This window comes from Pangasianodon hypophthalmus, chromosome 18, assembly GCF_027358585.1.
Source record: "Pangasianodon hypophthalmus isolate fPanHyp1 chromosome 18, fPanHyp1.pri, whole genome shotgun sequence".
Classification (NCBI taxonomy): Eukaryota; Metazoa; Chordata; class Actinopteri; order Siluriformes; family Pangasiidae; genus Pangasianodon; species Pangasianodon hypophthalmus.
The window spans coordinates 10,763,464-10,885,359 of record NC_069727.1 but is presented as its reverse complement, the minus strand read 5'-3'; the positions used below and the strand labels follow the sequence as shown (position 1 = coordinate 10,885,359).

Sequence of the window (121,896 nt, the reverse complement as noted above, 5' to 3'; positions counted from 1 at the left end):
TTTTCAACTTTGTTGGGTCCAATGTCCAATTTTAGCTTCTGTATAGATTGGTATGCATTATTCCATTATACTGCTTCTGTTTAGAAGCACAGCATGAGGAACATAAGTCCAGAAAGGCCTTGTGTATTTCTTTTTTTTTTTCCCTTGTGATCTCAAGATAATGAAAGTTGTTTTCTCAAGATCACAACATATTTTTCAACGTCGAAATGCATTATTGGACACACATACTATACTACATCAGGCAGCAACTCAATGGAAAGTAGCTGGTGCCGTGGTAAAATTATGGCTTTACAGTTCTAAGGTTGTTGGTTTAAGCCTAGGCTTGGGTGACTGTGTAGTGTCTGACTATACAGTATATAGATTATATATTATAATCTTCAGGATTAATAAAGTACATCCATCCATCTAGCTAACCATATAGATGTCCCAGTCCCTGAAATTGACTGGCAATGAAACTGAGCATTCATTCAGGTTCATTATGGTACAGTTGCAGATTTTGACGTTGCCATCTCATGTGACGGACACTAATTTGGAAATGGTCTAGCACAGACAAACATAAGGCTAGACAAATAGATAGATGTACTTTACTGATCCAGAAGGGGAAATTAGTGAAAAATACAGTCGAACACCACACAGTCACCACAGCTCAGGATCCAACTCATGACCCTGGAGCTGTAAGGCTGTACTCTACCACTGTAATAGCTACTTTCTGTTAAGGCATGTCCTGATGTATAGTCTGTATGCACAATAATTCATTTGACAATATGAGAAAAATAAGTTCTTGAGAAAACAACTATTGTTATCTTGAGATCAGAAGCAAAAAAATAAATAATGAATGGCGTGTCTGGACTTTCCGTAGCAACAGGATTTGTAACGTGTATCTGAGAAACAGTAAGTGGTGGAACACCCCTTCAGTGCTATGGCCATCCATGGACAAAAGGTGTTCAGGTGTTCTTGTCATTTTTTCATCTCTAGTAGGTCAGCTTTTAATCTCAATGTCTGGACTTGTCGTACAATATGATAGACATTTCACATTCTGAATTGAAAGTGATGAAACCACTCAGATGAGTGGAGAAATACCACAAATCCAGTCTACTTGAATTGCTACTACTAGCTATTAATACACAAGACCACAATCAGTCACAAGACAAGTCCCCTAGTCACTTCGGGAGCGAAAGATGGCTCAGTTCATTCTGCCATGTATGTATACAGCACAAGTTACACAGCATGATGCCAGCAACCCTGAGCAGAATAAAATTGTCCTACATAAACAACAACTCAACAACATGCAGCATTTGCCTTTGTGTCACTGAAGAAGGACTCAGAACCAATCATCCTATCAAATATGAAGCTATTGTTAAGTGCTCTGTGAAGATAGTTAGCCATTGTGTGCCAGTGGATGAGAACTGAATGGGACTAATCATCTTAAAAAGGTGATTCCATGACTAGAGGACCACTTGTATCCCATCATTACAATTACCTATCTAAAGTACACAGTAGGTAAAAGATAATTTAAAGGTAAAGTATCATTAACAACAACCAAACAAGGTGACATACTGCAAATAAATAACTTAAAACATAAACCTAAATCTATACCTCTTCGAGAACTGTACTTCTACCTGCCTAAGCCCACTCTAGCTACACTTTACCTGGATATATAGTCATTAAAATACTTCACAAATCTTATTATGTTTGCATTAATGTGTAAATCCATTTAACTTCCATTTAACTCAGGCTTGAAACATCCTTATCCATGAGTCAGCCCATTATAGGTTATGAAAAATGTACATTTGAGCTCCATAGCAACGCTGTTACCTGAACACATTTACGCCTATGAAATATTTAGAATGATCCAAAAACTGCATTCAACAAAAACTAGCATCATCCACTCTTCTTGAAGATCATGGGAAGAATAAAAGTCACTGTGTTTATTTATTTATTTATTTATTTATTTTTGTGTAGTTCACACCTCTAAGGTTGCCAGATTTTTTCAGTAGAAGTGTCCTAGAAGGGGTTTTTCAGTAGCATCTAGACTGCTGCCCTCAAACACAAGCACTTGCCTTATAGCACCCCCAAAACATCAGAGATAGAAAATACAGACATGAGGAAGCTTACTTTTTTCTTTGCTGACAAATGTAATATGATGTATCAAAAAAGCAAGAGACAATGAGATAAGATATGAATGAGAAGATGGTAAGCATTAAAATAAGTATCTAGCTTGTAGTCTATTGTTACATGTGAGGTCTGAATACCGATGTGCACAATTTCAGTATTAAATCCTCACTACGTGAGTATAACACGTGAGTGTATCTCGGCCCTTTATAATTAAAGTAATTAATTTCTATACGTTGTTCACTTGTTAATTAAACATTTAGTCTGGATAAGTCAGCATTTCCTAAATGAGTCTTGTGTGTACAAAATTAGTAAAACCGCTGTCCTTATTTGATCCAATAAGACCAACAGTTGCATCTTTAAGGATACACTCAAATTATTAGTACCTTGGGAAATAAAAATGTACATTACATTTTACTGGCTCTAAAGCCTATCATAACAAGGCCAACATCTCTGGGAATTTGAGTTAATAATGAGCTAAATGATGAGATGACAAATTAATGAAAGTCACAATTATTCTTTCAATGGAAATCTTTATTTCACTATTACACAATACCAAGCCACTGAATAAATTAAACCTCAGCAAACCTTGAACAAAAATTCAACATATAACATAAAAATGTAGGTTTCAGGTTTAAGAAAAAGTAAAAACTCAAGCAAGTTAACACACCAAAGTCTTTCATTTTCTCTTAGAAATGGATAGATCAGCAATACTGCAGAATGGCGAATGCTGGATTGAGTCATGCCCATGGAGTGATGAAAGTGGCTATTTTACAGTGGAATGCATGGACTTCTGGATTTCTGATCATTACACTTAAAGCCTTTTTCTCCATGCATTAAGAATGTCAGGGTAGCATCTTGCAGTCAGAGTAATCAAATTTGAGTATCAAAAGCAAAAGCTGTTCACATTGTAGGTCGGGTCTGAATCATTAGCTGAATCTTGCGAGTCTTATGTCTGTTTGATGCAGTACATGTAAGACAGTAAAAAAATCTGAAGGCATACATAAAGGCAAGAGCAGAGAGACAGAAAGAGGGAGATATAGAGGAAGCAAGGAGCAGAGAGACAAAGAAATTATAGGGGATAGAAAAAGAGAAAAGGGCAGTGAGATAGACAGTTGCCTTTTGAATGGCACTAGAGGCACAGAGGATCCACAGAGCAACAGACATGCCCATTCTGTAGGGGAGGAAAGAGAGAGAGAGAGGGAGAGAGAGAAAGAGAAAGAGCAAAGAAGTCAAATAGAAAATATCAGTATAGAAAACATGACAGTAAAAGCATTACCATCTTGGTATCTTAAAATCTTGGTGTATCTTTGTTTGTTATATGAATGTGTAGGTGTGTGTAAGACTGTAAAAGCTGAGACAGTCTCAATAAGAAGATCAATTTGCTTTTGACTCTGAGACCTCTGCACCATTTAATATGGTTTCATAACTGTGCCCTTCATAGTCTTGGATCAGCTTGCTGCTTTTCTAAACATAAAGCTTGGGCTTGAAATGAATAGACTGTCAGTTATGCGTTCTTCATTTAAAATCTTTTTATTTTATCAACTTTGCAACTAAACCTTGCTTTTTCACACTGAGAATTTCTCCATCTCTTGGCAGTTTTCAGGAGAGTAACACATACAGAATGTTCAAAAGGGGTTCAAAAGCCCTGATTTACTAAGGTCTCAAAAAAAAGGGTAATTTGCATGTTTATCTGATAAACTGTGCCTGCAAATAATGGTAGTGTTGCGAGCGATTTCCAAAGTATAGCTGTGGATGATGTGACATTCAAAGCTGGCAGAGAAGACAATGTTTAAATGAGGCTTTTGCATTACTGGTTCTCAATAACCATGGTGACTCTGGATTTCAAAGAGACGCCTGGAAGACTGAAAATGAAACCTTCCATGTGTTTAGGTAATTGCGTGTGAATATATTGCTACTGGAGGTGCGAACATGCAGTCAGACTCAAATATACATATACAATTAACTTTAATACATAATAAATAAATATGAAGTCATCATTTTGAAAAACTTTAAAAATTGATTATTTTGAGATATTGATTTAAAGTGCATTTTCTGTGCAAAATTAGTCATGACTCTTTTTTAGTCATCACCCTATATACATATAGAACTGCCCTAAACTGTGCATATATTCATTAAGGTAAATGTGCAAAACAGAAAATGCATGCTTTTTGTTTCTCGGAAAACACAATGCACCGAAGACTCAATTAATCCATGAGTCTCAACTTCGTGTTACTAATTTTGCATGTATTGTATGTACCTTTAGTAAATCAGGGCATGAATCTACTACTTTTTTCTTTGTATTAATTATGAATAACTAACTACAATTTTGTTAAAATGATATTTATCAATCCTGATTCTTGACTAAAGTAAGTAAAAAGCTTGCTTATTATTTAAAAGAATCGAGATGATAATGCTTAGCGTGTACCACAACTGTATGTGTTTGTTTCAGTATGAAGTTTTACCCATGAAGAGACAAGAATAGTTAATGCTACGTGTTAGAAGTTTATGTGTGTTACCACTAGGATTAATTACATGACCCTCAAAATAAGGTAAATGGTGTAAACAGGAAATATTTATTTATATATAATATATATTTTTATATTTTTATATACAGCCAAGTCCATAAATATTTGGACACTGGCAAATTTATATTTATTTTCATTTGCCAAAATATATTGAAGTTGAAATTACATAATGAATATATTATAATAATAATACTATAATAATTACCTCTAAATTGGGTGAACGGTATAGGTTTTAAGGGGACAAAAGTAAGTGGACAAATTAACATAATCATAAATTAAATTTTTTAATATTTGGTTGCAAATCCTTTGCAGTCAATTACTTCCTGAAGTCTGGAAGAGAAAGGCATCGCCAGACACCGGGTTTCTTCCCTGGTGATGCTGTGCGAGGCTTTTACTGCAGCTGTCTTCAGTTCCTGCTTGTTCTTGGGGCATTTTGCCAGTTGGATTCAGGTCAGGTGACTGACTTGGCCACTGCAGAACATTGCTTGTGTTCGCTTTAAAAAAGTTGAGTTGTTTTCAAAGTATGTCATTGTCATCTGCAGTGTGAAGCTCTGAGCTCTGAAGCACTTGGCTGTATCTAAGCAGATAATATATTTAGCCCTATATACTTCAGAGTTCATACTGCTGCTTTTGTCCGCAGACACATCATACCTTTTTGCTATCACTTTGATTGGTTTGTTTTGATTTTTCAGCCTAATGATGGCTTGCTTCACCAGCAGTGACAGCTCTTTGGACTTGATATTGAGAGTTAACACCAACAGATTCCAAATGCAAATGCCATATTTGAAATCATCTCTAGACCTTTTATCTGCGTACTTGTAAGTGAAATAATGAGGGAATAACACACACCTGGTGTTATGAAACAGCTGAGCAGCCAATTGTCCAATTACATTTGGTCCATTAAAAAAGAGGGGCCCACAAAAAAAGTGCTGCAATTCCAACACCATTCACCCGATTCGGATGTAAATACCATCAGAAGCTTATATTCATTACATCATTTCAACTCTAATATCTTGTGATAGACAGCTGCAATAGCAACAATTTTGTCAATGTCCAAATATTAATGTACCTGATGTTATGTATATTTTGATATATTTCAATTCCATAGGATAATCTTGATTATACATCAAACATGAGTAAACTTTTCTTTTTCTTATGAATTACTCTTAGTATTGGGCTATTGGACTCTACTATATCAACTCTAAGAAAGAATTCCAATCAACTCCTGTTGGTTCATATTGGTAACTGTATTTATTAGGGTATGAAAAGAATATGAAAATAATGTCAATAGTTGTAGTAGCGAATTATCGTAAAGTTGTATGTATTTGTGTGTGTCGTACCTTGCACTGGCAGATGGAGCACTCAGTGGCATGTTTATTCCAGGTCGAGCCACTTAAGCGTGTGGCACCGTATTCATCCACACATGTTTTGGTGATGTCATTGTACAATGTGTCTGCTTGGCATGGGTCAGAGACGCAACGGGGGCAGCACTCGCCCTCAGGCACTGCCACAAATTCACAGTCAGTCAATGGAGCACAGGGCATCGGCCAGCAGTCCACCTCGCCATGCTGCAACAGAAACATATGTACACAGAGGAATCAGAAATCAGGAATCAGAAATCTTATACCATAACTAAAACACCGCCTGGTCTTTTTCCAATCTTGGCTTGGTGAGCCTGTGCCCACTGTAGCCTCAGATTCCTGTTCTTAGCTGACATGAGTGGAACCCGATGTAGTCTTGTGGCTGTTGTACTGTAGCCCATCCATTTTAAGGTTTGACATGAGATGTTTTTCTGCTCACCACAGATGTAACGAGTAGTTACTTGAGTTACTGTAACCTTGTTATCAGCTTGAACCAGTCTAGCCATTCGTCTCTGACCTGTCTCATCAACAAGCCGTTTCCTCTCCCATTAACAAGCCATCAGCAGTTTCCTTCAGAAATGCTGCTTACTGGATTTTTTTTTCCGCACCATTCTGTGTAAACACTAAAGACTATTGCGTGTGAAAATCCCGGGAGATTCCGAAATACTCAAACCAGTCCATCTGGTAAAAATATATTTTTTTAAAAAATCACAGAGATCACATTCTGATGTTTGACGAGAACATGAACTGAAGTTCTTGACCTAAAATCTGCATGATTTTATGTATTGTGCTACTGCCACTAAATGGCTGACTGGACAATTGCATGAATGAGCAGGTGTACAGGTGTTCCAAGTGGCCGGTAGGTGTGTATACTGTATATAAAGCAAAATTATTTTCGAACATCACGAGTGCAGCAAAAATGTGTGTTATGTGAGGGCAGTTTCTGAAACCAATGACACCAGCCAATGGGTCATCTAATATATGTACACACACACAAGCACAGATTTCGTATATGCAGGAAATGTGTGAATTTATTCGGCTATTGAGTCTCCAGGACTCTAAGTTACTAAACAGCACCACACACAATAGTATGTCTATTCACGGCAGCATGCTGCCTTTAGAGCGGTATGTTAGAGCTCTCTCGGGATTACAGGTTTACAAGAAAAAAAACTCATTATTTTAGGTCCCTGAAGGAAATATGCAATAGGATTCTCAAAGACAAAGATATAAAGTGTTTATCCTGTTACTAGAATTATGGAGAGAAATGTAAAAGACTGCTCTTATTTTTGTTTATTTATTTATTTATTTATTTATTTTCAGGTTAATCTCCCATTTCTTAGTTTTCGCTTTCCTACCAGACAGCGGACTGACTGGCTCAAAGTTCTTGGTTATAATGTACATGATGTACTATTTTTCTCTCTCTTTCTCTTTGGTCTGTCGCTTCTGGTGCCGTGTCTTTATTCTTTTATTTCACACCCACAAACACAAACACAGACTTTCTCATGACACTTTTCATCTTTCATTTCTCTTTGTCTCTCACCATCGGCATTCACTGAAGTTCTTTCTTTCAATTTCATGTTTATTCTACTTTGGAGGGAATGATATTAAATAATCTAATAATCAACATGGCTGTGAGATTCTTTCAAATCAGATCTTTCTGTGACTCCAACTAGCACAGAGTGACATGTTCACGATCAGTAGTATTTGTTGATGAATTAGATGAGTGTCTTTCTCTTTACTATTACCAACACATGAAAAATGAATAAAAAGGACAAAAGAACGCAGCACAAGAAAGAAATAATTGAAAAAAGAAGAAGAGCATTCAGAGTTAAAAAAGAAACTACATGATTCAAATATTTGTGACTAAGTGAATTAATTTTCTAATTAGTATTTACAAGCAAAAAGCATTGCCAGGTTTTGCACAGCTGAAACCAATGATGATATGTGAGGCTAAAATACTGTGAGCTGACAGAGCAGAGAGTGAGCTGAAAAGAAAGGTGGTGCTGTAATGCCTTGGCAACCCTGAAACCATTAAGTACATTGGGATATGACAAACCAAAAGCAAAAAAAGCAACGAAAGCAAGAGAGGAACCTGTATCTGTGCCCAGATCGATATAACTCTAGAGATTTACTGTCTATGTGCAAGCTGAACTTTATGATTCAATTTCGCATGGAGAGACAGAGGCTTTGTGAATAACGAGAAAAAGACAAATCCCCAAGGGAGGCTGAGGCTGAGCTGGAGCAGTGGTAGTATCTGGAAGATCTGGGGCTTGGATTTGCTGCACAAACTCCCTGCACCTATTTATTTCTGCCAGCTGGCCCCTCATTTTAAAGCACTTGTACTGTTACTGCTTTATCCTCACTTGCTGTTCCATGTTAAATGTAGCACAGTGACTCTTAAGAAACTGCGTATTAAATGACAACACGTGGCTGTGATATAAGGGCTGGCAATAAAGCTTGTCTTGACGTAGCCGATACTTAGTATACTGATGACAACTCAAGTATATTTCATCCTATTAAAAAATAAATTATTTATCAATCCATTCCAAGAACACCCCTTGTTTCCGATTTGGAGGTGAATGTAGCTCGAGGGAAGAGAAGGAGAGCGGCAGAGAGAGAGAGAAAGAGAGAATGCAGTGAAGGGGAGGGGAAGAACGGCAGCAACATGAACTAATTAGAGAAGCTGGAGCTGGTAAGAATTCTCCTTTATTAATGCTTTAAACGTTAATTACTCTATGACTTTTTTTTATTTAGCAAAATGACATATAAAACATTTTACATACCCTCCCCCCCCTCCCCCACTGTCGTTCCCCTGACCCTCACCAAAGTATATTCCAGTGAAACACTGAAATATGTGAATCTTGCCCTTCCAGTGCCAATTAATAAATCTAGACTCATCTAATTGAAGTCTACGATTACTAGTGATTCCTAACCTGGTGTTGTAATGGTCTGCCACATCCATTCACTATAATGTTATAGATTTGTAATTTTTTTTAATGTATGATTCATTTAGTGCAATTGGAGCACCGTCTACTTTACATTTAAACATTTTTTGTGTTCTACAGCAGTTTAGAGTGTCACAGTAAAGGTCAGAAGTGTTTATTTTATTCAATTCTACCCAAAATATATCATAAATAGCAAAAATAATGACTACCTTAAATAGTTATTAAATCAGAGAGTTATTGACAGACCTATACAATGTTATAGATTAGTGTAACTGCAAGCTAAAATACTGCAACAGAAAAGTCTTCTGTATCATCAGGAGATATTTTGAATCCAAATGATGCCACAGCTATCTTTGGCCAGGAGTTAAGAGAGCAACACTGGCTGTGCTCTCTGGGTGGGAGGGAGAGCATTACTCCTGACACTTCTCTCGAGGTCTGTGAGCTCATGTATGGGGCAAATAGCGCTTCTTCTGAGTATGTTACACTGCCACGTGATGCAGCATGAGCAGCAGATCAAAAACATGCAGAGGTCGGCTTCAGGTGTCATGGAGGAAGCACATGTTTGCCCCACCCTCCCCCGGCAGCTGTTGTGTGATAGGGAGAGGTAGCTGGTAGGTGGGAATTTGCAATACCAAATGGCAAATGCCAGTGGCAATATAGCAAATGCCAATATCGCGTTCTGCTCATTTTTAGGGGCTTAATCTTATATTTAGTCTTAATATATCCATTCATATATGAAACACTAATGCTATGCAAATGTTATGCAATATCTTTGTATTTGCTGTTCCGTACACCTTAGCAGTTTCAGCATATTTTAAATATCTAATAACTGATATTAAATCAGAGGTAGCCTTGAGGCGGAAATATCCGGACCTAATACTTTTCAAATAAGCTCAATTGGATTTAACCACTCCATAAATAATGGAACTTCATAATCTAATTTTATAACAAAAAAAAATCAGAATGGAAATTCCTAATCTAATTTTTAAAAACAATCATAATGAATGCTCAGTATTCTAATCTCTGTTCATGATCTGGCACAATATTGCCTTGTTGTAGTTTTGCACCTATTTTGTTACTGTTATTCTGATGCTGTCCTTCTGCACCTTGGATTTTTGTACCTGTATTTTTGCACATAATTACTGATGTCTCTTTGCACTCTGTTTGAAAGTTATACCTTTGTCTAGTACTTCAGTGTCCACTGCTGCTGTAGCACCCAAATTTCCCCATGGGGATCAAGAAAGTACATCCATTCATCCATCTATCTATCTATCTATCATACAGTGTAGTGTTTACACTTAAGCTATACTGCATTAGATACATCTCAATATTTTAGTCATTTCTCTGTTGGAAAACAAATTATTCCATTTTAACTAGTGATGCATTGGCACAATTTTTCCAGACCAAGTATGAGTACATGTTTTCTGTACACGTTGACACCTATCTGGAACCTGAAATGAGTAACATACTATGTGCACACGTGTGCTACTAGGTTCATTCTATTATATTGTTAGTTAGTTGATTTTAAATTAAATTCAATTAATTCAGATCGCTGTTATTTCCTGTTGTCTGCTCATTAGCATCACGTACATTAGGCCTACGTCACATAGTATCACCAGGTATCGGACGTGAGTATATGAGCAATTTTTACACACATGAGTAAATGAGCACAGTCTTAGACTGATATCTTATACCACCTTCTTTATCGATGCATCCCGACACTACTAGAGTGCCTAAAAATGAATTCAAACCTTTTTGTACCATTTCATTCACCAAGCCTCCTTTTCAGCATGCAAATGAACCATGAAACTCTCATGTCCTTTCTGTAAGTAGATTCTCCAAAACGTGGAGCTGACTAACAATTTGTATAGAACCATTTCACAATGCTTCACCTTGATTTACCTAAAGGCAGTGATATGTGTGTATCCTGCCTTACTTATGTATATAGAAATACAACAACAGCAAATGTTTGTCCTTGTTTATAATTTGCATGTTTATGTATGCTAATTTACCTGCAGCAGAAACCCTATATATACAATGATGTTCATGCATTTTAATGTTTTAATTAGTGTGTGAAATGAGCAGAGAAGCAGTGAGGCATTGCAGTTAATGTATGAACACTGACAAATAGAGACTAATGGAGACATATAAGAGGCACACTGTCCTTAGAGGATGTAAGAGATGATTGTTAAAATGGCAGCCTTATATGGAAAAAACAACAACAACAATAAATCTGCTAGACATCCTTCAACCTGATTCACACATAGTAAAACCTGAGTTCCTCAATCTCAGAGTCTACCTTGTAGATATAGCATGATGTGGCTTTGGTGTAGTATCTAAATTATGCATGATGTTGATTCTGTGCAGCTACTAAAGTTAGCACAGTGTGACTTTGCCAGATATAAAATGACCATGATGTGTCTTTGGTGTAGCAAATAAAACAAATAAAAATCTAGCAAATGCATTATGATGGATTATAGAATTAGCATGTTTTAGCTTTGGTAAATGTAGTGTTGGCATGCTTAATAGCTCACTATGCATTGGCACTGCTGGCACTTCTCCACCCAAGTGTCACCGCTGTTGTACGTCAGAAGGCCACTGTAGAGCAGACACTGAGAGCTGAGACGTGGGTCACACTCTGGACAGCAGGAGACATCCACTGTCGGGTTCTCGCAGTCACAAACCATCCGCCTACACATCACCAAGCCTGACTATGGAGAGAAAATGAGCAAATATGATTGTTATATAAATCCTACAAATTATATATTAATTAAACACTGATAAAAGTTCCCCATCACCATGATAGATTTTCATCTTATTTTTATACCTGAGTTATAGTCCACTCAAAGAATGTTCATAGTTTCACATACTTAGTGGACATTACACAGCACTAAAATGGTATGAGACTCATCTGAAGTCCTTCCTGCCAATCTCTAGATGGCCAATAAGACATTTCTGTGTGGTAGTTTTAATCTTCTAGTGTGATATGGAATGATCAAAACTAATCTTGTTTGAAAAATGTTAAGATATTTCAAATATTGTATTTCAGTGTCATTGCCACTGCACAAAGAGCAAATCTATTTCTAAAATAAAGTAAGACCTTATAATAGACTATGTTAAACATTTATGCAGTGCCAAATGACAATACATAATGTTCCTCTAAGTCTAACTCATATCTTTAGTGTCATTTCAATATAGAATGTTTCAAATTCCTTCTTTTCTTCCTTCCTTGGTTCATTCATTTATTCGTTTTCAGCAAGTGATTTTTCCTGGTCATAGTTACAGTAGGTTCAGAGTCTACCCAGGGAATGCTGGGCATGAACCGGAGAACCTGGAGGAAACCCACACGGACACGGGGAGAATATGCAAAACTCCACGCAGTCACTAACCCGAGTTCAAGATCAAACCAGCTGCCCATTTTACAATATGTGATGATATTTCTCATACCATGAATAAACCCTGACAGGTTGATGCATTTTGTACATGACTAGGTGTCTGCATCTAGCTAAAATAAAAGTCACTGGTCACTGATAGATCTATAACTAAATAAACTCATAAACAGACTAGAGAAAGAAAAGGTAAGACTGAGATCACTCCATCATGCTTACACTGTGTGCACTTTCTGCTAGCTGTGCTTACCTGGCAGGAGCATACGGCGCACCTATCCTCATCCAGCACCCAAATCTGCCTGTTGTGCTTCACCTTTCCATCATGAAAACAGTCACCTGTGCAGTTTTTCCCATGAGGACATCTGCAGTCATAGCCTCCGTCCATGTTAAAACACACTGTGTCATTAGCACAGCTGTGCCTCCCTGTCTCACACTCATCAATATCTGCAAAACAGCCAACAAACACAGGCTGCTGTTAGATTTATCTGTGTGCGATAAACAGAGGTTATAGAAGGGCCTAATTTTTCTAATGAATACTAAAATATATCCCAAATATTATATGAATAGTATTAGATATCTTGTTCAGGGACCCTGATCTAAGAATAACAAAAGAAAACACAGGTCTTAAACAATTTTCACATAATATGTCTAACATTTGAAGGTACAAAATATTTTTACTCTGGCAAGGTTAATTAGATAAAAGAGCATACATTTTCATAATTATTCACCCCTCCTTCCCCCAGGCTAACATTTGGTAGAATCAGCTACTGCTGTAATTACAGCTGAAAGTCTTCTGGGATATGTGTCTATTAGCTTTCTGTTTGCTGCATTCAAGCTGTCAGACTGAATGGAGACATTTGTTGAACAGGAATTTTCAAGTCTTGTCACAGATTGCCGTCCATCCGTCTTGCCGTCAACCCTGACCAGTTTCCCAGTCCCTGCTTAAAAAAACCATCCCCACAACATGGTGCTACCACAACCATGTTTCAATGTTTCAATGTTCTCAGTGATGAGCAGCACTGGTTGTACTAAAGTGTTAAAATGTTCCATTTTGGTCTCATCAGACCACCTTTTTTTCCACATGTTTGTTGAATCCCCAAAAATTGAATTTCAGATGACTTTTGTGTCCGGACTATGCTATGGTTGTCCTGTGAACAACTTCTCCCGTCTGACCTGTGGATCTCTGCAGCACTCCAGTTACAAAATCAAATGTAATAATTCAGCTGTATATATGTTGCAAATTAGCAAACAAAACATAAAGGTAGAGCAAAAGTTTATAATTATGTCTAGTATATATTTAAACTTCAGAACAAAGAACCAAGAAAAGCCAACTAGAGAGGTCCAGAAAATCGTATGGGTCATCTTACCTTCACAAGACTCCCCATTTGATAAAAACATTCCATTATCATGGTAGCCATCACGGCATTCGCAGTGATACCAGCCTGGAAGGTTCACACATGTGGCTCGACTGTCACACTCCACAAAGCCATTCAAACACTCATCAATGTCTGTCACATGGACAAAGAACAAACAGAGGGACAAAAGTGAGACAACATTTCTATAAACATAATTTCTGACCATTAGATCTGAATATAGTCAGTCCATTAATATAATCTAATGCCTAAAATTTGAAAGGTTCTTTGCTCTGATAGGAAAGGATTTAATTAGCTGCTGAACTTTCACTTCTGAAAAATGTTTATCACACTTGCCATTGCAAGTGTTAGATCCAGAATGCCAACCTGGCATTGAAAATGGTAGCCCAAATAAACTGCAGCAGAATCTGAGCTTTTGTAACTTGACTAAGACTAAAGCTACCACCCTGTGCTACCTGAAAAACTTGATTCACCTCCACGTGAATGGAAAAGTGAAAAAAAAATCAAGGCCATCCTGCTGCAGTCAACACCACTGAGTTCACATAGTCTCCTATTAAACACATGTATTTAACAAGTTTTTCTTTTTTCCCTCTATGTCCTTGAATCATGCAGTCATAAAGGACTATTATTAGTGGCCTTGATGGAATGTATCAATTAAGCTTCCACGCCATTCAGTCTTTAAGAGGAATAGAGTGGTTACTCTACAGACCTGGAGTCTACAACAACATTGGGCATTATACTGCCTTCATTCGTCTTGGCTACCTCAGACAATATACAGTACCTCTGGGACTTAAAGGGCAGCATGTGTGGTTTATAATGAAAATTGAGTGTGTGTGTGTGTGTGTGTGTGTTTGGGGGGTTATGGGGGGAGGAGGTTTCCTTTTGGTTACTGAGTTTAAGCTTGTGGTTAGATTTAGGTGTAGGTGTAGGTGTAAGCTACTCACTGAAAGACATGCAGCACCATTTTTGACTACTAACAAGTCAAATATTTCAAGTCTGCAATCATGACATGTCTCTTCCGAATAGCAAACATGGCAAACAGAAAAGCTGCGCTTCCAGCTAGTTCTTTCGCTAAGAGAAAATCATGATTCTTTCGTTTCTCTTTTCGTGTGATTTGTACTTTCATTGGGCAATGGTTTCTTTGTTTATTTACTTCTAGTTTCTCCAAAGGTATTTTGAAAATCAATGATTGAGAAAGTAATCCACTGCATAAATCTACATTCTGGGCTAGAAGGAAATCAGTCCTAGCCTGTTGGTTTCACAAAAATGATTAATGATCTACGTTCAGTATTGGATTTAAGCATTGGTATTACTTTAACAGAAAAAACTGAACACTTCCAAAATCTCCAGCTGCATGGTACTGTTACATCGTAAATGCTCAACAGTGACATAGTTACATAGCATAAGTAACTTACCTATTTCTGCTTATAAGATTTTTATTTATATCTAGAGCATTGAGTTCTTCAACTCTAAATTAGCTATGATGCTTGACATGTCACATCATGACCATTATGTGATTGAAATACCAAAAGCTATAATACACTAAGCTATTAAGCCTGTTCTCATTATGTTCTAATTTAAGTCAGCCCCGAAAGTGTCATAACAGCCTTATGTCAACAAAAAATCCACATCACTTGAGACAGATGTTTGATGTCAATTTGACATCATTATTGGTTTATCTTAAGGTGTCAGGTGTTGCTGTTTCCTCTTTATTAACTCCATTCATCAGTATATGGCCTACTATCCTGATCAATTTAGTCATTTGCTTAGATTTTTTTAGAATACAGCTGACCACTGTTTATACCATCTCACAACCTCAGAATCCTGCTCCTGTATATCCAAACAAGTGGGTACACCACACTGTACTGCACCTGGGTGGTGTTACGCCTGAGTATATATACAGCATATATTCTGTTTACACCTCTGTCATATTCGCTGTCACTGTGAAGTTATAGCACACAGGCTTATGACATCTGCAAGCTCCCTTTTATCAGACATCCTCATTACTTTCTTCGTTCCTCAAGATGTCTGAAATACACACTGCCCTTCTTCCAGTACAATTCCATTAGCTTATTTGGTCATGCACACTGATTATTCTAGGACACATGCTTCAGACACAGCAGTCTCTTGAGACCTCTAACTAAAGACAAACATTAAATCAGGACTCCATTGTGTCATTACATAAAACAGGAAATGCTATGTTGCTCATAGACATACTGGGGACTCTAGAATTATGCAGAACAGAATGTCTCAGAATATTCTGAGCTCAGACAAACAGGGACATTGTATAGTTTTATACAGAAAAAAGCACATTCCACCTTCTTGAATAGAGTTATCCGATTTCAGCCCCCCACACCCCACACCCCCCACCCTCCCAGGATGTGTGCAGAGCAACACAGCAAAGCAAAGGTCTGCTGTGAACGCTACTTAATAATAAGCAGCTCCTCCATTTTTTAAGCAACCATAGAAATCACAGTCCCCCAATTTTGCTTTCTGTTGGCTCACAAGCCTGAGGTGCATGAATTCACAAATAAATCTGGTGCAAAGTGAAAGTACCCACTACCAGAAGCAAAAGCATGTCTTTCTCATCTTGCATCCTTTCACCCTTGAGTGAATTGGCTTTTCCGCTGGCTGAATTTTATTTGTATTTGGTCCAACCACTACTTTAGCTGAGAGCAAAGGGGTCAAAAACTGCAAATGCTACAGCTAAACCACAGATGCTGGCACCTCTATTAGTCCTTATTAGTCTTTATGAGTCTTTTAGTGTGTTTATTTATTATTTTTTCCATTCCTCCTTGATATGAATGCTCTCCTTAGTACTCTAAACATCATTCTCTTGGATCTTAGCTCTGATTTTAATACACAACACAGTTCTTTCTCAACTCTCAGATACTGGTGTCTATTTCTATTCCCAATCAGAAATCCTCTCTTGTTCTGGTTACTGGAATTGTCCTCCTTTCCTTTATAATTTACCTGCTTCCACTTGGTCAATTACTTTGGCACCAGGGCCTTAGTTTTCATTGCTATGCAGACAATATCTAATGTTAGTTCTACCACAGCCATATCCACGATATAAAACACATTATTTGAAACAATAAATTTCTTATAAAACAGAGGTCATGAGCATTTGTATCTGAAACCTGTCTCTATTCTGTTGGATAGTGCGAAAGATATGAATAGAACTCTAGTCAAGTCCTCCCATTTGGCTTGTAATGTGAGGTTCATTTTACTCCGTTTTAAAGTTATACTTGGTCAATACTGCTTATATATAGATATTCCTACAGTTATTCCTGCAGCTCTTTTAATATTGCTGTAGTTCTCTTGGCAGCCTCCCTGGTAAATTTTTTTGTCTTGTCCTTTTATACATTTTGGACGGATTCTTGGTGATGTCACTGTGGTGCTAATGACCTTGTTGTTCCATGGAAATTCTCTACTGATCAATACCCTTTGACAAGTGAGATACCATGCATGCTTTGTAAGCTCTTTGCAGACCATTGATTCAGCAGTCAGATGAAACCAAGAAGATGTGAAGAAAATCCTACAGAAACAGCTGGCCTTTATTTGTTGTTAATCAGACTAATTTCATTGATGACAGCTAATTACTTTTGAACATGAGATTGAATGTGATTGGTTCATTCTGAACACAGCCAATCCCCAATTGGCTAAGCGTGTGCACGGATTGGGCAACCAGGTTATCCTATTTTTCCTATTTTTCCCTAAAATGTTTCTGATTGTTTTTCACTTAATTTTTTATAAATTGTATTTTCACATTGAGGATGGGAAAAGTTCTGGCATGATTTATTTTGGTTTCATTTTTTTTACATCATAAAAACCTTCCATTTTAACAGGCGTGTGTAGACTTTTCATATGCATTGAATACCCTTGTTCCTTAAAGGACAGGCTGGCATTTTGGCAGTTTACTATCGATTGAGGGGGTGTTTTCCCAAGCAGAGATCCTGGAGTGAGATCTGCTGGCTTTAATTAGTCAGGAAATGTCATGGTTAGATGGCACTATGCATAATTTCTGTCTTATTTCCCCACAAAGGAAAAGAAGTTTAATGGCCTAACATCATTGGAAACCATTACTTTCAGTGAAAAAGACCCCAGAAAAATGTATTAATGTGAATAAATAAGTGGACATTAGTGGTAGATAAATATGCAAACACTACACAATGATAGTCATGCATACCATTATCTAGCTTTACTATAAAGTGGATAAAGTGGTACCAAAAATGAATGAATGAATAAAAACACTGTGACACTTTAGTCTACATACAGAGATCCTGAGAATACCTGCTCATTGTGTTCAATATGTCTTTAACCAAACTGCATTAATTCTAAGTATCATTTGCAAAAACCAATCTGAATGAAGAAGACACACAGCCTCAGGGTCATGCCATTACCATCAGTGAGTGCTCTTTAAACACCAAGCCCCCTTATTCCACCCTCTCACACAGTCTCAATTATCTTTCACTTGCACTTCCAATCTTATCTCCTCATCAGTCTCCCCTCTGACTAATGAGAGTATTTACATGTACCTTTACATCTCGCTGGGGCTAGTGCTGAGGACACAGGGTCCTTTCGCTGTGTCACCACTGAGTGTTTGCACATGAGTGAAAATGTTGAGAACCAACCCCTGAAAGGCCAAGAGTGCAGGCAAACACACTCAGATTTTTCTGCTTTGTTGTTATATTGTTTGTGCTATAAATTGGCTAACTACATGTAGATAGCTAGCTACCCTGGAAGTAACCACCTCGATTCGATTTGGCAAGTGTTGCTAGCTAACTAACTTGTACATAACTTTGTAACATAATTATAAAGCTGTAAATAGTCGTTGTAAATTACACAGTTGTAAATTACAAAGTTACAATGTAAAGGTTTCATTTAATACCAGTAAATTGATTCAGAGAATTTTACTTGCATTTACCAGGAAGTAATGTGTCACAGTATTTCCATCTCAAATGCTCATAAGCCACTATAAACAGCACCAAACCTAGATGGAAGAATTGATTTAATTCCTATTCTTCCATTCAAGCCTTGTTTTTGGAATGATCTCAGATCATAAATTCTAAGTACCTGGTACTTGTTTTGATACGCGTTCGTCAAATAAAACATTGACACTACTACAATATTAAAAAATGCATAACATTATTGTTAAATTACCAAATGGTAATAGGCCCTTGTTAGGGGTCCAAGTACAGAATTTTGATTTTTAAAATCTAAATCAATTATTTCTTGTTTGGAATCACCAGTTAGCTTTGGATCCTGCCTTATCTGCTTTACCCTGGGCTTTATCAGGCTCATTGTGGATTCAGAGATTATCCTTGAAACATTGTGCACAAGGCAGAAATACACTGTTTTATAGTGACTACATGGTCTCTTCTGAACAATGCAACATAACTGTAATAAATTTAACTGCACTGCAGCTGTTTCAACTCTGTGACTATTGACCCTATACTTTTTCTTCAAGCTGCATATTCTTTTTTTTCAGTGTTCGAATAAAATTAGAATATTATTTGGAATTACTATGCAGCTCAAATATACCAAGGCCATGAAAAGCAAGGAAACGGGTAATGAAAGAGAGTTTATCTGCAAATATTTTTCATTCAAAGCCTATTCATTCGATAATAACTTTCAATCATGGCATTATTGTAATATTTTCTGGTTACACATGTTTCCATTTTTTTTCATTCAGAAAAGGCATTTGCTTTCATTCCTTAGTGTCCAAACTCATATCAAAGACTAACGTTCCCTGTTGATGACTTCTGCATATCTTCCTTGAACGTTTCATTGTTCCAAGATGCATCAAAGGTAGAGCACTCTCAGAAAAAATGTAGTGGTACATTTATAGTATAGAATACAACGTTTTGCCTCAAGGGTACATCTTTTATAGCTTTAACTGGAGGAACAAGAGGATATACTTTGCCTATAAAATACACATAGTTCAACCATACGGCCCCTGATGTACTTTAGAAGTTACACTGACATTGGTTGTTCCTGTACAGTACACTCACAAAACAAGTGTGTTAAATACAACAAATACTGTGTCACTTTTTTAACCCGGTAAAAGCCTATATCAGCTAAAATTCATGCTTCCATACACAAGATTGTTGCTGTATTTATAGTTAGTTCAGCAAAAAATGTATTTTGTTAATAAACATAGCCATTTTTCCCTCCAAAATTTGTTAACTTGCAAAATAGTCTTAAAAACCAATATGAAAAATAATCATGATCATATCATGGGTCATGATCCAGCCTGAAAAAACTGATATGAAATTCTTGCCAGATCATCCACCTCTAGTAGAAACACATATTGTGTAATTTTCTAGCACACCTGTGTGCCTGGTTAAAGTGTATGTACATAGTGTTAGCCATCTATAGCTGTAATATACACTCGCCGTCCACTTTAATAGGAACACCTGTGCACCTGCTCATTTATGCCGTTATCCAATCAGCCAGTCATATGGCAGCAACACAATGCATAAAATCATGCAGATACAGATCAAAAGCTTCAGTTAGTGTTCACATCAAACATCAGAATGGGGGAAAAGTGTGATCTCTGTGATCTTAACCATTTCAGGATTTCAGGACCTGCTGATCTCCTGGGATTTTCACACACAACAGTCTCTCTCTCTCTCTCTCTCTCTCTCACACACACACACACACACACACACACAAACACACACACTCTCTGTAAAATAAAATCTGCATAAAAGGCAGGGACTAGCAAAAGGCAAGGCTGGATATATTCTTTAATTCAAACTGATGAACCCACATGAACACAATAAGAACACACACAGAAACAGTATACAGACAGCACTGCGAGCTCAGGATCGAAGCAGAGACCCAGGACATGTGAGGCAGCAATGCGACCCACTGCACTAAGTCAAAAGATCAAAACAATCAGCTTGTATTAAAATCATGAAGACACTCATGTGACTTACAGCAACATCGCTTGTAACTTGCCAATCAATTATAATTACTACAGACTGTCACAAGACGTCCTCCAGCCACATTACTTAAACATATGTTTAACACATGTTACTGCGTGATTGTGCAACAGTTAAAGATTAGTGACATAAAAGAATTATGCAACAGTAATGGGACTGTGCAATAATTATGGGGTTGTGCATAAATTGCGGGACTGCGTAACAATTATGGGGTTGTGCAACAACTCTGGAGTTGTGTAACAATAACGGGGCTGTGCAAGTACAGCAGGGGTAAGCAATAGGGTTTCATAGGCACACAGGCTGGGAAACACTGTTGTTTTAAATGATGACACTAGTATATGTACATATGTGAATGTATGATTGAATATGCTGTGTGTACAATTGTGTATACAAAGCGCTGAGTCCAAGAAAAATTTCTCTGAAGGGACAATAAAGTATATCTTATTTTATCTATCTTATATGTCCAGTAACCTTATCTCATCCAAATATTGCTTATAATACTGTCTCATAATGCCCTGCTTTACTGGCATTAAATAAGAGAACAGACAACAGACTCCATATACTTCAGATTCAACCTTCAGACCTTTAGTTGCACTACAATGCATAAATTGATGCAAGACAGCTACTGTATCAACTTTTGGTCCCTAAAATAAGTGCACTATTTTTAAAAATGCCTTTAAATCTTTACATTCATTGTCACTGTTTCATTAAAAAAAACAGAAATTATGACACTGTACAAAGGTAATTGTTATAGTTAGAATAAAATTGTCTTGTATAAAACTGTACAAAAACTGTGATTCTCATTGTTATCATTGCAACTTTTTTGTTATCTTTCTGTATATAAACCATTATTTCCTAAGGGGCCTCCTGAGGGGCTGTCTTAATTACACAGAGAGCTCTTGCTTCCAAATACTTACTGGGATTAGATACTGCAAGCTTTATGGCACTGCATTATGAACAAATGGCCCTTAAATGCTGCATCGTTAAAAGAAATGACCATTGAATCATTGCAGGACTTCAGAGTCTTGAGTGCGAAGATTAAAACACAATAGTCTTGTCTAATCAGTTATGCACTACTTTTCATGATGCAGGGGTGGTGACATGGCACTATACCTAATTTAGAGTAAATACAAGGTTAAACAAGGAAGTGCAGTGCTATTACCCAAAAACAACATCACGCTAAAATCGTCGCTGTGTAAAACATCCATTATGTGAGGGCCCAACTTATTATCACTATTTTTTTTCAAGACATTGCTACAAAATATTATTTCTATATTTATTTTATTTGTATTTTTTATGTATTACTCTATGTATTTACTCTATTTGCCTAATAGAACTGTATTATTGTGTAGCAAACATTGTTCTCATTGTAAAACATCTCTTCTTGGTTTCAACAGAGGTAAAATAAATACAAAAATTATTTTAGATAGATAGATAGATAGATAGATGGATTTTTTTAAAATGCCGTCAAAAACAAAAATGTTATTGTTTTTATATTTTTACTTTTATTTTTTTATTTTTATTTTCGCTTCTTATTCGAGCAAGGCATACTTGGCTGACTATTCATTCCAATTAATTCCCTTAACACTTTTTTCATTATTTTCTTTCTTTCTGGCTTTCTAAATGCTAAATCGCACCATATGAAATGTTAAGTCATTCTCAGATATGAGTGTTTCGGTGAGACTTGAGGGTATGAGATTCATTATACAAGTTATTCAACCCCTGAGTTGGAGAAATATCTGAAAGTTGCATTAAATATCTGAAAAGTTGATTATGAAAGAATTTAGTGAGATTGAGTCTCCAGCACTTTCAGGTAGGCCTGCTATCATTAAATTTTATATCTGTCCTCACCTATCCACACAGCCTTAGACTGGCGCTGCTATACAATCTTACCTAAAACAAAACAGATTCAAATGTCATTACCTTGGCTCTTGCTAAAATTCTCCAACATCGAAAACATCCACTACATGACATTTGCTACGTGAAGCTAAGTTTTAATTCAATCAGGCATTTATCATGTCTGGCCTTCTCAGTAAGATTTCTCAGTCAGATTTCTCAGCAAGTGTCTTTCATGTACTGATGAACTGAATGTGCCTGAGCAGATTTGGAAATATTTAAAATCAGATGGAGCAGAACTAAGGTTTAGCCAGGCATCCTGGTCATGTGACACATCTGCCAATCTTCACCAGTTAAAAAGGCAATCTCCACTCACTTGCTCTCAGCCTACAGCCTTCAAACAGCCTCATAATAAGAGACAGAGAGAGAGAGAGAGAGAGAGAGAGAGAGAGAGAGAGAGAGAGAGAGAAATGCTTACTCCGGTGGAGGAAATGTTCATTCAGTTTCTCTGCTTGACTGTGCAGCTAGAACATTACGTGGTGGTGCAGCTTTTCATTACAGACACATGTAGAACAGTAATATTATTGTGAAAATTGTTATTTTTACAAGACCTATTGAAACGAATAGATTTTTTCCTCTAATCTGAGAAAGCACATATTGGCAATAAACGGAAACCTTCTACAATTAACAAACAAGGTTCACTGCCAAAGGATGAAGTTTATTAATACAAAGTCTTTGAGTAGACAGAATAAGATACCAAGGGGCATGTCCCTGAATATTTGCATATTATTGCAATAGTCTAATCTACTTATGGAAAAACAATATTAATGTCAGATTTTACAGAATTAGAAGTTTACAGTAGGAAATGAGTTATGATCATCAACATCATCCACATCAGACTCTGTCTCAACAGCTGAAGAAAAAGTCAAAAAAAAAAAAAAAAAAAAAATGAAACCTGAATCTCATTGTCTGTGCAATCCACTGATCACTGTTCACGCTAACTCTAATTATTAATTCAGTCAGTTCCATTTGGTTCTCTATAATTCTTTGTATTAATGTATTTTTATGAAGTCATTTAAAGTTTTTAAGGCTTTTTTAAGGCTGTCATCTGTACAGGGTGTGTTTTTTCTTAAAGTAGAGACGTCTTTCTTAAAGTGGAGAGTATATTATTGGCATAAAAACTCATTTTTGGTCAAAACACTATCAGTTTATGAGTGTCACTGTCAATGCTCTCCAAGAACACCAGAATTACACAACCAGAGAAGGACAGCAAATTTCACTCACACACATCCTGGCTGCTCTCACACCATTAGCTTTTCGATCTTTCTCTCTAGCTTTCTCTCTCTCTCTCTCTCCCTCTCTCTCTCTCCATGTGCCCGTTCTCTCTCACACACTTCTGTCAATCACACATAAGTGTGTAGGTGTTGTCTTGCCACTTTATATGCTGGTGAACACTCCAGCCACATGTCCTGTTGTGACAGCATTATGCAATAAGCAGTTGCATTGGCTAACCTGTTTTGGCATGGCTATGTGTCCTTTTAAAATTCTACAAGCACCCTTGAATAATGAACATCAAAAACTGTAATCAGTTTAGTCATTGTGATGGATTGCAGTGAATTTGATTGCAGGAAGAATAATTTGTAAACTGCATTGTAGGGTAGCACTGCAAAAGGCTAAAATTGGCCAATTAATCCTGTTGTGAATGCTCCAGCTGGCCATCTTCTTTCAGTATTACTATAAATATCTATGGGTTTGTGTGCATGTGTGTGTGTGTGTGTGTGTGAGTGTGAGAGAGAGAGTTTTGAGTCATGGTATGTGGGGTAACTTTTCAGTTTGTATGATGTTAATTCTTAGATCCATGTTTTTTCCAATTTTAGAAGGATTTCTGTGCAATTTTTTGACTTGACATTTGGTATTAGGTTTTTTAAAGCACTTCACTAAGACAGAACTAGGTGCCACTGGGTGATTTAAAAAAAAAATAGCGGTATACACAATAAATAAATGAGTCTTGTTTGTGCTATTAGTAATCAATGGTCGTGCTGAGTTCTCTAAAGAAAAAATCGACCAGAAAAGTGTTAATTTATCTTCAAGTATAAAGCTGATTAACTTAACGGGAGTGAGACATCAGAAAGCTGTTCAATATACACGTAAAAATCACACAGACGCAAGTTAGCATTTTGTTAATAAGGTAAATAGAGTATGAATGAAAACTCTTTCAGAGGCTCTGTTTGGGATGTTACATCTGATGGGATGTAATGAGAAAGTGTGGCAGATATCTAATATTACAGCAACTCTACTGCAGAAATAGTAATTTCTCATTTCAGAAACATGCTGATTGTTTGGATATATTAAAGCATAGTTTAGATCAGCTTATTCATTACTCAGACTCTTCAAGTGGTGGAGAACATGCTTCTGCAAATTTAATATCAGCTCTTCAGTTCCAGTAATTTGGCATACACAGTCACTGTTCCTGAAGCGACTTTCAGGTTTAGTAAAGCGCTTTACATTTGCAAAATAATGTAATTACATTGACACTGCGTTACATTTTGCACCTTTAGTTAGAAACATGTCAAAGTGCATATCTATATTAATTAAAGGTGAACAAGCAAACCAGACCAAAACGCTTGCATGTTTTTTGAGGGTGTTGTCAAGTCTGCAGATGTTACATACACAATCATTTAGTAAATCAGAGTCTACGTGTTCTAGGGACAAAGCCTCTTAAAAATCAGGCAGTATTTCTATCCTAAGACTGAATACTTCACTGGCTATTCCAAATGTGGATATTTTTGTCCAGACATTCAGGTCTGCAAAAGCAATGGGTTTAATACCACAGCACTTAAACTACTCTAGGTATCGTAGGGTGATTTCACATAGTGTTTAGTCCGTTCGAAATGAACCCTGGTGCATTTTCCTCTTTGGTGCGGTTCGTTTGTGCAGATAAGAATACATCAGTCGGACTCAGGTGCGGACCGAAACAACCGGTCTGAGACCATCCCTGTGAGATGGTGTTGGTATAGTTCCAATCGGTTCGACTGCAGTGAGAAAGTGTTTCAATCTTGAGTCGGCCCAAATATAGGAAGTGAAACAAGCATGCAGTGCGTATTGGGTTGCAGATAACATTTTTCTGTAGATGTGAGCTGCTAAACTGAGCCGCGAGCCACAATCCAGAGACAGACGACTGAGCTGAGTGCCGCGGAATGTGATGAGAGATTGGGACTGACGAACAAAAAGAGAAAATAAACAGTGGATGTGATACACAAAACGTTATAAACTAGTAATTTCTATAATTATCCAGTAATGCATACAGTGTCGCTCTGTCCTCTCAGTGCTCGGGTGATTTTTATGATTTCCACACACACTTGGCAAAAGTTTGTTTACTTTTTTGATTGTTGTTTTTCTGACCAATGAATGACCAATCAATGAACTCCTCAGCCAACATTTTATCACTTTTTGGTTCTTTTTATTATGTGCAGTGAGAAAACAAACCGAATGACAAACCAAAAGTGTCAATTTTACTCAGACTTGAACGCAGGAATCAGACTAATAGATGTGAAAGCACCCTTATTTTAATGTTGGTAGAATGTTTTTAAATGCTCTGCTGTATTAGATTATGTTATTTCATTTGATTTCATCAGTAATGTTGTAAACATATGCCAATTTAATTGACCTTTTCTTTCACATAGATTTACTTAGACAAATGACCAGAGGTGTAGAGACAAACACACAGACAGCATCCTTCACGATAAAAGAGAAACAATAAGAGCTTCTACCTCATTCTGCCGCCCCAGAATGCACTGTATGCATTGTGTGTCAAATTCTACCTCACAATAGTTTTCCATTATCATCATTATTCTATCACAATAGAATCCATCATCTTGCCACATTCATAAGCACAGAACCTTACAGAATATATGCATATGGTCCATAGCAGTTGGTCACACACTCTCACCTGTTTCGCATCTCTTCCCAGTAAAGCCTTGTTGGCAGATGCATGTGTCTGGAGCCACGCAGGAGCCTCCATTATGGCACAATTCATCACACTGTGCTGCAGCAACAAAGAGCAACACATACACATACTCAGGTGTGACCAAACAAATAGATAAAAAACTCTTTAAGGATGTTCTAATAGTTTATCAAGGTTTACAACATTACAATGATAACAGCTTGTAATAATGACAATGATTGTGTTTGACAGCTACTAATATATGTAATAAAATGAATTCAGTGACATTGTACTGTATGTCATCATTTCTAGTGTACTGTGTATGTAGCACTTGTTTACTTGCAATCTCTCACTAGCTTATCATACATACAGACTAGTGACAAATTAAAGGAACTTTTTTAAGGTATCGGGCCACCATGAGCCGCCAGAAGAGCTTCAATATGTCTTGGTATTAATTCTATAAATCTCTGGAACTGTACTTAAGAAATGAACATCATTCTTCCTAAAGATATTCCCTCTGTTCGTGTTTTGATGATGATGTGATGGAGAGCGCTGTCTAACAGCCCAAACCCCACAGGTGTTTAATTGCTATGAGATTTGGTGACTGCAAAGACTTTCACCATTGTTATTCTCATCAAACCACTCATTGAGTTCTCGTAGCCTGTGAATGGGGACATTTTCAGCCTGGAAGAAAGCATTCTGATCAGGACAGAAATGTTTCATCATAGAATAAAGGTGTTCAGTCAGAAAAACTCTGATTTGATTTCCCCTCTCTGAGGGGACAATTAGAACTAAAACCATACCAGTAAAAGGACCCCAAAGTATCTGCATTTGTTATATTTTTCCCACTCATTTATTCAGATTGTTCCTTTAATCACCTGGATTTACTGGATGTTTGGCTTTTGTATGGAAGAGAGGGCTAACTAACATACAGTAGATATAAAAAGTCAACACGTCCCTGTTAAAACTGCAGGAATATCTGGCAAGTATTAGTCACTCCCTGGATGTGACAACAATTTCTCGTATACTTCACTTGTCTGGGCTATGGCTTAGGGAAAAAAAAAACATCCGAGCCCAGCTTTATTTTGACACAACAATCACCCCAACCCATGAAGCAAAACTTGTTATGGTCTGATGAAACCAAGGTAGAACCTTTTTGGGCATAATTCTAAAAGATACGTTTGCCACAAAATAAGACAGGTTATCATCCAAAGAACACCATAGCCACGGTGAACCATGGTGGTGGTAGTATCATGCTATGGAGCTGTAGTCAAGATAGAGGGAATCATGGATAGCTCCAAATGTCAATCTGTTAGACAGCTGAAGATAATGAAAGATTTTACCTTCCAGCACAGTAACAACAAAGGAATGGCTTCAGAAGAAGAAGGAAATGAATTGTGAAATGAATTGATGATGGCTTAGATTTTTCCGGAGCATTTTTTGTACTTTTTTTCCTTTTGATTCTTTCCTAAAACATTTCCATTTGTTTTTCACTTGAATTTTTTTGATTGCTATATCACATTAAAGGTGGAAAAAGATCGGACATGATTTATCTTGGTTTTATTTTTTACATCACAAAAACTTGCAATTTTAACATGGGGTGTGTAGACTTTTTATATCCACTGTAGCTAGCACATAAGACGAGTTATAACAGTTACAATACATGTATTTTAGGACATTAGGCAGCTTAACATAGAATTTCATCAAAAGAGGCAGTTAATATGCATTTGTGAAAGTATGATTCAGATTGGAAAACAAGGCATGTGCTTTTTAGCACACATAATATTACATAATCTATAACATATATATCACATAATCTATAACTATATAGTTATAGATGTTAGTTAGAATGTTATAGATTATGTAATATATACAACTATATATTACATAATCTATAACATTCACCATGTTCCATTCGGATGATAGCTGGCTAGATAGATGTCATTTTAGCTGGGATTTGTGTGCTAATAAGATGAAGGCTTGCCTATATGAAAGGCAGCAATGTTAAGTTATATGTTAAAGTGTTTAATTGTTTAATTGTTTAATGTTTTGTGGACCGTATATATTACAAATACTCAGCATACTCATTAATCAAAAAAACACTGAAATGGCTGTATAAATTCAAGAATGACACCTTGAGATTTAAATATAATTGAATACAAACTTCACTATGAACTTTGTATTGCCACAGTGTTCCCTTAAACTACAGAGCTGTTGAATTCTCATATCTGATTGGTCAGGAGGGGATTATTTTCCTATAACAGCTCTCTGACAATAGAGCCAGTATTAAAGCATCGTTCAAATATTTTACTGTTTCTATAGAAACAGCTCACCCCAAATAACCCAAGGCTAGTAATAAATGGTTTAAAAAACATGCTGTTATTTAGCAAAGATAAATTGTTGATAATGGTGACTGATATGGTGATACATGGAATTAGATGTTGATTTAACATTTATGGAAGGAGTCATCACTGTAACAGTAATGCTGTAATAGGTTTTCCAGTACAGGAAAGGACAGAGGATTTTGTGCTTTTCAGTTTCTCCATAACATAAAAAACAAAATTTTTTCTTCCTTTTAACTTCAAGAGAGAGAGGAAAAAAGCGAAGCTGATGAGGGAATGACTGATTATAGCTATTCTAATGTAAGTGATAACAGAAACTGACCTGTTTCACAGATGTTTCACAACTCAGGAAGCATTGTTTCAGGAAAACAATCAGCTTCAGTGTGTCAACAGTGTCAGACCACCCTGTCTTTGATTATTTTCCTATAACAGCACACCCCTTCATGGCTGATTACTTACATGCCCAATTGAGCAGCTAGGTATTAAGTAGTTCGGGATTAAGTAGAGGGTTAAAGGCTCACTCCTATCAACCCCTGCCCATCCTGAGACATCTCAGAAATTATTACCATTTATAGAATAGATAAATCTATTAAGGTTTTTAATTTTAATCCAAATTTCATGGATGCCTTGTCTGGTGATGTGAGTGCTATGCAAATGGTTGTTAGCTCACCTCTGCAGACGGTGCCATTACCCAGGTACCCTGGTTTGCAGGTGCAGCTGTGTCCTCCCACTGTATTAAAGCAGAGTGCGTTCTCATCGCAGCTGTGTAGTCCACTTATACACTCATTATGCTCTGGAAATAGACACAGGCACCACAGAACTATGAGAAATTGTAAATTAACAATACACACCTCCATCAGCTAACTGAAACCTGAACGAAACCTCGTTCCTAGCCTACTAAAAAAAAATCAGTTCTCTCCCAAGCTTATTAATTTTTCTGCTTGGGAAAAAGAGCTTAAAGGCTGCCCATGGGTGCAGAGCGGCTTGAAGGAAAGGAAAGACTTAGAATTCTAGAGCAGTCATTTATCAAGTGTGAGACCAGAGTAAGAGCCCAGCTACAGCCCAGCTAAATGATTCTCATTAATATTAATGAGTCTTGAAATGCACTGAACTGTATATACAAGTCATAACTGTATATAACTATATATAATAAGTGATAATGTATATATAGGATTAGGAAACACTGTACCTGTAAAACTTGCAGCAAGTTTATATATCTTGAATATAGCCAAATCTATCTGGAATTTCCTAATAAAAGATTACAGTAAAAGATTATTAAACCTATTTCTAGACTTTTTTTGTATTTTCAAGCTTGAAATAGGCAGATAATTGTGTTTATTTTAAGCATTTATTTCTAAAAAGAAGCAAAATTATTCTATTATGCCAACAGAATAAGAAAATATAAAGTTTGAAATGAGTAAAATGACTAGACATAGCATTAATAATCTTATATTTGGTTTATTGTAATCGTATAATAGGAAAGGCAAGATCAATTTGAATATATATTCTAAGATCCTTGCTAAGATCTCTTTTTTTGCAGTGAGTATATACCAAGTTGCTCTGTAATCAATATAATAAATGACTTGAGCAAAAAAATTATAGCACAAATGAAATCTTTTGCCAAAGCTGTACACAGCATTGGCTGGAAATCAGAAAGATAACTAAATCCACTCCTTCTCTCCAAATTTCAGAGAGAACAGAACAACTAAATAGGGCCGAGTCCCAAAAGCATCAGAGTAGCCTGTCTTCATAAATCATCATAATTGACCAAAAGACCCACATACTTTATCTTCACTTATACATTAATAATACCTCATAAAGCTACAATGAAATATTATACAAACACAACACAACCCTACCTGACAGCCTAAAAAAGCAGAAATAATAATCAATAAGAGTGACGCTTATGTACTGCAACGCAACATGTTAATTTTTTTAGTGAGGGAATTAACTGAAGTAATTTACTGAAACTTTTTTTTTAGAGCTTATAAGAAAGTACTCTTAACAAATCCTTACAAGGACGTACCCATAAAACCTTATGAATCTGGGCTTCATAGTACCACTGAGCTACAGAGCATTCAGGAATCACAACCAAGATTGTCATGGTTGACTTTTAAAGCTCCACTCCACTGCACAAAGAGTTGTAGCTTTAAAATATTTGATACTTTCAACTTTAAAAAAAAACTTCATTAGCAACAGCCAAAATGATACCAATGGCCTTCATAAAGCCTTAATTACTTCAGATTAAAATTCTTTTGAATCCACACCGATTAAACTTAAAACACACACACACACACACACACACACACACACAAAGACAGACCAACATGAAAGCAGTGAACATGAAACCATGTTCATCATAGCAATTAAAACAGTAAAGTACTGATTCTAGTTGCAATGAAGGCTGTCATTACCAGTAGTTGTGGTCTAAATACCAAATCTCAGCACAACAGTTATGCACGTTTGCCTATTTGAAAGAATGTGAAGTATAATTATAATTTCACTTTCAATTTCCAATTTCCAATTAGCATTTCCATTTATTATCAGAAATGATATTGTAGACAGGCATTTTTTTTTTTACAGTGATATGTGCTAGAGGGGTAATGGCTAATGTAGCACACTTGAGCCCTGCTGTCCCACGTGCATTGGATATAAAAAGTCTTCACACTGCTGTTAAAATCGCACGGTTTAGTGATATAAAAAATGAAACCAAAATAAATCATATCAGATCTATTTCCCACATTTAATGCGACACAGCCACCAACAAAATTCAAGTGAAAACCAAATAAAAATGTTTCAGGAAAAATAAAAGTAAGAAAGAAAGAAAAAACTTACAATCACCTGGTAGCATAAGTGTGCACTCCTCCTAACTAATACTTTGTTAAAGCACCTTTTGCTTGTAACAGAGCACTCAGTCCTGTACATGCATTGTAAGCTCTTTTTTGGAAAAATTATATGTTACTGTGGATCCATGGTCCCAAAGACACTAGCACAAATAAAAAAGCCCATGGTTGTGCTGTGTTCTGTGTGCTGATGAGATTGTTACAGAAATTTTACAGGTAATACTACTTTAATCCATTAATCAGGGTTTTATTCCCAGCCTGCGGATTGTCTTGTTATTATCCCAGAAGAGTAATAGACACTGTTCTCTGTGGGCAGTTGTGCATATACAGTAAATGATTGAAAGTGCTAATGATTCCCTGCTTTTCTGTACAATGTAATAAACATTTTTCATGCTAACGCTTGCTGGAATGAGTTATACACTGTTCCATTGGATCAGTAGCAGAAGGGGCGCAGAGCAATTTAGCATTCACTCTTGCATTAATAATCGGGTTTAATTCCATTGGCTTTTTCATAATTCGATTTATTCAGCCGAGTCGATTTGGGAAACATATATTAAAAACCAAGATAGCATAATATTCAGCAAGGCATCTCTGACTTGACTGGATGATTGGCCTTTGAAAAAAAATTACTCAGTGGAGCTAATGAGATAACACAAAAGAAGACTTTAGCATGTTTTGGTGCAGTTTAGCCCAGCCATACAGCAGAATGCTTATTCCACCAAACTTTAGCAGAAGCACAGTGCAATAGGAGGGACAAATTATACTTCCTGGAGCAGTTTTTGATACATACAGAAAAAGTACCTATAAATGAAACCCACACAAAAACAAACAAATAAATCTATTTAGAGGCACAATCTATCTGCACATGCTCGTATACACATACTCTCATGAAAAATACAGAAACTACCAAGCAAAAGTAGTCCTTACTCACCAGTGCAGGAGTAGTCATCAATCCGGATGTAGCCTTCGTTACACACACACATGAATGATCCTGGCGTGTTCACACACACAGTGTTTTCCCTGCAGTAATGTTTCCCCTCTGCACACTCATCAATATCTGCAATCCAACAGCCAAAAAAGAGTGAGCACAGCACCAACATTCACTCGCATTTTATTAGCATTAGATTCGAAAATGTTCTAAAGATTTCGCACACTGCTTCCTAATGACCTAACATTCTTTTTTTTTTTCTTGTAATGCAAGAAACAGTTTTAATGTATGTGATTTTTGTTGCTGTTACTAATCTATACACTGCAACAGAATTTTGTCATCAGAATCATTTCAACTTCAAAATCATTACACACACTAATTTAGTTAAAATAGGTTTTTTTTTTTTTGGGACTATGCTCAGTGGAAAATAAAGGAATGAAAGAATACAAGGCATCTCGAGAACATATTTTTGGGTCAAGGCCCCTTTAACTATTGCCACACTTTCCTGTCCAAGCACCAAAGGTATATGCCCAGTCTTAATTTTACTGTTTCACTTTGTATGCCTCTGCCACCAAGTGGTGGAGGCATTTTCTTAGTGGTGGAGGTATTATGTTAGGGGTGGCAGTATTTGGGGCGGCAGTATTTGGGGCGGCAGTATTTGGGGCAGTTGTGGCCTAATGGTTAGAGGCTCAGACTTGTAACCCAAAGGTGAACCTGAAGATCCTTGGTTCGAGTCTCAGGTCTGGCAGGGATTGTAGGAGGGGGGAGTGAATGACCAGTGCTCTCTCCCACCTTCAATACCATGACTGAGGTAAGACCCTTGAGCAAGGCACCAAACCCCCAACTGCTCCCCAGGCACTGCAGCAAAAAAAGGCTGCCTGCTGCTCCGGGTGTGTGTGTTTACTACTGTGTGTGTGCACTTGGATGCGTTAAATGCAGAGCACAAATTCCAAGTATGGGTCACCATACTTGGCCACACTTCACTATTCACTATTATGTTTTCTGGTTGTCCATCTGTCTATCCATCTGGGATTCTTGTTAGTGCAATATCTCAAGTATGAGTGGTTCAGTGTTTGTAGGATTGATATGGAGTCAGCACTGTAATCAGCAGATAAACTGATATGATTCTGGAATTGATCCAAACATGATCAAGGTCACAGCAAGATCAAATGTTTGAAACAGTTTTTCTTCAATAATCTCCTTCCTGTTTGTCATACAGAGATGTTACTTATACATGGACATGTCCAGAAACTCTGGTTTTCAGGCTATCTACGATTTCTGCCATTGGTCCGCTCATGTTTCTGTCCATGCATGAGTCCATGTGTGCATCTGTCTGAGATTCTCATAATTGAGTGATAATTAACCTTCTGTATATGTTGGTTTTTGAGTATGAGTGCTCATAACACATTTACTCATTCAATCACACATACACACACACACACACACATATCTGTATTCCAGCATGTGAAGCAGCGCACTGATTAGACACACAAGGATGATGGTCATAATGAAATACTCATTCACTGGGAAACTGAGTATTCACCAGAACTACTTCTCTCTCATTAGAAATCTTTGAGCCTGCTTTCTCTTTACTCTGCGTGAGACGGATCTCTAAAACTGTCAAAAGCACAAATCAGTTAAAGGTCTGGCAAGAAGCACTGGCTGATTTTCTGTTATAACCAAATATCTATCTGAATCTCTGAATCTAAGATTTAGAGGTTATTTAGATTATATATATATATATATATATATATATATATATAATATATATATATATATATATATATATATATATATATATATATATTTATAGATATATACACACACACACACACACACACACATATATATATATACACACACACACACACACCGATCCGCAATAACACTGACAGGTGAAGTGAGTAACATTGATTATCTCGTTACAATGGCATCTGTCAAGGCGAGGGATATATTAGGCAACCAGTGAACAGTCAGTTATCGACGTTGTTGTGATGGAAGCCGGAAAAATGGGCAAGTGTAAGGATCTGAGTGACTTTTTACAAGGGCCAGATTGTGACTAGACAACTCTGTCAGAGCATCTCCAAAATGAGAGGTCTTGTGGGGTTTTCCCAGTATGCAGTGGTTAGTACCTACCAAAAGTGGTCCAAGCAAGGACAATGGGAAGCAATGGCTAGCCCGTCTGGTCCGATCCCACAGAAAAGCTACTGTAGCACAAATTGCTAAAAAAGTTAATGCTGGCTACGACAGAAAGGTGTCAGAACACACAATGCATCGCAGCTTGCTGTGTATGGGACTGCGCAGCTGCAGGCGGATCAGAGTACCCATGCTGACCCCTGTCCACCACCAAAAGCAACTACAATGGGCACGTAAGCATCAGAACTGGACCATGGAGCAATGGAAGAAGGTGGTCTGGTCTGATGAATCACGTTTTCTTTTATATCAAGTGGATGACCGGGTGTGTGTGTGTCGCTTGCACCTGGCCTGGGGAAGAGATGGCGCCAGGCATCAGGATGCACTATGGGAAGAAGGCAAGCCAGCAGAGGTAGTGTGATGCTCTGGGCAAATCTCTGCTGGGAAACCTTAGGTCCTGGCATTCATGTAGATGTTACTTTGACACATATCATCTACCGAAACATTGCTGCAGACCAAGTACACCCCTTCATGGCAACGGTATTCCTTAATGGCAGTGGCCTCTTTCAGAAGGATAATGTGCCCTGCCACACTGCAAAAATTGTTCAGGAATGGATTGAGGAACGTGACAAAGACAAAGGTGTTGACTTGGCCTCTAAATTCCCCAGATCTCAATCCGATCGAGCATCTGTGGGATGTGCTGGACAAACAAGTCTCATCCATAGAGGCCCCGCCTCGCAACTTACAGGACTTAAAGGATCTGCTGCTAACATCTTGGTGCCAGATACCACAGCACACCTTCAGAGGTCTTGTATAGTCCATGCCTCAAAGGGTCAGAGCTGTTTATATATATGTATATATAAATTTGTGTATATATTCTGCTAGGAACTTTTGACTGCATTATTCCCTTAATAAAAACTAATTTCCAGAAAATGTGCTCCAAATGTGCCTGGTATTAAACATCTGCTGAGCTGAGGCAGGTTTGCTCATTTCCTGAGCGAGTCATTAACTACCTTGGCAGTATGCGCTGTCATCCCTCGCTGCCCGGTAGCCGTCTCGGCAGCTGCAGCAGGCTCCTGCCTCCAGATTCACACACTCCGAGTTCTCCACACAGATGCTGCTGTAGCCATCGGCACAGAAATCATGTCCTGCAAGAGAGACAGTAGAAACACCACTTAAAAAACATATTGGTGTGTGTGTGTGTGTGTGTGTGTGCGTGTTTGTGTGTGTAGGGGAATGTCAGTTCTAAAAGTAGCTTAGAGGTGTCAGGGACAGGAGCGGGTAAACACTGACTATGCCCAATGTTTATGTGTATAATGAGCTGAGGTAGCAATCTTAAACAGGAACTAATTAGAAGAAAATGTGTGTGTGTGTGTGTGTGTGAGAGAGAGAGAGAGAGAGAGAGAGGCAGAGAGAGAAACTGTTTCCTAGTGTTTTACATGTAAAACCTTCTATGCAAATACCTTGATTACCCTTATGATTTATTAGAGATAATTAGAAAGTAGTGCTTTCACACTCTTTTGGGTCAAAAAACAAAGGTTTTCAAACAAAGCACAAACAAATATCCAAATAAGTAAAAATTACAAGGAATATTATAAAAAAAGATTTATTAGTCATTTTTAATGTTTTTGAACTGCAATGTGGACTGTTTGTAATTTAGAACTTTCTTTCTCCCTTCTTTTCTATTTATCTCACTTTAAACACTTTTAAGGAGAATTGTCACATACTATTTATGCTTACTTATATGTTTCTGTAAATAGCAAAATAAAAAACATCTCAGTTTATGTAAATCTTAAGATGAGGATGTATCTTCGAATGTACACATATGTACAAAACCCCGTGTTTTGTGTGTGTGTTTGTGTGTGTATAAAGAGCATATGTGTGATAAAATTTCGACATTTTCTACTATATCTAGTTCAGAAAACTACAGGCTTCCCTGAACTGAAATACATTTTTTGCATTTTCAACCATAACTTTTTGGGTTAACACAAAAAGAAAAAGAAAAAAGAGAGAGAGAGAGAGTGAGAGGGAGAGAGAGAAAATTGCATTTAAAGATTTTGTTCTAATTGCAGCACACGAGCATCACAGACATTTTGACAGATGGTATCTGATTACAAACTGAATTAATTAGTCTTCTGTCTGGTTCACTGTGGCATGTATCTATTTACCAACTTGATCCAAGCCTGACATTCACCATGTGAGGAAATCACACTTAGGCATCAAGGTTTTCAACATCTTTAGGCAGGCTGACTGTTTTTACCACCATGTTCATTAAACTGCTACGTTACCCAACATGATCTTTGCAGAAGGAAAACTTTTCCAAAAAAAAAAAAAAAAAAATTATGTCTTTTTTGCCAAAACCCAATCATTTTTGTATTTTTTTTTTTACCAGAATTCAGCCACAGCAACATCCAATGGGTTTTCCCAGACCATCACACATATACAGTATATACAATATGTACAGTATAAGAAAGTATCTTTATACTGTATAACCACGTGTAACATAAACAGTGGCCTGAAAAGCTTTCCTGAAAACGGGCCATGATGGAACTACACATGCTGTTCTGGAGCAGCCATGAAGCTCAAAGACAAACTTGTCTCTTAAAGAAAGATCAAAGCAGAAGACATGTGGACTCACTGACCTGGACCTTATTCACCCTCAGCTCTGTACTCACCTCTACCATCTGTGGCAAGATCTAAGGCTCCTCGATTTTTATGTACACAAGTTTGCTGTCTTGTTTTTCCTATTAAGCTGTTGTTCTATGTAATTTGTACAGTGGCTGTAAAAAGTCTACTACTAGTCAAATAAAGATCAGGTGTTTCTGTAGGATTTTCAAAAGGTATCGATCAGGAGAGGGGTACAAAATAATTTCCAAAACATTACATGTACCATGGAACACTGTGAAAGCTATCATCAACAAGTGGAGAAAATGGGGTACCATAGTCACATCACCAAGAACAGGACATCCCTCCAAAACTGACAAAAGGACAAGAAGAAAACTTATCAGGGAGGCTGCCAAGAGACCTACAGCAACATTAAATGAGCTGCAGGATTATCTGGCAAATACTGCTCACTAACCACATGTGACAACAATCTCTCATATTCTTCACATGGTTGGGCTATGGGGTAGGGTGGCTAGAGAGAAGCCCTTTCCCACAAAAAAGACAAAATCTAAGCCTGCCTAAATCACTCCAACCATGTAGCAAAATGTGTTATAGTCAGATGAGATCAAGCTAGAAGCTAGAGATCACCCAAAGAACACCATACCAACGGTGAAGCATGGTGGTGGAAGCATCGTCCTTTGGGGCTGCTTCTATTCAGCTGGGACTGGGGCTCTAGTTAATCAAGGAATCATGGATAGCTCCAAATACCAATTTATTTTGGCACAAAACCTGCAGGCCTCTGTTCGACAGCTGAAGATGAAGAAAAGTTTCACTTTCCAGCACAGTAACGACCCAAAGCACAAATCCAAGTCAGCAATGGAACCCAGAGTTCAGCATATGACATCAGGTCATACAGTTCATTGTTTCAGGAACATAAATACATAATAAACTCATGATCACTAATTTTTGTTGCTAACAAAATGCACACTTTCATGGAGGCATCCATGTTGTTTCCCAGTTTGTAGCTCAAACATGCTGAAATCAAGCACAATAAAGGTCATTTATTGTCCTGCACTTGTCTCACACTGTTGTGTATTTGCACTTTATGTAGCCTTGCGTACTGTTCTGTGTTGCACCCTGGTCCTGGAGAAACAACATTTTGTTCCAATGTATACAAGTTGTATAGAGGAATAACAATAAAAATCCACTCGACGTGACTTACGTAATTACGTAATAAAGATCAGACTTACCACTTTCAAGTTAGTTTGAATGTAGCATTAATCATTTTCATTTTCTATGAACATGAAGTGTTTTGTCATTTTAATCACCTTTGGTATGACGCATGAGTGAAATGCAACACACCATGTCTCTCACTTCCACATTAATTGGCTACTGTATAATATATCAGTGTTCTGTTAGGGAAATTATGGCAATCTGATGTAACGTGGTCTGGTTATACATGATTAATCTAGACTCTGAGAGCAGAAGACAATGAACAAACTGCTGCAAGATGAAGATTACTAATAGATTGTTAATATTCAGTTTTATTCATTTCAGTTTTGCTGCATTTATACAGTCTTATTTCTTCAGATTTATTTTGTCCAATAGGTACCTTCAGGCTACCTAAAATTTTTCTGGCTGCTCCTGTGTGTGTGTGTGTGTGTGTGTGTATGTGTGTGTGTGTGTATGTGTGTGTGTCTTACCTTGACACACTTTACAGCAGCGGTCTGTGAGGGTTATCTGCTCTGATTCAGGGCAGTTGAGCTCTGGACAAGCAATGTTTTCAATTCTTCGCATCTTACGGTCCTGCCCGCCCACACATACAGATACACACACACACACACACACACACACAGATATATAAATATGAGAAGGACAAACTTGTATTCTTTTTAAGAAAGTGCCTTAAATTGGTGTTAAATTTCTTTCATGGGATAAATTACACAGAGAAAATCCCTCTTTCAGTAAACTATTCTATAACAATACAATTTAATTACTTATATCTTAGCAGGCCGTAATTAACAATCTGTTATCTGGAATCTTTCATTTTAGAATAGCATCTAAAAACTCCATATTAAGTAAAGAAAATGTAATATGCTAATAAGCTAGAAGTTACATTACATTACATCTTTGACCTCTTATTTGCTTTGTGCTTTATTTACAGAGGTTTAGATATATTTTGAATCTTTCAAATTTGTAAGAAAGACAAACTGTGTAGACTGATTTTATTGTAAACAAGCTCTGAATCAGGCTAACATTAGTGTATTTCATGCAGCTCCTGCTTACCCTGCACTCATAAAGCAGACAGTTTCCTGTAGAGTCACGCACGCTCTTCCGTTCCCCTTCCACATACACCCTCCCTCTGAAAACACACACAGCTAGAGACACACAACCACAGAGAAAGAGACACAGAGACATGATCAGCGAATTAGATCAGTTAGAGTTCCACTGAGTTAAGTAAGAGATTTAGTGATTAATCAGAGTCATTCAGTTTGTTTATTGAAACATGTTGCTGCTCAGCTCCACATTATCTTTGAATTATTGCATGTTTGTGTTTGGAGGATTTGGTGCGTTCCCTGTGTGATGGCAGCGAAGTTAACTTGGATGTAAATTTGATGGACTACGGGTTAGACTGAGTACAGACAGCAGACAGAGAGAGGGAGAGATGAAATAAGAAAAGCAAAAGAGGAATGAAGGAAACAAAACTGCATAAAAGGTCAACAGAAAGTGTAGTTTACAGCAATCATAATTCATTCATCTTCAGTAACGGCTTAATCATGGTCAGGGTGGTGGTGGATCCGGAGCCTATCCTGGGAGCGCTGTAGCCAATCCACCTGCCGCCATGAATTTTGGGTTATGGGAGTAAACAACAGAACCCAGAGAACACAATCATAATAAAATGTGTATTTCTTTATGTTCTAATGCTGTTAGTGTAATCTATGATAAGCTTGTTTAATCTATACTTTGGATTCTGGAAAAAAAAACACTATATACCCAATAATAAAAGGTATTTGCTTTATCATCAAATAGACAGAAAGTGTTTGTACAATGTTTCTGTCTTTTTTTTTTACTAACATTAGTACACATTTGTATGTTACCTGTTTTTTTTAGTCCAAAAGGCCCTTTTAGGCTAATTATAAAATTATACACGTAAAGGCCATTTAGTCCACTTACAATGAAAAAAACAGACATTTCAAAATATTGAAAATATTATTGAAAGAAAAAAACAAGCATTTTTCAGATTGTTTTAATTTTTCAGATTGTTTTAATCCTGATAAGACCTGGGGTCTCAATTATCTCATTATCTCATTATCAAAACATGTATAGAACAACTTCAAAATTTGTTCGTACAAAAAGCCAGTATGCAAAAGTATTTATCACATGTGTATACACACAGGTGTACACAATGGATGGTGATAAATCCCACACACTCTAAATTGATGTGCTAATGCATGGTCACACCCATTACCATAAAGAAACGCCCCCAAATCACCATATATGGTAATTAACTTCCATTTAAAAAAGCTCAAGCCATTGTGGATGACATACAGCAACGTCAAATGGTCAAAGAAAATTAACTTGAAGTTGACAATGAAGTAGAACTAGTGTTGCACAGCGTAGAGTAAAAAAAGTGGTTTATTTGGTACTTTTTATGAGTGGTGGCCTAAGAAATAAATACAAAATATTTATGCATGCATGCATCACTATTCGGCTCATAGATGGTTAGAAAATGGTGGACCTGTCTCAAATTTTTCATGTATGGTCAAGAGTGTGTGTAAACATATGCACATCTTCAAGCACGAGAAAAACTTGATAATTCACATTGTATGCATAGAACCATGCATATACATGGTTTACGCATAAAATTACGCATACACGCGGTTAATAAATGAGACTCGTGGTATGTAGGTGACGGTTTTTGTAGACACAGCAGCAATGTAAGCAGCATTGTTCACACACTCGCCTGCGTACCCTATGTACGTCTGGAGGATTTGAAGCGACATCCACAAGATGGCATGTCAAAGCCAAAACATCCCTCCTGTCAGGTTTCCATGTCGACCTGTAAAATGTTTACCAATCTCATGTTGACTATTTTGGGACACTTATTTGTCTCTGTGCAGCAGAGAGGGCAGCATTTAAACACATAGACCAGCTCTGTTCCTTTCTCGTTAACACCATCCTCTGTGGTCGTAATTGCTGTCATGAGCTGCATCTCAAATAGAAAATTATGATAATGTAGAAAATTAGATGATTATTGAGAAAAAAGACGACTGGTAAACAGATCTTTAGGTAGAGTTGAAGGCTGAATGAAAGATTTTTTTCAAATTCAGAGATTTTTTCAAATTCATATTCAACTGATATTCCTTTAACAGGAATAGCCGGTAGATAATATCAATTCATACACAAAAACTGTCTAGAATAATATAAAAGAACGCAATTTCAGACACAGCTCTAGCTAGTTAACTCTGCTCGCAGTCATTGCGTCATGCTATACTGCTCCCGCTATTTACTGTATGTAAATATGTTATTTTTTCGAGCACGGAATGAACACAGGACATGCACAGCAGCCATCCTGTGTACGCCTAGTAAGTTACTTAGCCTGAGTTGGTGAAAATGTGAAAAATAGAATTTCTAAATGCAGTACATGTCTCTCCTGAACTGTCTCCGGTTCCCCAGCACCCACCATGTAACACAGGCTCCCAAAGAGTGTTTCATCAGCAGCTAACAGCTTCCATCCAGTTTTAGCTCAATCTCCGTGAGTGTGTGTTAGTGTGTGTTTACGAGTGTATACTCACGCTGACACTCTTTACAGCACGCTCCAGGAATGTAGGCTGGTGCGGTATCCGGAGGACACTGAGGTGCAGGACAGAAGATGCTCTCACACTCAACACTGCCATTCTACAGAGTACAAAAGGTTAAGACAAACCCACCTCTGTTAGCATAAACAGTGCTAACCTTTTGCATTGCTTCGAAGACTAAAATAGATTTTGTGCTATTTATTTATAGGAGCCAAAAAAAAAAAACCTCATACCAAACACGTGCAGTTCTTGCATCCATCTATCCAGACATCCTCGTCTCTGTAGATCTCTCCGTTAAGCGAGCAGGTCCTCTCACAGTAACAGCCATCCAGAGTCTTCATTCTTTCTTCTGCATGAGCGAGCTGCAACCGTACACGACAATATTACATGATGAGAGGAGAGAAGAAGAAAGTGTCACTATATCAGACACCTGCACAGATGTTCGAACCGGTTTAAAGAGCGTAGACTCGTTTTTAACTTGTAAGGATGAGGGGAACACCTAAAAAGTATAACGTAACACTACTGTTTTGTTTTTTACATTACTGTATACACACACACACACACACACACACACACGTTTCTCTGTAATGAACAATAAACCTAAAGCCTGTTGAGTGAAATCTAATTAATAATGATCAATTTGTTGAATTCTAGAAATAATTTTTGCAGAATGCTTTAAGAAATTATTCATAAATAATTTTATTTATTTAAATAATTTATTGATAAAGTTCTAAGTCTGTATTACTCATCTGTTCAGAAAAAGGAACTATTATTTCTAGAGAGAAAAATAATGAGCTGAAATGAAATGAAATGAAATAATGATAATGAGCTATCAACATAAACACATAACTCTGGATCCTTTTTTATGATCATCCTTTAGTTTATGCCTGAGTGTAAAACTGGGGTGACATTTTTAATTTAGAAACAATCATCACAGTGTAGTTCACCTTTCAGTAAGTAACGAAATAATTTGTACATGCTACAAACTAAATTATGTAGAAAATGTATGTTTAAGCCTAATGTTTTTCGTTTATAAACATTATACATTTTCTGCTTTAATACATGACTACAAATTAAAATGTGCTACTCGGTCAGTAGGCAATCTGGGATACTCAGTACAGTAAAAATACAGATACCTTTCCAGATGTTTTGGCCAAAATGTCCTGTAGCTCCATGATTTTCTGTACCAGACCATGGAAATCATTGCAGGTTGGACAAGCTGAAACATCAACAGAGGGGAGCTTATTTTATTTTATTTAGAATATTTAAAATGTATTATTGCTCATTTTAACTTATTCTGGCAGACAGGTTTATATGACCACACAAAGACATAAGAAATATGAATGTGTACTTTGCAGTGATGTGCACTCACTGCGGTTCAGATCAGGACACTGTGAGATGTATCCTTGAGGCATGAACACCAACTGAACCTCCTGCATCACACCCTAGGAATGGGAATTAGGCATAGAGAAAAATAAATATGGACACACAGAGTGTAACAATAATAATTATTCACCGTCATGGTCTAATAGAAGTTCATTAACATCAGCATTTTGACAGAAGCTGGCTTAATCACTGTCTCACATGAAAATGAACAAATGAGCTTCCTTTAGCAAAATAGGACACTTCACTGGCATGGCAAAGCATGTCCAAATATAAATCATACAGAGCTGAAGTCAACGCAATTCATACCTTAAAGAATCCATGAACGTTATTTCTTTGCCCAAGCCACACAGTTGTACCTGCAGGAATGTCCATAGATGGTGTCTCCACAATCCTCTCATAAATTCTACAAAGAAAATTTTTGTCATTTGTTTCAAAGTATGCTTGCTAGATCAAGTGATAATGTCGTATAAAAATAATGTCACCATCTTGCCCACCTGCTGCAGTCCACATAAAGCACCAGCTGAGTAGTGCTGAGTGTCAGGGCCACTTTATGCCAGCGAGCATCTGCGAGGTTGTAGGGGAAAATCTCTGTGCGGTTCTGCTGTTCTGCTAACCAGTAGTGCAGCCGGATTTCACTGCGCTGCCCGTTGCTCTCCAGCTCGAGGTACCTGCATGTTTGATTCGCTTCAATTTAGTGCACAGTAAAAGAAATACATTCTTATATCTTTATATAAGTAGTACACTTTCCACGGCTCTGTTGGATTCTCGATTATGATTGGTCAGAAGGTGTGGATTAGATTTCTACAACAGCACCTCTGACAATAGTTCGGGCTGTAATTCAAGTCACAGGGCACGTGTTTTTATTTAACAATGAAAAAAGTACATGTTGCTCTGGTAAGGCATTATGTAAAGAGACATTTAACGTTTATGAAAGAAGACTTCAGTCTGTGTCAGTGCTTTATAACATAAGTAGAGCTGTTTCTTTAGAGAGAGCTTCAGATAATGTTCAAATCAAACATCAGAATAGGATAAATGTGATCGCAGTGACTTTGCCAGGGCTAGTTTTTTGTGAGTATTTAAGAAACTGGTGACCTCATGGGATTTTCATGGACAGCAGTCTGTAGAGTTTACACAGAATGGTGCCAAAAAGTTGACAGGAAGGCTATGGTCAACTCAAGTAATCACTCATTACACATACAGTTGGTGGAAAAGCATCTCAGAATACACAACACACTGAGCCTTGAAGCAGATGGGCCACATCAGGTCCCATTTCTGTCAGTCAAGAACAGGAACTTAAGGCACAGAGTCACCAACTGGATAGCTAAAGATTGGAAAAATATTGCCTGGTCTGATGAATCTCAATTTCTGCCACAACATGCAGATGGTAGGGTCATAATTTGGTGTCAGCATAAATCTATGGACCCGACCTGCCTTGTGTCAACATTACAGGCTGGTGGGGGTGGTGGTGTAATGGTGCGGGGAATGATTGTTCGGCACACATTGGACACCTTAATACCAATCAAGCATCAGCAGCAGCCTAGCTGAGTATTATTGCTGACCATGTGCATCCCTTTATGGCCACAATTCACCATTTGGCAAAGCACCTCAAACTGGTTCCATAAACCATAAATATGACAGTGAGATCAGTGTACTTCAGTGGCCTCCTGAGTCACCAGATTTATACTCACCATCCACTTTAATAGGTACATAGGAACACCTGTACCCCTGCTCATTTATGCAGTTATCTACTGTATGCAGCCAATCATGTGGCAGCAGCACAATGCAAAAAGTTATGCAGATACAGGTCAAGAGCTTCAGTTAATATTCATATCAAATATCAGAAATAAAGTGATCTGTGACTTTAACCGTGGTATAGTTGTTGGTGACAGATGGGCTGGTTTTGAGTATTTCAGAAACTGCTGATCTCCCGGAAATTTCACACACAACAGTGAGAAAAATAAAAAACATTGAGTGAGTGACAGTTCTGTGGGTGGAAACGCCTTAAGAGAGAGCAGAGGAAAATGGCCGGATTGGTTCAAGCTGCCCGGAAGGATATAATAACACATCGCCCTTTACAACGGTGGTGAACAGAAAAGCACTGGACCACACTGGGTTCCACTCCTGTCAGCCAAGAACAGGAATCTGAGGCTATCATGGGAACAGACCCAGCCAAGCTGGACAGCTGAAGATGGGGAAAAGACCAGGTGATTTTTTTTTAATCTGATCTTCAATTCCAAATGCAAATGCCATATTTAAAAGCATCTCTAGACCTTTTATCTGCTTACTTGTAAGTGAAATAATGTAGGAATAACACATACCTGGTGTTATGGAACAGTTGAGCAAATGTAAATATAAAAAGCACTGTAATTCCTACACCTTTGAGATCATATCCATTATTTAATTTCAACTCCAATATTATGTGGTAGACAGCTGAAATAACAATAACTTTGTTAGTGTCCAAATATTTATGTACCAGACTATATGTGGTTTTAGGCTTTCCAGTTCTGCAAAAAAAATAAATAAATAGTGTGGTGACAACAGTCAAAATTTTAATGAAACCTAATTTTTTTGACAATTTGGTTTGAACTGGGTTTGAACTTTGGTTTAAAATAACACACTTTAGGACCAACTGTAACAATATGGGCCGGTTCTAAAGACACTGGATCTTGCTCTATGGATCTGAAGCAGATGCATCATCTAATAATTATAATAATAATAATAATAATAATAATAATAATAATCCTCTATGTTTGTTGTCTGGGTAGTAAAGTTACCCATAACTGATTTGCCAGATCAAAGACATTATTCTAAATATGCTCCTGTGTCAAGAACATTTATTCTGTAATCAATATGGGTTTTATCTATTCATGTTTTGCCTAAAACAAAGAACATTCTCACTTAGAAATGATATTACTGCAAAATTAACAAGGTATCCATTCCTCTAAAGGAGCTTTATGGAACACTGTGAGAAAGAAAGCAGGAAGTAAAAGTAATTAGCTGGGGGTAAATGTGATTAACATTGCTTGGGGTGTTCACACATGGCTGCCTTCACCACAGACACATCAATCAGTGCAGTTACAGGCTTGTGATTACAGTGCCAAAGTTTAAAAATGACAGCTAAAAAATTATGTACAGATGTGGCTCATAATTAATATGGACACATTCGGAATCTCTGGGCATCTTTCTAGCTATTAAGCCTCAGTGTGGTACCAATCAATTAAATTAAAGCACATACATCCAGCTGGTCATTAAACCATCACCCTGTCTGGCTCTGTGTGTCTGATTATTTAACTATATATTTTCCCATTGATCTGCCAATCCATCTTCATGACAGCAAGGACCCATGCAGTCAGATATTCAGTCGAAATCAGAGGATCTATCAATCAAACTTGACAATCAGCAATACCTGCCTAATCATTGCCTAACCCTTTGACATACGATCACAATTCTGCAGTTGGGTCAGCATGGTGAAGTAATTATAAGTGTCTCCTGGTACTGCGAACCATGAGGAATTTAGTGGTGTGTATGTGTATGTGTGTGTGTGTGTGTGTGTGTCTGAGTGTTGGTGAAGAAACATGGATCCTTGAGCCCCTGTGTTATGAGCATGTTGACCTTAAAGTTGAAGGGTAATCAATATACTATGTGTGTAAGAAATGTCTCTTGACCCAAATCAGAGTCATTACACACATGCCATGATCAGAGTGGCTCCCTGTGTCAGCATTAACTCTAAAAATGATAGGGCAACATTTTAGTGCCCTAAAGCAATTTTCACATTCTCAAAGATGACTGTTTTGTCATTTGATCATTTGATAAAGATGTTTTAGAAAATTCAAATAAAAATAAAAATTCAAACATATAGCTTTAAAATAATCAGTTATTAGTACAGTGCTTCAGAATAGAAATGCACAATATGCTTGTTTGTGATTAAAATCTTTGATGAGTTTAAGTATAAACTAAAACTAGAGGAGTAAAGATAATGCCACTATCTGTATCAGATTTGTGCTCTAAATATCTCTACCTGTATTGCAAATTAAACCCAAAGTGGGTGTAATAATAATAATAATAATAACCATACCACTAAGGAAACAATCAAAAACACTTTGAAAAAAAACAAGTGTTAAAAATGCCAGCACTGTCAGCACGGTCTATGAATTCTGGCTCTGAGAGTTCCTCAACCTCAGCTACATCACTCGAGTTCATTATTGGTCTCAACTAGATAATGTGCACGGTACCATTTTATTTAATCCTGCTTGCGCATTTATTTTTTTTTGTTTGTACTTGCCTTCAGTATTTCTAACAAATTTCATTAGCTCTATTTCCATACTATAAATGATACTTGTAGCCTAATTTAATCCACTGTGACCCTGACCAGGCAGTTACTAAGGATACTGTAAATGCTTCACGCAGGGCCTCATTTTCATGAGAGCTACATATCTGATGAAAAAAGCCAAATATGTAGCAGTGCACCTCCTATTCGTACCTGTATTTATATCTGTTCATTCCAAATAACATATTCATATTTGGTTCGCTTGATCTTTAGCTCATCAATAATATTCCATGGCTTGTGGCTGATCTCTTTGGTTTCACTGTTGACAAAGATTATCCTGACAAAATGACGCTTGAATAGATTTCATTTAAAGGCGGATTCATAGTGGCCTATAAATTGGTTATGTATGTTTTGTTGTATTGTTTAAGTCAGGATCAATCTCATTTGTAATATGTATGTACAGTCCACTCTGCGCATGTATAGTGAGGAGGCTGGTGACCTTAAAGATCAGCTTCAGAATTGCAGTTTAGTTGGAGCCGTTTCAAAATCAAATATTAGATACCACCTCCATAACAACAAGCTGTTTGGATGAGTTGCAAGTAAGTTGCCCTTCCTGAGAGAACGGACAAAATGCAGCTCCTGAACTTCCAAGTATGTGGAACCACACATGCAATCATGTATTGCTGTCAGATGAGACCATAATCAAACTTTTTAGCCATGAACACTATCATCATATTTGGTAACAAAGGGGACTGCATACAAGGAAAAGCATCTGATAGCCTATTATAAATGTGGGGGTGGATCAGTGATGCTTTGGGGCTGTTTTGTGGCTGAAGGTCCAAGCTTGGGAAAATTTCACCAAGTACAAGGATATTTAAGAACAAAACTTGTTTGTCTCTGGAGGTTCTCCAGCCCTGGGTTTTGCTCTTGTGTGATCTGGAAGCTCTGAAATGCTGTGGCACCAAGTGATGAAAAAAATCCACACCTCTGGAGTTACATTAACACTTCCATCAGGATGTTATGTAAAACTTTTAGGAGTAGACTGCAGTTGCATCAGATTCCATTTATAGTGATTTAGAGGGATGCCTTAATACTGATACTGGAACTTCAGCATCCTTCCACAATACAAGTAGCCTGATAAACCCCTTAAACATAAAACTCAGCATGAGGAGTTTGTTACTGTTCCTGATGATCAGCTGCAATGAGGGATTCTGATGTAATGAAATATAAATGTGTTTTATTTACAGTTGGGATTTTATGGAAGTGTTTTTCCGAAGTGAAGCAAAACACGCTCATCTCAACTGTGACCCTACTCGAGCCAAGCTAACTAATGTAGCTAGCTAATACACTTCATTTAAAAATCAACTAGCTAATGTTATAAAGAACAAACCTACTAGCCTAAGATCATGCCTGTATGATTTTCATAGCCATTATTTAAACCAGCAAAATCTAAACAGAGCTGGTTTAATCAATCCCTAAAGTAAGCTACTCATTTCTGTATCTGTATCTGTATCCGTATCTGTATCGATGAATACCAAAAACATGTACTCGAATTTGGTCTGAAAACTGCTACAGATGCATCCCTATTTATTTAAAACAAGAACTTATTGCAAAATGGAGTGCAGCTAGCACTTAAGACCCTGTATAATATGACTTTTTTAGATGTTTGAGGCACTGTATGACTCCATGTGATTTGTTACAGCTTTACTATAATCAGGATTTCTGACAGTTTCCTCTTCCACTATCTCATTTCAATGCAGAATGTACCTTTGTTCTCCATGATGGATGGACAGCAACACACCCGAGTTGAATTTATCTTGTCTGAGTGTAAGCAGTAGGGTGATCTCCACTCTGCCTCTGAGCTTCTGCAGAATTCGCTCTGCAACTCCTGCTGAGGCTCGCACACTCCTCCTCGTCCCTGTGAAAGAGAGAGAGAGAGAGAGAGAGAGAGAGAGAGGATCAACAGTACAGTTTATAGCACAAGTGCAAAAAATAAGGCATAAGACCTATGCATTACATATTTTTGGTATATTTATTATGAGCTGTGGTTAGACATGCTAATCAGCTCATCCCATTCCTTTTACACAGGAGTGTGTGAAGAAATGACAATTCCATAATGATATACAATTCAATTTACACTGCTTTTTTAGAACCAGATGGCTGACATGAATTATTGGGTAAGAAAGGTTATAAAAAAAATTTGTCTTTGTGTAATTAGCGTAATCACACATTGACAATATGGTACAAATCAAAGTTTTATTTGAAGTAAATGTATTTCACTTTAAATAAAACTTCTGTGGTTCAATTCAGAGCTCAGGTACACTAAAAAAAGCTAACTGAATTTACTTAATTCAAATTGGTTCTGCGCGATTGAACTAAGTTACATTAACACAATTTGTTTTCACACATCCAACATGATTTAATCATGAATTTTCAAAGCCTAGAATAAAATTCAACTCCACACTCTCACCCAACCTGAGGCTCAAACCCAGACTGCTAGGGTTCTGCAACAGCCACATTACTGCTGCACTATTCTACCACATCACCACATTGTGTTGATTTAATACTATAGTTATAGATCCTGTCACTGTCAGCATCCTCATGAGATTTCATAATGTAATTGGTTTACATTAATACTATGTGAATTGATCACGCTCATTCTACATAATTCAATCTAGTAATTTGAAACTTGTTTAAATTAAGTTTAGTATAAGCAATAAAATCACATTTTGAGAAACATAATATTTTTATATAAACTATTTGTAATAGTTTTTCTTAAGTCTTCCAGTGTACTGTTCATGTTGAGTTTCTATGAATGTTCTCTGTGTCCACATGGGTTTGCTCCAGGTTCTCTGGTTGCCTCCTACAACCTAAAAAAAAATAAAATTCAGTACATGAACTGGCTACACTAAATCACTACTAGTGGGAAATGAGTGTTCCCGAGATCCGGATCCATCGCATCCATGGCTAGAATAAAGTGGTTACTGAAGATGAGCATCACGAGGGCGCCAATAATTATGGACTGGAAATGAAAAATGCATTTTCTGTCTTCTCTATCACTTTTTTACGTCAGTGTTTTAGAGGCAGTATTCCAAGCGCAGCGTCCAAAATCATTCTGAGATGGAGATTCTGATATCAGGCTAATACAGAGATCCAACGGCAATAAACAAGGAAACAGGTCAGTGATGAATATAAAATGAGTAACAGAAAATAAGCACTATTACAGTGACACTATAATACAGACAATTTGCCCTGCATCTACAGGCTGCACGATCATAGCACTGTCATAGATTATGATGTTAAATGTAGTTTATAAAGTGGAAATATGTGAGTTCACTGGAAAAAAATTATATCTTATATGTAGAAAGTAAAAATATCTTGAATATAGGCAAATTCAACTAATATTTCTTTTCATTACATTGTTTTTAAACAAATATAAGATTATTAAACCTATTTCTAGACATGTTACTCAAGCTTGAAATGAGTACATATGTCTAGAAACAGGCTTAATGGTCATAAATTTGTTACATAATAATTTTCTAATGATAAATATTAGATTAACTCTCCTTTATTCAAGCCATCTTTACTTGTTGAGGTATCATTTTTGCAGTGTTGAATAAATTTCTGTGGATTTTGCAGCAAGACTGGAATGGTGGTGCTTTCACGCATTTCAATGAGTTGAATTTAAACCCCGGTTAGAACGGAAGTGGATCTGTTCTCTAAGATGCACGAATAACACCATCTCAGAAACATTTTCAGTGTGAAATGACCTTGATGCACTCTACGACAACAGTACTGTCACCATGGGAGGTACATGAAACATTATACCAACAATAACATTGTGATTATAACTGCTAATAACTCCTCCCAACAATGGCATAGAATTTGGTAAGTTTTATTAGTCATTTTATTGATTATTAACTAATAATATAATGTAAGGTGCATAATGATGCCTCTATATTTGTCTGATTCATGTTTAGTAGCCATGAATGGGCTCTGTTGGGGTCCCAACAGATCAGGAGCCTATCCTGGAAACACAAAGGTAGAGCAATTCAAAGCAATTCAAACAAATCCATAAATTAACACAACCACAACTAGCCATTCAATTAGCATAAAAGAAATGATGCCATATAAAAGGAGAAAGAGCTAGTGTGTATGTGTTCGCTGTAATGGCTGATTTACTGGAAGAAAATTTGGCTGTTTTACTGGAAGATTTACACACTGTGTTATTTTCAGCTCTTTGCGAGCTTTGCCTTTTTATGGAATTTTGTGGGTATCAGTAAATGTATATCAGCTGTGCTGTGAATGTACTTTGTGCTTTAAAGGTGATTGGCATTTACCAGCATATTCATGCAAGTACAAAGAACATCAGCATTACTAAAATCTGGTGGAAATTTATATTTACACGTTACATTTACACATCACATTACACTTCACTAAATGACTGATGCACTATATGACCAAAAGTATGTGGACACCCGACCAATCACACCCACATGTGATATGAACAGTTTTGCTATGATGGCTTAGGGCTACAATTGCTATGATAGCTTTAGGTCTGCAATTGCCACAAACAGTTTTGCACTCAAGTCTCCATCAGTAAACAGTTCAACAAAATAGACTTCATGTGAAAACTATACTATATTTTGACCATGTAGTACACAGTTATAGAAGGAAATTATTTATAATTGTACTATCTGGTTCCTCTCAAGGTTTCTTCCTCATATTGACTCAAGGAGTTTTTCCTTGCCACCGTCACCTCTGGCTTACTCATTCGGAATAAATTTATAAATATAAAATTTATATCCTGAATTTATATATTTCTATAAAGCTGCTTTGTGACAATGTCCATTATTAAAAGTGCTACACAAATAAAATTGAATTGAATTGAATTCTGAACATTCCATTCCAGATTTAGACACCTTTTGCTGTTATAGTAAGCTCCACTTTTCTGGGAAGGCTTTACACTAGATTTCTGGGCGTGGTTGTGGGGATTTGTGATCATTCATCCACAAGAGCATTATTGAGGTCAGGTACTGATTTTGGGCAAGAAGGACTGGCACACAGTCAGCAACCCAAAGCTGTTCATTGGGATTGAGGTCAGGGCTCTGTGCAGGCCATTCGAGTTCTACACCAGCCTTGACACCCCATGTCTTCATAGAGCTCGCTTTGTGCACAGGAGCATTGTCATGCTGGAACAGGTTTGTGCCTCTTAGTTCCAGTGAAGGGAAACTGTAATGCTACAGCATACAAAGACATTCTAGACAATTGTGTGTTTCCAACATTGTGGCAACAGTTTGGAGAAGAACCACATATAGGTGTGATGGTCAGGTGTCCACAACTTTTGGCCATTTTCAACTCTGACTCTATCTGCCCTCTGGGCCTGCCAGATCTTTTCCTCTGCTTAGGGCCTCCTTCACCTGAGAATCACTCGCTGCTTCTGAGGATGGCCGCACATGTATAGCCAAGACTGCCAAGAGTTTGGTACCATACAGATATCCTTAAGATGGCTGTGGATGATCTCGCATGGGTAGCCTAAAGACTGCACTTACTAAAAACAGTTTACACTCAAGTCTCATTCATTATTCAGTGGATAACTTCACTCTGATACTATTGATTTAAAGCTAAAAACACCAATGAAATCAAAAATGACTGATGCTCATCTGAAGCGCCTTCCAATGCACTTTACACTGCTTGACTTTATAGCATATAGTTGTGGATGAGTAGTGATTCATAATCGCTCTATCTAATGTCACTCAGAGGATGGATTTCCTCTGAGACTGGGTCCTCTCAAGGTTTCTTCCTCATGTCATCTCAGGGAGTTTTTCCTTGCCACTGTCCCCTCTGGCTTGCTCATTAGGGATAAATCTAAATCCATATCCGGATTTCTGTAAAGCTGCTTTGTGTCAATGTCCATTGTTAATTGAATTGACTTGAATTGAGTTGAATTGAACTGGATATTTTCTTTGTTCTTGTAGTCTAGAGCTTTAATACAGAAGACTGACAGCTTGGAAGCAGCATTGATGGCTAATGCTTGAACAGTGAAGGGCTCAGATGAAGGAAGTACAGCAGATGGACAGCTATCCATAGCAGCTTTGAGCTCTAAGGAGCTATGATGAGTGCAGTTGAGAAAATCTGAATGCATGAGTCACTGTCCAAATGGTAATACTCTAAATAATCAGGACCAAACAAAATGGAAAACATCCTAACATCCAAACAAGCCATTTTTGCATTCATAGAACAAAGCTAACTTGATACGACAAATTGTGAGCCACATCCGTTCCAACTCTGACACCAGTGTAGCACCAAAGCAAACCTGTCCATCAAAATTACAATCCCAGTCATAAAAAAATCAGGTGATATATACATATAGGTTGCTCCCTTGATAATTATAATATATACATTACCATCTACATTCAATCCACTAGCTCTCTCATATATTGTTCATCTATATCTTTAACACTATAAATACATCTAAGACATCTCACAATGCATCATGTAATAATCAAGTAATGTGGTTTCTCTGAAGTGATCAATCCAAAGGCTGCTTATTTTCACCTACTCCCAGCCACTGACGTCAACCAACACACATCCACAAATCAGCCACAGAGATTATACAAGATTGTGAGCAAGAGAGAAGTAACACACACAACTACACACACACGCGTGCACACACACACATGCAGAGAGAATGAGGTGGTGAGAATGGAGGTGAATGAGAAAAAGATAGAGTAAGCGAGGGAATATAGAGACAGTGTGTGTATAAAAGAGAAAGATAGAGAGATACATATATAGCTGGATAGAGAGAGAGAGAGAGCTGTCTCCTTTGGGAGGAGTGTTTAAATCAGCTCTGTGAAAACATTGTAGACGTTTGCCTTCTGCCTGTCCACACACTCGTTTACTGTTCCGCTCACACACACACACACACACACACACACACACACACAAGGAAAACAGCACATTTTCTGGTCATTATTTACACTCTGCCCTAGTGAGTCTCTAAACTGAATGAAATAAAGAGCTGAACCTAATCTGGTTTTCCAGACAGACAGACAAACAGACAGACAGACTTTGCTAATTTGTCTTCAAGCAAAGGTCATGTTATGTTAGTGTTCTGGTGGATTAGAGCTAACGCTAGGTATCTTTCATAATAGCTCCTAGCATGAGTTGAGCTTTAATTCTCAAGTATTACTGAGCCACCAATATTAATCTGCTGTTAAATACTTCTCCCATGTGTGTGAGCTTAACGTAGCCATATGGTCATAGCTTCATCTGCTAGCTAGCACCCAGTTTGCTAGCTGGCATAATGGATGAGAAATAATAAAGCCCTTTTCCAACCATGTGAAATCTGTGGCCCAATTCAAACCTGTTATTAACATCTAAATACAAGTGTTAAATGAGTCTTGTGATCCAATTACTCAAACGTGAAAGTATTCAGATGCATGTGGCCACATTATAAATGTAAAATATGTCTCAAATGCTAATATGTCCCAGACGATAGATTACAGTCCAGTAAGAGACAGCACATTAGTAAAAGTACTGCTTAGACAAATGGTACCGTATGTTTTTAATACTGGTCTATTAAGAAATACCGTATTAAATTTGGCAATAATGGTCAGCTATCAGACATAAAGAAATAGTATTATCTAGACAGAGTCATTTGTTTTAATCGTTGAAGATCAGAAGAATGGGAACAAAAATCAACCTGGGAATTTGTTCTAAAGTGGTCCCCTACATTTGTCCAAAATAACACGCAATGAAAATGTTTCGACTAGTAATACGGAACTGGGTGACACTAATGCACAGTTTCTGCTCTACTGGACCTTGCAAGGGCTTCCTCCTTGATCTGCCCATTTTAAGCATCACCTGCTTCCACATAAACAACAGCAATCAACAATAAACAGAAGGTGCAGCAAATTATCTAGATCATTTTGTATACTTGATTGACAAAAAATTATTCTGCTGTTAAATGATTTTAATGCAGGGTTCTGTTCAAACATCTTTCATTGGAATACAGCATTATTTAAAAAAGCATGATGGACAAGTGGATTATTAGTTGCCATTAAGGTAGTCATGAACAAACATGGGTCACAGTACAGGTGCTAACATTAGCTGAAATTAGCTAATGACACAAGGTAATGGGTAAGCTAACTAGCTGAAACTCATGCTTTATTAAATAATGCTGAATTCCAATGAAAGATGTTTAAGTTGATGAGGGAGAGACATGCTTTGCCATCCCAGCTTTAGCTCTGGGGGGTCAATGACCCAATAACCAATCACATATAGTGTCTCGTAGGGTGATTTCACACCTATTAAGCCAAATGAAAGCAAAATGATACTTCTGGTTCTATTTGGTTTAGTTTCACAATTGACTGTATAAACAAACCAAAAAGCAAAAGAAAACCAACGTGTTGGCTGAGGTATGTGATTTTTGTATCATATCCAGCTTTTATTTTCTCTTTTTCTATATCGATCCAAATATCCAGAACACATGGCATTTGTGCAGCACTTCATCTGTGTCATTTGGCTGAGTCTGTACTTCACAGTTCAGTTTGGCAGCTCACATCTACAGAAAAATGTGGCCCACAATCAAAATACATGTCATGTTTGGTTCACTTCCTGCCATCGGGTCAAATCACATTTTCACTGCAACAGAGCCATGATAGAGTTGGAACCTATCTGAGACCATCTGAGCGAGGTTATTTTGGTCCACACCCTAAGTGTTCTTAAGCGCCTAATCAAATCGGACCAAGGAGGAAATGTGCCATGGTTTGATTCAATGGACTAAACACTGCATATGTGCAAGCACCACTAGAGCTGGCCTGCTACTTGATATATTTGTGTGTGTGTGTGTGTGTGTCTGTGTGTATCTTCCCAAACTTCTCAATGGCCAGTCTTCCCCTTAATGCTGTCAAAAAGCTCAGAAAGCTTAAAAATCTCCTGGTAATCCTCTTAGACAAGACTGTGCAGGCTTTAAGTGATGCTCAATAGCGTAATGGGAAACAAAGGAAACAAAGCAGACTATCACGATTCAATAATGACAAGCACAGTTCACTACCTAAAACAATGTAACCATCCACTGCTGCTGTCTCAAGCTATTATCTCGATTTCCATCTCAGTGATGGGTTAGAGTCCATCCACAGTCTGCATTACTTCCCTGCTTTTTGTTGACTGAGTTTATAATCAATCACATCATGTCACCCTTCACAATAACTCATTCAAAATGCAGAGGGACCGGATAAAAGACGGCTGGCAACTAGGAATGAGCTGTGCACTCAAAGAAGTGTGCCTCTGTGTGATGGAAAATAATTACATATTTTTCAGGATTATATATTTCCAGGCCTCTGATATATAACAGTGGATGGAGAAGGATGACCTGGCATCTCCTTTTACAGCACCTTTTTAAAAATAATTAATCGGGACAATGTGTGCCAGTAAACCATTTCCAAACCATAACAAAAAAATCTGCCATCAAATGGATACATGCATAATTGTAAATTGATCATTTGGGCTGAAATACATGGGAACATGCTATAGTACTCTATTTTCTTTTCAGAAAAACATTGGTTTCAATATTAATATTATTTGGTGAAACTTTCTCTAGAGTGTCATGGTAGTGCTGAATACGGTGCAGAACTACACTACCCATCAGCCCGAGCACATCGCATGACCAAGTAACATACTTCACTGATCACCCGCACCTGTTTCCTGTTTCACCTAATTAGTGTCACTATTTAGGTTCTGGATTCTGTGTGTCTCGTTGTCTAGCTTTTGTCATTTGTAGTCGCGTCGTATGTTATTTAGCCCACGTTGTGTTCATGTTCTTGCCATGCATATCTAGTTCTTGTTTGTTTTGTTTCGTTTCATGTTGCTAGTCTTTGATTTCATGTGTTTCACTAACATAAATAGATTTCTGCACTTGCATCAGCCTCCTCTACCAATTCCTGACATACTGTAGAGCGAACAACAGAACTCAGTATTTTCCTGTAATGTCTAACACGACTGGGAAACAAGGCTTTTGCAATTTCATCAGCTCTCCACAATATTACACTGCTATCTAATTACGTTTACTCAATTATATTACTATAATTATATTATACTGTAATTATATTATATTACCAGACCTGCCAACCTTTATGCATTTTGCATAGGTGTTAGGAGTTCTACATCACTCAAAAAATATGCCAAAAGAGCGGCCATTTTCTGCTCAATAAAACGGAGATGAGCCATTCGACACATGACTCTGGAATATTAACCGATATTAACCGATACTCTCCGATATTAACCGATATTGATGCTATCTGGAAGCCCCACCCCCTTCCCCAGTCTCACATTACCTCTTCACAATTTTGAAAGACACCCTCACTTCCTGCCAAGGTAACTGGAGAATGTTTTGAGTTAATTAACACAAAATAAAATCTATCAATGAATATTTGACTTAGCTACCTTTAGATAGGACATATAGCTAACACCAGTTAGGTATATGTACTAGGGATGGCATGGTCATAAACCGGTCACAAACTGGTCATAAACTGCACTTTGTTTTTGTTTTTGTAAAAAAGATTAAGGAATTTGACCTAAAAATATTAAACAGTCCTACAAAAAAATGTAAATTCTAACACTTTACTAATAAATATAATGGTCATGATCATTAAATGATTAAATGCACGTTTTTTGGCTCTCCAAATACTTGAAGCAGGAGCAGCATCAATAGTGAAAAATGTCAGCCATTTAGACATTCAACGACTCGATTTGTAAAAAGATTATATGAAAATATACTGTTTACTATAGTACAGGGATTTTTTTCTATAGTTTACAGCACATTACTGCACAATCTGCACAAACCTAAAAAAATCCACCATTCAGCTGAGTTTTCACAATTGCCGCTGCCTGCCAGCAGTTCCTGACTACACAGCTGATATTATTGTGCCCTCTCTTAATCTACTTAAACCTGAAATTGAAGAAATGTTTGTTTTCTTGTCTAGTTTTTGATTAAATTGTTTACTACAATTTTGTAATTTCAGAAAAACCACAATCACACAAGCCTACGGAAAATATTTCTAAAAAGATCTTGTACCCACCAAAACATTTCAAGCTCCTTCATATTCTTAGGTTTCACATGTTGGCTGTCCCTTTCGATTCTGATGACAGTCTTTAAATGGAGTCAAAACCTGTAGACCGAGATTGCCAAAACACTGATTTTGTTTTTCTACAACCAGGTCTGTGTTGATTTGGGTGTACGTTTAGGGACATAATCATGTTGAAAGATCTATCTACAGCCAAGCCTTAACCATCTGACAGAAGGAATCAGAATTTATGATGCCAGTCAATCTTCACAAGAGTCCTTTGACCATCAGGCACAAGAAAAGTGGGGGAGGGTGGGTTCAAATGGTGGCATGGATGGAATGGAGGCTAAATATCCAGTTTAGCAGGAAAAACCTATATAAGCCAGACATTTACTTAGCTACAGAGTTTCCCACACAAATTTGTTACTTGGGCAGGGCACCCATGCATATCATCCACGGACAAGGTATATTTGATACTATATTCTTTTTATTAAGAGAGAGCAGAGAGATGGGGGGAGTGGCAGGAGAGCAGTAACCGTGGGATCCCTGTGGATGCTTGGATGTTCTTTGGGTTCTTCTTTGCCAATCCTCACAGTCCTCCTCGTTGTGTAGAAAAGGATTACGCTCATTGATACTATTCCTGACAGGTTCTAGGTTTTTGAAACTTGGCCTTGGTTGCGCCCAATGTGTTTTTTTTCTTTTAGATTAATCTTTTGCATCGATTGCCTGACTTCTATAGTGGGATTTTTCCCACTACAGAATGTTTTATGGTGGAAATCCATTGTCCTCTTTGTGTATTTTTGCTGCTGTTTGAGCTTTCCTTTACCAGGTTTCTTTCTCGCCAGGCCGGCCTTGTATGGTACGGAGGAGTGTTTGTTTACCTATTGCATTCTTTTAATCAGTCTCTACCTGTTATTACAAGTATATTAAACAGTACATGCCCTACTAACTTGTTACATCAACAATTATAACAAAACAGCAGTGAGCTCCACAACAAAACCGAACACGTATATAGGTAGAGCTAGCTAGTTCACTAACATCAGGATTATCTGCATTAAAAAGCTGGTTAACACTAGCTAAAGAACTAGTTTAACATTACGTTCATTTTTATGTTACACCAAGTTTGTTTTGTTTCACAAAATACTGGCAAGCTACAAAACAATGGCACAAAATACAACTATTGTTAGTCAATTAAAAAAGGTCAGCTTCTTCTATTTGTTATTGAGTTAGTGAACTAGCATTAGATAGATACTGGTGGGACTGATATTCATATCGCATTAAATATATGGTTCATGTAGGTGCTGCCAGAAAACCAGTTTTCTCTTTTGTGTTTTTTTTTTTATCCCAATGGTGATGATGTGTGATAATGTTGTCACATCGTACATACCCGCTCACGGCTCTACACCCAGTCAAGAGCACTGCAACTCTCACAGTTCCCAACCGGCCTCCATGTCATGTGACAAACTCCACACCCAGTCATTAAACTCGCAAGCAACCTATGGATCACAGTCACTGGACTTCTAAGTACACACACCTACTCTCAATTTAGATGAAATGAAAGATGTTCATTGCTAAGTCTCCTTCTTGTCTGGGATGTTACTGAGTCGCTGTATTTGCCTGCCTGGTTTAGTGGTATTGATCTAGGGATCTGGCAGTATTTAGTTGAGTTTCCATTTAGCTTGTCCAGTTTGTTTGCCTGACTTTATGCCTGTTGGTGTTGAGTACTGCCTAATCCTCCTGATTTGGTAACTTTCTGCACTTGCATCGCTCTCTCAATTGTACGTATCTGTCACGATACACGCAACTGTAACACAATGCACTGGTTGTCCGACAAGCAGTCAATAATCAATCACAGCACAGCAAAAATGAACAAACAGCATATCCAAACAGCTAAAGCAGAAAGGTGGAAATCAGGAGAAACAGCAGTCAAACATGTCAGAATTATCGTAATGCATTTGGCAAGACTTCGCAAAGTGTGGAGACAAACACGAGAGCTTAAATTGTGTCTGTAAATGAGATGCGTGATGTGTGATTGAGTGACAGAGTCAATATTCAGGTGAGGCTGCCCTTGGGCAAGATGGAGGGGTTTTTTCAGCCATGGATGTTACAGCAGTATCATATTTATACTTCAGGAAAACAAGGCATAGTCAATGGTGAAAATATAGTTTCTGGATACTTTTTTAATTTAAAAATAATAGATTTTTTTCAATTATGTCAAATATTTCTCAAATATTTTTTAAGGCAGTGAATAATTTTATATTTTGTCAGAGAAAATATTATTAAGAGAATGATATCTTTTAAAGGAAAGGTAAGTAGTTTCTTAATATTGAAATTTTTAATTGGAAAAAAAGTATACATATACATTTTTGCCCCTTCTCTTGAAGGGAGCCAATAACTGTGGCTTTGCAATAACTTTTTTTTTTTTTTTTAACAGCATGTTGCTTAACATACAACATGTCATTAAATCATCATCACTGAGCAAAATTTGATGTAAAAAATGGAACACTGGTGATGGCTGCCATGACTGTGTGGTTTGCACTTGACTGCCCTGTCATCTATGACTCATACGTAAAACAGCAAAACCCACAGCAACTCTTTCACATTCCTTTCATAAAACTGCACATATTTGCATCCGGTAAGTAATTCATGCATAATTACAATGACACAGCAAACAAAAGTCTCAGTTTCAGTTAATATGGGATTATCAAGGAGACATCAATCCTTCATTCTCCTTCGGAAGGTTCACCAGGAAACACTAGTTTTGTGTGTGTGTGTCTGTGTGTGTGTGTGTGTAGGAATGTTAGCTGATGTTCTGTCACTTTGAGCGAAGGCACCGGTAATGGGTACATGACTGCAGTAGAATAGATGGAAGGTCAGGATGATGTCATTAAAAGTAGAGATGAGGTGTACTGTGTCAGCTGGCAGACTGCCTCAAAACAGAAGTAACACACACACACACACACACACACACACACACACACACACTCAGCTAACATCCAGCCGCAGGCTTCAGTTTCAGATAGCCAGTAAATTAGCAGCAACTCGATCCTGCCTCTCAGAACAACGTCAAGCAGCTGCATTGTTTTTCGAGAGTGTTTGAAAAAGATCTCAAATCAATTCAATGGCTTGAGGTGATTGACGATGGGATTTGGAGTTACTGAAGGATTTCATCAAATTCATTAAATGAGTGAATTCATGTGCTCATCTTGAAGCATGCATGAGATGGTCAAGCCAGTTTGCCACTTTTCCTGTCAGTGTTGAATGACAGCACCTCTATTATCAAGTAAATAAAATCAAGGGACAAAGCTATGGAGATTAAACAGTATCTGTAACAGCGAGCATGAGGATGGTTGACCTGAGCATGTGGAGCAGTGTCAGTGAGTGTGATCATTAAAAATTAATGCGCACAGCGTCATGAATTGAAAGCTATTCACAAGCGTCTGCGAGTCAAGTTGAATCTTGGGACTTGGGATGGGAATAAGCCGTATTCCCATGTCTCCCATGTCTATGACTGGTCATTCTCAGCCAATCGCTGTCCTTCTGGAAACAACTCAGGTAAATTTAATCATCACTCAAATGCAAAATTATATGATTATTGCATTCTTATACAAAGGTAAATAAAATAAACTTGAACCATTAAAAAAATCCATTAATAGATGGAGTGAAGTTTATGGTGGATGGTGGTATTATGTTCAGTAGCTGAAATATGCCACCATTTAAAATGAATTTGGCCTGGAAACAATCACAAAACATTTATATCCTATTAGAAAATAAGGATTACTAGGATCTCTGTGGATAATTGCCTTTCCCTGTCAACAGTGTATGAGAAGTTATGTACAGGGCATTTACATTCATAGGGAAACTGAACAAATATATAGGCATCTAAATTAAAGTGATGGCCTTACTTGTTCATGTTAGCTAGCTAACAAAACATAAGGTATAACTGTATTCTACATACATTAGCTACACACTTATTTAAGTTGTTGTTGTTGCTAAGATGAAAGTGAAGTTTATTGCAATCTTCTTCCACAATTAAAAGGGATTTTCCATTGAATCAGATCAAGGGCTATGTTTCCAACTTAATTCAACTTGAGGAGTGTAGCTCCTGCAAGCAAAATGAAAGCAAAGCTATTATTATTATTATTATTATTATTATTATTATTATTATTATTATTATATGTTGCTATAATCCTAGTGGTTTCTGAAAGACACATAACATTAGCATTAGCATTCCTCCACTACAACTCTAACATTATACTTATCAGCTACAGTGCCACTGCTGATCTTATGTTCCCTACTACAAACTTGTGCATTTTATTTTGATTTTTCGCTTGCAGAATTTTGCATTGTTTTCACCCATTTTTGCCTACAGCAATTCATATCTGGCATGCAATAGCTGTTACTAAATGTAATAATGGATGGACTTGTAGAGCAGCACAGGTGGCTGTTGGCCTGTTTACCATCCTGCCTGCTGTTCGGCTGCTTTTATGATCCATATTTCATGAGAGTTGAAGATTAAGTGGAGAGCAGATCTGTGCCATTCCGAAGCAGCTGCATGCTTAGCCTGGCAGCTTTTCAGCCAGATGTTTGCTGTGGATTGACTATTTCAATGTCATTTTAAAATCCATTTGTGAAATGAAATAGTGACTTATATAAATACCTGAAGTCTTCATCAAATGTGTAAGCGAAGTGCATCTCAAGGTGAAGGACAGGAGCCAGCGGACGTTTCTTAATAATCAATATTTATCAAGGTAATATCACCTGGTTAATGTCCTGGAACTTCAGAAACACTTTTATTGCACAGTTAATGAAAGACGTCGACACAAGGTATCCTGCTTCTCAATTATTCTTTATACTAAACCAGAATTTTTCCAACTTCTTCATTTATAACTGTAGTATTCTGCAGCTACAGGGTTTTGGACAAATTATGCCTGTGCAATTTTCTACAATCAAGGCTATTATAGAGTACTAAAGTATTCAAGACTTTATAACTTGTAGGATTTCCTGCTTGTTTAATATTAATAGTGTTTTATTGTCATAATTGTATAGTCAGTGACAGTCATGACAATATTAATTTGAACTTTATGGATAGCTTATCCATTTTAAAAGCACAGTTATAAGTACCTGAGGAGTTGATTCATCTGAGATCCGAGATTAGCAGCGTTGTGTGCTATATCTACGTCAGCTTAGCTGATCAAAGGAATTCTGTCTTTTGTTAATTGCAAGGAAAGCCTGCACTTGTAAACTGCAAACCTCATACAAATATTATGCATATTAGCATAATGCTTGGGACATGTGAAGAAAATGATTTCACTAGTATCATCAGTTGTGACAATTGCTTAATCAACCCACTATACCCTACTTACATTATTATAGCCAGCAGAAGTGGCAGGATGGAGACTGGCCTAAAGTAACTATAAGCACAACAGTTTGCTTTTATTTATATAAATGCCAGTTTAATATGATTGACTGAACACGTTCTGACAAGCAATGAGGTTAAGGCTTCATCTCATTATTTAGTTATTCCTCTCAAAGCATATTCTTCAGTAACTGCTGCTATGCATTATTTAGTAACTACAGTAAAAAATAAACAGATAAGGCGTGTGATTATGAGAGAGAGAAATGTCTGTACCTGTCGACGGATCCAGGGAGTTTAAGGGTCACAAGTTTAAGGTAAAGGGTCAAAGGCACTGCTTAATCATGGCTTCAAGATGAACTGCAGCGAAATCAGACATAATACTCAGCCTGACTTTTAACTTTTTTGGATGAAAGCGCTTTGATCAGACAGACCAGAGTGAAATTGATACTTTTGGTTTATTGGCTATTTGGCTTAATTTAGTTTCGTTTTAACACTGAACATAATTAATCCAGTTGAAAAAAATCATTTGCTGAAGGGGGAAGAGTGGGACCCATCAGCAAATGATTTGTTGGACAGAGCGGGACTTAAATTATACTTAAACTCAGAAATACTCACAAACCATTTTGCAAAGCATAACATTTTCAAAAAACTCACACAATGTTTTGCAAAGCATACATGAACATTATAGGTATGAACATAATTATATAAATAACTAGCTTAACATCAGTAACCGTATCCAGCTTTTCTTTTTTCAAGAAAATACTGAAATGTTTGCAGCCCCACAGCTCTGTCCTTAGTTTGCACCTTGTGTGTCAGTTTAGCAGTACATCCACAACCCATAAATATGCAGCATGTCTGGTTCACTTCCTCCAGTTGGGGATGAATCAGGGTTTAATCACGCTCTCACTGTGATCGAGTTGCAGTAACGTTTGCATGGAAGTGGACCAAATTTACCTCATGATTAAAACAAAGAAAACTACAGGAAAAAAAACACAGAAAACATAGAAAACTATGAAAATCATACAATGAATAATTAAATGAATGAATCGTTCAAATGAATAAAATACAATCTTCGAAACCATGTCCATACGTGCAAGGAGTTATGTGTTAAGCATATAAATCAGCTGCCTTTGAAGATTTTACTACCCCAATGGAAACGAAATTTTAAAATCTGCAGTTTTCTCCGCTTTCTTATTTATAGTCTACTGTTAAACCTCCCACCACTATATGACCTCTAAAACTATACATTTACGAGGCCTGATTTTCAGTGATCTCTCACTAGTGTCAGGTAGATGAGCATGTTTGTGTCTGATAGACCAGCACAAAGGTGTGTTGACAGTATGGGAATGAGCAAGCCCTGCTCCCTGACTGAGCTAATGTCATGGTCCTCAAGGCCAAACTCCGACTTCTCTGTAAGATACTCCAGTAATGGGGCATTACTAACATTACTTTAGTTTCACGACAAAAACGATCAAGTCAGAAAAAAAGATACACTCTATGGGCAAAGGTTTGTGGACACCTGACCATCATACCCATACGGTATGTGAGTCTTCCACAAAACTGCTGCCACAAAGTTGGAAGCACACAATTATACAGAATGTCTGTAGCTTTACAACTTCCCTTCTCTGGAACTAAGGGGCCCAAACCTGTTCCAGCATGACAATGGGTGTGATTGGTCAGGTGTCCACAAACTTTTGGCCATATTGTATTACCACTTAAGATCATGTCTCCGTTACATTTTTTCATGAAATTCTTTGAGCAATGAAATTGCTCTTTAACAGTTTTAACCAGTTGCATTCATTTTCAAAAGATTAAACATTAATTTGTCGTTGGCTTTTTTAAGGTGTACAGTACAATAATACAAAGAGACAGCCAAAGGGATAGAAGCAGACGGGAAAAAAAAAATTCGGACTACCAGGGAGTCCCTCTTGGACCCTTCATCAAGACTCTTAGTCCTCAATCTGAAAAAAAAACCCAGTTTAGTCTGGCCACCCATGCCGGCAATCCATGGGTCAAACTGGTCAAACTGGTAGACCCTCTTTGTCAGCTGGTAAGTGTTGGTAGAAAGGAAACAGTTTCTTTATAACTGCTACTATGTCTATGTTTTTGTGAAAATAACACAACAGTAAGGCAATTAGAAAATCTCAAACATTTATTGATCAATTTAGTAAAATAATAAGATAAGGCAGCTGGGTCCCCGGAGGACTAGTGGTTAGACCACGGCATTCTCACCGCCACGGCCCGGGGTTCGATTCCTGGTCAGGGAACCAACCCCAGCCGCTGGGCTTACATACGACAGTGCCCTCCCTGTGCCAGTCCCAAACCCGGATAAAAATTGGGGAGGGTTGTGTCAGGAAGGGCATCTGGTGTAAAACCTGTGCCAAATCAAAAATGCGGACCAACGATCCGGTGTGGCGACCCCTAACGCAAGCAGCCGAAAGACGAACAACAATAAGATAAGGAACCTGGAAAATAACTTATCAGTAGATAAAGATGGTCCAGAAGCTTGAGCCTGTGTTTTTGCAGCTGGTAGCTGGTCAGACTACAAACTTGGACCAACTTAGTAACATCTAAGTTGCTTTGCATGAAAGTGTGATAAGAAATGTGATGGAGAGAGCTGTTGAAACTCGTACCTTTAAACAGAAATGCAGTGGTGTCATTGTGGAAACCCTGCACTGGGGAAACTCCTGTGAGAGATTCTCCTACATTCAGCTCCTTCAGGATGTCCACCCGCAGAGCAGGATCCAGCTCCACAGCACACACTGAAGCAAACAAACACACGAGGAACACCACATCAGACCAGATGAAATACTAGCTAAATGCATAACGCTGATGCCAAAATGCAACGCAGGCAGTCAGGCTGCAGTACGCGCTCGCGCTCGCGCCTGGCAATGAAGTAGGCTGCATTCTTACCAGAACCTGGAACCTGAACATTCACTCTGTCATTATATAACAGGTGACCAGAAGCGCTGTTTAATTCACTCACCTGATAGCACACACACTGCAAAGGAGAACTGCAGTAAAGCCATGGTGGATGAAAGTGATTAAAAAAAAAAAAAAAACAGGGAAAAACGACTAGTCCATTTGCTGGTGCGCGAGCGATGAGGCGCGCCTTCACTGAGCACTCCGGAACACAAGCACGCGCGCGGTCATCCCAACAGTGCAGAAACTTAGTGGAGGAGAACACAAAACAAAGGATATGATTCCACAAGAGACTGCACGTGAGGTCCAGTGTCAAAGCAACAGGGCGCAAATGTCCGGTTCTCACAGAGAGATGATGAGCAGGAGAGCGCCAGGTGCATAGACACTCCTTTCCGGCCCGGGAGTGAAGGGAGTGAGTGCGCTGCGCGAGCTCAGTGCAACACACACACACACACACACACACACACACACACACACACACACACACACACATTCATTCCTGCCCTCTTCCGGTAGACTGCGGTACATAACGAGAAAAGACTGAGTGCGGGATATACTGTGCATTTACACCAATTCTCCACTGGTCAATCAGCCAGGACTTGTTTGGTGTCCAGTTTTGTTTGTTTGTTTTGTTTGTTTGTTTGTTTGCTTGCTTTAGTGTTTCACGGAGGTAAATATGGCTAAAGTAATCTGCCTCATACCCAGGATACACAGCAACCCTGACCAGGTAAAGCAGTGAAAAGGAATGAATGAACGAATGAATGAACGAATGAATGGATGGATGGATGGATGGATGAATGCATGCATACCCTCACTGGTCACTTTAATAGAAACATGTCTACACCTGCTCATTCATGTAATTATCCAGTCAGCCGTTCAGGCATTCATGCAGCAGCAGTGCAATGCATAAATAAAATCTTACACATACAGGTTCACATGAAACATCAGAATGGGATCTCAGTGACTCTGGAAATGCCTTATTGATAAGTACGGTCAGAGGAGAGTACGGTCAGAGGAGAATGGCTAGACTGGTTCAGTGTTTACAGGAAATCAGGAAGGCTGTGGTGTCTCATAACCACTCTGTACAACCGTGGTGAGCAGAAAAGCATCTCGGAACACACGATATGCCAAACCTTGAGGTGGAGGGGTACAACAGCAGGAGAGCACAGCGGGTTCCTCTCCTGTCAACCAAGAACAGGAATCCAAGTCTACAGTGGGAAGAGGTTCATCCAACCTGGACAGCTGAAGATTGAAAATAAAAAAGCAGGCCACGTTTTTCCATTTGTTATAAGTACAAGTTATAGAAATGCAGATACTGTATATTGCTTTTGTTTAGTTCTTATAGACAATTATATGCTCTCACAGAAACAGAGGGAAATCTACTGTATTTGGGATTACTTAACAATCACTAGATTGGATTACTTAAAAAGGATTGGATATCATGTTGCTCATAACTGCTTTTAAAACGAGCTAGAAATATACACAGTTCATCTCATAGCAGTCTGGACATCTGATTTGCACATATGGAAGGGTCAGATGACAAGGCTGAGTTTTGAAAACACTAATGCAGTCAGGTATTGCAAAACTAATCTTTGTTTACTCCCACATTCCTTTATAAACCTGGATTATTAATCTTACTTATAGGATAACTCTTCACGTCCCTAGAATAAAAAAAACGAATATAACTATAGTATAAGACTCAAGCACATTTATCATGAAAATGCAGTGTAATTCTAGAAGAAAAACGAAAACAAAGAAAACGTGTGATACTTGCCTGTGGATTTCTCATAGATAAGCCATAGACAATATCATTTTCCATGCGATCCCTGTTGAGTGAAAGGATGCCCTGACCAATAAAAAGTACACTGCTAACAAATGACAATAAACTAGTACTTAGAATCAAAAATAAATATCTTTGAAGGAGCACTTTTTTCCACACAGTAAATGAGAAGCATGTAGACCATCTTTGGAGCATTATGATCTTTCTAGCTATATATAGAAAATTTCTGAATTATGCATTTATGCACTTATGCACTGAATGTCCTAGCTTTGATGGTTGTGACCTTGCATCAATCTTTTATACCTTTAATGTGTAGCGTAAGTCATTAGTGAAATAAGAAATTCAGCTGGATAGATGCAGCTACAACACACTTTGAAGAGCATTTGATATGTTGCTCAACTGTTGGCTTCAAGCGCCATCGGAGGGTATTAAGCACACATCTGTTACCTGCTGATGATTTCGCAGAGGAAAAACACAAGGCTCATTGGCATTCCGCAACACACACACACACACACACACACACACACACACAAAGAGAGAGAGACAGAGAGAGAGGAATGATAGATGATGCTGACAGAGCCATTGCCCCATTTATTGACCTCTCTAACACTTTAATTATTATATCCACCCCAGTCTTGACCTGCCCGGAAATCAGAGGATTGAAACAAAAACAAATCACTAGTGATAATGTAGAGAACATAGCTGTGTGATAAACCTATACTAAACTCAAAGTCATGAGAGATCATAATGTATAATAAATAGGTATGTTTAATAAAAATATGGCACACAGCAATTATGGTATTAATGAAATCTTATTTAGTTTTTCTATTATTATTGCTTCATTTTTAGTGACCAAAACTCATTTCAAAGCTGTGCAACAGAGGAAGGTGAGGAAAGAGGCAGTGCTTTACCCAATCAATCTGGATCAAAATGTTTGACAGAGGTATCCAACAGCGTTAGGAGTGCAGATGGGATATTGTATTTTCTTTAAACAAACTTGGTTAGTTTTTAATATATTATGTTATAGCAAACCAATCACTTCTTTATAATAGTATTTTGCACATTTGAATAAATATCATTATTATTGAATCTTGCCCACTGGAATGATGCATATGTTACAGATGCAATAAACTCTGGATCTGGATGAGTATGCAGATAGATAGCAGATTGGCAATTACAAAACAAATAAATGAGCTGATGTGTACCATCTGGAATGCAAGTCAGGAGAAATACTCTAATACACCTTTTAATACACAAATACACTACGTACACACACTACGAATACGCTTTTTTTTTTTTAAATTTAAAGTGCATGTTAATCTTTTCAGTCATGTTTTTTTTTTCATTTCTTTTTAAATTTATTATAACCTTTTACTGTTGTACTAACTTCTAAAATAATAAAATAGATTGATGATGGCAAGGATATTGGTGGTGATGTGTATGTGCACCTTCTGCAAAGTCCATAAAGGCACTTCTTTCCCACAAGGGACAAGCAAGTATTACATTTCACACATCAAGTCCCTGGGATACCAGCATCAAAAATGCAATTACACTATATCAGCAGAGATCATTATATATTAAAGCACTGTGGGGACAGAAATGGTATCTAATACTTCAAATCAAACTGTACTGGCAGAGAGAGGGAGAGGGAGAGGGAGATAAGTGAATCATTGATCTCTAATCACTGGAGTCATCGGCATGCACCCTCCAGCACCTGCTATTATAGCTCGAGGCATCACAGACAGATGGCAGCATTAAATGTAATACACATGGGGACCCGTGTCCTCTATCCTCACTCAGATTCTTCATAATGGAACACAGGAGACCAAGAGTTAGATAGAGGACGGCTCTATGAGGTCTGTGATGGATAGTTATATCTACAGCATGAGCTCAGATTATTGTGATTTTACCATCAAAATTTACAAGATTCATTGAAGCACTTATATCATCGGTGCACACACACACACACACACACACACTCAAATGTGTTACATTATGCCCTGATCTGAGAGTAGAAATATAAATAGAGTGTGAATTCTCTCAAAATGTACACATAGCACTTTTAGCCATAGTGTTAGGCTTTTAGAGCAGCAGAAGGCAGCCTGTGATATAATTATAGATGTAACTTTGTGATCTTTGTGAGGCATCTCCACTTCACCACCTGCTGGAAAAGATCACATGTTTACGTATTTAACAAGCACCCCGCTTACATGTTAAATATTAAACATTACCAACCAGACTATATTTCTTATCAGTTACAGTACTTACACAGACATACTGCTGTAATAGAGGATCAATCACAAATTAGTGTGCTACCATTAGGGGAAAAAAAGAAGCATACACTGGAATGCTCTATGTACAATAATTTATTGCCTTCACTGCTATGCAAATTCAAGGTATTCTGGGTAATAATTTAATTATTACGTACACTCACCAGACACTTCATTAGGAAGACTTGTGCACCTACTCAATCATGTAATTATGCCAATCATATGGTCGCAGCGCAATGCTTAATATCATACAGATACAGGTCAAGAGCTTCAGTTCACATCACAGATCAGAAATGTGATCACAATGACTTGAACTGTGGCATGGTTGCTGACGCCAGATGGGCTGGTTTGAGTATTTCAGAAACTGCTGATCTCCTGGGAACAAAAAAAAAAAAATGATCAGCAGTTCTGTGGGTGGAAGTGGCTTTTGTCCACCTTTGTCAGTCCTTGTCCACCTTTATCTGCACTTGTTTGCCCTTGACCACCTTAGGCAGCTTTAGTCTGCCCTTGTCCCCCCTTGTTCACCTTTTGTCCGCCTTTGTGGGTCACCCTTGTCCACCTCTGTACACCCATTTCTTCACCAACTTTTTCCAGTTTTTTCTGTCCTTTTGCCCCCTTTGTCCAACCTTGTCTGCATTTATCTGCCCTTGTCCACCTTTTCCACCTTTGCCCAATTTTTTTCTGCCATTGTTCACCTTTTTCTGCCTTTTTTTTTTGCCATTTTCCACTTTTTGTTGATGTTCTTTCTGCTTTTGTCCACCTTTTTTCCCTTTGTCCCTTTGTCCACCTTTTTCTGCAATTTCCCCATTTTTCTGCTTTTCCACCCTTGTCTGAGTTTGTCCACCTTTGTCTGCCCTTGTTTGCCTTTTTCCACCATTGTCCGCTTTTTAATGTCCATTTCCACCTTTTTCCGCCCTTGTCTGCTTTTGACTGCCATTATCCATCTTTTTCCACCTTTGCCCCCCCCTTGTCTGCCTTTGCCGGCACTTATCCATTTTTGTCCGCCCTTATATGCTTTAGTCTGGCACCTTTAGTCTGCCCTTGTCTGTCTTTCTTCATCCTTGTCCACCTTTGTTTGCCCTTGTCTGCCTTAATAGAGGCGAATGGGCAGACCAGTTTGTGATAACCAGAAGGCTACAGTAACTCAACCACATTTTACATCCATGGTGAGCAGAAAAGCATCTCAGATGCTCACTGAAACTGGACAGCTGAAGATTGCAAAAAGACCATGCGAGACCCTTCCGATCTTCAACTGCTGGCTGTACAGAGTGGTTATCTAAATGATTTTATTCATTGTGCCTCTGCCACATAATTGGCTGTCTTGGTAATAGCATGAACGAGCAGGCGTACAGGTGTTTTTTAAATTTACATTTACATTTACATTTTACATTTATGGCATTTGGCAGACGCCCTTATCCAGAGCGACTTGCAATAGTGCTTTGAAGTCTATCAAAAATACATTCTGATATTGGCTCGCTAGGTCACAAACTAGGAATACCATCAGTCCAAAACTCTGTTGGGGAGGTGCTTTTTTTTTTTTTTTTTTTTTTTTTTTGAGAGTGCTAATTTAAGTATTTTATGAAGAGGTAAGTCTTGAAGTCGTTTGAAGACTGCCAGTGACTCAGCTGTTCGGACATCTAGGGGAAGTTCATTCCACCACCTTGGTGCCAGAACAGAGAAGAGTCTCGATGCATGCCTTCCTTGTACCCTGAGAGATGGTGGGACCAGTCAAGCAGTGCTAGAGGTATGTGAGTGCTGGTCCATTTTTGGCTTTGTAGGGAAGCATCAGTGTTTTAAATCTGATGCGGGCAGCTACAGGAAGCCAGTGGAGGGAGCGCAGCAATGGGGTGGTGTGGGAAAATTTAGGAAGGTTGAAAACCAATCGTGCAGCTGCATTCTGGATCAGTTGCAGAGGACGAATGGCGCTCAGAGGCAGACCTGCCAGGAGTGAGTTGCAATAGTCCAGTCTTGAAATGACAAGGGACTGAACAAGCACCTGTGTGGCCTGTGAGGAAAGAAATGGACGAATTCTTCTGATGTTATAAAGGAGAAATCGACATGAACGTGTCAGATTAGCAATGTGAGAAGAGAAGGACAGTTGATTGTCCATGGTTACCCCAAGGTTGCGTGCAGTAACCGAAGGCGAGATCAGAGAATTGTCTAGGGAAATTGCAAGATCCTGAGATGGGGATGAATCACCTGAGATGAACAGCAGTTCAGTTTGGGTGGGATTAAGTTTCAGATGATGAGCTGTCATCCATAATGAGATGTCTGCCAGACAATCTGATATCCGAGCAGAAACATGAGTGTCTGAGGGAGGGAAGGAGAGGAGGAGTTGAGTGTCATCTGCATAGCAGTGGTATGAAAACCCATGTGAGGATATGACCGGACCAAGAGATCGAGTATAGAGGGAGAACAGGAGAGGACCAAGTACTGAGCCTTGTGGAACACCAGTGGAGAGTCTGCGAGGAGCAGATGTGGATCCCCTCCATGTCACCTGATATGACCGATCTTCCAGGTAGGAAGCAAACCATTGCCATGCTGCACCACGAATTCCTAGGCTCATGAGGGTGGATAGGAGAGTCTTGTGGTTCACTGTGTCAAACGCTGCTGAAAGGTCAAGGAGGATGAGAACTGAAGACAGTTTGGCTGATCTAGCAGCATGTAGCTTCTCAGTGACGGCCAAAAGGGCAGTCTCTGTGGAGTGTGCCGGTTTGAAGCCAGACTGATTGGAGGTTGTTCTGTGAGAGATAGCAAGACAGCTGATTATAGACAGTTCATTCAACGGTTTTAGAAAGAAAAGAGAGAAGTGATACTGGTCGGTAGTTGCTGATGACAGAGGGATCTAGAGTGGGTTTCTTCAGGATGGGAATAACTCTTGCTCTTTTGAATGAAGTTGGTACATGACCAGATGTTATGGAGCCATTGATGATAGTGGTGATGAAGGGGAGGAGGTCTTGAGAGATGGTCTGGAGCATTGTGGAAGGGATTGGATCCAATGGGCAGGTGGTAGGATTGCAGGATAAGATGATTTGCAGGATCTCTTCTGTTGTTAGTTTAGAAAACTGTGTCAGCAAATGAGAAGGAGAATCCTCAGTGTGTAGTGTAGGAGTAGAAGTGAATGTCTGGCAGATTTTTCCAATCTTCTCATCATAAAAAGTGGCAAAGTCTTCAGCAGTCAGAGAGGATGGAGCAGGAGGAGCCGGAGGGTTGAGTAGTGAAGAAGATATGTTGTGGAGCTTGCGAGGATCTTGTGCAGAGGATTCCAGCTTTTTTTTGTAGAAGGCAGTCTTAGCAGAAATTTTCAGATGAAAATTTGGACAGGAGAGCATGATAGGAGACCAGATCTGTGTCGAGTTGCGATTTCTTCCACTTCCTCTCTGCTGTTCTTAATTCTCTCCAATTACTGTGCAGCACATCCGATAGCCAAGGAGAAGGGCTCCACGTTTCTGAGTAGCGATTCCAACTATGGAATGGTGACATTGGACAACTGATATTAGAAGGCTCTTCTTGTGGTAGGACCATTCATTATTAGATGTGAGGCTGAGCCAAACAAATACATCTTTATATAATCAATTTATATATACTGTACAATTGTCTTACTGTAAATTCAGTATTGTATACAACAGAGAGATGCAATGCTCCCATCATGTGGTAAAGCAGAGCTATTACAGCTAGGTGGGAGAGGCATGGAAGCAAACAAACAAAGAAAGAAAAACAAACAAACAAACAAATAAATAAGCACATGCATACATATATACATAAAAATAAAATTTGTGGTCGGAATTATGTGATTACACAAAAAACTGCATTCAATTCTGAGACATGTGTATTAACATGAATACTGATGAATAAAAAGGGCCAAGTACAATCAGACATGGATGTTAATATATTCATTTAGAAAAAAAAATGTTGCTTGATGTTGTTGTTTTAGGACTTTATTTACACTCCGTGCAAACAGCAACATTTAACTGATTAAAATCCCAATCCCATATGCCAAATCATAATCTGAGTTTGTTTTACACAAGAAATTGTGGAATATATAAGATGTGTTGAGGTTCATTAGTAAAATATACATTTCTTAATCGTTTTGTTTCAACATCACGTCTCTGCAATGTGTGAATTTCAGTGAATGTGAGCAGGGCTGCCCAGAATGATCTTATTAATTGAATTTTAATTAAATGATATGAAATGTCATTTGCTACAAAACCCTCATTGTCATCATTTGTGCTGCATTCTCATCTCCAGTTATATCTTGATGTTGTAAGTAATTCGCTGTATTACCTGAATTACTTTTTTTTGTGATTATTTTTTTAATATTCACAATTGCGTTGAGGTGTACAGCATTTCACAGTGCTTGTACAAAATCAAATCAAGATAGTTACATGTTGCCAAAAGTGTTTCCATATTTTTACCAATATCATTTCTCCTGCTTATCCTTGTTAACATAATCTCATATGAACATTCCCAATTTTAAAAGAACAAATTCATCATTTGTTACATGAGGTATTTTTATCTTGTCCCCAGGAGGATTAGCGTGCACTTTAAAATGTTTAAAAGGTTATCTAGCTTGCTAGATAACAAGCAATAAATAAATAAATAAATAAATAAATAATGAATAAATTTTTTTTTTAAATACTTAACAACACTGAAGCAACACTGAACAATAACTTTTTATCAAGTTGCCTTTGATCACATTAGGCTAGGATACTAGTGAACTGAAGGAAATTCATCTGCAGGGTTCACCTGAGACACAACTAATATTAAAGCATCTTGAGAATAGCTATCAAAGGTTGACACAAGTTTCATGCAGGAACAAGTACAACTGTTGATGTTGAAAACTGGCACCATATAAAAGTTGACTTTACTTTTCTTAGTGCTGAGCGATTGTGAACATGCCATTTTCATTTCTAAAAGTGATATTAGCTTACTGTTGCTGATTAATCTAAACTTTTGATGAGCACATGCTATTAAACTCACCGCCTGTCTCAGTTAAGTTTGTTGTCATAGACACTGTTTTGCAGGCTCTGTGATTGGACAAAACAAAAGGAGAGTGCACAAAGTTTCATACAGATTGCGAGGTGTTTAAATTTTTTAACCTGTTATTTCTTGGGATTTATCTTGTTAAACATATTTTTCAAGATTTCTAGTAATTCACATTAATTTATACTACATTCAGGTTCCTTAATGAGCTTCATAACTACTTTGTTTTGATCTAATCTTCTATATATAAAGCATTTTAAGATTTTAAACTCAAAATGAAAAGGGCTACATAAATAAAGTTGATTATCATATAGACCTAAAGTACACTGGGGCCAGCCACACATTTGTAGAATACACTAAAATTTGAAACTTCATACCAGCACATGAATATAAATATTTTTTAACACAGGTTAAAAACAGAAAAAAATGTCTCTTGAGCATTTCCCAGTGACAACAGACAGCACGACGTCATAATAATCCACGGTTGCTCCAAAATGCCCTGTTACTGGTCGACCTGCAATCAGATTCATGTGCGTTGAAGTGCTGGTGACAAAATTATCACCAAACAGTATACATACTGATGAAAACTCTGACTCTTCCTTCAACTCTATGGCCTACTTCAGGTGAGATCATTAGATTATCGCTTTCAGCTTTGTGCAGCTTTGTGCAGTTATGAGAACATATTCATGTCAATATCCACAAAACAGCAAGGAAACTGAATTAAATATAAATGTATTATAAACACAGAGTATAACAAAGATCATAGGGGGCCCATGGGGTTTTTAGTTTTTTTTTTTTTTATGCAGGTTTACAACAGTCGTGTGTAAACCTGAAGAGAAAGCACTTCACATGTACAGTAGGCTAATACTTTCATTTCCTAAATTGCTAAAAGCCATTAGGAAGAACAAATGCACAAAACCATGGTCTCTATAACTTAAATTATTACATTAAATTCCTAATTAAAGATGAGTTATTAAAGATAATCCGTGCATGTTACAATTTCTTTTATGTACAGTATGAGTTTTACTTTTAAGACAGCTCTCTCTCTCTCTCTCTCTCTCTCTCTCTCTCTCTCTTGGTAATTCTGTCTTAGTGAATTACATCTGTGGGTGACTAATGCCAGTAACTCAGTGACCAGTGACCGTGAGCATGCAAGGGGTCAAATATTAATGCCAACATCTCTTTCCATGCTGCTCTTACTCGGGTTATTTCATATTTAAAAAAAAAGAAAAGAAAAAGAAGAAGAAGAAAAAGAGGAAGAAGAAGCAAGAAACCTACATAAAGACGGATTATAATAATGGATTGTGAGTGGTCATACGTTAGCATAAGGAACGTTTTAGGAAGTAGTGTTTAAAAAAAAGTCACTGGTCTCGTACTTTGCATTCAATTATTATGTTGTATCTATCACATCTCTCTATAATCTTAAAGAATAGATAAACAGAAAATGGATGTTAGTTCTGCTTTAATTTGTATAATTCTGAGGACAACAAAATGCAGGAAAGCATTCTACTAAATGATAGAATTTAAATAATCTGATTATCAGTGACTGTTTTAGTTCTATAGTTCCACCCAAGTGTTTTTAAGATAAGATAAGATAAGATAAACTTTATTAATCCCTGAAGGGAAATTCAATACATATATATATATATATATATATATGTATACTGGAATAGGTGAGATTACACCCTGAATGATGCCAGGCCATTACAAGGCACCATGCACACACATCACACATGTTCACACAATCATTCACATATGAACAAATTAACGTCGCCATTCCACCTACTGGAATACAGTATACACTGTACACTGGGGTCCAAAAGTCTGAGAGCACTAGAATAAAAATGCTTCTATTCTGCATTCTTTTCTAATTTAATACAACAGTTTTTATTACAAATTATGTTACTGACCCCAGCTTGAGTGAAAAGTAGAATCTTTGAAATATTTACGTGAATTTCAGAATTTCTTAGTATTTGGTACGTCCCCTGTTTTCTTTAATGGCACTGTGCACTCGAGCTGGCATGGATTCCACAAGTTTGTGCAAAATCTTACAATCCATTTTAGATCAAATCCATCAGTGTTTCTGTATACGTGCCTCAATAGAAGAGATTAGGCACGAGGAAAATCTGACCCTTTGTACAAAGCAGTTAACATGGTAAATATCACACATTTGCTTGCATTTAAATAGGGACCTAGAAATAGTGCAGGACCTTAAATAGTAAATATTCAAGATATTGAATATTTACTTTCTTTGTTTTAAATATTTAAAAATTCTAAAGCCTTGTTTATTTCCAATTTTAAATGAAAAAAAGGCATCATAATAATGTGCTGCTTAAAGGACTCACAGTAACATGTAACACATGTAACACCCCCAAAAACTGAAGCAACTCTGATAAAAGTTTATTGGATGGCTATTGTTGTCAACTCTAATCTCACTAAATAATCTAAATATTTTCTTGACTTGGGAAAGGCATCACTGCTTTAAAGTTAGCTTGCTTACTCAGTAATGTTCACTAAAATATAAAAAGCTATATTGTTATAATTTGTGAATTTTTCCTGCAAACCTTTTTCAGTGTTTTTCAGTGTAAGTCCAAGGCATAGTGGTAGGATTAACCAAAAAAAAAAGAAATCAGATACAAATTTTTTGAGCAACAAACAGATACAAATACAAATACCAATAATGGCATTGTGTTACACATGTAAAACCGACTTAAGAGAGATGAATTTCAGGAGCTTGGGCTAAGAAGCACACAGTAAGAGCATTTCAAAAGGGTTGATAGGTTTATCACGGTAACACTAATAGTGTTTGACACGCTTTCAGGGCTCTATACCAGCACAAGCACGTGCTGGCGTTTTGGTGAGGTGCCAGCCTTTTTTTTTTTATTGTTTTTTTTGTTTTACATTTATGTACATTTGTGCACTGTTTCTATTTTTGTGTTCATAAATGAATACACTGTGCTGAAGTTGGTGAGGTGGCATGAAAGAGTGGTGTGGCATTCAAAATCTGCCAATATAGTGCCATTTTGAGACCCTTTTTGGTTCAAAAATGTGTACAAATTGCTGAATGAGTGAAGTACTTGGATATCGTGGTAAGGAGAGCAAGAACACTCATTCTTAATTTCAGGACTAAGAGCAGGGGCATGGTCTGGGTTCGTTCCTGCGCTCTGTTTATGGTACGGATGACAATGTTCTCCCCACGTCCACATGGGTTTCCTCCCAACTCCCAAAATCATGACAGTTAGGTCAATTAGCTTTTATAAATCGCCCCTTGAGGTGTGTGTGTTGCTGAGATAGCCTCAGGACCCACCATGACCAGGTGTCACAAAAGGCAAGCAGGTATGGATGCAAAAGCAGAGAGAGAGTTTATTAAAGGAACACAGACAAACAAATCCAAATCGAACGGCAAGGTCATAATCCAGAAAGAGGCGATGTTCATGTGAGCAAAGATTATAACCAGAATAACAGCAAATCATCAGCAGCTTGGTAAGTCAGGTACAGACACACTGAGCATTACTTCACAACGAAAACGTGAACCAGAGTCCCTTAGATACTGTGAGGTGTGATTGTCCTCAGGTGTGGGTTATTAGTAATCAGGTGAACATGACCGAGTCCATTGTTGGGAACTGTAGTCCATGGCGGCCATATTCATAGGCCGTGGTGTGTTCTGGGAAACAGAGTTCTCTGCGTTTGTAGGAGTTTTTCTGACTCCAGGATAAAGTAGTTACTGACAATTAATAAATGAAGGTGCAAGGACAGACACTTATTGTGCTGGTTCCCACTTCTATCCTCTTATTGTAAATCAACATATTTTATCATAAACCTTTACTGCTTCAGATCCCTTTTTGGACCAACACAAGTGAGTTGTAGCTGCTGCAGCTGTCAGTTAGCTAAGCAGTAAATATACTGATTATTTTACTAGCTATTTTTAGGTGCTGTCCACAGAAATATATTCACAGGGTATATCCACAAGAAATACTATATGTTCCTATGATGCAAAAGGTAGCAAGGAGCTAGCTCCTGCATCATACAGTATGAGTGTCTGATGACGATGATGATGACGATGATGCATGAAGCTGAAGGGTGTGGAAATGTTTTTTGTCATGATCCTCTTCAAGAAACAGACTATGGGTTATGACGACTACAGGACCATGAACGCCTGCCGTTTCCACTCACCCCTCCATCAGTATGACACAGTATGCTCTGTATTCGCCTTAAGCTCTGACCACTTTATATATAAGATCAACCCTCGGCTGCACCACAACCACACACAACTCTCAGCATGTCCAGCAACCAAAAGCAAGGTACTGCTAAGGGCATGCTGACTGGATGGAAGGCTCTTGTCAAACTATTCTCTTACTTCTACAGCTGTGTATATGTCTATGGTTTTTCTTTGAGCTCTTTAAGCTCTACCAACTTCTTATGTACTTTTACCTTCTTCATTCTTTTCCATTCTCATTTCCATTTTCTCTTTAGTTTTTGTCCTGTCAGTCATTTTGTTTTCTCCTCTGTGCTTTTCCTAAAAGCCAAGTCTCACCTCTGGCTGCCTCTAATCTGGATGTTTACTGGAATCTCAAGAGGATGTTTCTTCACTGGATTGTCTCATTTGTCCTTCTCTTCTGATAGAAGAAAACACAAATATATCTAAACAATTTGTTTCTTTCTCTAGTCTCTAAAACCTCGAAAGGGACTCATGAATGTTTCTTTCTTCTTTCTCCCTTCCATTCCTCATCCTTTTCTCTGTAGCTGTTCTCTTTGTGGCATTTCTGTGCCTGGACTTGTGCACCTGTGTGAGCACCATGCCAATCTGTGCCTATGGACACACCGGCTGCCAGCTCCTGTCTCTGGCTAATCTCTTCGACAGGGTGATCCAACACTCAGCCAGGATGCATGGACTGTCCAACGACCTGCATTCAGAGCTTGTAAGTAGCTTGCCATCGTTTTATTGACATTTTGATTTAAACAACAGGCATGATTTCTATGTACTGACTGAAGTTATTATGAGGACTTGAATAAGGATCATAAACAAGAGGGCCAATTCAAATGCAGTTTAAAAGTATCAAGTTAAAGGATCATTGTTAAAATGAATCAGTGACATCATGACATATTGGCAATCAGTGCTGACTCATTTTTTTTGTTAATACTTGCATCCCATTCACCCATTCCCATTACACTAAAATGATTTTTCTAACGTGAAATAGGATTGGCATGTTAAAAATCTTATTAATATTACAGATGTTATGTTCAACTCCTTTTGACCATTTTTATAACTGGATAAAACAGAGATGTCATGGGTTAATGAAACAAAACATGAATTCACGTGAATTTAGTTTAATGAATATATAAAAATAATTTTGTAAGTTTTTGTAAAAATTTGATTTGTACATTATTCATACATCATACTTCATTTTAAAAAATCTTTTAAACAAACAAACAAATAAATACATACATACAAATAAATAAATAAATAAAGTGTTGTAAAATTGTTGATATTCATACCATGGTATGATCTCAAACCATTAATAATAATAATAATAATAATAATAATAATAATTATTATTATTATTATTATTATTATTATTATTATTATTATTATTATTATAATTACTGAACATCCATTCGGTGGACAACAGCAAAGTAAATCCAGTAAACCTGTGTAAATCTCCTTTTTACTTTGTCTTAATTGTTAAGGAGAAATACTTCCTGTCTGGCAAAAGCCACACTGGCGTGTATCACAAGTGCCACACATCCAGCATACTAACTCCTAATGGCAAGGAAACTGCACAGAAACTGGCTGTAAGTTCACTGATCTGTCATCTCTCTCTCTCTCTCTCTCTCTCTGTCTCTCTCTGTCTCTAACCTCTAAAACAGTCATTTTTTTGACCCTCAGTCTTTTCTGCTCGTCTCTTCATATTGTTTGGTCCATTATTTTCTACGTGCCAGATGTTCTAATCTCTCTATCGATTCTCTCTCAGCATGAGGAGTTAACAGAGGTAATTCTCAAGCTTTTGATGGCATGGAACTATCCTCTGTCCCTGCTGCACGAGAGCATGTCCCACCAACAGGACTTTAACAGCTTCATCAGCAGTAAAGCTTTGGAGATGAGTAACATTGCTCTTGAGCTCAGGAAAGGAGTGGAGAAAGTTGTGGAGAAGGTACGTGACCTACATAACCTCATAATGTGGAGAATATTGAAACTGCTTGATTGCAAATTTATGAGAGATAAACTATATGAAACACTATGATCGCTTACAGTAGAATTCCAGGCATAAAAAATGGCATTTTAGTTTGCTATTTGTCACATTATGTAGATTTCTGTAGCACAGAGTTTTGGAAGCATTCACAGATTTGTATCAGGGATGTGTACACATTCATCAGTGTTCTGTGCAATATTAAACAGGTATTACTGCAATGAATTGAATCATTAGGAATAATTAAAACAATTAACCTTGTACACTACTGACATTAGTGACATGCTGTAGTTCAATTATTGTTTAGGCTGCTGATGGTGGAACAAAATTATTTGTTTTCTTTATAGAAGGCATTGATTCAAATGAGTTCCTGTGCAGGAAACATGAAGAAAAGTGTTAATACACTATACTGGAGAGAAAATGATATATTTATGATTGTGAAACTCTGGAGTTAAGACTGGAGTTAAGCCTGCTGCTGTAATCATAAAGACTGTTCTGTGATCATCCCAGGACTCTTATTTACAATATGCTCATACATGCCATCATTTTAACACATTGTACTATTTGCCTTTACTCTTCTACACATGTATACTGTAATGATTTATAATCCCATTATCTGGTGTCACCCAGAGGAGGTCTGGTTCCTCTCAGGGTTTCTTCCTCATGTCATCTCAATAAGTTTCTTCCTTGGCACTGTAGCTTCTGGCTTGCTCATTAAGGAAATATAAGGAAAGCTACTTTGTCTATATAAATAAATTGAGTTAAATTGAAAACTGAACTAAAGGAGCTAATGTCAGTAAAGTGTATCCTGATACAAGCGTGGCACATTTTATTTACTTGGATCAGTTTTAATTTAGAAGAAAAAAAAATTCAAACAACTCACACTTCCCAATCCTTTAAATATTTCCACCTTTAAGGTTTTCCCAATATTCAAACCAAAAGATCTTGCTTGAGAGCCTACTGCCTTCACTATAATAGGCAAGAAAGTTTAAAACAGCTGTATTAATGATAAAATTTGTGTTAGTTTATAATATCAAGGTGATGACATTATTAATATGTAATCAAACAAAACTACTTTTTTTTTTTTTTAGAATTCCTAGAAATTTTGCATTTTGTGTGAGTCAACTAAATTGCAAATGCACATGAATAGTGCACATGAATGCGCTGACTGTCTAATTCTAAACTGTAAACCTGCACCATACACACAGATGCAGTTGTTGGAGATGATCAGTAACTCAATGAATGACTTCACCTCTCCTGAAGACTTATTTCCTGCCAGTGGAGAGGCTATGAGTGAATACGAGCTCCTCTACTGTTTCCGCCGTGATTCCGACAAGGTCCAGAACTACTTGAAGATCCTTAAATGCAGAATTGTACCTGATCATGGCTGCTGAGCACCACTCACCTGCATTACTGGACTGCTTATATTGCTCTCGGTACACTTCAATTCTTGATCTTCCACTATTTATATCCATGTTTGTGTCCCACATATGGGGAACCTGTTTTCAAAACTTTCATTTGTCAATAATGGTGAAGATTGACAAAGAAGCTGATAAAAAGAAAAGAAATTGACTGAAGATGATTCTGCAATAGTATTTATAAATATTTAGGTATTTACGACATTTGAAGATCTCTAAATAAAAAGAGTCAATTCTTCAGCAGAAAAATTGTTCATAGTGTATTTTTTTATAAGAACTTATCAATAACACTGTTATAATTATCCACTGATCAATAAGTCAATTACTGTTAGCTTGCAAAATGTACAATTAATGGTTTTAATTTAACATTAATCTAGGGAGGATTTGGTTATATTTTATATTGTAATTGTTCAGTGGATTCTGCCATTTGGATGAAATAAACAAAGAAGAACCCGTGGATGAGGAGAGACACGAGATTTAACCAGTTCAGTAACAGCCTAAGGCACTGCTCAAACTGTTCGTTTGCTCTGTGTGAACCTTTAACATTTCTAACATACAGCCTCACATGGACAGGAAAAACACAAGGGTGGTTCGCAAAAGGTGGAGAATCATTCCACTACTTTTTTACTGTAGGAAACTCTAATACCATGTAGCCTATTACAATACTTACCCAGGAGAGGAAATTATACTTACAGTAAGTTAAAGTATAGTTAATGTGTCAAAAGCAACCAGCCAAAAATGTACTCAAGTGAAAATAGTTGCTACTTTTAAATGTACTTAAGTATTAAAAATTGGAAAGTAAGTTATATTAAATGACTCATTAAGTAATATCATGTTTTTATGCAAAAGCTTTTATTACTTAACCCTCATGTGGCCACTGGGTCAAAATGACCCATTTATCTTTTTTTAATAAAAGAGAAGATATACAACAAATCAATTTTCTCCTGAAACTCAGGGGCCTCGGAGTATTTTCTGTCAGGAACATGTACAAGAAAAAAATACATTTTTCTGAACACAGACATGTAAATAACCAGTAATTACCTTTAGCTAGATCTTAACTTGTTGCCTAGCCAAACAAAATTTCCTACTAGAATTGAACTTTAGCAAATTAGTAAAACTCATCTTAACATGCTTTTTCAAATTAGACTGCATTCACGTTGTCCAGGGAGGCAAAGGAGACACCTCATTTTATACCTTTAGGCCTTCAAGATCTGTAAATTTTCACCCCTGTACTGATCTGATATGCGTTATTTCTATGGACTGTATAGGCAATTGAGAAACTGCATCTACCTCCATCAAAACAGCAAACTGACAGAAACAAGTGTCTAAAACAACATGGATGATGCTTTAATTTAAATCAAAGGAAAATAATTATTTAGTTTTCTATTTCCATATCAGAGAAAGTTCAAACTAGAACCTCTTTATAAGCTCCCTTAACTGTATACATATACTGTATAACTATAACTATATATAAATAACTAAATGTATATTGTATAGAGAGGTCATTTTGTATAGAGAAGTTGTAATTTCAGTGTAGTGCACAAAGTTGTACAAGTAAAGACCTTAAGTACACAGGAGGTGAAACCAGCTGATATATAACTATTCACTCATATTATCGCTTTATCAAATACAAAATTACTTTTGATTTTAGGCATTTATGACACCAATAGCCAGTTGTACACCACATATACATGATATATATGTGTTTAAAAAGTGACATGAGCCATGAGATGCTTAAATTCAAGAATGTGCACACTGTGTGTAGTAAAGCAAAATAATAAAAAAAAAACATTTACACATATTAAGAAAGGCAGGTTTCTCCATGTATAGTTCTGTCTGGCAAACCTTTGCACCAAACAAGGCATTATATTTGCAATGAATTCCTGATTTTCATGATAACCTCCATCCAGGTTATTTATGGAAATGTTGACGGCTTTGGTAGAACATCACCATGTGTTTAACATAAATAAATAAATATTAAACATATATTGATGAAAATACATCAAAGATATACCCTACAGACCTCTATCAGCTAGTTCATACACATACGGCATACAGTATACGCACCTCAGAGCCAGAGTCAAACTTGAGTCTCAACAGAAAACAGCAGCCTCTAGTGGTTCGACATGAGGAGGAAATATATCTTGAACATCTATTCTTGCGTTGTTGTAGATTCTTCAAAGGATGGCAGCAAATCTCTAAAATTTCTCTATTGCAGTAAAATACACTGTTTGACAGCAAGGAGAAAAACAGTTTTGAAGACTTCATTAGAGGGCACTGTTGAACAGAAATACCAATTCTTTTGTTTTTGCTATACACTAAAGACATTTGGGTTTAAGATCAAAAGCTTTAATTTCCTGATATTTAGAATTTTAGAACATATTAAATATGTTAATTTAGAACATGGTACCTTTGGTGTCAGACCACCCAATTTTTTGGGTCAGCAAAAGTATTGGGACATATAGTCTTAAAGTAAAGTAAAGTAAATTACACTTAATATTTGGTTACATATCTCCTGATTGCAATAACTGCATCAAGCCGGCGACCCACTGATGTCACCAAACTGTTGCATTCTTCTTTTGTGATGTTTTTCCAGGCTTGTAGTGCAGCTTCTTCCAGTTGTTGTTTGTTTTGGGGGTTTCTCCCTTCAATCTCCTCTTCAGGAGGTGAAATTCATGTTCAATTGGGTTAAGGTCTGCTGATTGACTTGGCCAAAACATTCCCACTTTTTTCCCCCAGATGAAGTCCTTTGTTGTGTTGTGTGTTTTGGGTCATTGTCTTGCTGCATCCCAATCCCAATCAGATTGGATGCATTTCTCTGCAAATTGGCAGACAGAATGTTTCTATAGACTCCTGAATTCATTCTGCTGCTACCATCATAAATTCATCAATAAAGATTAGTGAGCCCATTCCAGAAGCAGCCATGCAAGCCCGAGCCATGACACTACCTCCACTATGCTTGACTGATGAGCTGGGTCCTTTCTTTCTTTAATAGAGATCAGTCTTGGTTTCAGAACCTTTGTGGCTCATCTCTGTATTTCTTTGGGAATTCCAATCTGGCTTTCTGATTCTTACTGCTGATGACTGGTTTGCATCTTGTGGTATGGCCTCTATACTTGTGCTATCAAAGTCTTCTTTGAATGGTGGATTGTTATAGCTTCACCCCTGCCCTGTAGAGATTGTTGGTGATGTCACTGACTGTTGATTTTGGGATTTTCTCCACACAACTCTCAAAATGTTTCTGTCATCAACTGCTGTTGTTTTTCTTGGCCTGACCTGTTTGATGTCTGGTTGTTATTACACGAGTGGTTGGTTTGTTTTTCAGGACATTCCAAATTGGCTATTCCCAATGCTTGTGCAAAATGATTAATTTTCTCTCTTTTCCCAGCTTTAAAATGGCTTGCTTTTCTCCCATAGACAGCTCTCTGGTCTTCATGTTGGTTTATCCTTTTTAACAACAAATGCAGTCACAGCCCCACAGGTGAAACCCAGGGCTCACACCAAGAGTAGATATTCAGAGCTATTAACAGTTTAAACAATCAATCTAACATGGCACACGTGGGCGACAAGAAACACCTCTCAGTCACATGTTCCAATATTTTTGATCATTTGAAAAATGGGTGGGTTCAAACAAAAGATGCGATGTTCTAAGGTTTTTAACACATCTAAATGTAAATATCAGGAAATGAAAGCTGGAATGGAGTTCTATTGTCTCTTATTCATCTTTTGAATCTGAGGGGACCGTACATTTGTAAAGTCACAGATGACTCTTTTTAGCATTAAACAGCTTCAAGGAAATCTAAAGTAAAGTAAATCTAAACTTTAACAAATGTGACAGCAAAAATGAGACCTATTGCCCATCACTGTAATCTAATTGAGTTATCATCATACTAGCTAGCATTCGAGAGATTAGGAATAGATCAATAGTTAGTTAGGCACAGCTAATGTTTTTGCATCTTTCTTGATAAAAGGGACAGTAATTATTTACCATCAGTAATTAAAATCAGTGTGTGATTTGAGGCAGACGTCTTTCTCCTTTGAGAGTATTTCTTGTACTTCTACATTCATACTTTTAGTCAATTTACGAGTTTATATTTTATACTTATACCAGAGTATTTTTTAATAAAATGAGTAATTGCACTTCAGTAAAGAATATTGGTACTTTTATTACCTCTGGTCAAGATGCAATAACAAAATTTATGTAAAACTGACTGGGTGAAATAGCTTAAATACTGCGACTGAGGAGTGATCAATTTAACAAATATCCAAAAGTTTCATCAAATTTAAAAGCGCGATTTTTTTTTTTATTTGAACTGTGATCTGTTTTAAGTCACATTAAGACACTTTACATCAGATGCTATGTATCAAATTTGAAAATTATTTTTAAAAAATGTATTTTGAAATTTTTATGCTGAGTGTACCATCAGTCTCAGAGGCATGTAATACACCACTGCATCTCAGTCTACAGGCCAAATCACTGACATCCAGGAGTGTTCAGTAATATTTATTTTATTTATTAAAACCAATAGGCCTGATTCCAAATACTGTACTAAGTGTTAGTCATAAAGCATTAAACACAATGAAATGAGCACTAAAAACAATGAGCGAATGAAGGTGAGGTATCCTTTGTATAAAATACGTGACATCGCACCAGTCTGAAAACATGAAGCACACTGTGCAAGTAGTGTGTGAAAGGCGTTCAGTTTAACTGCAATTTCATACTGCAAAAAAGCAGTTGTCTTCATTTTTAAAAAGTAAACCGCAATTATAGTGTAGACTGAAACTTGAGTAAAACATGAATACCCAAATACCTTTACATAAATTCACACTCAGATAACAGAATAAAAGCTCAGTTGTCCTCAAAGTGAGTAATGCAATTCTGCAAACATTTCTTTAACTTTGAAATAAATCAAAGTTAAAGAGATTCATTCATTAAATTTAGTTCAATTTATTAATTCATTCATTCATCAGTCATCTTCAGAGACTGCTTTATCCTGGTCAGGGTCATGGTGGATCTGGAACCTATCCCCGGAATACACCCTAGATGAGACCCACTCCATCGCAGGGCACCACACACACACACACACACACACACACACCTAGGGGCAATTTATTATATCCAATCCACCTACTGGCATGTTTAAGAGAGGAGAGAGGAAACCAGAGGAAACCCACGCATGCACAGGGAAAACACAGAAAACTTCACACAGACAGTAAACCCAGTTCAGGATCGAACCGAGGGCATTTAATTCAATTCTATTCTATTCTACTTCATTTGTATGGTGCTTTTAATGATGGCCATTGTCACAAAGCAGCTGTGCAGAAATATATAAATTCAGGATCTAAATTTAAAATTTATGAATTTGTCCCTAATGAGCATTTATAAGAAAGTCAATCAAGAGTCTTTAGTAAACTATTTTAAACTATTTTAACATTTTACATGTTGGTACTGACATTTGGTTGAAGTATTCCACTGTTCACATACACAAGTACTCGCTTGTAGGTATCTAAAATGAAATGTATTATAACCTAATCCTAACCATAACCAAAATCTCACATAAAAGAAAAATATATATATTTTAGAAATCTCTTTTTTGGAATTATATTCATTCTGCTGCTTTCCATGCTGCCCTCTAGCAGACATACACACACACACACACACACACACACAGAGAGAGAGAGAGAGGGAGAGAGAAAGTTAGTATCTGTAAAGACCTTCCACTGACATACATAATTATTAATTCTGCTAATTAATGCTATACCTCCACCTACAGGAACACAGGAAACTTTTTGTTTCTTTGTGTTTTTCAAGATTTTTTTTTTTAATAAAGGTTTTCCTCCTTGTGGAGGTGACCAAGACATGAAAGATGTCGCGCGCGCACACACACACACACACACACACACACTTGCGCGTGGTTAGTGAGGACCGTAAAGCCCGCCTATTAGCCTGCATTCCTCGTCCTCACATTGGAGAGATGGAGAGATGGAGGAGGAGGAGGAGAAAGTGGGCCGGAGGTGGGGCGGGTGGAGCACATGGCAATGTCTCGCGCACTGTCCGAGCCTCCAGATTCATGAGCACTACCGAACGTACACACACACACACACACACACACACTCACCCTGACACGCGCACGCGCGCGCTTAACCTGTCACCTACTATTAAATCATTTCTCCAGCGGTCTGAACGCGAGGAAGCACGTGCACAGTTCCGACTGGATTACTGGACATCAAGCCAAAGTAACTTTTTGTTTTGTTTTGTTTTGTTACACATTCGCGTGCACAATAAATCCTACGGGAAGACTGAAAGGGACATCTGAGTCATGGAGACACTGTCCAGGACAGGGGCAGAAGAGCACAGTTCAGTCGGAGACCCTCCTCTCCCAGTGGACTTTGCGGCGGTGGACTCGGGGGGTCCGTGGGGAAGCTCTAGTGTGAGGAAGCACCAGCACAAACACAACCTGAAACACCGCTACGAGCTGCTCGAGACGCTGGGCAGAGGCACGTACGGCAAAGTGAAGAAAGCTGTGGAGAGACACACCGGGCGCGTGGTGAGTCTCCGAGAGACAGAGAGAGTAACAGAGAGAGAGACAGTGTGAGAGACAGAGAGAGAGACAGTGTGAGTGACAGAGAGAGAGACAGAGAGAGTAACAGAGAGAGAGACAGAGAGAGAGACAGTGTGAGTGACAGAGAGAGACAGAGTGGGTGACAGTGTGAGCGACAGAGAGAGAGACAGAGTGAGTGACAGAGAGAGAGACAGAGTGGGTGACAGTGTGAGCGACAGTGTGAGAGATAGAGCGAGTGACAGTGTGAGAGACAGTGTGAGAGACAGAGAGAGAGAGACAGTGTGAGAGACAGAGAGAGAGACAGAGTGAGTGACAGTGTGAGTGACAGTTTGAGAGACAGTATGAGAGGCAGTGTGAGTGACAGAGAGAGAGACAGTATGAGAGGCAGTGTGAGAGACAGAGCGAGTGACAGAGCGAGTGACAGTTTGAGAGACAGTATGAGAGGCAGTGTGAGTGACAGAGAGAGAGACAGAGCGAGTGACAGTTTGAGAGACAGTATGAGAGGCAGTGTGAGTGACAGAGCGAGTGACAGAGCGAGTGACAGTGTGAGAACTGGGCATGTGTTGCCAGGTTGATCACGTTCCCTCAAATTAGGCTCCTGTGTAGCATTTATGATGGCTAAGGTTTTGTGTGATAGGAGTTCTGATCTGATTTGTACCTTCCACTGTCAGAAATAAAAGTATCAACTCAAAGATAACTGAACTTTTCCATGACACTGGGGTCAAGAGTAGTACCTTCATTTATATGTATCTTTCACTAAAAATACACTATATGGCCAAAAGTTTGTGGACACCTGACCATAACACCCATATATGTTTGTCACAACGTTGGACACACACAATTGTCTAGAATGTCTTTATATCCTGTAGCATTACAATTTCCCTTCTTTGGAACTAAGAGGCCCAAACCTGTTCCAGCATGACAATGCTCCTGTGCACAAAGCGAGCTCCATAAAGACATGGTTTTCCAAAGTCGGTGTAGAACTCGAGTGTCCTGCACAGAGCCCTGACCTCAACCTCACTGAACACCTTTGGGATGAACTGGAACACTGACTGCACCTCAGACCTCCTTGTCCATCATCAGTGTCTGAGCTCACGATATGAGTGTTATGATTAGGTGTCCACAAACTTTTGGCTATATAGTGCAATTTATGGTACATAGTGATGCACCTTTAAAGGTACACTTCCTGCACTTTCCTAGGTAAAAGATGCATATTAAAGGTGCACTCCTGCACCGCTGTAGCCAGGAATTAATGTCACGGAGATGAGAAGATATGCTAAATAAAATCACCATGCGTTCTTTACAATTTTAAGTGTGACGATTGTGACAGTCTCACGCGTGTTGGGTGGATGCCAGACAGTAGCAGAAGCATGATTTACCATCAAGCAACCTTACCATAATAATAACAACATTAATAGGCATAGGAAATAAAACACCTTTATGACCGTCATACTGAAAATGATTAAAATAACGTGCTAGTAATGCAGAAATTATGTCTTACCTTATAAACCCGGCATATATAAAATATGCTTAAAACTAAGAGAACTGTTCTTTTGAGGTTATAGAGCAGTCACTGTGCAGAGCATATTATTTGACGTATATAATCAGCTGCATTATATTTGTGTATGTTTACAGCACACAAATAAGTATTTGGAACTGCCATAAAATGTTTCCGTCTCCCTAGTTAAGCCTCTGCAACCCAGTGACAAGGAAAAGTACAGTTTGGTACCTTTATTTTTTGTACTGTACACATTTTAATTGTGAATCCAATCTGGCAACCCAGACAACCCAAAACAGTTTTCAGCAGCGAAAATGCACTATTTTCAGTCTAACACAAATGAGAACTGTTGAATTTATCTCATCACAAATGAGAGATTGAACATTGCAGATGTTCATTCAGCACTGTATCTGCTTTACAAAAGCCGTTTCGCACAATCAGAATACGTCTGTATTTTAAAATTGAAATCTTTTGGTTCAGAAGGACTGTCATCAGTTTGCATGGGTGTAAGAAGCACAATTGCACATGCAGTTACACAGAGCAAATCATCCGTCTGGCAGAAGTTAGGCAAATATGGGTTTTACAGAAAAGGTGAAAGGTTATAATGCAAGCATGTAAGTTATGTTAATGTCAGTCGCACGTGTGTCCATTCCGAGCTGCCTTAAAAGCTTCACGTGATGTTATTTTCATAGTTGGGATTCAGACACAAAATAATAACAGAGCTGAGGGATAGGTGAAAAACTGGGATAACTGACTTCTGTGTCCGTGAGAGTAAGTTAGCGCATTCATCTTCTGTGTGCAGCACAGTACATTGTGAAGCTGCGAGATCTGATTGCAAACATTTCCCCTTTATCTGGAATTCTCATTGATGGCTTCACTTTAGGAAACACTTCAAAGTTACATTACTTTCAAGCATGGTAGGATCGTGACACTGTTTATACCAGTTCATCACTATAAATGACAGACGAAAGAGACGAAAGACAGATGAGCCTTTTTGAGAAAGTGTAGAGTGCCAGCATAACTACACAAACATGTTAAGCAATATCCTGTTGTGAGAGCATGTGATCCAGTCCTATGAGAGACTGAATGTTGATATGCACCTTGTGAAGGGCACATGCCTGCATTCTTGTGTTTTGGTCCTGGTGGAATGAGGAAGGGAAAAAAATGGATGCTGGTGGAAAAACAAACACTTTGTTATGTCTATGAGAGTCTGTCCTTGTAAGGTCTATGTCTTAACTAGGTGAAACGAGAGAGAAAATACAGGAGAGTACAGAATTCACTGAGAAATGCTCTAAAATACCATTCGCTCCGGATGATTTCATAGACTTCGGTAAATACTCGAGAACCAAAAACGCTAGTGTGCTTCCTCCCACCTGTGTGCAAAATGCATAAGCAAATCTCAGATCATTGAGATTGTAACTACTGTGCATTCTCAGACTTCTAGTGTACTCCTCTAGTCTAAGTGGAGTGTAAAGAATGCCTGATTCATTCTCACACTCACTCTCATGACTCAAAGCCAGGGATTCTCTGGAATATTTATATTACTGTATACCAACTGACACGTATAGACAGAGTGATAAGGACTATTCTCTTCAGTGAGATGTTTTGTGTGTAATTTTGTGTAACTTGCTTCCTCAGGCTCCTCCATGCGCCACTGCATCACCATATAGGCTTTCTTCCAAACAGCCACTCAGATAAAACAGCACACCTGTTGTCTGTCTTACTTGAACAATGCACTGCTCTGTATGTGAGACAGTTAAGGTACCTTTAGCCGAAGCTTACATTGCGAAGAAGCCTCAAGCCAGCTGGCATATGCATCAAACACGGGCCTGCTTAATGATCCGTAGCTGGTGCCCAGGCTTCGAGCCCTGCCCAGGCGTGTCTGTGTGTGCTTTCCTCATCATATGACTTTAATGAGTTTATGCTTTCACTATAATTAAGGTCAGGTCTAAAAGGAACTTGACCCTAATTATAGTGAAAGCTTATTCTGACATACTGAGCCCCTAGTGTACTTCTAAACCACACATGAACCAAACACACCCACATTTTTTTCCCCTTCAAAACATACAAAAAGTACACTGTTCAGTGGTTTGGAGATTGTAATATTCTCTTGGGTGTTGATTCATTTCTCCAACGAATCATATTTTTGGCACATTGGTCAGGTATACTAATTTTGCCCGTAAAAGGCCAGAGCAGGATGGAGTTATGAATGATACAGGTTGGGCAGGAAGTTAGGCTCTCAGCACCATTTCCCCTAGTCTATTTTATGACTCAGAACAGGAACATGCTAACAGACTTCCTGTAGATATAATCCCTGGATTTCACTTCTCTGACTCAATAAATATCCAACTTCAATCACTTGATAAAGCCCAAATCCCCTTACCCTCCCTTATCCTTACATAATAATGTTCTCTAAAAGATAAATGAATCTCTAAAATGAATGAATGAATGAATGAATGAATGAAGATTTGCCTTGGGTGATGCACTGAATTCCGGCTGGCTGCAGATCTTTGATGCCCGTTTGGAGAGAGTGGAAGGGGAATAGGCTAATAATAACTACTGTGGCGCACAGCCTTCTGAGATGTCTCTTCGTCCTTTCAGGAACCTACTTTCACTCAAGGTTAGAAGCACTCAGTGTAACTTCACAACTTTTCCTGCTGCAGCCTTTATACAGCCACTGGGTCCCTACATCCAGCAAAAGTATACTAGGCAAATATTCAAATACTCTGAACCATTTATGCCAACAATTTTATCGTTCTCTCTCTCTGTCATGTGTAAATAGCTGTTACTGTGCTACAGTATTACCTGGTCCAAAATGAGTTCCTAGCAAGCTGATGAGTCAGTGCATAGGGGGTTTGGAGACAGGAAGCACTTCCCTCACACTCTGTCACTCTTCCTGCCTCTGTTCTGTCTGTAACACTGCTGGGGGTAGAGACTTTCCTTCTTGACCCATTAACCTTGTATGGTGTAATCAGCGTAGTTGTATACTTTACATCTGCCAGCTAACTAATAAATCAATCAGCTTCCTTTAGGACAAATCAATACCAGGATATCTGTTCGTTGTTGTAATCAATAAACAGATGCTTCAGGAATATCAGAGGCAAAATCAACTGTACAGACCAAACCTATGGATAAAAAATACATTTAAGTCCTTTTGCAATGACCAAAACAACCCACATCATTTATTGACATATACTGTAACCTAAGACATTTTCCAAATGACCTCAAATTATAAACATAATCAAGGTATTTGTTGATAAACATCCCTTACACTGAGACTTTTCACTACTAATTTAACATACACATTAAGCTAAATAAGTACTTAGTGGTGCATATGTTTAATAAAATTCTACATTTAAAATGCAAACACAAGTTAATAATCAGTTAGTTGTACATGATGTCTTCAGACATTTGTGTTCCATGTTAATAAACATATTACTGCCAGTCTTACAAAGTTAGTGACCTTTGGCTGTCTCTCTCTCACACACCAAATAGACACTTATATATACTACACATATTTTAAAAGTGGAGTCCATGGTGTTTAGGCCAGAACATGTTCAATATTATTTGATGCAGTTCTCCTCATATTCCAGCAGCTGTCAATAAAAAGATCTTCTCAGAGGCAAAGCTCTTGTCTCTGTGGTGCCACATGCTCTGTAAAAGGGGGAAAGAAACAAAGATATGACCCATATCCAACCAGTCAAGATAAGGTGGCATGGCTTTAGAGGGGATGTATTTATTTGAATTTCAAAACAGCTAGCTTTAGCTAACTTCTGCCAAAATGATTGAGTACACCTTTAATTTGTATCTGTCTGTTGATTTTTAGGTTGCAATCAAATCCATCCGTAAGGAGAAGATCAAAGATGAACAGGACATGGTTCACATACGTAGAGAGATCGAGATCATGTCTTCTCTACGTCATCCACACATTATATCTATATATGAAGGTGAGTATGCATGCTGTACGATACAATGATACATCGGATACATCGTTGGTTATTTGAGTGACACATTGATCCATATTGACGGATTGCTAACCCCCGTAACGATGTATACATAGATCGTTACATGTCTTGAATGTATATGTACATTTCCGCATGGTGTGTCTTCATGTTTTTTGTTTTACATTGTTGCAGTTTGGTTATGTCTCCGTAACACACAGATATTAGCATATGTCCAGAGCAGACATAACAACTGAATCAATGGTCTAAATTTTCTTCATGTGGGAAAACAGAGGAAAGTGGATAAACATGACCTTAGTAATACCTTGTTTAAAATGGCATGATCAGACTGTTCAGACTGAACCTGACTGAGGCTTGACAGACTACTTTTGAAAAGTAGACCACTTGAAGTATAAGAGGCCGATGGACCTTCTGTGACTTTCTTTTACCTAATTTAGGTCAATTTGGATTTGTCTGAAGTTGCCGCACCTTAAATGGTAGACTTTAACCAATAGGTCAGTGTTTGCCTAATGCCAAGAAGACCTCACATGCCAACAGTTTGGGGACATCAGTCTGAACCACTTGAGAAGACAGAGTCCAAACAAAACTCCCCAAGTCATGTCTAAGTCAGATTAGCTTGAGTGAAGTCATAGCTGCTCATTGAAGGGATCTGTCTACCTTCTCTGGGAATTCTGATGGACATTTAATGAAGAGAGCAGCACAGTGGTGCAGTGCACTAAATTGCCTTAAGTGTGAATGTGTGAGTGTGTGGTGACGTGCTATGCCCTTGCATCCCATCCAGGGTGTTTTCCCGGGATTCACCACGACCCTGGCCCAAGATAAAGCACTTCCTGAAGATGAAGTAATGAATTTTGTGAGGATTCAGAACAGATGAGAACTAGCAGTCTGGATTCATTGCAGTGGTTATGCTGTATGTGAGTCTGGCTCAAGGCAGTATGGCTAATATAATTATGTTTCCTGCTTCTTTACACACTGATCAGAAGTGCTAAGGAAGCTCATCAACAGGAATGCTTGTTTTTATGTGCACTGGTGAGCTTCCCATGATCAGTAAGAAAAAAGTTTTTTCACTGTAAAAAAAAAAAGAAAAAAACAAACAAACACAAAAAACGCATTTGTCCAATGTACTGATTGGGAAAATGTAAGAATGTGAGGTATTAAATTCATAATTATAATCCATAGCTAACAAACTTATCCATTTTACTTAAGATTATGACTGGGATAATTGTAAATACTGTAATCAAAATGTCTTGGAAACTAGAAGTGTGTGTGTTTGTGTGTGTTTGTGTGCGTGTGAAGGTGAAGGCATGTGCGACATGAGCAGACGTGATAGATATGGTGTTACAGTCCTTGATATGATACACTATGCAATTATACTGTCCAAGGACAAGACCCCATCACTCTACAGCCACTTTCACTAGTCTTTCACTCACTCAACCACATGCATACTGATACACACACACACACACACACACTATGCACCTCACACCTGTTAGCTCTGGCAGCTCCTAAACGGGGTGTCCGTGACTGATTCCAGAGGGGCTGGAGCTCTGCCATACCATCCTCTGGCACCTCAGCAGCATGGCACTGTGCCACGGCAGGAAGCAGAACTAAACCAGCTAAAATCCAGCACTAAATCCATTAGAAAGAGCTGAAATAAAACACAATCATTTATAGTGATAATGATTCAAACTGGCACATTTAATCATGCTTCCCAGCCTGACTCTCCATGTCTGGTATTCAGCCCAGCTTAACTGCTTTAAAAAGAATTACCATGAAAATGAACCATAAAGAATGTAAGCAGCATAATCACAGTCTGTCTGTTTTACCCATCTCTGTTTGCACAGTCTTCGAGAATAAGGATAAGATTGTCATTGTGATGGAGTATGCCAGCAAAGGGGAGCTGTATGACTACATCAGCGAGCGGCGTAAGCTCAGCGAGAGAGAGACAAGACACTTCTTCAGGCAGATTGTTTCAGCTGTACATCACTGTCACAAGGTGAGAGTCCAGAGTCTTACGAGAACTGTTGCACTGTCACTCCACATCTACGCATGTGTGCATTAAACAAAGGACAAAGCTCAATGAACCCATAGTGATTTTATCACTAACATGAATAAAATGCATCATCCGGCTTATGTATTTTCGTTTCCCACATCAACAAAATGTTGAATTCATTTCACAATGAACTGGCAGTTGATCTAAGATCAGCATTACTGACACCAATACCGCAGCGCTGTTGAATTCTCCATTCTGATTGGACAGAAGGATTGATTAGTATCTATAAAGTTATGGCTCACAAGACAGTAGTTCCGGCTGTGAGGTTTATTTTAATGCACTTATTCTCATATGTTATCATTTGTATTGTAAAACATTACACAGAGACTTCTACGCCAGACACTCCACATAAACACAATTACTCATAAAAAAATGTGCAGTTGTTGATATGTTTTCTGTGAGAAGTTTATTTATCATTTTGGAAGGAGTCTCCAGTGTCAGTGCTTTGTAAACAGGTAAAGTTGAAACTTTAAGCTTTCTGACATGGGAGAGTCTTCATTACAAAGGGATTTGTGGTTTCTCGGTAACATGACAAGCTGCATTTTTTTGGTCTTATTAACAATAAAAGAGAGGTAGAATAAAAGAGAGTGGTGAGGGAACGACTGTGTATAGCTGTTACAATGTGAGTAATGTCAGGAAGTTTTGTGGAAGTTAAACATCATTAAATGTAACTAAAAACAAATAAAAAGTAAGATGTGTCATTCATTATCCATCTTAAATGTAATCATTGATAAACTTCTGTCATGTAAGAAGAATGTAACGCTTTGGGACATGCTGTTTGGGGTTACTGATATCATTTGTTCAGGGTTTAGTCAGAATATTTTGAAATTGGAAATATGTAAAAAGCATCTTCCTCATGCTCAAATCACTACTTGTACAGGAGAATGATGGGAATTTTTTTCTTTAAAAAATTTTTTTTCTTCTTCTTTTACAACATATTTTATTAATATGTCAAAACAAAACATCACTATATATTCCTTTTTTTACTATATCAATGCATATTGTTTGGGACAAAGAAAATGGCAGACTGGATTTTTTGTTGCCTTTTTTTTGTTTTTCTGATAATACACTAACTTTTGAGACTTTATTCTCCCACCTATGCACACACAGCTGTTATCAAGAGGCTCCTGAAACATGAGAAGGGGTTTATATTCATATTTCCATAAATATTGCTTATATCACTATGCTAATATGAGCAGCAGATCACAGAGACTAATGTATGGATTTGGTCAGAAAGTCTAGCATCTGGTCAAGGCAGGTTAGGTGGGCTAGCACAGCTGGCTGCTGATGTCATCCTCTGCTCAGCTGGGGGATTCCAGCCACCACCCTGCTGACCACAGCAGTACACTGGGCAGACCAAATGACAGACGAGAGGTCAGGACACAGCAGTCCTTATACAGGATGCAGGGAAGTGCACGGTAGAACACATATCCTCCAGTATGTGTGTACGTGTGGAAAAAGCAGTGTGTGTTAGCGTGGGTGTGCTTAAGGATGACAGCTTGTGTTCACATAGTGAACTGATTTAAACACACAAGAAATAGGTTCCTACACAGCCAAATATGCTTTCCCATTAAAGGCACACATGCTGGGTACTTGCTAATGTCTACACCACAATTTAGTCCAGACTGTGAAATTAAAATACTGAAATTGGAGTGTATCTCAGATTTGTTTCAGATTCAATGGCAAGTGCATTTTGGAACTGTCAGTAAGAAGGGGTAACCACGCCCTGCACGTGATATACAGATATGAGATATAAATGTGAGCCAGGTGATGGTTGGGTAGTTATTTCTCAGGATTGCACAGAGATCTCATGATGCTGTTAATGTGTTTCAGAAAGGAGTGGTGCACCGGGATCTAAAACTGGAAAATGTGCTGCTAGATGACAATTACAATATAAAGGTAAAGCTTACAACAGTTCCTTCCATGTAAATACCTTAAATTCTGTGTGTAAGTAAATAACTGCGAGAGAGAGAGAGAGAGAGAGATCTGAAATATCTGTACATCTCTCATATATAGCACATTCTTTTTTTGCCCAGATTGCAGATTTTGGGTTGTCCAACCTTTACCACAAAGACAAGCTTCTGCAGACCTTCTGTGGCAGTCCTCTTTACGCTTCACCTGAAATTGTAAATGGAAGGCCATATCGAGGCCCAGAGGTGAGCAATACAATTTATATTTACGGCATTTGGTTCATGGCCATATCCAGAGTGGCTTACAGTAGTGCTTGGTAATCTGCATCAGAAACATCCTCATGCCAGTACAAATAAATCAAGAATACAATCAAGCTAAAACTCTGTTAGTAGATCTAGTAAAACGTTAGTAAAACGTGTTAGTAGATTTTTTATAGTTTTTATTGTCATTCCTCTATATAACTTGTATATATTGGAACAAACTGTCATTTCTTCAGGACCATGGTACAACACAATGCAGTAATGCAGTACACAGGACTATAAAAATGGCAAATACACAACAGTGTGAGAAAAATACTCAAGGCAATAAATGCACAGGAAGGTGCATGCTAAATAAACAGGACAGCAGAACAGAGTGGGATGGAAGAACCTGGGAAAATATTGTCAGTAAACTGTGGCTCTACCCTCTCATGCAATTAGGTAGAAAAAGAAAAATATGAAGAAAAGTGTAGCAGCAAGATCAATAACAAAATATATCCCATAACAGCAAAAGCGTTTCAAAGCTTATTTAAGTGCTCGGTGAAGTGGTAATTCTTCAGTGTTCATGTGAAGACACTGAGTGACTCAGTTTTCCGGACAGCCGGGGAAGTTCACTTAACCACTATGATACCAGTACTATAATATAGACAATCTAGTAACCACAGATATCTTAACTAAACCAAAGACTGTGAGATTTAAGCCAAACCATGAGCTGACCTTTTCCATGAAAACAAACAAAACAGGGAAGATAAGACCTTGTAGGAACATCAACACCTAATCAGACATACTTTACTGTTCTTTAACATTAAAGATAAGAGGCTGAAAAAAACCCCAAACAACAATGACAACAATGAGTTGTTTTCCTTGATGGTGTTTCAGAGAAGGTACACACATAAACATGCACACACACGCACACACACACGCAAGTCTAAATTTGCTGCGTGAAGAGGACGAAGGTTCATCTAAGGACCCAGTCAGCCATTTGGTTTATCATACTTTAGACAATCAGAGTGTTTGCCAGCTGGAATGAGGACTAATCTCCTAACTATTTACAGAATTCAGCAGTAATGTGGCACCCAAACACAATCATTCTGTTCTGGCAGTAGGCGGCTAAAAAGAAAAGGCTGTTCTCTAAAAAGTACAGGAATGCATCCCAAGATAGTAAATATCATTTATTTCTGATGCATAAACACACTAGGATACACACATACAATAGATAGAGATATAGAAAACATGCATTACATGCAATGCGCTACTCTTTCTTTTATCTCTCTCTCTCTCACACACACACACACACACACACACACAGTCCGCATTCCTCCGCTGGCCCCGTAGTGATTTTTTCATAACAGTCTTCCTGCTCTATGGGAAAGGCTCCACACTCTTCTCTTCTGTGCCAGCAATCACAGAAGTCCTCTCATCTCCTGTGTGTCAGACAGGTCAGCAATCATGGGAGTGGACTTTCCTGTGCTCTAATCAGCTATTGTACACAGTAACACTGACTGATTGCTAAAATGTTCTCCTGTCTAATCGGGGTCAGCAGAGTATAGACAATAAGTAGCACTGCCTTTAACAAGGTTTAGCCTCAAGAGGGAATATAAGCATGATTCATGGTCTATTGTTTCTGTGCAGCTTAAAAGCACAATGATGCTTTTATTTAAGGTTTATAAAGAGAAGTGGTGTTAATTAGGTTAGATATAAGAGAAAGGTACATAGATAATATACATACAGATAATATTCCAGATTCTGGTCTATGTCTTATGTCTTAGGATCTGCTATTGTTGACCCTTGTGGGTGTGCACTGCCCAGCGTTTTATTCATTCTGAATGTATAGCCTATAGCCTATATACAACAGTTATAGATTTTTTTTAAGGTTGTGAGTTCAAATCCCAGCACTACCAAGTTGCCAATGCTAGGCCCTTGAGCAAGACCCTCAACCCTCAACTACTCAGTTATGTAAATGGTCTCTACTACATCCTGCCAAACATATAATGAGAGGTAATAGATGACAGGATGGTTCCACTTTTGCAAGTTAAACAGTAAATGGGAACTAACTTCAGAACTAAAGGTGTAAGTGTGGAACTGAAAAAAAAAAATCAGACCACCCGCTCCATAGGATGGGTCCAAGGAATAATGCAAGACAATCGTTTGGATTTGTCACTTTACCACATAATACTTAATTCGCATAGACTTAAGAAAATCTCAAATCAAATTGAAAATCATTTGTCATACCGCCACATTTTTGCTTGTTTCTGAATTGCAGCTCTGTGCTGTGCATGTACGTAGAAAATGAATGGTTGCCAGTCACTTGCTAGTATGAACTAGCTTGTTAGTTTAAACCAATTCTTAAATCATTTGTGATTATCCGATGTATGGGTTTTTACCAGTTTTCCTCCATGTTGGCAGGTTGATAGCTGGGCTCTTGGTGTGTTGCTATACACTCTGGTGTATGGCACAATGCCTTTTGATGGGGGAGATCACAAAAGACTCATACGCCAAATCAGCAAAGGGGAGTACAGGGAACCTCCCCAGTCATCAGGTGTGTGTGTGATCTCTCTATTATAAACATTTACTTGTGGTACATGCTGATGTCCTTTTACCAATGACCTTGGCTTCTGTGTCTGTATCTACCAGATGCTCGTGGCCTGATTCGTTGGATGCTGATGGTAAACCCAGATCGCAGGGCCACTGTAGAGGACATTGCCAACCACTGGTGGGTGAACTGGGGCTGGAAGACCAGTGTGTGTGACTGCCAGACTCAGCGAGAGAACAGCTCACCCATGCTCGCTCGCTTTATTGACTGGCAGAGTCGCACTGAGACGCAGCCAAGCAAACTGGCTTGCCCCGATTCAGGCGCCAACACCAGTGGGACCATTTCAACTCGTCGACTCAGGAGGTCCTCAAAGGAAAATGAGGGTGGCATTAGGGCCGTTCTAGAGGAGAAGCCAGCCGTGAAGAGGCCCAAAAGTATCCTAAAAACACGGGCAAGCACCGGAGATCAGCGGTCCCAAAGCTTGTGTGAGGCTGAGTTGCGGCGCTCCATCTGCTACAGGGATGTTGAGCCCACCTCGGGTCCCGAGAGAGAGGAACCAGCAGGTGGCTCACCAGCCAAAATGATGCCTTCCCTTCCCATGAAAGGCATCCTGAAAAACAGCCATCAGCGCGAGTCTGGCTATTATTCCTCTCCAGAGCGCAGCGAGTCCTCCGAGGTGCTAGGGAGCACTGTGGCCCCGCCTCCCAATGGCTCACCACCTAAAAGGGTCCCTGGGAGGAAGGGCATATTGAAGAGGAATGGGAAATACTCGTCTCACGTGGCGCCCACGCTGGACTCTAAACTACCACAGAGTCAGATTCAACCCTCAGCCATCGTGAGGGAGGAGATAGGCATCCCGAGTGTGGCAGTGGATTGGCCACCTGCTTCTCCTAAACCTAACATCAGGGGCAGCCTCTCAGCCGAGGATCTACTGCAGATGGCAGGATTTAGGGGACTGAAAGCAGCAGTGCCCCTCCATGGCTCAAAGAACACCCGCAGCCCACCGGGATCTCCTGGGGACAATGGCAGCTTCTCCCTACTAGGAGATATGGATGATGTGACTCAAGTGTATCAGCAGGCCCTGAACATCAGCAACCGTCTCAATTAGAAAGGGAGTGAGAAGGTGATCGTTGATAGGCTATGGCAAAGCGACTGGATCAGTCAGGAATAATCAATCATGCATTCAATCACTGACCTTGAACTGCATTATGTTTACATGCTTCAAGAAGGGAAATCTGAAGCTGTGGAGTTTAACATGTCATCATGTTGATGGTTCTCTTTTATTCAACTCCGTGACCCGGGAAGAATGAGGCAAGCACCTTATTGGCACATTGTCCTCCGTAAAACATTACAAGCCTGATTGCTTACTACTGACATACAACACAAACTAAAAAAAAAAGGAACACAGTTAAGAATATTAGAATTATTTATTTATAAATGTTTTGGGCATATGAATCTGCATGGCCACAAAAAGTCATTATTGTTTATACATTGAACTGAAAGGTCCAAGTCTAGACTGTCAATGCTATGTTAGCTTGACTTAACAGTGACATAACAGAAGGCACATATTGGGGTCAGAGGTCACATCAGCACTAGATGAGGATGTCACAGTGACTCTCACAGACACACTGCTGTTTGCAGTCTGAGCCATTTAAACATGTGGCATAACACGGTGGTGGTACTGGGTGTAACCTGCGGAGTAAATCCAGTGCAGGAACACCCTGCACTTCAACAACAGCCACTATTGAAAAGAGAGGAATAGGCTAGACTATTCCTGTTTAATATCAGTGTGTCAAAATGCCGCTCATTCCAAACATGACAGGTCATGAAAACAAACTTTTACAAAATGTACAATAAATGACTTGTAAAAAGGTCAGGTTCAAGACTGTACAGTTAGACCTAACTAAACAATAGATGCTTTTGAGTATTGTGAAAGTGCAGTGTTTTTCTGTTTATCAGACAATGGAATACTACCTTTAACTGGATCTACAGTGCTAAATGTTATACTATGTTAGTATTTTTTTGTTTTTCTTACATTGATACATTTTGCTTTCAGGTTTGATTATGCAAATGGATGAGTGTGTGTTTGGCTTAATTTCAAGGCAGTGGAATTTTACTGACTAGCCACACTTTAAGACAAATGTGCTTTATATGTAACAGGCTGCAGAAAGGAGTGCATGATCTGGCTATACATAAACCAAGAAACGGAAAAAAAACAATGATACTATGCTTCTATAACTGCCAAACTGGAAAAAAAAATGTTAGCACCTATTTATCACTTAGGGTCATTTTCATATTGCAGTAATTAACTGGATATTGTGTATTTATATGTATTTAAATGTACTGTTATTTAATCTTTCATGTATTATATTATTGTACATTATTACCATGGCCATTGTTTTTAGCAAAATGTATTTGTTAACTTTGACCTTAGAAATGTCTTGTTGTGTGCCTCCATTGGCCAGAAGATTGTCATTAAAATAATTATCCACATTTTGAATATGGTTCAATTTACAGTATTAAAAATAAGTAGTTTGGTTAGGTATCTGTGACAAACACTCTGTCTCTGTGGAAATAAATGGTGTATTAAGGACAGTAAGGTCCATGCTTGGTCCACAACACTTTGGCTACTTCTAATAAAGGTCTATGGTGTAGAATGAGTTTTGTGATGTGTGTGTGTGTGTGTGTGTGTGTATGCAGTGTACACGTTGGATATTGCTGTGATGGGTTCCGTGGTTGTTTGTTTTCAGTAATACCACAGCCTGCATAGAACGTGATGCTATGTAAACAGATCTCTCACCCAGCAATGACATTCTCTCAGCTTTTGTAGTTTTCCTTCAGACATATGTGGGAGATATGTGGGAAAACCCCTCAGATGTGGCTGGGGCTGAATTTTGGAAAACAGACAGATGAAAAATCATGTTTTGACCAAAACTGAGGTTTTCTGTCAGTGATATACTTTGACACCTCTATTTTAAGAAAATATGAACATATTTCACCAAATTGACATTGAAAATTATTTTATTTAGGTTACTTTTTAAAACGTACCCTGGCTGGCTGCCTGCAAAGGTCATGTCAGGTAAGGAGCCTAAAACATTGTCTAAAACTTTGCTAGTGTAATTTCCTTAGGCAATGAATTTCACACATTGATCAAGTTTTTTGGAAAGTTACATGTCATAGCAAAATAAACATAAGCGTAATCAGTTGAGTTTGTAATCAGATACCGGTTGTCTCATCATCATCAAAACAGAGAAGAGCACTTACACGCTTTAGATGACAGAGGACAAAGTTTTAAAAATGAATTGACCTAATAAAATGACATCTCATTTAGCAAACAGAACAGAACTGACTGAATTCACCAGTGATTATATCCCCTCCAATCTCTCTGAGCGAACTGTGATCCGTTCAAATGCCGTGACTTTTCCCTCAGGTGATAAAAACAGAGATGGTTTCATTTGAGATCATTCAGAGATAATACAGAGACAATAAGAACGCTATTAAGGACTAGTTTATTGTGTAAACATAATTTCTGACTATAACCTTATAAACTGTAAATGTTTGCATTTTTAATGTTTTTTTTTAAATATGACTGGTGAAAAGATGTGCCAATCAATGTTCTAAAAGAAGTGCTATAAATAAAATTCAACATAGTTTTCATGGTCTTATTTGAATTAATATGTATATATCATATTTGATATATACATATCTTCAATTAAATGCAAATTAAATCATTAAATAGTAGTTGCTTTTAGACAATCTGTGTGTTGGTGTTGAATCTTTAAATGCAATTGTTGGCTTTTTCAACTCTGGGCATACCCATAATTATTAAAATAATATTATTCTGGTTGAAATATGTGCAAAAGGGAGACTTATTTCAGTTCATGGAAAGTCTGTAGTTTGTAGAACTACAGTATATGTATATCGAAATGTCACCATGTGAAAGGGTTTTCCAGGCCGCCAAACCCATATGATTCTAACCAGACTAAAGAGTGACCAAAAAAAAAAAAAACCATGAACAAAGTAACTATGAGAGAGAGAGAGAAAAAAAGGTACTTTAAGTAGCTGAGTACAGAGGAGCTGAAAATGCACATGCATGGGGGATTTTATGGGTTTTAATGAGGAGAGACACAAGTAGCACACTTTCAGTTTATAGCACTGACTGGAGTGATGACAGAGCTGATTCTTTATGAGACCAGAAAAATAAACAGGGCTGCCTAAGCAGAAAAAACAGTGCAGTGTGTAGGCATGTGTGCAGATGTGTGTGTTTGTGTGTGTGTGAGAGAGAGAGAGAGAGAGAGAGAGAGAAAGCAAGTAAAGTGTGAAGTTGTTGCTGTCCTGTTCTTCGTCTACAGGTACACGCAAAAAAGCATAATCAATCTGAATGCTATTGGCTGTGCAATTATGAACATCTCTGGAATGAAGTGTCCTAGCCCTGCAGGAATGTGTGGCCCCTGAACAACAATCACTACAAAGCCACAGAGAGAAAAGACAAACAGAAAAGGAGTCTAGACAAAAGAGGTGACACAACTTCCAGTCAGTCGACTGATGTCACAGCCTATTTTTCCCCAGTGACCTCACTAAACTTGCATGGATTGAGACGGTGAGAAGGATTTATTCAGTCTCTTGCTGTTTTTCGCTCTTTTGTGCAAAAGTGCTTGTGGCATAGGTTGCTCTGTGATCACCCGAACTGAACAACTGTAGGCAAATAAAATATAAATAGATCACCGTTTCCCATCTGGAGTATGGAGCTTAAATATCTGAATATGAATTTTGTATATTTGAATTAGACACACGTCACATTAAATACAATTCTTTTTTTTTGTTGTTGTTCTGTGGTGTATATAATACATTTACATTTTTGTCAGTGTTTTGTCTATGTTTTAAAAACACATCATTTGAAATTAGTTGAATTCCAAGTCTCAGAACCCTAAATACTAAATTAGGTAAAAAAAAATTTTGTCTAATTAATTTTTAAGTAAATGAAGCATCCAGGAGAAAACAAAAATTCAGCATTTAGCCAATCACAGCCGTCTCTCACAGTCACATCACATGAAGTGAAGTGATGACACATGAAGTATTGAATTTGAATCAAAACAGAAGGTATAACCATAACGAGGTACACATCTAAAGTTTTTTTATGTTCTACAGACATAGGTAAATTCCTAATAAGCAGCTAACTTTGGCTGCTAGCTGTTAATGATCTCCAGAAAGCTAACATTCGAGTAGCCTTACTAGCGAGAATGTTACCTAAATAGTTATGTTGCTTGTATATACTAATGGAGCTTTTTACACCACTGTACAAAACTAGTTTTGAGTAATACTGCTTTTCTCGGGGAATCCCGGATGCATCACCTTTGGCCTTACTTAGATTAAATCAGTATTTTTGAGATTTTTTTTTAACCGTGATCACTGTAACCTGTAACTTTGATTGAAATATATGTTTTTAAAGGCAAATCCTACCCCTAGCAAAAATGTGTACATTTAAAAATACTTGTACATTTAAAAATACATTTAAAAATATATTAAAAACTTATAAATAATAAAATGATATATATATTTAATGTGATGTGTATATAATTCATCTATACAATGCATATTTTAATACTTTTAAAGCTCCATACTGGAGATGCTCTGAAATTAAAATCTCTATCTCTATCTCTCTCTCTCTCTCTCACACTCACACACACACTCTCTTCATCAAACTGTCAGTCTATCTGCACTCAACATAACCCTCTTTGCATACTCATACCATACTGAATTATAGCTAAAATAAAATACTCCTTTATGCTGAGACAGAGTCAGCTTATATAAGCAATATGAGAGGAAAGATTAACTGATTTAAGATTAAATGAATGTATGAAAATGACTTAAACTATAGAAGCAATATATAATCAGTGCTAATCTGTATGTTACACAGCATTAGCCAGGTCTTATATTTCCTCTATTAGCTCAGACAGACGATGGGGAGACAGCACAAGTAGTATAAGAGTTGCCCTCCTCTCCCTGCCGCCCTGCCCACCCCAAATATTTCTTTTCCACTTCCTCTCATTCTTCTGTCAGCGGTTTGTCTCTTCCTCTGGAAAAAAAGTTAACATTCCTGTAGTGATTATGTTTTCATTGGGTAAAGATAGGAATTTAAAAAAAACACCACAACTGAGTTCTCTCATCCATTAGTCTTATGTAAGCAGTCATGAAAGAGAAACAGCAAAAGAGATTTTTTTTGGCAAAGTGCTTCATTTGGCAAGGAGTTCAGTGAGTTCAGTGATATATCCTTATTGTCTTACACTCTCCTTTCATTTCAATTCTTTTCACCTCAGGGAATAGTGTTACATGCAGTAGCTACAGGTGTGCACATTCCTTTTAGTCTAGAAGGTTCTCCATGATAAGATGAAAAAAAAACAACTTAAAGTGACTTTATAAGACAAGCCACCAGAACAGCTTCACTGCACCTTGCCATCAATTCTACAAATCTCTGGAACTGTACTGGAGAGATGAACACCATCCTTCCAAAAGCTATTCCCTCAACTGGTGTTTTGATGATGGTGGTGGAGAACACTGTCTTACATGTCAGTCCAAAATCTCCCAAAGGTGTTGAATTGGGCTGAGACCTGGTCACTGTGAAGGTCTAATGATTTACATCATTTTAATACTCATCATATTCAGTGAGCTCTCATGACCTGCGGATGGGGCGGAGTCATTATGAAAGAGACCACTCCCATTAGCATAGAAATGTTTCATCATAGGCTCATGTACACTATATGCCTAAAGGTTTGTGGAGACCTGATCATCACATCCATATGTGTTTGTTGAACATCCCATTCCATATTTAGTCCTCCTTTGCTGTTATAATAACCTCCACTCTATGGGAAGGCTTTCCACTAGGCTCCTTAGTTCCATTAACCATGATTAGAGTAGATCTTTTTGCAGCCAGGTTCCACATGCATCTCTCTCTCTCTCTCTCTCTCTCTCTCTCTCTTGTTTTTTTTTTTTTTTTACAAACACCATAAGGATTTGAACTGGCACTCAGTTTGGGAAACAAGTGAAAGCACAGCAAGAGGTGAGATAAAATCACACACACAGTCTTACAGCGATGACGTAGTGGGCAAAATTTTCTGGTTTTAATACTGAAGAAACCCCCTCCAGATACCTATCTTTGAAGTGGATGGAAAATTTGAAAGACTACAAGGGTTATGGAGGATATTTGGGTGGGAGGAACTGGGGGAAAGTGTGCCCACTAGACAATAGCATGTTCAGGGAATCCAGATGGCTAGCTGGCTACTGATAATAAGCGATCACTTTGCTTTGTAAGTAAATTATTTTGATGGACAAATGGATTACTCATGTAATAGAAATTACTTAATGAAAGGGTTTTTTTTTTGAGTCACTCTTACACAGTGACATCCAGTCATATATGATGAAGACAGAACGTACAGAAAAAGAACTGTGCCAGCAAGAAGAGCAACAGGAGGCAAGCAGAGAGCAATAGTAGATCTTTCAAAAATGACACTGAGCCTAATAACTGCAATAACACAAGAGCTACCATAATGTTAGATAGCTCTACCTCTCTACCTTTATGTTAGCAACCTTACTAACCACATCTTACTAGTAGTTACATAGTGGGGCAAGCATTTGCTAGCGGTCATTAACAGCTCCTATATATCAGCTTGTCTCCTTTTGTTCTGGGCATGGAGCTTGTCTGATCTCCTTTTTGTACTAAATACAGAAAACCAAGGAACTCTGGATTTAGCTTTAAAATCTCTTTTACAGTCCTCCAATTTGAAGCGCTGGCTGCACACTCGTAATTATCCATAATTTTTTGTTGATGTATAGACTGCTTTAGTGTTTGTAAACAAAAAGACATGATTACCTGATAACCTGTTAACCTGATGCTAACAGAGATATCGTCCCTTCAACCATCTTCTGTTGGTCCGGAAAGGTGTCTGATTCCATAGTATGCAGGAAAACAATTATACTTATGAACAAATTTCTGATTCTGACACCCAACAGCACAATGTGACATTTCAGAAAAAATATTCTGGCTTGCAAGTGAGGCAGACTCTACCTGTTTTAGAAACATCGGAAGGATGTGTCAGAGTGATGTGTCTCACTCAGAGGTCTGGATTGGTTGAAATTGTGATTCTGTAAACAGTGGTTCTCCTTATGGCTGAATGATAGATGAAAGATGTGATGCCTACAGCAGCATAAGGGAGGATTTTCCCCTGAAAATCCCCCTGAAAATTAGTCTGGATCAGTCTCTTTGAGTTGGCAGGCACCACTGATCTGACCTCAAACCAGCTGATTGGGACTGGATAGTGGTTTGCAACCCACGGCTCTGAAAGCATTCTTTCACATGGCATTAGTCACAATGTAATTCACTATGCCACTACTATTTAGCGTTAAAAGACAACAAAAATAACTCTTTTGGAAGTGGGTGGGTGTGGGCTTATACCATACCTTCACGCAGTGATATCACTGTGTTAATGGTCCATTAAAGCAAAAGAAATTTAAAATACAAAGATTTTTTTCTAGCATTGTCTTGTGCAGTTGACTGTAATATTGGCTTCATCTATTCTGAAATATTTTCAAACTAACAAAGTACATTTAGTGTCTTTTCATTACCATCTACCAACTCCTTACTGTCTTCCTAGCTGTTTTTTTTTTTACTACTTGTCAGCTTCATAGCAGTGACTAGTGAATGCATTAGTTGACTAGTCTATGCAACCCCTAATGCACAAACACACACCATGCCACACAATAAGATTTCTGGTCCTTCAGTCTTTCAGTAAAGACGGTTGCTAAAAAATTGGTTAAAAACAATATTCAAACACCATATTCTTCCATCTAAAAACAATGAAATGTACGTGAATATATAAATCTGTTTGAATAAAACTCTGAGTAAAAGTTTCCTCCCAACATTTTCAAGTCTATTAAAAGATATGGGTGAAAAGGGTTGAACTTTGCTGTGAGAAAGAGAGACAAAGAGAGTTAAAAGATAATCAGAACAGCTGTGATAACATTTTGATGAGACTGTAGGGCAGAGAGCTGTACGGGGATGAAATGCTGTTTCCATGCCAAACCCAAACCCCAGCTTCCCTTACACTATTAGGAATTGGTGAAATAGACCAACTTTAAACTCTCCTTCACTACAGTCTTCAGTGAATGAACGTTATTACATGTCCTGAAGCAATAACCTGAAGTCCAACCTGCAATAGCTTCGGGTTTTTATACATTATATATAACAACCTGTGTATTATAAGCTATATGTAATGTTTGCGGATTTAAAACCCTTTCACACAGTACAATGTGCCATTCCACCGGCAGAATGCAAATCAACTTATCGGATATCAACAAATGATTTCTTATATCACCACAAGTCTGTTATGAGATTAGTCAGGACACTGTTGGGTTTCTGTGTGTAGAGTATTGTGACTTTGTGTTTAGTCGCTGATGAGCAGGGCGATGGAAAAGGGAGGGGCGTGAGCCCCCTGCTGGGCAAGCAATTCACAACTCTCCACAATAACATTGGTAAAGAGACAAAATGGACAGCACAACTAAAGCTTTTTTGATAGTAAAACACTGTATTCAACCGCCACAATAAAATTATAACTTTTAAACCTAGCACGCTAGGTAAAAAAAGAAATACTTACGAAAAAAAAATGCAAATTCTTAAAGCCCTGAGTGTCTACTTTCATATGAGCCATTAACCACTTCTGTGGAGTGTGACATCCAAATAAATTCAATGCTGAATACGAGCACCCTCAAACAGGCAGAAATCCTATTGTTTGGCCTCTGGTAAAAAGAGTTAAGGATCGGATCTTGTAACATTAGTTAGGCTGTTCACTTCTGCGCTGATTAAAATTAATCTAATGTTTGAATGTGGCAAGTCAGTACAATTCAAGTAATATTCAAAGAGTGCCTACAGCTGTGGCATCGATCCATGGTCATGTGTGATGTACATTTTTAAAAAATAGTCAAATCTGTCTCAACAGCTCATTATATACTCTCTCACTCATTCACTTTCAGTAGCTGCTTCATCCTGGTCAGGGTCACTGGAACACAGTGTTCCTATCCCAGGAACACTGGGCACGAGGCAGGAACACACCCTGGATTGGAAGGCAGTCCATTGCAGTGAAGCATACATACACACACACACACACACACACACACACACCTGGGGGCAATTTATTTTAGTCAATACAGCTCCTGGCACAAAGATGGGAGGAAACCAGAGCATGTGAGGAACTGTGAGGCATTAGCGCTACCTGCAGCACCGCTATGCTGTCCCTTGAAAAAATGAATTATTTTAGTAATGAAAATGGAGACATTTTCTCCAGTGGCTCAGTAATGCACTCTTAGCAAAAAAAAAAAAAAAAAAAAAAAAACCCTAGGTTAAGGGTTCCTAGTTAGCAAAATTGGTTTTAGTTGGAACCCTTTTCAGATTCCCCTAGAGATGCCTTCAGAGTCCTGTATTTAACTTTAAGACACTCTAAGTATGGTCTTTGATTTTTAACAAAAAGTTTACTACATCCTTAATAGTTGTGTGTTCTTCACACTCTTGTGATACTAAAGTGATTCAAGCAGTTAAAATAAACACCCAAGTAGGTAAAACTTCCTGCCCCTTGTTCCAATCCCCTCCGTCTCTTCCTCTGTTTTATTTTATTAGCCAGTCTTCATTTCACATTTAAGACTTGCATTCTGATGTATATTGCTAATGTGCTCCAATTGATGGTGTAAGCTCGAAGCAGCCAAAAAATAACAAAAGCCAACATTCCTGGTCCCTGAGATCAGTGGCACTAACAGTCATATACTGTTCATGCTCCTAATATGGGCACCGGAGCCAGAGTAGGATAAGAACCTTTGCATTCCATGCAGGTCTAAATGACATGTTCAAAAGCAAAAGCTGAATTTCCAAGTTGTCCAAAGATAGTGCAGGATGTATGGGAGTTGACCCAAAATTCCCAAGCCTTCATGCAGCCCCGCAGTGATCAGAGACAGAAAATAAATTCCAGACATTCCAGTGTGGACACTGAGTGGGTCACTCCAATGCCTTGACTTCCCAAGAGAAAGAAAATGGAATAGAAGGATCAACTGATAAGATGTCAGAACAAACATTTAATCAGAAAAGTTCTTCCAATTTACTGCAACATTTCTGATTCTGCTTGTCTATGAACAGAGGGACTGTGGATCTCAGGGTTGAATGGCCTTGTAGCTCGTATGGGAATATGAGAATATGTAGCACAGCTTCTATAAGGTACAAAGGTCATAGCTGTTATATGAGAATTGACTGAAATCCACAAACCCTGCTCTTGGCATTCAAAATCCCTCCTGGACAGACAGAGGAAGACTTCTCCATGTTTTATTTACTCTTTCACAGCTGTTTCAACCATCACGTCTGCATAGCAGAAAGGGTTTAGCTAATAGGGTGAAAGGCACTGGATTGCAGATTTCCGTTCCATGTTATTTTTACTCTCACATTTTGCTAAGCCTGAGGCCATGAATAGTAAAGCCAAATATTTGCTTTCTGCACATATTGACCATTAGGTTGAGATCTGGTACCGTTACAATAACACACACACACACACACACACACACACATTTGTCTTGCAAGCTTTGTGTGTACCTTCTACTGATATAACTGTTCATGCAGCTAATTAATTAACCTTACGTTCAGTACTCAAAAGGAAACCTTTTTGCTTTTAATTTTTCTAAACAACAACAACAACAAAAAACTCTTTGGAAAGATAATGTTTCAATTCTGACTGGCAGGCAGCAGGGAAGCTGTTGTCACCTATGGTGCCCACATTAGAGAGGGATGAACAGTGTGGAGAGAAAGACACACTAATGTGCACACACACACACACACACACACACACACACACACACACGTATACAGACATAGCATGAATAGCTCATTAAGTAGATAAGTAGACCACCCATGATGGTTCAAACCTGTAGCTCCACTGCTCCTTCCTGAATTTCACCAGACTCATGACAAGATTTAACAAAAAATCTAACTGGAAGCATAAAAGTGCTCAGGCTCAGTTTTATAGGACACACATACAGTGAATAGAGACCTTTACATATCACTGTAATGTGGTAAAAAGTACAAAAAGCCTGTTAACTTGTTCTTAACAGATACAGTCTGAGCAGGTGATTACTGATCCCCAAACACCCCTTTCAAAGTAGTATAATTAATAAAGAATTTAATTAGTTGACACACTTTTATGAAGAGATTTATAGATGAGATGGGATACAATACATGCATGAAGCTCTTAAAGGGTCAGATATACTGTTCTTCAAGTTTTCACATATTGATAAGAATCAAGTGCAATATAGTTTTCAAATAGAAGGAGTGTTACAAACACTAGTCACTAAGCAGTCAGTCAAACTAAGAATGAGGCCATTTTAAAAGTTAAAACAAATACGTGCAAATAGACAGCTAAACACCTAAGAGCACATTTCATCATTTAGCAACAGACAAAGGCCACAGGGCAGACTGGGCCGTGAGACTGAATAAGGGTAAATATTTCTGCACAAAGCAAAGCAATTAACCCATAAATGCATACCTCTGGTTTCCTTTTGACCCGTGACCTCATTCCTCCCCACTACCTTGTGTATTTGAGCTAGGGCCCCACCTCCCTAGAGGTCCTCAACCTTTTAGATGAATGATTTACAAAAGCCGTGAACAGCGTTGTAATGTGTAGCTCAGCATTATTATTATTACTTCTTGGTAAAACGTGGCATGGTGGTGCAGCGGGTAGTGTTGCTGCCTCACAGCTCCAGGGTCCCTGATTCAATCCTGAGCTCCGGTTACTGTCTGTGCAGAGTTCCGCATGTCTTCCCCGTGTCCGTGTGGGTTTCCTCTGGTTTCTTCCCACCTCCGATTAGGTGGATTGGCTACTCTAAATTACCCCTTGGTGTGAACGAGTGTGACGAATGAATAAAATGTGTTGTTAGTACTTTATTTTGGCAGTTTGTAGATTAATTTGTATTAGATATAAGTGCTGTGTTAATTGTTGTTGACCATACATGCATTTACAGGTATTTACAGCCTGGCATTCGAGGTACACCACACCCCCGCCAAATCCAAACCAATTTGACAATAGCTTAGTGAGCTAGCTAAATACTGAGAACAGCAAAGAGTTTCATGAGAGCTGTGGAGGATTTATCACTGCCATCTTCTCCCACGCCTGCTGACAATATCCTAGATGATACACACATATACACATATATAGATGTTTGAACCGAGGTCAACCAGGAAGTCATTTGATATATCTGAATGATACGCTTATAATTAATTTTAAATATTACACTTCTTGATAAAATGATAAAAAATAATTACTCTTTCTGATCTAGATGCCCCAACTGCATTTAGAGAAAGAATTGTGTTCTCGATCAGTCTTATGTAGCAAGACAATCCAGCATTGACCAGCTCCAAGTTGGTAAAACACTCCTCTGAAAAGTGTCTTTCACAAAACCCTTGGCACAAATTCCACCCTCTCTGCAAGAAATAAACTCCAACCATTTTTTCCTCAATGCACTGACAATCCATGTTTGCTGCTAACGGGCTGCTACTGTAAAGCAAGACCCGACCCCAGGGGCAGGACATACTGTATATGTTCTAGAGAGCATTTAATTGGACAAACACAAGACTCGTACAGGATGACTCATCGAAACAATTAGAATTATTTTCGTGTAAGTAATGAGTTATAAAATAAATTATAAAATGACAAAACTATTTTTGCATGCATGCCTATGTGAAAAAGGGTGTTGTAGTGGTGTATAAATGAATAAGTAGTTATGTAATCCCACAAAGTATGACTACATGAAATTTTGTTCTTTTGCTTGTGTGTTGTTTTGTTTATGTGACTTAGGTTGCAGCTAACCACATATCCTGTGTGAGATCTGTTCTTGTTTAAATGTAACATTATTCCTTTCCCTGAGGAGTGAAATCAGCTCAGAAATATTCAGTCGCTCTCTCTCTCTCTCTCTCTCTCTCTCTCTCTCACACACACACACACACACACACACACACACTTTTGGTGCAGACTAAAATAAGTAACATAGTGTTTAAGAGATGCCCTTTGGGATAATAGCTAAAGGAGAAGATTCTCCAATTTCTTCTTTATTAGTGGAAAAACGTGGAACATTTGAGAATGTGAAGGAGTAGGACAACTTGTGTATGAATGTAGCAACTTCTTGTTTTTCTCTCTCGACCAGCTCCATGTAGACAGACAGAAGAGATCAGATTATTTCCTTGTTTATCCTGGATTTACCTCCCTTTTATCCTGGATCACTGCAACCCAACTAAAGTGTTAACTTAATGAATCCTTCCTGTCCACTCTCTGTTTCACTGGTCAACCTCATTTTAAGTAAAACGAAAAAACAATCACATGCTTTTCTACTTTCTTACTCCAGTAAAAATAGTTTTGTTAGCTATAAAACAGTTGCTGGTACAAAAATGAGGTGTTAAGAGTGCATGGCATACCAATGAGAATACCAATAGCTTTTATATGTGTACAAACACACACACACACACACACACACACACACACACAGACACACCAATGTTGCCCACTTGGCCCATTTCTGGTCCTGAAGTTGAGCCTCTCGAGCACGCTACTCATGATCACTCTGAGCCAAGAGAATAAAAGCTCATTCTGCCATTACAAGGTGTGGTGGGGGTTGGTTGGCCAAGTTCCAGGTGAAAGTTCTCATCACAATTAAGCCCAAAACATCGAAAGAAACTGCAGAGGGATATACAATAGATTCATTCATTCATTTTCATGCTTTAACCCGCTCAGGGTTGTGATGGATCCGGAGCCTATCCAAGGATCGAAGCCGGAATACACCCTGGATGGGAAGCCAGTCCATTGCAGAGCACCATTTGCATGCTAATTCACACCTAGGAGCAAATTAAGAAGGTAGAGGTAACCAGAGGACCTGGAGGAAACCAGCACAAACACTGGGAGAATATGTGAAAATACACACAGCCCGTAACCAAAGCTCAGGATTATACCAGGGACCCTGGAGCTGTGAAGCGGCAATGCTCAGTTCACAGAATTCATATTAAAATGTCATAAATAAATAAATACTAAATTTAATATGATTTCCCCTCATGATGACTTTTATAACTCCTCCAGAAAACTGTTGCTAGGAAAATAGCTCTTCATCATTTACTTTCTAATCTCAACTTCAAGTGAACATTAAATCACTGCTGGTGTGCAGAATGTCAGCTTTAGTTCCAGCTACATTCCTCTACACATACTTGACAATAATAATCATACATTATTAGGTGTTTTTGTATGTCATCACAACATTAATACAGTGTCCTGTGGTTTTTTGATACTATTTATAGGTGGCAGCTCTCCAGACCCCAAAATCTCAAACAAATAACATGAACACATTTCATCATAGGGGAATCTTTCACTATTCTATCATCATGTGTTGAGTCATGTGACATTTAATTCCATGATAGCACATATTTCCTTAAAACCTTACATTTGTATTGCTTGTCCCTCTAAAAACAATTATATCTGTACTGTTTCACTCTCTAACGGTGAAAGGATTCATTCCTCATTTGGACCAGAGAAAGGGCTCATTCATGGCACCCGTACCCTGCTGAGAGTGAGCCTGGCTCGTCTGCTGCTGCATTTAACTAGCTCTGTGTTCAGGTTTAATGAACTGAGGCATTCTGGTCCTTGCACGCACACCTCACAGTCAAACTCTGATGTCAAAGAGGACAGGAAGGGTTAATGTGAGGGTCTGATTTTTCAGACCCTCATGTGACACAGTAGCAGTGCAGTACAGTCTTTAACAAGATCAGTGCGACAGTTAGATCTGCAGTATTATACCACAGAGAGGTTGACTTCTCGAATCAGAAGGTATGGATTAATGTTCTAAAACTGCCCTGTTCTAACAGTAGTTCTGACTGTAATTCACATGATAGGTTTATATTAATGTGCTCATTATAATGTTATCGTTTATCAATCACAGGGATTTGTATGGTAGGATGCCCCACATAGTCTAAGGCTAATAATAAATGGTGAAGCTTTCTGTAAAGAAATGTTTATTTATCATTTACGGAAAGAGTCTCAGGTATCACAGCACCTCGGTTTTCATAAGTACTCCTTACTTATGTTTTCCTCCAAGGAAAAGTCTCAGGACAGAAGAATTTTCACGTTCTGGTTTCTCATGACACCGCAGTCACATGACAAACTGCATTTTTTTGTCTCATTAACTTCAAGAGAGAAGAAAAAAGAGATGCTGCTGAGGAAACCACTGTTTATAGCTGCTGTGACGTAAGTGATAACAGGAACTAACTTGTCGCACAAATGTTCCACAACATTAAATGTAACTACAGTTACATTTAATTAAAAGAAAAAACGGTTAAAAAGCATGACGAGTAATTCTACAATAAATTTAAAATTGTAATCAGTGACAAATCGCTGTGATATAAGAGGAATAACACGCTTCAGACTATGCTCCTAAAGAAAATTCAGCGTGGGCTATTTTCCTATAACAGCACAGTCTGCTGTACGTTATTCCTTTTTTTTCTTTAAGACGTCCAGGTGCTCACCATGGGTTAAATTAAATAATGTCACTGTAATGGCACGACAAGGATGAAGAAGAACATGAGAACCAATCCCCTCTTAAGCCATTTAAATGGAGTAAATACAATTTCAGCTCATAATCACGTCATTAGAGGAGGTGTGGAAGACTTAACATCTCTTGACTCCCAAGTCTCGAAGGATTAAGATTCTGTGGTAAACAAGTGAAACCATTATGCCTTCATTCACAATCCTCGGTGTGTTAACTGCCAGAGTATCACTCAACAGATCTCGACTTCTGTCCCCTCTTAATCCTTTCTAAAGTGTGTTTACTGCCCCTGTGGTATGAGTGGTATGTCTCTACTGGCACACCCACGGCTCTGTGAGATGGGGACACAAGCCAGGGCTAGCAGGTGAGACATTATCTCTGTACGCATGAGAGGCTGTGACCTTCGCTCTTTATCCCTGCCTGTCCACCTGGTGGAATCTTCTGCTGCCAGAGAAAACAATTTCCAACCCCTGAATGAAGACAGAAATATATGATTCAGAGTCGACAATTAGTAGGGCTTAACTTTTTTCTTCCCTTTTCTATGTAATACCCAAGTATAATTCATTATCACATTAGGAATTACCAGTTGTGCCAAAGAAACTCAAGACTCAAGTAGGACATTAAGATTATTTAGAAAAGAATTTCTATGAAGCTTATTTATAAAGCTTAAGGGTGTGCTTATAATTCCTTGTCAATTAGTCTTACAAACAATAGTGTTACATGTCTAAAATCATTATTACCTAATGAGGCCTTATGAGGTTATGGTTATATATATTAAAATCTATGAATATTTCAAAGAATGGTTAAAGAACTCTTTTTCTGGCTGATCATAAAGACTGTCCTGTGCTTATCCCAAGACTCATATTTAAATTATGCTCATACTGAACATCCCTTAACACACTTTCATTTACTCTTTGCCTTTACTCTTCATTATAGTTGTATACTGTAATGATTTATAATCCCACTATCTGGTGTCACCCAAAAGAGGATGCGTTCCCTTTTGAGTCTGGTTCCTCTCAAGAAATCTTTCCCGTATCACCTCAGGGAGATTTTCTTTGTTACTGTCACCTCTGGCTTTCTCATTAGGGATTTAAATCCGTAGCTGGATTTCTGTAAAGCTGCTTTGTCACAATGTCTATTGTTAGAATTAGACTGAAATGAATAGATGAAGGAAGTGGTAAATATCTTACTAATTAAATCCTGTTGCTCTCAGGTGTCGATTTCCAAGAACCGTTTACTAGAACCAGCTTGATTTCTATTACATTTAGTCATTCATCTTCAGTTACTGCTTTATCCTGGACAGGTTGGCATTGTATCCAGAGCCTATGGGAGAATTCATTGCAGAAGGAATGCCAGTCCATCCCAGGGCTGTGTGTATTACAAAGTATTTTTGAATAAAGGTGTGTCTGGTGACACATCTGTGAACATTGTTGAATGAGTTGAAAATCTGTCTGTGTTATTCTATGTTATTCTGTGTGTGTGTGTGTGTGTGTGTGTGTGTGTGTGTGTGTGTGTTTGAGTAGCACTACCTGGGTGGCGAGGTTAACATCAGGGCAGACAGACACTGGATTATATGTCAGAGGATGAAAATGAGTTTTTAGAGAGGACAGCAAGCTGCCAAATACCAAAACAGTCCGGACAATAATAGAGAGAGAAGACATTTTTAATGAGAAGGAGACTATAAATGGCAAAATTAGAAGCATGGAGGCTTAGGAAGATGATGCAATGAAGGTGCTGCTCCTACACAGCAACAGACACATCAGCTTTCAGACAGAGTCTGGACAGACAGACTAGTGCCGCAACCATGTAGGCCAAAAAAATAAATCAGGTTAAGAGACAGGGAGCTGATTCTTATCTGAGTGTGTGTGGTTATGCACACACACACACACACACACACACACACACACACACACACACACACACACACACAGTAAATCAGTGGGATGTACATGGACAATAATGTCCTGAATAGCAGACAGCTCACAGTGAAAGACTGCTCTTTAGTACAGAACACATTCGAAGCACTGCGTGTCATAGCTTGCTATAACAACTTAACGAAGTGTTTAGGGATGAGTAATTGACTGGTAATTACAACCAGCAAGGACAGCAAGACAGAGAAAAGCAGACGGAGAGAGAGAGAGAGAGAGAGAGAGAGAGAGAGAGAGAGAAAGAGACACTGAAGAAAAAGGAATAAAGTACGGAATGCAGTATTTTACTCATGGGAAATCATGCTTATAAAAATTTTGAAAATGAGGTGAATATATCTTCTTTGGTGGTTCTAAAATCATTCCTTCCTTATGCGCTTGTTTTACTGTGTCGCCCCTGAAAGAAGGGCATGTGAGGCAGAGCAACACCCAATTTCTGGCCTATTTTCTGCCCTGCAGGCTGTCAGAGGATGAAATGTTGCTAGCAGATATAATGCTTTTCGTTCCTACATTTCACATTTCTTTCAGTTATCTATTTGACCTGATGTAATTACTTTTCTCATTTTTAGTGTATTCATGCCATTTGGAATTTGGTATGTTTCAATGTAGTGTGTTTTGTATGTCTCAGAAATAACTCACATCAGCTAAACCATGCCATTTACTCAGATTACTTATCACTATAAACATCTAAAGAGAAGCAGTCTGTTTCATGCTTGCAAACCTGTAACAATTCTCCTATTTAAATTGTATTCATGTTTATTTAGTTTTGTATTGGGAACTTCATATGAATAGAACTGAAAGAAATACAACCACTCAGGACTCCGGGTTCTTCCCCCAGTCCAAATGTCTGAGTGGCATTTCCAAATTGTC

At 38.0% G+C, this 121,896-nt stretch overlaps 3 protein-coding genes across 5 annotated transcripts; 2 read left to right on the top strand and 1 right to left on the bottom strand.

Moving 5' to 3' along the window:
- Positions 1-2,620: 2,620 nt before the first annotated feature.
- On the bottom strand, positions 2,621-67,515 carry nell2b (neural EGFL like 2b). Its single transcript, XM_026922638.3, has 20 exons — positions 67,151-67,515; positions 66,798-66,926; positions 49,507-49,657; positions 43,967-44,140; positions 43,779-43,875; positions 43,459-43,531; positions 43,223-43,305; positions 42,320-42,448; positions 42,084-42,186; positions 39,574-39,665; positions 38,991-39,093; positions 35,697-35,831; positions 32,554-32,679; positions 29,450-29,572; positions 26,444-26,539; positions 13,703-13,843; positions 12,586-12,779; positions 11,481-11,657; positions 5,981-6,208; positions 2,621-3,286 (listed from the first exon to the last, which is right to left on the bottom strand). The coding sequence occupies exons 1-20, from the start codon at positions 67,191-67,193 to the stop codon at positions 3,245-3,247; spliced, it is 2,439 nt and encodes an 812-aa protein (XP_026778439.1). The 5' UTR covers positions 67,194-67,515; the 3' UTR covers positions 2,621-3,244.
- Positions 67,516-73,510: 5,995 nt separating this feature from the next.
- prl2 (prolactin 2) lies at positions 73,511-83,927 on the top strand. Its single transcript, XM_034313323.2, has 5 exons — positions 73,511-73,654; positions 80,863-81,038; positions 81,808-81,912; positions 82,092-82,271; positions 83,516-83,927. The coding sequence occupies exons 1-5, from the start codon at positions 73,612-73,614 to the stop codon at positions 83,699-83,701; spliced, it is 690 nt and encodes a 229-aa protein (XP_034169214.2). The 5' UTR covers positions 73,511-73,611; the 3' UTR covers positions 83,702-83,927.
- Positions 83,928-89,782: 5,855 nt separating this feature from the next.
- nuak1a (NUAK family, SNF1-like kinase, 1a) lies at positions 89,783-105,162 on the top strand. 3 transcript variants are annotated; one of them, XM_053241840.1, is made up of 8 exons: positions 90,144-90,273; positions 93,425-94,406; positions 95,613-95,733; positions 97,593-97,744; positions 99,635-99,700; positions 99,838-99,957; positions 102,376-102,508; positions 102,604-105,162. In XM_053241840.1, the coding sequence occupies exons 2-8, from the start codon at positions 94,368-94,370 to the stop codon at positions 103,608-103,610; spliced, it is 1,638 nt and encodes a 545-aa protein (XP_053097815.1). In that variant the 5' UTR covers positions 90,144-90,273; positions 93,425-94,367; the 3' UTR covers positions 103,611-105,162. The 3 variants fall into 3 exon arrangements, with proteins under 3 accessions (XP_034169119.1, XP_053097815.1, XP_034169121.1); XM_034313228.2 differs by lacking the exon at positions 93,425-94,406 and having other exon boundaries at positions 89,783-90,273; XM_034313230.2 differs by lacking the exons at positions 90,144-90,273; positions 93,425-94,406 and adding an exon at positions 96,530-96,658.
- Positions 105,163-121,896: the final 16,734 nt, after the last annotated feature.

Excerpts from the sequence above, each read along its gene's own strand:
- nuak1a (XM_034313228.2), top strand. The coding sequence starts at position 90,046 with ATGGAGACACTGTCCAGGACAGGGGCAGAAGAGCACAGTTCAGTCGGA. Across the intron at positions 97,745-99,634 it reads CTGTACATCACTGTCACAAG|AAAGGAGTGGTGCACCGGGA; the intron begins GTGAGAGTCCAG and ends AATGTGTTTCAG. Across the intron at positions 99,701-99,837 it reads ATGACAATTACAATATAAAG|ATTGCAGATTTTGGGTTGTC; the intron begins GTAAAGCTTACA and ends TTTTTTGCCCAG.
- nell2b (XM_026922638.3), bottom strand. The coding sequence starts at position 67,193 with ATGGCTTTACTGCAGTTCTCCTTTGCAGTGTGTGTGCTATCAG. Across the intron at positions 35,832-38,990 it reads CTGCTGTAAAGTGTGTCAAG|GACATGATTTCTGTGCCGAT; the intron begins GTAAGACACACA and ends TCTCTCTTGCAG. Across the intron at positions 13,844-26,443 it reads TGGGAAGAGATGCGAAACAG|ACATTGATGAGTGTTTGAAT; the intron begins GTGAGAGTGTGT and ends TCCATGTGACAG.
- prl2 (XM_034313323.2), top strand. The coding sequence starts at position 73,612 with ATGTGGATCCCCTCCATGTCACCTGATATGACCGATCTTCCAG. Across the intron at positions 73,655-80,862 it reads TGATATGACCGATCTTCCAG|CTGTTCTCTTTGTGGCATTT; the intron begins GTAGGAAGCAAA and ends TTTTCTCTGTAG. Across the intron at positions 82,272-83,515 it reads TGGAGAAAGTTGTGGAGAAG|ATGCAGTTGTTGGAGATGAT; the intron begins GTACGTGACCTA and ends CCATACACACAG.